The sequence below is a fragment of the Peromyscus leucopus genome, chromosome 9 (genome assembly GCF_004664715.2).
Source record: "Peromyscus leucopus breed LL Stock chromosome 9, UCI_PerLeu_2.1, whole genome shotgun sequence".
NCBI classification, from domain to species: Eukaryota; Metazoa; Chordata; class Mammalia; order Rodentia; family Cricetidae; genus Peromyscus; species Peromyscus leucopus.
Genome location: NC_051070.1, coordinates 19,173,889 through 19,318,067, shown reverse-complemented (window position 1 = coordinate 19,318,067; position 144,179 = coordinate 19,173,889). Strand labels below are relative to the sequence as shown.

The following is a 144,179-nucleotide window of genomic DNA, read 5'->3' as shown; positions in this document are numbered from 1 at the left end:
CTCTAATATTTTCATTCAATGACTTGGAAAGTCATGAAAATGCTTGTTTGGGGAGTTGCCAGGCAGAAAGAGAAAGAAAGAACCATATCAGGAGGATTTTTAAAAAGAGACAGATAAAACAAAGAGTTCCAAGGATTGTCACAATCTGATCTGCATAAATAAAAGATAATGGCTTCAGTGAGCTGGCCAACCTTTCTGTGGAGTGATCGGTCTGTGGAGAGTCATGTCTGAGAGGCTGCAGGTCATTATGGCAGGATAAAGCCTATTTCTCATTTATATTAAAGAACCTTGCCTGTTAAGGGCTTGATTTGAATCTCAGACATAAATGTGCATGGGGCTACACACCTTGTTAAGTCAATTGCTACATATGCATGCTCTCCCTAATACACATATAGATTTTATCATTCACAACCCCACCATTACTCCAACTGTTCTTTTCTTGACTTAGGAAGGATAACATTTAGGTAGATCAGAAGTGCTCGAATAGACAGAATTTGAGCATACATTTTTCTCTTGACACAGAATGTTTTTTCTAATTTTTTTATAGAAGAAACAAATTTCCTTTCCCTTAAATGAGATTTGCTACATCAATAGAAGAAGGTTAAGCTGTTTCCAGTTCTGTTTTACATGTTTGATTTATCTGATTATCTGGTTTCAGGCAAGATGAATAGTTCCAAGTTAGCATTTGGAGATGTTGCAATGAAAACATTGATATTTTAAAAAAGAAAATGCAATAAACAAAGCCCAACAACAACTAGGAAATCAAGAAAACCATAGCCCAGTGGTTCTCAACCTTCCTAACCCTGTGACCCCTTAATACAGCTCCTCATGTTGTGGTGACCCCCCCCAGCCATAAAATTATTTTGTTGCTACTTCATAACTGTAATTTTACTACTATTGTGAATCATAATGTAAATATCTAATATGCATTGATATCTGATATGTGCCCTCCAAAGGGGTCATGACCTGCAGGTTGAGAACCACTGACATGTGTGCTCAGGATCTATCCCCTAGTGCATGAGCTAGTTTACTGGATCACATTACATATGGTCGGACACCTTGCTCACCCCTGATAAATCAGGGAGGGACTCGGTCATGCCTCAACTGAATGTACCAGGCTTAGCTGCTCCCCATGGAGAACTTACCCTGTTGGAGAAGTGTATGGGGTGGAGGACAAAGAGGGGAGGAGTGAGGGGGGAGCAGGAGGAGGGATAAGAGAAGAATGTATTAACAATTTTTAATTAAAAATATAATATACTGTATGAAAAAATAATGTCAAAATTTAAAGATAGAAAACCTGTAAAATGCTTACTGTGCAAACCTGAGAACCTGTGTTCTGACCCCAGCACACATAACACCTGAGCTTGTGGTCATGGTTTATACCTGTAACTGCAGTGCTGAGGGGCCAAAGGAGGAGGATACCTTGGGAACAACGTCAATGAGTCTAGTAGAGTCAGTGACACTCAGGTTCACTGAGAGAACCTATCTCAAAAAGTACGGTGTGTACTCACATAAAAACATACACATACACAAAGAAAACATTCTTTCTCAAAAGTGATTAAAATTAAATGTGAAATAATTATTGCCTTAGTTATCTAGGTACAACTACTAATTTAAATCATAGAACATGTTTAGCATTTATATCTCTAAGATGCTTTATTAACTAGGTATATTTTTAAAAGAGACAGAATCACTGCCAGAGCCCCTTGAATTCCTTTTTTAATGATTTATTTATTTTTATTTTATGTGTGCTGTGGGATGTTCTGTATGCTGTGAATATGTGTTGCTCTGATTGGTTGATAAATAAAAAAACACTAATTGGCCAGTAGCCAGGCAGGAAGTATAGGTGGGATAAGAAAAAAGGAGAATTCTAGGAAGAAGAAGGCTGAGTCAGGAAATGCCAGCCTGCCATCCAGGGAGCAGCATGTCATGGTATACAGGTAAAGCCACGGAACACATGGCAACATATGGATGAACAGACATGGGCTGAGTTTAAGTATAAGAGCTAGTCAGTCATAAGCCTGAACTAAAGGCTGAGCAGTTTTAATCAATATAAGCCTCTGTGTGTTTACTTGGGTCTGAGCGGCTGCGGGACTGTAGGGTTGCAGGGCAGGGCCAAGGCAAGACCAGAGAAACTTCAGCTACATATGTGCAGCAGTGTTTTGCTTACATGTATGCCTATGTGAGGGTGTCAGATCCCCTGGAACTGGAGTTAGAGATACTTGTGAACTGCCATGTGGGTGCTAAGAATCAGACCCAGGTCCTCTGGAAGAGCAGCCAGTGCTCTCAACTCTGAGCCATTGCTCCATCTCCACCCATGAAATTCTTACAGGAGTTATGGGTCAAACTGAATGGCTTCTTTGGCTAAGAATCTGAAATGGTTATAGTTTTAACAAAACCCCTCCCTCCTGTGTCTTTGGGTCAAGGAACTCAGGCGGCACTTCATTTCGGCACACTTGAGCCCTAATAAGTTGGTGGGCATCAACAATCCAAACAATCATTCAGACACTGGTTTTCAGACAAAAGAGCAACAGATTAATCCTTACCATAGTAGCAATATGACATGGTAGAAAATTTCTGAATAGATGATAAAGTCTCTCAATTTAGCCTACTCACTAGGCAGATGAAGCCATTTGGCCTTTCTGATTCATAGTTTCTGGTATTTCCTAGTAGATGAGGTGGTAGGAGTTGATTCAAATCTATGAAAAGATAGTTCTGTAGAAAAAATAGACAAAGGCAGGAATAGGAGCTCGAGCAGGGTGGTACTGTGGCCTTCAAACAAAAGTCTGGAGAAATCAAGAAGAGCCAGACCTATCAATAATGGGTGACTTGTACCAAAAAGTATCATAGCATAGTTTTAGGGGTCTCTGGAATATAAGTAAAAGGCTCAACCTGTGGAACGCTGTTGAATCTGTGATGTGTAGATATGAAAGAGAGCACAAACGTATTTCATAGAAAGGGGCCTGAGGCCATGTGTCTCAATGCGGATGCTACTGCCCCTTGAAAGAGGTTTTGGAAATTGGGTCAAGCATTTATAAACATAATGGTTAGGGCATTACTGGCTTTTACTAGACAAGAGGCAGGGTTCTCCATGTCTTACGATGAACAAGGAAGACTAATTCTACCTCCCACAGAACTTCTGTACATCATCACATTGATAAGCACACGGTCATTATTATCTAGTTTTCTTTTACCAATGCACACACAGCATTATTTGTCCCATTTGAATATGCACAGACTTCTAGAGTGGCAGTTAGAAACCCAATCAAGGGCATGTCATATCTGTATTCAGATTTTTTACCCAGAGGATTCACAATTTTGAAAAAAAAAAAGTGTATCTCTCATGATATTTGGGTAAACAATGCAATATTACAACAGTCTGTATCTATGGCTGTAGGATTTACAGTGAATCTATATATGTGTCAAATATCTTTTCAGAGAAAATTCCTGACCTCTTATATCTCTTTTATAATGAAGTTAAGGCGCTGTTTAAATATTTATATTCCAGTGCATATTTCAGAATGTTTGCTATGTAAAAGTAGAACTTTGGTCATATGGCTGTTGAGAACACTGATCGAGGGCAAAAATAGTCTGTATGGCAAAGGAAGAAAATAAAAGCTTTTGGCAGACCTAACAGGAAGAACTGTCCTTTCTGGCCGCATCTCAAAGTGATGGAGATTTTAAAGAAGGGAGGAAGGCTGGCATGTACTGCTCCTGAAAACCTGTGCATACACAGCCATTCCCCCAGTAGATGGAAAGGTAAGGCAAATACAGGGTTCTTAGAGCACATTTCTCACTTAGAGCTCTAGAAAGATGCCTCTTTGCCTTATGTCCCACCCAGAACACCATAATACCAGCAGAGTAGACATGGAACTGTGGCTCATACTGGCAGCAAGCAAAAATGGTGGTCCTAAGACTGGGGGCCAGAATCCCTGACTATAAGAGAGTAGATCATAGCAGTGGAATCATAGATACTGAAGCCACTTGCACCAGGGGCATTTCCAAAGTGGCCAGCTTACACACCCAAGAAAACACTGTGGAGTCACAAGTTCTCTTTCCATACCCAGAAGCTTCCATGAACAGAGAATCAGGAAAGCCCAGACACCAGAAAAGTCTGAGCCACACCCAGTAGTGACAGAAACCCTATTAGAAAGAAGCTGTGCAGCTCTGGAGAGGAGTGGATACTTTACATGACCATGCTTAAATCTCATCAGGGCGAAAGCTTTGTCCTGCTCAGCTGGATATCAACCAACAAAATAAAAAAAAAAATCAGAAATCAACCTTTTCTTTAAAAAAAACCACATCTCAGTTCACCAAGTTTTGCATTTGTGTTTAGTCTTCCATGGACATCAGAAACTGGTCATCGCGAACTTGGACTAAAGGAACTAGATGTGTATTACATTTATCCTGAACCTGACTATTAAAATAAAAACAAGAATAAGAATGCCATCTACTGGTGTGGAAAGTAGCAAGACTCTAATAAATCCACAGTGAGCAAAAGAGAATGAAAATGTTTCTGTTGTTTTACTACGGAGATAACAGAGAATGGAGTCTTAAGTAACAGTAGTAATAAAGGACATAGGCCAATAAACCTTCTTAGCTAGTAGATCTTTCACCATATCAAGGTTCTGTGGTATTCCCTACTGTAGGTTCCATCCTGACCCAGGAGAGATTAATAAAGTGGCACAAAGCATTTGCTTTACTGACTTGTTACAAGGTTTGAAAGCAAACTAATCTTGAATTTTATGTTTTAAAGTGCCTTTGCAAATTGGTTTGCCCAGGCAGATAGATGAAAAGGCATGTAAAGCATGTAATTGTTCCCTGTTTGTTTTTCTAGACATTGGAGTGGTGCTGGGTTCTTTGCATGTTTCTGCAGAAGACACACCAGGCACTGGTGAAGTGTGTTCAGTGTTTCAATGTTCATTGCTGGCCTCTGTGCACATGATCAATTCTATGGATCTCCTCACATAGCTGGAGATGCATTTTTCACCATTTTAAATTGAAATATTATGTCTAATCATTTGTTATTTCAAAATCCTTCACAAATCATGATATTCCATTAGATAATGTTCATTAAAATGTCCACATCCCCAGGGTTTATTTGATTGAGTATAAATATCTCATTGTTTCAAAACCATTTACAGAAAAGATAAAATTATCCTTTTACCAACTAAACAGCTTTGGCACATTTGTCGAATACTAATTGATGGAATATGTGGGCAGATTCCTGGGTTTTATATTCTCTTCCATTGTTTGTTTATCTATTTGCCAGTTCTTCACTCTTTTGATAATGATAGCTTTATAATAAGTCTTGAACCAGGTATTTCAAATCATCTAAACTGATTCTTTTCCAATATTTTTTAAATCTTTTTTTTAGCCATTTGGCAGTCCCATATAAACTTTAAAAATCAGCTTGTAAATTTCTACAAAATGAGCAGTGTGAATCAATTGAGATTGCTTCTAAGTTAACTAGGGGCAAATTGACCAATGAGATTGAGGTTTTGTGTATGAATATAGTATGTCTTTATATTTATTTAGGTCTTTTAATTTTTTAATGAAAAAAAATCATTTGTAAAATAAAACTTAACTCAAAAATGAATCCACAGACCTAAATAGAAGGAATAAAATTATAAGCACTTTGAAAATAGAAAAAAAAGACTTCATGACCCTAAGTTTGGCAAAGATTTCTTAAATATAAAAATAACACAAATTATGAGACTAAATAAGAAGTATGACTTCATCAAAACCACAGAAGAGGGGGCAGAAAGATTTTAAGAGCCAGAGGCCCAATACACTTGCTGCTAGCTACCTAGTATCTACTTCACATGACAAAGAATTTACACCCAGGAAATCTCAACAATATGGCTGTCTGCTGTGGAATGTCTCTCTGCATGCTGGGAATATGTGTTGCTCTGATTGGTTGATAAATAAAATGCTGATTGGCCAGTAGCCAGGCAGGAAGTATAGGTGGGGCGAGCAGACTAGGAGAATTCCGGGAAGAGGAAGGGCAGAGTCAGGAGATGCCAGCAGCACAGGAGAAGCAAGATGTGAAAATACTGATAAGCCACAGCCATGTGGCAACTTATAGATTAATAGAAAAGGGTTAAGTTATAAGACTTAGCTAGCAAGAAGCCTGAGCCATTAGGCCATACAGTTTATAAGTAATATAAGCCTCTGTGTGTTTACTTGTCTGAGTGGCTGCAAGATGAGTGGGACACAGGAAAACTTCTGACTACATTTAGTGTTCACTGTTGGTCACTGATCCCACACAGACCTAAAAAAGCTTAAAGATTCTCAATGCAGAGAAACGGAGTCACACTAGGCTTCCTAGTCTCACAGTCTCATGCCAGTAGCAGCAGAGAGACTTGTCTCCCAATGGCTGTCTGTGAGATGAAGCTGGCCACCAGCCACCATAGGCTAAGCAACATGGCAGACTCCTGCCACAGTACACAGTGGTGTCTCCAAGCCACACAGCACATTTCGTGGTAGATTTAGCTTCTGTTAGTATAGGAAGAAAAAAGGAGGAGGAGGAGGAGGAGAAGAAGAAGGGGAAAGGGAAGAAGGAGGAGGAGGAGAAAGAGAAGAAGAAGAAGAAGAAGAAGAAGAAGAAGAAGAAGAAGAAGAAGAAGAGGAGGAGGAGGAGGAGGAGGAGGAGGAGGAGGAAGAGGAGGAGGAGAAAGAGAAGAAGAGGAGGAGGAGGAGGAAGAAGAGGTTTCTGGGCTACACACTGCTAGATGGAGGCATGGACCCACAGCCTCCCAGAATCAACAGAGAGCATGGCTCCCAGATCTGGAGGTGAATTACCTCCACCATGTTGAAAAGCTGAAACGGAGTGAAGTCAGCAGCCAAGGCTGCCACTTCAGTCCTAAACATGCAGTTTAGCAGTTTAAAATCTCTCCTGGTCAGAAAAGGATTATAGATTCACAATAAGTCAAATTAAGATGGAATAAACCTCTAAATGGTTTACAGTGTGTATAAAAAATGTACATAGGCCTGGAAGAGAGAGGAAAAGGAGTATATGCAGTTATATAAAGAAATAGTTTTAAAAAATAAAGTCTTTTAAAGAGACAGTAAAGGTAATATAAAAAGTAAGCCAAGTAAAGATGGAAATCACACATATAATCTGGATTGTGTTGTCTTTGGGATTTTTAACTGCAGAAAGACATTTAATTGTAAAGGCTGCTGAGTTAAACCAATATGTATATTTTAAAGATATCATGACTTCAAAATTTGTGTCTAAGGATATGTTGCTTTAGAAAAGAGGTTCTGCTTTTGTTTCCACAGATGAGAACTTGTGGATTGCTTCCAGGCTAATATGGATGGATCAACCAAGACCCCCTGAAAGGTCTCTAATGAGATCATGATCCAGATGATCCAACATCCAGAATGGCTTCAAGGCAACTAACTGGCTCAGATGATGCAGCCTCACAGACTAGTCCAGTCAGGACTTGAACATAATTCTTAATTTCTCAGGATCCCCATTAGATTGCCAGCACCCTCAACCAGCAGGAAGTAGTATGAGAAGCTATGCCCAAATTCCCAAAATATTGTTTATGAATGTTTATTTGTATTTAAATCAGGTTGATTATAAATTTGATCTCTTTTTAAAGAAGAAAAGAGGATAATATAGATATGATAGGATAAAGAGTAACAACTTGTTTAAAATGTTTTACATTGCTATGGATTTTAGTTTATTGACAGAAATTTAAAGTTAATTTTGTATACTGTATGATATTTCTACTCTTGCTTAAGGTATTATGTTTGTGTAGCTCATTTAAAATTGTAATGTTTAATTAAGAAATACAGATTAATAATTAGTCTTCTATGATAGTCAAACTTATAGCCATGTTAGTTCAGTTTTCTAGGTATACATAGATATATTTCTATTAGGTAAGTAATCTTCAAACACTTCAAAGATCTATAAAATATGGCATTTAAAATGCTTTAAAAACTTAGACTTTCTGGACAGTGAGACACATCTGCTCCTGGCAACACTGATTTACCTCAGAGAAAAGATGGGCATCAAAGACACTCTATGTGGGGTTTATCTTCTTCTTGGCAAAAATAGCCATTTGGGCAAGAAATTGCTCTTGCCTGGACTACTGATATGTTGTATAAACTTGACATACAGGACTGAGCATACTGGACATACTGAAGCCTGAGCCATGAGGCCATACAGTTTGTAAGTAATATAAGCCTCTGTGTGTTTACTTGTCTGAGCAGCTGTGGGACAGGTGGGACACAAGAAAACTTCTGACTACAGCTGCCTAAACAAGATCTGTATGATAACAACACCAGTTGACATGCCAGCAGGGATGGGAAGATTTCATAAACCTCCACACCTTGATGAAGAGCTATAAGCAACTAATGACAACCGAGAAAGGGAGCATCAGTTTTCTCCCTATACAATCGCCCAATGGGCTATCCAGTCCCAAGTAATCAACCCTAAACACAAGTATATATGAGCAACACTAACAGACTCCATAGGTTTCACATTTAAGTACATTTTGTGTGCGTGTGTTTATGCATGCACTGGTATGTGCATGCATTGTGTGTATGGAACAATAATAGTTTAAAAAGAAGAGGTCATGAATTTAAGAACTAATGGGAGAACAGAGGGACAAAGAAGGAGGTGGAAATAATGTAAGCATAGTACTTATATATGGAATTATCAGAACAAAAAAATACTCAATTAAATGAAGACTTATTCTCAGAAAATGTAAATGAAATAAAACTATCTTATTATTTTGTGAGCTTGAAATGAATTAGCCCATATGAGAAAAATTAAAATGTAATTCTTCAGAAGACACCATAACAACAACGAAAGGCAAGCCCCAAACTGAAAGAAAATTTTTGCGAAAGATAAACTATCTACAAAAAGAAACTTATCTGGTTGGAAAGATGATGCAGCAGTTACAAGCATTTGTTCTTGCACAGTCTGCACCTTCCAGAAAACCAGGTAGGCTACCCATAGAACTTCTCCTCTCTCTGTTCCCCGAGATCCAATCCCTCAGTCTCCCCACTGGTCCTGCAATAGATCATTAGCTGCAGTCACCAGTCCCTCATTCCCTATGGACCCCACAGATCATCCCCTCCTAAGCTTCCTCTCCCAACTTGTCTCAGTTTCCCATCTCCAACACCAGCAGGTATTCCCTGTGACTGCATGAGCTGAACAGGCCAGGAAAACAGGTAACACGCAGCCCTCACATTCTCTGAAAATCCAGAAACAGAAATCAAGAACAAAACATCCACCCAACAAGGATAAACCCAGAAATCAGCACCTAGACCTATAATCATCCTAAAGCCAGATGCCTAGATACCAGTGTAAAAATGCAATCAATAAAAGCCAGAGTAATATGTTTCCACTAGAGTCCAGCTATCCTACCACAGCAGGCCCTGAATATGTCACCATAGTTGAAGCACAAGAAATTGACTTTAAAACCAACTACAAGAAAATGATAGAGGTCCTTGAGGAGGATATAACAAGTCCCTTAAAGAGATCCAGGAAAACACAAACGAAAAAAATGGAGAAAATTAATAAATCTCTTGAAAAAAGCCAACAGAAACAGTTGGAGAAAACTAGTAAAACCGTTCAAGACCTGAAAATGGAAATAGAAGCAATAAAGAAAACACAAACTGAGGAAATTCTGGAGACAAAAAAAAAATTTAGGAATTCAAACAGGAACTATAGAAGCAAGCTTCAACAACAGAATACAAGAAAATGGAAGACAGACTCTCAGGCATTGAAGATACAATAGAAGAAATGGATACACTGGCCAAAGAAAAAGTTAAATCTAAAAAATTCTTCATGCAATCTGGGACTCTATGAAAAGACTAAACCTTAGAGTAACAGGAATAGAGGAAGGAGAAAATCCCAGCTCAAAGGCCCAGAAAATATTTTCAACAAAATCATAAAAGAAAATTTTCCTAAACTAAAGAAGAAGATGCCTATAAAGGTACAAGAAGCTTACCGAACACCAAATAGATTGGACCAGAAAAAGAAAGTCCCATTGGTACATAATAATCAAAACACCAAACATACAGAACAAAGAAAAATATTAAAAGATACAAGAGAGAAAAATTAAGTAACATATAAAAACAGATCTATTTGAATTACACCTGATTTCTCAATGGAGACTCTAAAAGCCAGAAGGACCTGGACAGTGTGTTGCAGAATCTAAGAGACCATAGGTGCCAGCCCAGACTACCATATCTAGCAAAATTTTTCAATCACCATACATGGAGAAAATAAGATATTCCATGATACACTAATTTAAATAATATTCTGTGGTGATATTTTATTTGTGCTCTAACAAATAAAGCTTGCCTGGGGATCAGGGGAAAAAGCTAGACACTATATTAAACATAAAGGTCAGGCAGTGGTAGCACACGCCTTTGATCCTAGCATTCGGGTGGCAGAGATTCATATGGATCTCTATGAGCTCAAGGCCACACAGGAAGCAGAGCCAGGTGTGGTGGCACACTCCTTTAATCCCAGGACTAGTTAACCATAGAGGTCTGGAGGTCTCTACAGACAGACAGGAAGTGATAGAGCTGGACTGAAAGAGGAAGTGATGTAGCTGGATGGAGAGAAGAGGAAAGATGGCAGGGCACAGAAAGGTATATAGGTGTGAGTATACAGGAAGTAGCTCTCTCTTGTGCTGAGAACGGTAGGAACTTGTGGCTTAGATTGTTCTATTCCTCTGATCTCTCAATTTTCACCCCAATATCTGGCTTCAGGATTTTTATTGATAAGACGGTTTAGCAATTCATGTTACAATATTTATCTCCAAATCCAGCCCTACAGAAGGTGTTAGAATGAAAATTCCCACCTAAGGAGGGTAATTACACCCATGAAAAACACAAGAAACAATCTCACACAAGCAAAACCAAAAGAAGGGATTCTCTCTCTCTCTCTCTCTCTCTCTCTCTCTCTCTCTCTCTCTCTCTCTCTCTCACACACACACACACACACACACACACACACACACACACAACAACAACAACAACAACAACAACAACAGAATAACAGAAATCAGCAATCATTGGTCATTGATAGCTCTCAATATCAACAGTCTCAATTCCCCAATAAAAAGACACAGACTAACAGGATGAATTCAAGAACAAGAGTCCTCCTTCTGCCTCATTCAAGATACATATCTTAAATCAAGGATAGATATTACCTCAGGTAAAGGGTTGGAAAAATATATAGCAAGCAAACTGCCCAAGAAGCAAGCTGGTGTAGGAGTTTTAATATCTAACAAAATAGACTTCAAACCAAAACTTATCAAAAGAGATGGGGAAGGATACTATACACTCATCAAAAGAAAAATCCACTGTAGCTGAAGTTTTCCTGGTCCTGCCCAGCTCCTGCGGCCCTGTGGCCACTTGGACCCAAGTAAACACACAGAGGCTTATATTAATTAAAACTGTTTGGCCATTAGCTCAGGCTAACTATTGACTAGCTCTTACACTTAAATTAACCCCTAATTCTTATTTAGTCACATGGCTTGGTACCTTTTCTCAGTTCTGCCTTAACATCTTGCTTCCTCTGTGTGGCTGGTGACTCCTGACTCAGCCTTCTTCTCCCCAAAATTCTCTCTGCTTATCCTGTCTACACTTCCTACCTGGCTACTGGCCAATCAGTGTTTTATTTATCAATCAAATCAGATCAACACACATTCACAGCATACAGAATGACATTCCCATCAATCCACCAAGAAGATGTTTCAATTCTTAATATCTTTGCTCTAAACACAAAGACACTCAAGTTTGTACAAGAAACACTACTACAGCTTAAATCACATATACATCCTCACACACTGATAGTGGGAGACTTCAATACTCCACTCTCACCAATGGACAGGTCATCCAGACAAAAACTAAACAGAAATACTAACCTAACAGACATTATGAACCAAATGGATCTAACAGATCTCTACACAAAAGAATATATCTACACTGTGGAACTTTCTCCAAAATTAACCACTTACTCAGACACAATGTAAGTCTCAACAGGTAAAAGAATGGAGCAATGGAGGCAGAGAACTTGTGAGAGTAGCCAATCAATATCTGATCTGACTTTAGGCCCACTCCACAAGAAGGAACCCATACAGGACACTGCTTGAAGAACCAAGAGACTAGATAGCCTAGAGACCTAAGGTAAAACCAAACATAGCTAATCTAAAAAAAAATCAATAAAATGATTCATAATGATATTCTGTTGTATTCATCCATCAGTACCTTATCCAGTTATCATCAAAGAAGATTCCTCCAGCAGCAGATGGACACAGATGCAAAAACCCAGAGCCAGACATTATGTAGAGAAAGAGTCTAAATTGGAGGTCTCCATTGGGTTCCTCCCCTAAGAGCTTAGGGAATTCTGTGGAAGAGGAGGCAGAAAGATTTTAAGAGTCAGAGGAGAAGGAAGGCACAGGAAGAACATGGCCCTCTGAATCAACTAAGCAAGGCACATATGAGCTCACAAAGACAGAAGCAGCAAACATAGAACTTATATGGGTCCTCTGCATGTATAACTATTAGCTTAATATTTTTATGGGACTCCTGACTATGAGAACAAGTGGGTCTCTGACTCTTGTGCCTGCTCTTCTTGGGGTTCCTTCCTCCTGTTGGGTTGCCATGTTCAATTTCAATATGATTATTTTTGCTTCATCTTATTATATTTTATGCTGTCATGTTTGGTTGTTTTCTTTTAGAAGCCTGTTCTTTTATAATGAGAGGTAGAAAAGGAGTAGATCCATAGTGGAGTGAGGTGGTGCGGAACTGGGAGGAGTAGAGGGAGGGGAACCTATAATCATGATATATTGTATGAGAAAAGAACCTATTTTCAATTAAAAAAGAAAAGAAAAGAAATCACACAAATTCTCTGATAAAGAAAATAACACTTGTTTTTATAGGGAACTCAGGCTCAATTCTCAGTATCCACATGGCAGTTCACAACTCCATTTCCAGGGTATCCAACACCCTCTTCTGGTATCTATGGGTACCAAGCATGAATATGATATATAAACACACATATAAGCAAACAATCACATACATAAAATAAATTAGTAAATCTAAAAAAATAAAGGACATATACCTACGTTAAGAAATGAAGAATTGTTACCACCAAAGCAGAGTCTAACAAACCTGGTTAATAAAAGAGTTAAAGAATAAAACAGATATTAGATCAAAGAAAATGTAAAGATGACAAACACATTAAGAAGTTACCCAATGGCATTAGTCGTTAGGAAAAAGCCAGGGCCAGGTAGGTAGTAGAGGTGCTGTAGAGGGAGAAAGGGGGAAAATACAGGGATGGGACACTTAACTGGGGAGTAGGGTGAGAGTAACACGAAAAGAGAGGGAGAGGGGGAGATAAACAACACTGAGGATATTTGGAAAGGGTATATAGAAACACTATTTTATAAGCTTACTTAAAATACATATAATATTTTATGTGTATATATACATACATACCTATATAATTATATCACACAGGGTAATAATGCTCCTCCAGGAGCCAGACTATCTAAGAAATACCACAGGGCCAGGCAAGGAAAACCACCATTCGAGTTGTTGGCTAGAGGGGTCCAAGAGACACCAAAAGCAAAATAAACTAACACCATTGTCCTTCACAGCCCCAAGTAACTTGGAGGTTAGAGTCCGTTGCTGAAGACACTACACACAACAGACATAGGAACTGTAGGAACTGAGCTGATATTCACATGAAATCTTTTTCCTGCGGGTAGCTCTGAAGTATTGGAAGGTGCTGTGCAAGCTGCCATGGGAGAAAATGGCAATCCATTCTCTAACTTGGCTGTAAAGCCTGCAAAATACAACTGTGACTGGCCCAGCAAGATATTCTCAACGGTGTAATAGTGACACTATTGTCTTGGGGATAGCCAATAGCTGTCTGTCTAATTAAAGCCTGCTCAATACGGGAAAACTGAAGCCTGGTACTGTGAACCTAGTCAACTACACATAACCGGAGAGAAAATAGACCCTGGAGGAGTACGCTCTACTGCTATTTCCCTAAATCAATATAGCTTCTAAGAGTATTCTAAATACACATCCTTATACCCAGAGGTACATGTAGCTCTCACCCCTCAAAAAAGAAGTTTCTTTTTGCAGCAGATGGAGGCTACTACAAAGATCCACAACTTATCCAAATTCAGAAAATGGATGTCTATGGTGTTCCCAGCCCCAGTTGGTATATCTACAAAACAATCCCTACATCTAAGGATCAAGAAACATCAAGCAAGGGGAGGCAGAAAGATTGTGAGGGCCTGATGCAAGATAGGGATACTGCACCCCTCAAATCTCAACAGTATGTCTGCCTAAGAATACCTGAATAATGGCAAGGTTATCCAGTTCCTTGTCATTTTTAGTAGCCCTAAACTCATGTACATATGTGCAACACTAAATGGACTCAGTGCAATGTGTGTGTGTGTGTGTGTGTGTGTGTGTGTGTGTGTGTGTGTAAAATAAGTATATTCTCTATACAATTGGAAAATCATTATAGTTGTAAAAACTAAATAGGATTTCTATGACAAGAAACTAATAAGCAATCTCTAAAGAGGAAAAAACATTTGTATCCTAGATTCTATCATTAACATTAATTATACGATTGAGCATCCCTAATCTGCAAAATCCAAAATCTAATATTCTCCAAATTCAGGACTTTTAAAGTGTCAATAGACTATCATAAGGAAAATTCTGTATATGGCTTCTTATTATGGTTGTAGTAAAAAATGTTGTAGAAAATTATCCTCAAGCTGTCTGTATAAGGTATATATGAAACATAAACGAACTTCAAATATGGACATGGATCCCATCCTCAAAATGTGTTGCTGCGCATGTATAAATATTTCAAAGTCCAAAGGAAAAATTGAAATCCAAAATATCTCTGGTGCCAAGTGCTGCAGATAAAGATCTTCGAACATTACCTGTTCTTCTGGAGGGGGTCCTTCAAGATACACAAAGCCGATCATGTTGCTGTCTCCACAACAGCATCTTAGGGCTTTTAAGTCTCTGATGAAGGCCAACAAGGGTCCCAGTCATCGGCACTATCATCTCCCACCTATCACCATAGTTCTTCTCCATCTTCATCTGCTTCCTGATCCTCCCCTACTCTTGCATGCGCACGCACGTGTACACACACACACACACACACACACACACACACACACACACACCTGCTCATGCTCCTTTCTTCCTTTCTACCCATGCTGATGTTATTTGTGTTTTAAGAGAGCCAGGCTGATCTCTCTTCCTATAGATTTCTTTGGGATTTGCTCCTTCCATAGCTTTGGCCAAACATCCCTTTATTTAAAATCACAAATCTCTTTTCATGGTTTCCCCTGTAGCTTCCATCACCGTGGCATTCTGTACTCAGTCATTTGCTTTATCAGCTGTTGGCCTCCACACACTAATTTGCTACTGTCCACAGCACACGGAGCATCGCATTAGGCAATTTATATATGTTGGCCTTGTTAGATTTGTACAATGGATCTGAGATGGAAATTCTTTGTCTTGGAATAATTAGGTAACTAACAAAAATAAATAAATAAATAAAATAAAGAGACCGAACAACTTACCCACGACTATTAGGGTTTGAAGAGGAAGCATTAAAACTCAGTTCTGACAAAAAAAAAAAAAAAAAAAAAAAAAAGGTATATTCAAGGTGATATTCAACAGTGAGCTATGGATCAAGAAGGAGCCCCGTGGGCCCTGCCCCTTCCTGAGAAAGAACTGGCTATTATGGCTACTAATCCATTCTGGGAAAGTGGCAGTCATTGTCTTCAATTGCGCAGCCACTGAGCTGCCCACCAGGCTCCAACAGCAAGACCCAAATCCAGAGTCACACAGACGATCCTGGTTAGATTCAGTGGGTCTCAAGATAAAAAAATAAAAAAAGACATGAATTTTTAAGAATTATAGGGAAGAGGGGGGTAAATAGGGGTAGGAGGAACATCAGAGAAGGCTAGGGTAATCAGATGTACTCATTACATACATGACATTAGCAAAGAACAAATTCAATTAAAAAAAATCTCACTTCTGTCAATCACCATGATCCATTATTTTCTACTGTGACTCGGGACCTTCTATGGTGGGACAGACAGAGCCTACAGACAGACACTCTAACTACAGACCTCTATTACTCTCATCCCTTTGTTGAATTTAAGTGGTCACTTCTTCGAGATGTCTCTGCAGACACTGTAGTCTTGAAAAAGGAAAACTCTCAAGTGGTATTTGTTGGAAGTGGATTGGATGACAAATAAGAGGACTGTCCATACTGTGAGCATGCAGCAGAGGGACAAATAGCCTATGCAATAGAATATCCAGGACTACAGAACCGAGAATTTAGAGTCACGTTCCATCAACTTTCCACCTTCCCTAGAGACACATTAGAGATAATTTCATGGAAACAAGTGAGTCACTACTTCCTTCCTCAATTACAGACTGCCACCTGACAGTGATATTTCTGTTGGTGACTATTGTTCTCACTGTAGATTTGAGTCCTGGGAGTGCGGAATATTTATCTGAAAATCCTTAATGCCCAGCACATGAAAAAATTTCAATGAACATTTGCTGACTGAGTCAATGAAGTGAATAATGAATGATAACACAAGCACTAAGAGGGACTGAGAGAGGCAACTCTACTAAACCACACTACAGTTTCTTAAAGGAGCCTTTTATCTTTCCTCCTGACTTGAAACATAGACAGAACTATCTTAAATAACGCTATTGCAATGGGATTTTAAAGTGATTACTGCATATCACAATAAGTAATGTTCCAATTTAGAGCTGTGGGTGATTGGTTCAATATGGAACGGCAGTGAATGCTAAGAAAAGTGTCTGAAATCCAGTAGCTTATTGGTTAAATATTGGTTTAATTTAAATCTGAATCTTAATCCAGGCATACCCCCCCCTCCTCAGGCAGCCCCTTTTAAGCTCTCTCTATTGTATGGTAGTATTTGCATCTGTGTCTGTGTACTATATTACACCATAAATACTGGGAATCAGGGACTGTGGCTTATTCTTACAACTAAAAACAGCGCTGTGAAGTTAGTGGGCATTCACAGAGCATTTCTATAATCTAATAGAGTTACTGTCTCCATAGCCACCCCTAGCTATAGTAAATGAGGACAGGTTTTTTGTTTTGTTTTGTTTTTGTTTTTTCCTGTGGAGAGTCAGTTGTGGTAACTACTTGAGGCACATAGCAAAATGGAAGGGGACGTATCTATAAATAGCTGGACTATGAGTGAAATAGCTTCATAAATATCACATCAGACACACTACTTAGCCATCTGATAGCCGTGTATAAGAAAATAATGATCATACTTCCTCCAAGAAAGCCATGATAGTTTAACATGTTCTGGCCACATACAATTCATCAATCCTAGTCCCAGTATATTTACATACAACAGTTCATTTCGTCCCAACACCAACTTCACTAGTCTACAGTAACTACTGCCCATTTTTTGGATGAGCAAATTAAGGTGAAAACACTGAGCAAATCTGGAGTCACACATAAGTGTAAAACAGCACTTATGTGTGGGTTGTACTTAAGGGTGGGTTGTACAGGCTCAGGATCTCTGATTTTAACATTATGTTTATTACATTTCTTTATTTGGAGATTATCTTTTGCCTGTCTCTATTCGCTCTGATTAGCTTTCATTTCAACAAGCTTTAGACTTTGATAGATAGTCTTCCAGTGTAGGGTCTGGCTCTTTGTAGGAGTTGAGAGAGTTGATTCTTGATTGCCCTGCACAGTCCTATCACTTTCAGTAATAATTACAAAGGCAAAGGTGTAATAAAGTGGGAGGTTTTAAGCCATATTTTATGAGTCACACATGGGCTCTAAAAAGCTGCCATTTTACTATTTCCTTTAGAGATACTTAAGAGGTGATGTCAGTAGTAAAGTTTAGTGCCTAACCAACGCTGACTTTTCCTTTCACCTACATTGATCAGCCCTCTTAAAGCAAGAATAACCCAAGGAGTATGGAGACATCTATGTGTATGGGTTCACGTTCATAACACTGGGGCAAAAACTGAAATGTGGAAGAGTTAGAATTAAAGTGTTGCAGCAAATATATAGATTGGGCGACCAGAAAAAGCTGTAAGGAAAAAAACCAGAATGGGGATATTATCCAGAAAATTAAAATTGTATGTGGCTGTACTTACAGCATATACCACCTGGAAGAAATGGCCCTAAACTGTAGACACAGCATGAAACAGGCATTGCTGAGTTGGTTAGTTTCATGTTAACTCATATTATCTGACCTCCTCTGACACAGTTCAACATCTAAACATTTTTCATTCCTCTCTAATAAACTAAACATCCCTTCACCGTGCTACAGCTGGGTTTCCAATAATGCCTCTTAGACTGGAAGCTGGGTATCCAAGGCTGTTGATAAGCTGAATTCCTCCTAGTCCTTGCCTTCTGCTTCAATTCTGAATCTCATTTTGCATTTTCCACAAAAGGAGAATATGCTTGGGTATTACTGGAAGTAGTTTTTCAGCTTAAAAGTCAGTTTGCCACAGAACCTATTTATCCTTTCTCAACACCATCAACCCAAATCTAGAGTACTCACTCAAGCACCCCCAGAATTTTCCCATGTGGAGCAACTCACAGTTGTTCCACACTGTATAAAGATCTGGAAGGTTTTAACAAATTTTGCATTGCATATTCAAGATATTTTATTAGAGATATAGAAGTTTAGATTGCTATATGTTCTTGGCAATTTTAGTATACTGTTATTATTTAAGGACCTTTTATATTCTTTCCTATGAAAGCCTGTTATGTGTCCTATATATCTATGGCTTTTGTTTTGGTGATTATTTTCTTGGCATGTACTATTACATCCATTAAGCCACCCTATATCTTTCTTTATATTTTATATCTGACTTAGAATGTTTTAAATTCAATCTGAGCATCCCTGACATTAGCTAGTATACTCAATCTATGTCATAGTTTTTGTCAACTTGACATAAACCTAGACATACCTGGGAAGAGGGAATCTCATTCATGAAAATGCCTCCATTAGACTGTGGGAGGGCCCAATCCACTGTGGAGCTTACCACCCCTAAGCAGGTGGGTCTGGAATGAATAAGAAAGCCAGGGGAAGCAAGCCAGTAGGCAGCACTTCTCCATGGTTTCTGCTTCAGATCCTGCCTCTGCGTTCCTGCTTTGAGTTCCTACCCTGACCTAGCCTAGCCTGGGAGTTGTAATCTGGAATAAACCCTTTTCTTCTGACTTGGTTTTGCTTGTGGTATTTCATCACAGCAGCAGAAAGCAAACAAGAACAATCTGCTTCTCAGCACTGGCTTATTATAGTTGAACTTTTAGCTTTTATTTTGTTTTCTAGGTATTTATTCATAGTCCTGCATTTTCCAGTTTCATGGTGCAGTGTGCCATGGTTATCATTCAGTTCAAAGCATTTTATCACGTCAATGTTCTTTCCTTATTTAATTCATTGAATACTGACAACTATTTTTCTTGATTTCCAAAATGCAGGAACTTTAGTTATCTTTGACGATAGAATCAGTTGAGATTCCAAAGTTCCATAATACTCTAGTGGGAGGTAAGGTATTTATTTGTATTTATTTATAGGGTTTCATATTATAATTTTACATATGCCTATAATATGTGGTGGTCAAATTAGATTACTTAACACCCCTATCTCCTCAAATATTATCATCTCTGTGTGATAGGAACTTCCAACCTCTTCTCCTCTAGTTATTCTGAAATGTGTGATTGGTATTGCAGCCAACAATTAACACACTGCTATAGACTGATAGACTCACCTCTCCCCTGGCGCACTAGTACCCATTAGTCATCTTTTTCTACTCTTCTCCCATGCCCTTCTTATACTCTAGTGACTTCTGTCTACTCTCCGCTTTCCTCTGATCAGCTATTCTAGCATCCTTTAAAGAGTAAGAAGATAGTAATTGATAGCTGGACCTGTTTTTAGCATCTTTTTGTTTGGATTTGTCCCATCTTTGCTTTTGCTTGTTTATTTGTTGCTGTATGGACCTACCCTACCTATGACTCAGCGTCTCTTGCCCTACCTATCCTTTATTTCTGTGGTTGCTCTAGTAGTATCTATGTGGACTCCATCCAAACATGTGCAGATGTAACCTGGCAGCACCTTGCCTCACCCTCTGAGACATACTCCTCACTTTCTTTCCCAGAGCAAGCCATAGCTTGGGATACCACCCATAACACTGTAGCAGAGAAAAGGCACCTATGGGTAAGTACTTGTTTGCTTTCTATCTGTCTTTTTTGGAAGACAGACATGGAAGCTATTTCCCATAGCTTGTCAGCCACATCCCCGATACTGGATTAAGCAACCAATTACCTGCAACAGTGAGAAGAGAAAGAAGTAGAAGAGAGGTTTAAATTAAAAGATCCTGAATCCTTACCTTCCAAAAGCCACTTCCAGTGGGCAAACTTTGACATAGCCTTTTTTTTTTTTTTTTTTTTTTTTTGTTTTTTGTTTTTTGTTTTTCAAGACAGGGTTTCTCTATGTAGCTTTGCGCCTTTCCTGGAACTCACTTGGTAGCCCAGGCTGGCCTCGAAACTCACAGAGATCCGCCTGCCTCTGCCTCCCAAGTGCTGGGATTAAAGGCGTGTGCCACCACCGCCCGGCCAACACATAGTCTTATAAACCAGGGAAAATAATATTTATTTGCCTCGTCAATATTAAATACATAACATAAACAAATCTGTATTTTTTAAGTTTTTATTTAAAGTGTCACTTTACATTATTTATTATTGGTAATATGTTGGTGGTAATAAGTGATTTCCATAATTTTAAAATGATTTTAATCTGGAAAAAGGCAAAATTGTTTATATGCTAATAACAATGGATTTGACTTAAAATTATTCCACTTATCTGTCAGTTTATTTCACAAATATTTGCTGACAGACTTTTCCACTTTGCTTCCATATTGAACCTAGCTCATTTCCAGGTCTGCTGTAAACTATGCCTGTTTTCCCTTTGAAAAGGAAAATAAGGATGACAACATCACCAACAATAGTAACCTTGCACGCATGTTGTGAAGCCTGCCTGCTTTCACCACACATCCACACAGCGCGCTGCTGGGGACATTTCTTTCAGATCTTTCTATGCACTTCACCCAAGAAAGTTCTAGAAAGTGCTTGAATCACAACCAAGAAGGATTTGTGGTTTGGGTTGACCCATTCCTCACACTACTTCTTTTACTTGTCTTGTCAGACAGGCTCTGGAAAAGACTAAGAAACTGAGGTGCAGAATCTCAACCCTCCAGGGTTGTGCTGAGACAGTACATACTCCTGAGAGGGAATGGTCACCCAGACTTAAGAACTGAGTCACTCCACGGCAACATTACGTAGAATTAATGCCACTAGTAGACACTTGTCTTCTGCCTGCTCCAAAGGCATGAATGCAGCACACTCCCCTTCATCGAGGAAAAGCAGGAGGCACCTCTGTGCCTGAGAAGTGCAGCTCCACAATTCCCTGTTGACCCCTGTTGGAGGCTGAAGTTGATGCAAAATTTTCCATTTTTCTGGTTTTATCTCTTTTTTATGGCAGGGATATGTTATGTGGATCTTTGTACTGCTCATATTAATGTAGTCTCTAAGCACAAGTGAAAATTCATTCTCTGATCCCAAAAGAGGCGATAACTACTTTAAAGAATTTCTTTCCACCAATTCTTTTTCCTAGGGAATCCAGCTGACAGGCCTGAGTTATTTCAGATGGTTTAGATACAGGATTTTATGCACACATTTGTTTTTATATATACTCATAGGTGTTCTCACATATCTTTCACCTCTTTCAAAATTTAGAAGGAATAAAAACACGAGCCTTGAGTAAATCATACAAGCTCTCCCGTCTGTCCGACTCATCCTTTGTTCAGACGTGCCTCCTTTTCCCACCCTACCCCCTCCTTGTCTAGTCTGTTTTATTCCATCTGAAGAGGTCCGAGTCCGTCTCTTCCGTCTACACTCCAAGGGCCTTGTACGCTTGTTGTTTAACCTGGGGAAAGAACCTGAAAACAAGCCTCCTCGGGGACCTGAGAGGCATCAGAGCAAACTCCAGGAAGGGCAGCACAGTGGAAGGAAGAAGTGGTATTTCACTCCATCCCTAAGAAACGTGTTTACACCTAAGTCGATACATCCAGAATAGTCTTCAGCTTTCTAGGTAGGCTTCATCTGGGGTTACAAGATGAAAGAGTGCATCACAGCTGTCAGATTATTTACCAAATAAAACAGCACTCAGCCAGAAAATGAAGGAACAGCTCCAGTGGCGCGGCCTCCCCTCTGTGGCAACTGCACTGTGCAGTATCAATCACATCCCTTCATAATTTTAATTTTTAAATGGAGCAATAAATTTACATGGTATAAAAATATCACCATGTTTAACATTTCCTATTTGTCCTGACATTTTTATTATTCTAAACATAAAACAGTTTATATGTAAATTGCCATATGCTCTTAAGTTAAACCAATAGAATACGGTCTGGGAAAAAAAACTCATTGTTTTGCTGTAAGTGTGTATAACAACCCCTGCACAAATAGTTCAAGAAAATTATAGAAAAGTGACACACAGACGTAGCAAGAAAACTTTGTGTGTGACTCAACTGGGTCATGAATTCTGTTCATACTTGCTTCTGGTTATGTTCTAGTAATTAGTATGTTCCGCTTAGAGAAACAGCACTAGGTAATTGTTCTAGTTGGGGTTACTATTGTTATGACGAAACACCATGACCAAAGCAAATAGGGCAGGAACCTGGAAGCAGGAGCTGATGAAGAGACCATGGAGGGAAGCTACTTACTGGCTTGCTTCCCATGGCTTGCTTGGCCTTTCTTATAGCCAGGACCACCAGTCCAGGAGTGGCCCCACCCACGTGGGCTGGACCCTCTCCCATCAATCATGAGTTAAGAAAATGGCCTACAGCCTTGCATACAGCCTGATCTTAGGAAGACATTTTCTCAATTAAGGATCTCATATCTCAAATGACTCTAGTCTGGGTCAAGTTGACATAAACTAGGCAGCACAGTACTGAAACATTAATCTTTTATTTTTAATTGACAAAGAAAATGCAGGCTGTGTGCTTTCCACTGCTGTAAGAACGCCAGGGGTTACCAGCTTAGAAAGAGGAAGTCTTATTCTGGATCATGACTTTACAGGTTTCAGTCCATCATGGGCTGGCCCTGTTGCTTTGGGGCTTGTGACACAACACATCCACATCACAGGGGCAGCACATGACAAAAAAACATTCTCTTCATGGCTGAGATGACAAGAAGAAAAGTGAAACCTGAAGGGTCTGGGTTCTGTCTTCCCTTCAAGGACAAACCCTCAGTGAGTGGAGGACCATCATCTAAAAGGGTCTATGTCTTTCCAGTAGGGCTACTGGCTGGGAGCCAAGTCATCAACACAAGAGCCTTGGAGTATACAGCCAAACCATGCGGCTTACATGGGTAGAGATTATGTATTCTACTACTTTGTTCTTGTCTCAGTTTTAAAATACATTCACGCATACAAACATACACATACTCATATACCTGGACACACAGTGTATGGCACTAAATAGGTACTTAGATATTTACCACGATTGTGTTCAAAGACAATTTACTGTAAGATAAAATTAAATTCCAATTTGTTTCTCACTAAAGCTATCATGATAAAGTTTTTTCCCCCTTAAGGAAGATTGCTATATAGGAAAGTTCATAAACAGCCATCATTTAATTATCAATTTATTATATACTTTATTGTATTATAAAGCATCCAGGACTAATTTTAAATAAATTGAGTAGGACATTAGAAAAAGCGTACAACATTAAATTTGTATGCATTTAAGAGATTTTGGAGAGAGTGCCTATTTAGGATGTAACAAGAGGAGAGAGGGGTGGTGCCACATGAAGAAACAAGGACATGATCCCAGGAGGGGGTCATGTCACTGAGCATGTATTCACTCACTCACTCCTTGATTACTTACTAGTGTCTCCTGGGGATCAGGGTCTCCCTTGACCTTCGAGGTGTGGAAGTGATGGAATTTACATTCCAAAAGTAAAGTAAGTAAACTGACAAACAGTTGAAGAACACCCAGCAGTGACAGGGACTATGAAGAAAAGAGGCAGGGCCATGGGACACCTGAGCAGGGTGTGAAGTAACCTGCTTTGCATTCTTCATTTGCATCTAGCTACTGTGTGGAGAATAAAGTACAGGAAACAGCTATGGAAGCAGAAGCAGTCGGGACTCTATTGTCTTATATAAACAAGAAATAAGAAAAGCTTGAACTATAGTGTTAATCAAAGTGCTAAGAAGGAGTTCGAAGTTGCATTTTTTTGGAGATAAAGAAAACAAAAAATTTTAATGGAGTATCATAGACATCAAGAATGATTTGAAGGCTTGGAAAGAAATATTATGTGAGCTAGGCATGGTAGCACACACCTAAAATGCCAGCATTCTGGAAACAGAGACAGAAAAACCTCAAGTTTGAAGATAGCCTGAGCTACACAGTGATAAATTCAAAAAGGTGTGTGTATGTGGTGTTGAGAGGTGGAGCTCAGTGGCAGAACAATTGTCTAGCATATACAAGGCCCTGGATTCAGTCCCCTGAATGATAAACATATATATGGCGAAAGATAAACCATTGCATAAATGAAGGATTATAATATTAATGTATAAGATGTAATATAGCTATAATATATTGTATATTATATATAAATTTATACAATGTGTTGTTTATAATAAGTAGTATAGTACACAGAATAAATAAGTAATGTGTCATGATACATTACTATGTTTTGTATATTAACATTGATTTGCGTAACTGAGGGCCAACAAGACGACTCAGTCGGTAAAGGTAACTGTCACCAAGCATGGTGAGTTCAATCCCTGAACTCCATCCACACAGTGGAAGGAGAGAAATGACACCTGCAAAGTTGTCCTACAAGCTTCACTCCTGCTGGTGACACAAAAGTAACCAACGTAAGAGACCAAGAAAAGGAAAACGATATTAATGTAATATTAATACTATAAATTATAAATGTATGTCATTATATTAGAATAATATGCAATACGATGGTATATTTATAAATATGTAAATCAATATGATAGGCATATACCCATGCAGGAAAAAAAAAAAAAAACAGAATTGAAATTCCAGATATGACGAGGCCTAGTGGCTATAACCTCAACTTCCAGGAACACTATATTCCAAGTTCAAGTTTGCCTGAGCTACACAGTGAGTTCCAGGTCAGCTTCAACAACTTAGTAAGACCTTATTAAGGACCTGTCTCTCAAACTAAAGAGCACTTTTTTCAAAAGGAAAAATGTATGAATGACAAGGATAATGTAAGCACCAAATTTTAATTTTCAAGACATGCTATGAAAATGACAATGCTGGGAATTCTGCCATGTGCTTTCCCTCACTGCACAGATCTTGGTGGCTGACCAAGCATGCCATTTGACAATCTACATGTCTCTGAATCTCTAATACTAGCCTTCACTGTCTTCCTATGAATGAACTCTATCTTTTGCCTTTATGTAAGTTCAATGTGATTGTAAAAAACCATGATGTAACCATCCTAAGAAACAGTGATGTAACTGCATTGATTTGGGCAGGAGGGTTGACAGGAGCAATAGCCTTACCTACCACAGTGGTAAGCCAGTGGGGGTTCTGAAACTGATACATCTAAAATTGATTCTATCAATTCAAATAGTCATAGAAGCACATTATCTAGAAGCACACAGGTAAATACCATGATAAACAAATGATGTGAGTGTAAAAGATATCTGCGGGAAGCAGGGGTGAGGAGAAAGAGCAGGATAGTGGCTGGCTTCTCTTTTATAGTATATACCTAGTTCAGTTGAATTGGTGTATGTCTATACTTCTTAAATTTGGGTCATACAGAACATTCTGAAACTTATACCTTGACTTTCACAAGATGGAATTTAGAACACGGAAGTTTCCATATTATAAGTAACATGCCCATATCTTCAAGAACTGACACAAAAACTTCAGTCCCCAGCCAAGCTTGTATGTCATTAAAGCTAACAGTTAAAGAAAAATGTCAGCATTTCAACAAAAGCAATAATATAAGCACAAAAGTTATCAAACAGAACACCATGAATTGATGTGAGTCAATTCAACCTTAAACAAGTGCCCTTAGGTTGAAGCTCACTAACACTAGAACAAAGATGAAGGAATCAGTAGGCTCTTTGTCTGGAATATCATTTCCTTACATTTGAAAACATAAAGTGTTTTTTTGTGTCTTAGAATTAATCAAAGCAACCTACATTTAGAGTCTGGAAAACACCTGACAGTTCGTCTCATAAAGATAAAACTCCGTCCTGATGCTTCATCCTCCTTGGATCTTCTGGGGAGGGGGTTTGTTTTGTTTTGCTTTTTTGTTCAGGATGCTAAACAGCGCTGAAAATTGATAACAAATCAAGCCAGCCTAGTTTACAGTCTCCAAGTTAACTGACATTACATTAAACAGATGATCAACCATCAAAATTACTACAGCAGTGTTTATTTTCCAGATCATATTTTGTAGTCTTTGAAATGTCAAAGACGCTCTCCCACTGAGCAGCAAATGCAGATCTACATATGCAAGGCTGTCATCAGCCAGGAGAGGATTGAAGGCAAATTCATAAGGATTCATTATATACTCCATTCTTCCTAAAATTCTGGTTAAGCAAGGGGCTGACAAGCTACCTGGTTCTGGCGGATTGGGGTTATTGATTATTGACATAAGAACTTGAGCTTCTGAATGTCTGACCAAAGGAACTCCTGGCTGCAGCATGTGGCTTCCAGATACAGTACACTCACTGGGATTCTGCTTATTCAGGTTAACACTGTGCACTCACTTCTGATCTGAAGAGAGATGAGAACCATCACCTAAGTATGTGTTCCTGTTTTTTTTTTTTTTTTTTTTTTTTTTTTTTTTTTCATTAAAGAGCCAAAGGATACCTGCGTGCAGTGACACACACCTGCAACTTCAGCACCAGGAAGATGAGACCGGGGGAAGAAGAGTTCTAGACAAGCCTGGGAAGCATAGAGACCCTGTGTCAAACAAGCGTGATTGATGATGGATCTAAAAGACAGCGTGATGAGGCGTGCCTATAGTCTCAGAAGCTAGGAAATGGAAACAGAAAGATTGCTACAAATTTGATGTAATCTTCAAAAAAAGAAAAATAAAACACACACAAAAAATGAGCCAGGCATGGTGACACATACCTTCAGTCTTGGTACCAGGAAGCTAAGAAAGGAAGACTATTGTCAGTTCAAAGATGACCTATACTATAAGTTGGGTTCGTGGCCAGTCTAATAAAAATTTTAAAACATGATTAAAAAAAACTTTAAAAAGAAAAGGGAGGAAGGAAGAAAGGAAGGAAGTAGGATGGAAGGAAGGAAGGCGGAAGGAAAGAAGCAAGGAAGGAATCATGATGGAGAAATGGTATTCCAGAGCTAATGGCAGTCACTCATCTTGGGGACTTGAGCTTGTCTTTGTTTTCTGGCTTGGCCAGTACTGACTCTCCTGCAGCCTGCTCCAGCCATGACCCCTGTGTGTATTGAGCCAGCACACAAACAAGTGAGCTCCCAACCATCCTTCCAGGGAAACAGTCAACAGAAGCCAAGAGCCCATTCTAGTCTGGGGAAGAGTATCTTGTAGGTGAGCTTCATGTCAGTGAAGCTGGGGTACCTTATTAGGGAATTAAGGATACAAAGACAAATTTAGGAACAAATTAGAAAGGGCCCCTATACTAAGCTAAAGAGTTTGCAGGTTTCTTTTGTAATTTACAAAAGCATTAAATTTGGAAGTGGGGTGGGAACATCTTGGAATTGAACCCAGGGTTTTGTGCCTGCTATTTATACATTCTACCACTGAGCTATATTCCTAGCCTCTAAATGTTTAAGTAAGAAAGTAGGCTTGGAATTTTTGGAATTGAGGCCAGGGGGGTGGAAATGGATCAGTGGTTAAGAGCATAAGCTGCTCTTCCGGAGGACGTGATTTGATTTCCAGTACGTACATGGCAGCTCACAACTATCTTCATTTCTAGTTCTGGAGGATTCAGTGCCCACTTCTGACCTCCTTGGACACCAGTCAAGCACATGGTGCACACATATACATGTGGGCAAAACACTCAAACACATGAAATAAAATGAATGATTTTTTTTAAGTTTAGAAATTAATCTGTTTCTTTTCCTATCATCTACTCACCTGAGTCTTTGGAGAAGCTCTTGCCTCTAGAGTTTTTAGGAGGATTTACCAACCAACCCCAGATCAGTGTTGTGTAACAGTCTCCTCCAAGATTAAAACATCCCATCCTGCAGGGTAGCTTCTTAAACAGGGAAGTAAACAAGAACAAAATAGCTTCAAGAACTCCCAGAAACTGAGTAGATTCACTATGCCCCTCTCTGCCAGAGTAAGCAGAGCCCAGCTGCATAGAAGACTCTCAGAAAAGCTGAGCCGCAAAGAAGACTGAGAACAGACCAGCTACCTCTTGGAAGAAGCAGAAGCCAGCTGAGCTTCTTGGAAGAGGGTTAGCTTAAGTGAGGCACCTGGAAAGGACACTCTCCAGTCCATTGAGCTGCCTAAAGGCTGGGCAGCGTGCTCCAGGTTTTCCAGCTTCTGTGAGCTGTCACCCATACTGTGGTGAATATTAGTGATGCAGTTGTCCTTCAGTCATTTCTGTTCTTGTTGGTAACCCCTCATACATATTCCTGTAAGTAATCCCCCAAAATTCACTGGTTCACCAAGTTGAACTTTGGTGGTATCCATACTTTGGTCTGTCATGGGTTCCTTATCTGGAGTGAGTAGACAGGTGTATTTGGTTTCCCCAGGAAATTTTGTCAGACAACAAGCAGAGAACCATGAATGAGAGAATCCTGGTTTATATGCCATTCCCATCAAACTTCTCTTGATCGTAAGGAAGGCCCCGTAAGTGCATGCTAAAGCTACCCTTAGACTTCCTATGGAAGTCTGCAGCTTCAACTTCTCTACAAATAGTGTTTGCAGAAAGAACTGGCCAGAAGCCTTCCACCTGTTTTACATATTGCTCTAGTTTTGGAGAGATATTTCTAAATAGAAACTTCCAATATATTTGCATCACTTGTACTGGATGGTTTGGTGTGTCAGCTTGACACAAGCTAGAGTAATTCAAGGGAGGAGCCTCAGTTGAGGAAATGTGTGATGATATGTTGTATACCCTAATAAAAATTGCCTGCCTCACACACTATATACGCTTATCTGCCCAGCCATCACTTCCTGGGATTAAAGGCGTGTGTGTTTCTCAAGCAAAGGCATGAGATCTCAAGTGCTAGGATTAAAGGCGTGTGATTCCCAAATACTGGGATTAAGGTGTGTGCCACCACTGCCTGGCCTCTATGTTTAATCCAGTGGCTTGTTCTATTCTCTGATCTTCAGGCAAATTTTATTAGGGTACACAATATATCACCACAGAAATGTCTCAGTGAGATCCAGCTGTAAGGCATTTTCCCATTTAGTGATCAATGGTGGAGGGGCCAGCCAATAGTGGTTGGTGCCATCTGTGGTGGTACTGTGTTCCCCAAAATATTGTGTACCTTAATAAACTTATCTGGGGTCAGAGAACAGAAAAGCCACTAGATACTTAAGATAGGCAGTGATAACACATGCCTTTAATCCTAGCATTCCAGAGGCAGAAATCCATGTGTTCAAGGATACAGCCAAGCATGGTGACTCATGCCTTTAATCTCAGAAAGCGAGCCTTTAATCCCAGGGAGTAGTGGTAGAAAGCAGAAAGGTATATAAGGCGTGAGGACCAGAAACTAGAAGCATTTGGCTGGTTAAGCTTCAGTCTTTCGAGCAGCAGTTCAGCTGAGACTCATTCTGGATGAGAACTCAGAGGCTTCCAGTCTGAGGAAACAAGACCAGCTGAGGATCTGATGAGGTGAGGTAGCTGTGGCTTGTTCTGTATCTCTGATCTTCCCAATTTCACCCCAATACCTGGCTCACAAGTTTTATTTTATTAATAAGACTCTCTAAGATTCCTGCTACAGCCATCTCTGGGCTGTTGGTTCTGGGTTTTATAAGGTGGGCTAAGTAAGCCATGGGAAGCAAGTCAGTTAGTAGCTCTCCTCCATGGCCTCTGCATCAGCTCTTGTGCCCAGGATCCTGCTCTGTTTGAGCTCCTATCCTGACTTCCTTCAGTGATAAACAGCGATGCTGAAGTGTAAGCCTAATAAATACTTTCCTTCCCAACTTGCTTTATGGTCATGGTGTTTTGTCAGAGCAATAGAAACCCTCGCTAAGACACTTGTCTTTCCTGTGGCCGAGCAGCTGCTACGACACCCATTTCACACTGCTTCTGCTCATGTTTGGCGCTGAGTCACATATTAAGTATGGGTGAACACAATATTCTCTTCGTTATATTTCAAGGAAGAGCTCCTTTTGGGAATTATAATATGGGCTAGAGAGATGGTTCAGTGAATAAAGACACTTGCTGCCAAGACCAATGACTTGAGTTCAATCCTTCAACCTGTAAGTGGAAGAAAACTGACTCCCTGAAGTTGTCCTCTGACATATATATATATATGCCATGACACACACATACAAGCAAATAAATATTGATTCAGATATTTTAAAAGAAACATATAAAGTATTCAAATAGATGTATGTGGGTTGCTGGGAGTACCTCCTAATATCTCAGCAGATTAGAGGAACAAGTCTCCAGGGCTGACCTAGAACTCAAGGCCATTAAAGGTAGCCTGAGCTGTACTGCAGTGGCAGACAATTCTTGGAAGAGCTTTGCTATGCAGGGCCATTTGGACAGATGTGCAGAGCAGATGAATATGGGCATGGCCATGTCAAGACCCCAACACCACAGACACATGGAAATGGCAAAGCTTTCTTCAGCTGAGGCTCAGAAGCATGACACTGGAACTTGGCTATGTAGATCAGGATGGTCTCAAACTTTCAGAGATCTACTTCCCCAGTGATGGGATTAAAGAAACATTATTTTCTCTAAATCCAAGTACTATGAATGATTGACCACAGTGTACACAAACCAGCAGCCACAGCTTCCTCTGCCCAGAAGACTACAACCTGAAACTGATCTACTGAGAGATCTCCTACTGAGACAAGCTAACTCCCCTTTGTGCTGTACATAATGAACAGACTGAGTTTGGGAGTTGCACAGTAGGTACCCTCCACCATAGAGAGCACAACCCACTGATCCCATCTTTTCTGTGTGTATGTCTTTCATTTCTTCAGTGTCTATAGCTTCTCTAGTCCCTCATCACACCAGTCAGATTTCCGAAACCAAGCCATGCTGGACTCAGTAGACAGATGTCACTTATTCAAAAACCTCCATGGACAGAGCAGACTAAAAATTACTACTTGGTCTAGGCATGGTGGCATACACCTTTAATCCTAGCATTTGGAAAGTTGAGGCAGGTAGATCTCCAGGAGTTCAAAGATATCCTGGTTGACACAGTAAGTTACGGGATACCCAGAGCTGTCCAGGATAAAGGGAGACCCTGTCTCAAAAAAAACAAAATAAATATAAGGAAAATTGCTACTGGGGCTCAGGAGAGAACAGGACAGCTGAAGGTCTAAGGCTAGTGCATTGCAGAGTAACAACCTGAACTTTTTACACATGGATAAACAGCTGACCAGAAACATAGCTTCCATCCTGCAGCCCCTCTGAGTCAGCCAACAGGCGTGAACAGCTGAGTGATGCATCAGAGGAGATGCTAGGGCTAACATCAGGACCAACTCACAAGACTACACCATCATTTTACAGTGATTGATTCTGAATTTCCCTGTTAGTGTTATTGAGGTTATTTCATTTCATTTCCTTTCATTTTGTGTTGTATGTGTATGTGTAGGTCAAAGGACAACTTGTGGAAGTCAGTTCTTCTTCCACCTTTACATGCTTCCGGCAATCAAAATGTGTCAGGTGTGGAGGCCATGTTGATGCCCGTGGCCTGTGCTGCCTTCAGGGACCATGACGATGTCTGTGGTCCAGCTATTGATGTCCATGGTCTGTAAGCCACTGGATGAGGTCCGTGATCCATGCTGTCACAAGAAACCATGTGGAAGTCCACGATCAGTGCTGCTGCCGCTGACTGTAAAGGGCAAGAGAGCTTCGTTTGCAGTGGTATGGATGACTGCAGACTCACAGTTGAGAGTGAGAGACATTGAAGGTGTCTGTGGCAACCTCTCCCCACCCCCATCCCACCCCCAAAACCAGTCTAGTCAGGAAGCTATTGAAGAGAACTTGTAAAAGTTGTGATAGGGAAGCTGAAGTGTAGCTCTCTCTTCACAGCTGAGGGCTTCTGGTGGGGTGGGGAAGAACTCAGTTGTCTTCAGGGGGCTGGCCACTGGGAATTTGATCATGCTCCAGGGAGTAGACGGGCAACACAAACTGGAGTTAGAATTTTTTTTCTTTTTTCTTTCTTTCTTTTTTTTTTCTGGGAGGAGGTCACGACAGTGGGATCAGGTGGAGCTGAGAGGACTGGGAAGTGAGTATGATCAGGATGCATTATGTGAAATCCCCAAATAATCACTAAAAATACTATGTTGAAAAAAACTTTTGTCAGACTTGGTTGAAAACATCTTTGCCCATTGAGCCATCCCACCAGCCCTGTAAGCTTTTGTGGGGGGTTTTGTTTGTTTGCTTATTTGTTTTGATTTTGTTTGTTTGCATTTTATTTTTTAATAAAAATAAACTACTTTTCAGTTTAGTTAATGCTCAATAGGGAACGAATGCCTTCTAATCCACTGTCTTTTTTTTTTTTATTTTTTTTTTTTATTTTTTTATTATTTTATTTTACAATACTATTCAGTTCTACATACAGCCACAGATTCCCTTGTTCTCCCCTTCCTGCCCCCTCCCCTTCCCCCAGCCACCCCCCTTTCCACTCCTCCAGATCAAGGTCTCCCCGAGGACTGAGATCCACCTGTAGACTCAGTCCAGCAGTCCAGTCCCCTCCTCCCAGATTGAGCCAATGTCCCTGCATAATCCAGGTTTCAGACAGCACTCATGCAGCACAGATCCGTACCCTGCTAGATCCCCCAAACAGATCAACTGCCACCTATTCAGAAGCCTATCCAGTTGCCTCTCAGCCTTTTTTTTATTTTTTTTTTTTTTTTTTTTTTTTTTTTTCTTTTATTTTTTTTTTTGACTCCAGTCCACCCCTAGCCATGGATGTCTGCATCAGATCCAGTCCTGGAGGGCTGGCAAACATTAGGTTGCATCCATCAAAAAACAAATGCGAAAACATAAGAAGCAATCACTGTTTTTTAGGTTTTATTGTTGAAAACACATGACAAGAACTCATACAGAAAACATAATTAAGTGTCACTTCAGTCAGAATTTAGTCATTATCACGGTGAAAGCAAAGCATTCAGCAACATGGGAGAAGAACTGAGAGTGAACCACAGGCCACAGGAAGTGGTCTGAGTGTCACACTGAGTGAAGCTTGAGACCTCAAAGCCCACCCACACAGTGACACACTTCCTCCAACAAGGCCACACCTACTCCAACAGAACCATATCTCCTAATAATGCCACTCCCTGTGAACTTATGGGGGCCAATTACATTCAAACTACCATAGCCACTTTTCTATTTATCCCATTTCTTCTTCACAGACCTTGTAAAAATATGTCTCCCATTCTGGAGATGAGGAAAATGAGACTCAGATTTTTATCACACAGCTTTTAAACATGAGACCAGAGCCAACTCCTAGATTTTCTTCTGCTCTGGTTAGTTAATTCCTCTGTACTATACTACCTTTTGGGATCTGCTGAGATAACTCCTGAGAATTCAGGAATGCCTGGCCATTTCCTCCTAGAGACTATTTTCTGGATTTTGTATATAAGCATGCAACAAAAAGGGGTAATATGTGTGAAATGTGTGTGTGGTACAGTGTGCATATGTGTGTGTGTGTGTGTGTGTGGTATGTGCTATGGTATGTATGTATATGTGCGCGGTGTATGTGTTTTGTATGATGTGTGTATGTGTGTGTGCTATGTGTATGTGTGTGTGGTATAGTATGGTGTGTGTGTGTGTGTGTTATATGTGTGTGTGGTGTGTATCTGTGTCTGTGTCACACACACCACACACCACCACATCTTACACATATCACAAACCACACACATACACAAACCATACCCCCCACACCAAACCAAACACACACACACACATATACCCCACATACTCCCCACACCACACACACACACACACACACACACACATATACATATAACATATCACACACATATACCCCACATATCCCCACACCACATACACACACACATATAACATATCCCACATATATACCCCACATACTCCCCACACCACACACACACACACACACACACACACACACACACACACACACCATGTGTGTACATGTATATGGAGAGAAGGAAGGAGGAAGAAAAAAAGATGATAGCAGCATGGGGGTTAGAAAAAAAAAGGAAAGAAGGGGAATTTGCTCTTCAAGCAAAAATTATTTGCACAATAACCTAGCTGTCATCATAGAGCCTTTGTCCAGTGACAGATGGAGGCAGATACAGAGATCCACAGCCAGGCACCAGGCTGAGCTCTGGGAATCCAATTGATGAGAGAGAGGAGAGATACTGCAGGCGAAGAACGTCGAGATCATGATGAGAGGACATGCAGAGATGACCGGCCACACTAGTGGAAGCCCATGAACTGTGGACTGGTGGCTGTGGAGCCCCCATGGGACTAGACTAGGCCCTCTAGATATGGAAGACAGTTGTTTGACTCAAACTGTTTGGGAGGCACCTGGGGGGGCACCCAGGCAGGGGGATCGGGATCTGTCCCTGGTCTATGGGTTGGCTTCTGGAACCCGGTGCCTGTGGTGTGACACCTTGCACAGCCTTGGTGCAGTGGGAAGGGGCTTGGGCCTGCCTAGGCTCAGTGAGCTGGGCTCTGCTGACTCCCCATGGGAGACCTCCATTTGGGGGATGTGGGGATGCGGGGTGACTTGGGAAAGAGGGCTGAGGGGTGGGAGGAGGGAGAAGGAGGCTCTGTGGATAGCTGTGGAATGAGTAGAAAATTTTCTTAATAAAGAAAAATGAAAAAAAATTATTTGCACAAAAATTTCACCATCCTTTCTAACTAACTAACTAACTAACTAATATATTATATTTTTTTTTATATATATATATATATATGCCTGGCTTTAAATAAAGATGCTACAATTTACATGTGTACCAAGTATCTTTTGGGTTTTTTGAGACAGGGTCTTTCTATGTAGTTCTGGCTGTCTTGGAACTCACTCTGTAGACCAAGCCAGCCTGGAACTCACAGAGATCCACCTGCCTCTGCCTCTCGAGTGCGGGGATTAAAGACGTGCGCCACCACATCTGGCTTGTGCTCTTAGCGTTGGTTTCCCTCCTTCTTGGTCTCTGAGCCTTGTTGCCGTCCCTGCTGTGAGGCCCATCAGAGATGTGGCTGCAGGAACTTGAGGAGACATTTGGAAAACTCCATTCAAGGGAGCTGCATGAGGCTCTGTGGGCTGTGCCCCTGTGCCCCGGTTGGCAGTGGGTACATGGGATCCAGTGGCAAGAGGCATTAAATGTCCCCCTTTGTGACCTCTCACTTTGTTATCCTGCCTCCTTGGTTGTAGAAAAATTCATTCTCTTTATGTGATCCCTTAGAACCTCCTCCTTCTTCCCATGCTTCATCCAAAAATATTTAAGGAAATGTTCTGTGAAATCCAAAGAGATAGAGGAGACTAACTGCTCCTTACAGAAGGATGCTTCTGGGGTCCAACACTGGAAACATCAAATTTTAAATTGTAGGCTTTGATTGCTGACATACAGTAATTAAATTATATAGAATTTCCTTAACTATGGGGCTGAACAGAACAAAATAGCTAGTAATTGGTCTCCACCAGAGTAAATAACGCCCTTCTTTGTATTTACATTTGGTTCTCCTATAAACTGCCTACTGGGTTGTGTGGAACTAAGAGGCTAGCAAAAAACTGAGTCCCCATCCATCAGTATTAATCTCACACTTTACCGTGGCTCCATCCATTTATCTTTCCGACACAAATTAGAAATTCAAGAGTTTTAACAAATGAGCCTGCAAATGTAAACTTATTAGGCCATATATTTTTACTACACACTGTGCAGTGCCCTCCACAAAGCTGTCCCTTCAGAGAGCATTTTCCTATTTTGTGTTATTGATGGCAGCTAACTAATCACATTTTTAATGTTGTCTTTGGGGAGGGCTGTTTGAGTGAATGTGCAAGCTAAACTACCCAGAATAAATCTACCTTATTAAATGCTTGAAATTATGTGTCTTTTACGATAAAGAAACTCCCGAGCACTGTTACATTTGCTAACCTTCTTTTTGCAGGAATCAAAAGACTAGGATTAATTAAAATAATACATCAAAACTGGGGTGTTGTACAGAATGTGTCTGTGTGTGAGGAAAGGCCAAGAAAAATTGGTTAATTGGTCTCTTCATCCCTATTCACTCCCCTCGATCTGAATGGCTTTAAGTGTTGTTTGAAACAGACTACAATAAGATGAGCTGGGGAAGAAGATCTGCAGGCCCGTTTACTAGACAATGGCTGGTCCCACACATACCTTTACTCACAGGAAATTCGATTTGCATGGATCCTCTCTGCTAGACAAGGAATGCCAAAAAAAAAAAAAAAAAAAAAAAAAAAAGGCTCCTGAACTAAATGTTCCAAAACATACTGGAAGTATAACTATACTGTACTCCAGTCCTATATTTTATCTAAACAAAAATGCCTGATCCAGGCACTTTTGAAGAACAGCGTTGTTCACAAGTACCAAAAGCAAACATCTGGAAGGGAAAAAAGGTACTTCAAAGCCTAGCTCCTGCCTCCTCAGCTATGCTGGGCCTCTCTCGGTGCTCTGTGCAATCATTTCATTATTCTGAGGTAGTTAATTACTGGCAGGTCCTTTATCACTTGAGCCCAAGTGCTAATCCGAGTCAACCAAATGCATCTGCTTCCTATTGCTTTCTGAGTTTTGTACTCTCCCAGGCAAATGCAAACATGGCCACACTTGTGTCTTGTCACATGAATTTCAAGGATGTGAAATGATGCATAAGCTTACATCAAGGGGACAAGGGTCACTGGGGATCCCGTGCTCCCAATATCACACGTGATACAGAATTTTCTATGTGCATCAGTACATCCCTTCAGGATGAAATGAAATGTAAGAGAAATTTACTTGAAGAAACAAATGCCCAGAAAGTGGGAACATGAAGCCAGAAATCAATTCTTTGCAAATCCACATTCTACTACTTGACAATCTTGCCTAAGTTACAAGGCTTTCATGAAACTGACATTTAAACATAGTAAGCATACATTCTTCATTGACGTTAAAGTCACAAGCACTTCAAGGCAATCTAATGGGAGCGTTGGCATTCCCCTACAATTACAGTTCTTCTCACTTGCTTCACATGGAGGAGAAAAATAAACTTGATTAGTACTTAACAAAAGTGTAACGGCTGATGAATTGTCCTTAGTGCTTTCAAACTAGGCAACTATGTGAAGGCTGCCTAGAATTTATTTATTAACTGTATGGATACACTCATTTTTCTCACTCAGTCACAGAATCCACAATTTAAGGATGTCTTGGCTCTCTGGAAGTTTATTTACCTAGGATTAAGTGTTCAGCCTAGTGAAGGTGCAGCTGAAGAGAAAGAGTGATAAATTGAAAAGAAAGTCATGAGTGGCAGAGGTAAAACTCACTAGGAAAGCCTTTTGCATTGGAAATTTGGTTTGAAAGATTCAAGGTGTTTAGTTAGTTATTCAGCAAACATCGATCTCAGTACTTATTGTGAGCCAGGTCCTGTCAGAAATACAAAGATAACAGCCTTTGTCCTTTAAGAATTACTAGGGAAGACATCTCTTCCAGCAGATGATAAATAAACATGGTAGGTTAGGTACCAATATGGCAGCCAACAAAAAGTTGGGGAGCTAAAATAATCGCTGTAGAAATGTTCTTGACTCCCTGGGTTACACCTGTTAAATGCTAGAGTTTAAGTTAATTTGCTTTCATTGTATTCTCAGGAGGAAAAACATCCATTTATTCTTAATGTTATGGGATCAATGCCTACATTTTAAAATAGTCACATTGTTGTCTTCTTTGTAAAACAGGCACAACTCTTCATCACAGCAGTCTCTCCAGAGTTGGGAATGAGCTTCCCACACCCCACAGTAACAATGTTTACTCTTAAAGAACTCCTTGCAAGGAGTCCTTTGTTTAGCAAAACAATCCTTTTGTTGTAGGAAGCAAAGGTGGCACAGAACTTGTGGGAGTAGCCAACCAGTGACTGGTCCAGCTTGAGGACCATGCCAGGAGAGGAAGCCCGTGCCTGACACGTGCATGGAGGTCCAGGACCCGGAGGCAGGACGGCCCAGAGACCTAGGACAGAGCCAAACACAACTGGCAAAAAAAAGAAAATCAATGGACTGATTCCTGATGGTATTCTGCTATCGTCACAGGCCAGAGCCTAGCATACCTGTCATCAGAGGCGTCATCCAGCAAACGACAGGAGCAACTGCAGAGACCCACAGCCAAACGTTAAGTGGAGATCAGTGGATCCTGTAGAAGAGGGGCAGGAAGGACTGCAGAAGCCAGAGGGGTCAAGGACATCACAAGAACACAGCCCACAGACTCAACCAACCGGGCTCACAGAGACTGGAGCACCAAGGGGGAGCCTGTGTGGGTCCGAGCTAGGTCCTCTGCATATCTGTTATGGTTGCATAGCTTGGTCTTCTTTTGCGACTCCTAACAGTGGGAACAGGGGCTGTCTCTGACTCTTTTGCCTGTTCCTGGGACCCTTTTCCTGCTACTGGGTTGCCTTGTCCAGCCTTGAGATAAGGGTGTGTGCCTAGTCTTACTAAAACTTGTATGCATGTTTGATTGAAATCTCTGGAAGGCCTGCTCTTTTCTGAAGAGAGATGGAGGAGGAGTGGATCTGGAGGAGATGGAAGGTGGGAAGGGTGCTGGGAGGCAAGGAGAGAGGCAAAACTGCTGTCCAGACGTAATATATGAGAGACAACAGGCTAAGGCCTGGGTCCTGAACCTCTCCAGAGCCTGGTTTCTCTCAACCTTCCCACCTCAGGTTGAGTGACAAGGGAGCAGAGCTTCAGCCTGCCTTGCTCTCGGGTGACTAACCTAAAACAGACACCCTCCCCCATGTCACTCCCTCTGAGCATGTTGGTTCTATAACGTTGGCTACATGTCCTTAGGCTTCTGGATTCGGGGCTGTTTTATAGCAGTCTAGTCCAGCCCTCCTTCAGTCCTGCATCAGTCATAATGGGGTGTGAGCTACTGCCGTCAGGGCTTCTTACGCCGGAGCATCCACATTTCTCACTTTTCTACTTTATCTGTTGACTTTTACCCAGTGGAATACATATATTTTAAATAAAACCACATATCACTACTGCAGATAGAAAACCAGCATCATTTTCCATAAGAAGAAAGTAACTACGAAAGACAGCTCGCTGGGCAGTGGTGGTGCACACCTTTAATCCCAGCACTTGGGAGGCAGAGGCAGGTGGATCTCTGTGAGTTCAAGGCCAGTCTGGTCTACAAAGTGAGTTCCAGAACAGCCAGAGCTACACAGAGAAACCCTGTCTTGAAAAAAAACAAAACAAAAAGACAACTCAATGTTAGATGATTATAGTGCATCACATTTGAGTCCCTAAATACCACAAGTATAGGTTGAAAGCATCTTTAGAAATGCTGGTATAGAAAAAAAAAAAAGGCACAGGTCTTAGTGTCCAACATAATTCAGCTTGAATCTCAGCTATCTGCACCACTGTGCATCCTTAGCTAAGTTACCTGAACTCTCTGTGCCTCAGAAAATTTGTCTCTATTTATTTACAGTAGAAAACTGTTATGTAAGACTAGCTTTAAGGTGAGAAATGGGTGTGAAATGCCCTGGCATTTAGCACATTGTTAAGTAGATTTGGTGCACTGGTCCAGATGTTATGACTGACATCATCATTGGTTGTGAGGTGAAGGTGTTCTATGGATTCATCCAGGAGTCCTTGTAACGCCACCGTGTCCTTTGCACTACAGAGGTGCTAGTCAATGCTCACTGAAACTTCTCAAAATGGAAGATTCCTCACATTCTCTGCGGTTTCCATGCCACGTGTGAGCAGTCAGCCGGAGAGTCAGTCGGCTCTCGGAGTCCCAGTGGAGTCCCACTCTGGCCAGGCTGCTTCTCCATTCTGCTTGGAGGCTAATGAGGATTCTCATCTTCACAAACTGCTGTTGAGGCAAGATAGACAGGAAATTAAGGGACACAAGAAAGGAGAAGATTCCCCAGCCTTACACCAAGTCTCATTTACATTTCTTACGGACTGAGAGTCAAGAATTACATGTACAAGGGAGGGGTGTGTGTGCACATATATACGTGCATGCTGGGGGGAGGTACATTATGTGTGTGTGTATTTGTATGTAGGTCACAGGGGGTATCAGAGGTCTTCCTCCATCACTCTGCTATTTTTAAAGGCAAACCTAACCCAGATCCTTCCTCTTTATGTCCACTTCATATATTCCTTGCCCGTGGTGTGTGTTGCACAAGCACACATACATGTAAGCACACGCAGTATGATGAGCATATTCTCCTGTTCTCCCTACCCTCCCCCTTCTTTCCCCTCATCCTTCTTATTCTCTTATCAGTGCCTTTTTTTGTTTGTTTGTTTGGTTGGTTGGTTGGTTGGTTTTTTGAGACAGGGTTTCTCTGTGTAGCTTTGTGCCTTTCCTGGAACTCGCTTTGGAGTCCAGGCAGGCCTCGAACTCACAGAGATCCGCCTGGCTCTGCCTCCCGAGTGCTGGGATTAAAGGCGTGCGCCACCACTACCCGGCATCAGTCCCTTTTGTTCGCACATACCTGCCCTTTCTGGAGACAGGTTCCCACATCGAGCCTCAAGATCATGGCAAGACTGCTGGCCAGCAAGCCTCAAGGATCCCGCTGCCTCTGCCTCCCCACAGCTGGGAAATGTTTCGTGTAGGTACTAAAGATCTGCACTTGGGTCCTCAGGCTTGGACGGCTCCCACTTTACTGAGCCAATGTAACAGGCAGAGTCAGGAGTTTGGGCACCGCTGGCAGAACCACTGTCAAGACTGTCTGTGGGGGGACAGTGCCCCCTTCGCTGGGATACGCCTCAAACAGGAACACAAACGCAGCTAATGAAGAACGTGTACACACTGTAAGTCAGACCTGTAACCACTGATGTTTAACTTGGTCCACACTCTCCTCCAAAAGCCTAGACAGTCATCATCCCCCAGACAACTTCATTGACAAGAGGTCAGCTAAGATACAAGAAGGGAGGAAACAACCTCAGACATTTGTTACTGAATTTTTAAACCTTGTTTGATCTTTGAACCTAGTTGTGAGTCACATCCTTTAAACAATGTCACTTCCACAGCCCCCAAAATCACACACACAGTTATTGCTGAGTAAACCATCTTTTTTCTTATGCCCATACTCTGTCTTTGAATGTATACTAGCAGCCCTTGTCTTAATAGACCCTCATTTTGCCTCATCTAACTCACTGTGAATTCCTTCTCTGCACCTTAAGTCAAGAGCCCAGCTACACATGAGCTGAGGTTTGGGTTCCTCAGGCCGCACAGCAGCACTGGGTTACGTCCCTCACTGTGTTGTGTTCTTTCCTTTAAAAAAAAAAAAAAAAAAAAAAGTCTTATTTGAAGATTCATTAGTTCTACTGGAAGAAAATATCTCAAGTCTGACGGTTCGGTGAATGTAATTGTGACTGTAAAATGTAACAGAAGAAACAGCCAGTCTTTACTCCTGGAAATCAAAGGCTCTGGGCCAACAAGGTGGTTCAGTGGGCAAAGCTGCTTGCTGTTCAAGCCTGTCTACCTCAGTCCAACCCCCAGAACCCACAGAAAGGTGGCTCTACAAATTTGTCCTCTGACCTACACACACACACACACACACACACACACACACACACACACATCATACATGCACACACACATACTCTTGCACATTAAATCAATCAATCAATCAATCAATCAATCAATCCATAAACAGACATACATACATATTTAGAAAAAAAATCTCAGGATCCATGATAAAGAGTATTCCTTACTGCTCACACTTCATGAACACATTAGAAAGTCATTTTGGGGTGTTCAAGCATGGAGAATCTAATATCAAACAGTTAAGACTTTGAACATGAATCTACCATGGACAAATTGCTAAATCTTTCTCATCCTTAGTTTTCCCATCTATAATATGACCTTAGTAACAAGCAGTCTCCTTTAATGTTCACTCTGGGATTATGAGTGAATGAACAGAGCTTAATGCATGGTTGCTCAAAGCTTAGGCGGCTCTGACAGCCCTCAAGAATGTAGTGTTAGTAATTACTGTAAGGTAGTTACATGTTAGCTGGTATAAAGAACACTGGGGCTGGACTCCATTCTCATAACCAACAGCATGTTTCTATAAGAAAACAGGGGATCATCCACAATATTGGGGTAGGCAAGAACTTTCCTAATAGAACATCAATACTACAGGAACTAACTCCAAGTACCAAAAGATGGAACTACATGAAAATAAAAATTCCCGTACAGCAAAGGAAACAACCAGCAGAGTGAATTGTCCATGATTGGTTGTCATGGGTAGGAAGAGCAGGCCAGAATACTGAGTCATTACTAACACACGGTACCTCTACTCATCACCTTAGCCAATACATACTGCTTAGTGGTCATCCTTGGGGATATCAGAGGGGTGGGGGAACAACTCACTCATCTTCCATGAAAGAGGGAACCAGCTATCATGGGAGCGTAGGGTGTCTGCTACAAATGACCGTAGTAACCATTCTTCAGGTCACTGGTCTTGGAAGTTATGACTTCTCAAGAAGAAGCTGTCATTGTCTTAAGCAGATTCCAGAGTAGATGATCAATAACCTAAGAGAGGGCACTGCAGAACATCAATGATGGCTCCTCCCCAATACCCAGATTCAAGGAATGGAATTCCATCCATAGAAGAAAACACAATTTTTGCCCAATTCTCAAATCTATGTATATATTCTCAAATATATGAGGCTAACTGATAAAACTTGCTTTAGTCAGGGGAACAACAAACAAGAAACCATCTTTCCCATAGAAAAAAGGTGTCCCTACTTCACTGGAGTCTTCAAACTCTCCTCTTTCCTTGACAAAACAATGCTTTCTAGTTAACTCTCCCACCTCCTTGTGTTACGTTACCTCAGTAGCCTATTTTACCTTTCACTGTCAAACGGCTAAAACAAAGGTCTATCCCCTGACTCTTATTCCTCAATTTCTAACTCCCCTTCTATGGACGACTCACATTCAATCAACAAATCCACACCTCTCATCACTCACCTCAGCAAGGCATACTATATTCCTTGACTGTCGAAACTCACATACAGAAAAGCATGCTCATAATTCTCTCCCAAACTAGTTGTCTCTTATCTTAGTCAGCATTTTGCTCCAGTTTGAAATAAATGAATATTCAAGCTTTCAGTTATCTTAGTTTCGGTTTGTGTCTGTCCTGTGGGTCTATTAATTCTTTTGATGAAATCTTTCTTTTATGTGTCTTTGCAATTTTTCAATACCAAAGAATCAATAAAAAGAATTACATTAATAAAAAAAAGTAGGTCTTCCTATTTCAAATGATTTAATTAAGATAAATATCCTTCACAGGTGTACCCAGTTGTCTGGGTTTTAGTTAACTCTAGATGTAGTCAAGTTGGTTGACAAACAAGAATATCCATAATAATTGTTAACACTGTAGTGGTGTTTTTGCTGTTGTTTCAGCTAAATTTGTTTTTGTTTTGTTTTGTTTTGTTTTTTGTTTTTTGTTTTTGTTTTTGTTTTTGTTTTTTTTTTCGAGACAGGGTTTCTCTGTGTAGCTTTGCGCCTTTCCTGGAACTCACTTGGTAGCCCAGGCTGGCCTCGAACTCACAGAGATCCGCCTGGCTCTGCCTCCCGAGTGCTGGGATTAAAGGCGTGCGCCACCACCACCCGGCTCAGCTAAATTTTTAATGTTTTACTGTGTTTTAAGATTGGTTCTCACTTTGTAGCCCTACCTAGTCTAAAATCACTATTCAGACCAGGCTGGCCTCAAATTCACAGATATCTATCAGCCTCTGCTCCCTAATACTGGAATCCAAAGCACACATCACCAGGCCCATCTTAATGCTTTCATGAACAATCTATATTTCCCTTACCACTTTAGTTTGAACATCCTAGTCTAGGACACATGTTTATAGAGGCATTATCCATAATCATTGCTTATTATGTTTTACAAATGCTTTTCTTAAGCTACCTGTAAGTTCCTAAGATCAGAGAAAATTTTCTACAATGAAAACTTTAGACAAGGCAAGGAGAATAGAAAGTATTTTGTAAATTTAAGTAGCCAAAGAGCTGTAGAAACTATTTCTCTTGCCATATCTCCTGTCCATACAAAGACCGTGAATATATGTTAGAGCCACTCAAGTGCAGAAATTGTGTTTTTCTCTGGGGAAGAGAAATGATCCCATAAACAATTTCTTTTCTCTTTTCCCATCTCTTCTCCAAAGTAAGAAGTCATATTCTATATTAATTGATGGATTACTTCAGTATTTTACCACATTTTTAAGCTAGATACTTTAAAAAATTCTATGTATGTAAAAACAGTAATCTGGAATATCATAAACTCACAAAGAAAGATGGAGTTGCTGAGCACATAGGATCAATATGCAAAAATTATTCCCAAGAATAAAACATTAAATTGAGTGGAGGATGGACAGGGGAATCTCAGTCACTCACAATGGTTTACAGATGATAGAGGAAGAGTATTTGCAAATAATATATTCCAGTTTGCAAGAATCAGAATGTCATAAAGACTGAAGGAGTAAGTAAGCTATTACTCACAGAATGCTTGATATTAGAGAACACTGTATATGTCTTTTGTCACAGCAGTCATGTGACTGTGGCTCAGTTGTTTTTATCCACAAGATGAGGAACTGAGGTTGATCTATTTAAGGGCACACAACTTTGTAAGTATCAGTGTCAGGACTTGACCTTGACCTTTCTGAGTGGAAAGCCTCCTTTCCTGGGACCAGGCCATACCTTGTCCTAGAAGAGTAACAGAAGAACAGTTCAACTTGGTAGATGACAATTGCTGTAATTCTTTAAATTATAAAAATTTGTAACTTTATTTATATAAAAAAAATAAGTAAGCCATAGAAGAATAATTCTAATGGTGCCATAAGATAAAGTCAGGAGAAGAACCACCCAACTGTGAAATATGCAAGAAAGGAGTTGTTGGGCATGGAACTGCAAGACCACAGCAGTAGTTCAGAGAATTCATGGACGCTCATGAAAGGTAATGAAGACACAGGCAGGAAGCGCCAGAAAGACAACGCTGAGTGGGCTGAGGTCATCACAGTGAATCCTGGCTCTGTCTTTGGGGACAATCATTTTGCAACATCACTGACTATAGGAACGGAGTAAGCACGCGTAGCATGAAAGCAAAATGGCGGCGGGACCATCTGCGCTAAGAAACAGAACCCTTAGCGTAGAGCAAGAGTGTACGGGGTGGTGGGCGGGTGTGTGTGTGTGTGTGTGTGTGTGTGTGTGTGTGTGTGTGTGTGTGTGTGTGTGTGTGTGTGTGTGCTGAATTAGGACAAAGTATAAAGGCACTGATGGACACAGTGCTATCAGAAAACCCTTTACTTTATGCTAATTTTATAAACTAATTTTTAAAAGGTAACAGATGGACTGGCAGGAGAGTTAAGTGGGTAAAGCAACTTGCTACCAAGTCTGGCAACAGGAATTTAACCCCCAGTTCCCACATGGTGAAAGAAAACGGATTCTCAGAAGTTCTCCTCTGACTTCCACACATGCACTGTAGCAGGTGTGTGCCCCCACAAAGACAGACAAACAAACAATAAATAAATGTAATCAAAATTTTAAAGGAAATGTACATAAAAATAAAGTCTTTATCATATGCGTCCTGAATATCACCTCTGAGAAGTTTGAGAGCTACAAAAGGTGGGGCTGAGAGGGGAGGAGCCTAAAAGAACAAAGATACAGAAGGGTTCACGGACTCAGAGAAGGAGTGGGGCATCTAGCTCAGTGGTAGAAAACATGTTTGAGGCTCTGGGTTTGGTCCCCAGCATCACACTTCTCTCTCTCTCTCTCTCTCTCTCTCTCTCTCTCTCTCTCTCTCTCTCTCTCTCTCTCTCTCTCTCTCTCTCTCTCACACACACACACACACACACACACACACACACACACACACAAACTTGAAAACTAATAATAATATGAATACTTGGGGAACTATTAGGTAAACTATGGAACATCATCTAATATGATAAAATGCTAAATGTGGCTGCTTAGAAACCTTAGATTGCTTGAAGCAAAAGTAATGCATTTTGAGGTAACTGTTTGAAGAAACAGGTATGCCTTATATGAAGTAAACACTGAGCCAGTCACTTTCATTGCTGGGACAAAATGCTTAAGCAAAACAACTTAAGGAACAAGGATTTAGTTTAGCTCACAGTTTGAGATTTCAATCCAACATAGCAGGCAGGACATGGCAGAGCATGGCATTTCAGCTCTTGGTAATCAGTAAGCGGAGACGGGGGTATGCCTGTGCTAACAACCTTCTTCCTACTTCTCCTTTCACTCAGTCTAGTGCCACATCTAAATAGATGATGCCATCCTCATTCAAAGAGGGTCTCTCCCCTTGTTAATCTGTTTTGGAAATGTTTTCACAGATATACCTACAGATAAATTTTACTAACCTAATCTTCTCAAAGAAATCATGTTTGATGATCCAATCAAGATTCACCATCATAGTATGAATGTACTGAAACATCACACAGTATACAAATATATACAATTTCATGTATCAATTAAAAATAAAAATTCAGAAAAGTAAAATTTCAAAGTACTATACTAGGCCCATATTCACTATAACTACTATTTTTTAAGCAAAGTCTAGTCTAAATACCACTTTAGAGAGATGGCTTATTATGAACCAGTGTTGCTCTTCCAGAGGATCTGAGTTTGATTCAAAGCACTGTTTCCAGAGACTCACTGCAGTTGGTCTATTTATTTATTTGCTTATTTATTTATTTATTTATTTATTTATTTATTTATTTATTTATTTATATTCTTTGGGGGCCTGCCACCCAGTTCCCAAATAAATACACAGAGACTTAGTCTTACTTATGAATGCCCAGCCTTAGCTTGGCTTGTTTCTAGCCAGCTTTTCTAACTTAAATTATCCTGTTTCTCTTCTTCCACATTTTGCCTCTGGGCTTTTTACCTTTCTTTATTCTATATGTCTTCCTTTCCTCCTCACTTCATGGCTGGCTGTGTGGCTGTGTGGCTGTGTGGCTGTGTGGCTGTGTGGCTGGCTCCTGGCATTCTCCTCTTATCCTTTTCTCTCTCCTCACTCTTCCCTCTCTAGCCTAGATTTCCACTCCTATATATTTTATTTCGCTGGCAGCCCCACCTGTTTCTCTCTCCTGCCTAGCTATTGGCCATTCAGCTCTTGATTAGAACAATCAGGTGTTTTAGTCAGACAAAGTAACACAACTTTACAGAGCTAACAAATGCAACATAAAAGAAGGCAACACATTTTTGCATCATTAAACAAATATTCCACAGCATAAACCAATATTCCACAACAGCTCACAACTGCCTGTAAATTCAACTCCAGGTGATCCAATGCCTCTGGCACTGTGGACACCACCTTTCTTCTCTTCTCTTCTCTTCTCTTCTCTTCTCTTCTCTTCTCTTCTCTTCTCTTCTCTTCTCTTCTCTTCTCTCTCCCTCCCTCCCTCCCTCCCTTCCCTTCACACACACACACACACACACACACACACACACACACACACACACTGAAATGAAATAAATCTTTACAAAAATAGAAGTACTGGTATTCTATGCAGATGGCGCCATGCCCTCCATTAAGTAAGGAAGATCACAGGAATGACGAAGGCCACATAGCTGTTGTAAATATGACACAAGATTCAAACTATTACCCACAGTGTAGATTCTGCCTCCAAAGTTTTACATAATTCATAATTAAAACAAGGCAAAATCAAATCATGAATGAGGAACACAAAGTCTTATAGCAGAGAAATAGCACAACTTAAGCTAAAATAAAAATAGAAAAATCTTAAGTTTAATCCCTTGTCTAAGGCTGTGTAGTTTTTTCATAAGTGACTTCTCTGATAAAGGGTTTTATTCAATCTTCTTTTGCACAGCAAATTATTTTTGAGAGTTTTTCCCAGATACTTGGGTTAGAGAAACCAAAAGACAATCCAACGATGTAACATTCACCATTGCTGATCCTTTATAGCCACTTGAATTTGTATGTAGAGACTCAATGAAATTTTCATTCATAATCAGAAGCTATAATGACAAAAAGTGATGGAGCAAAATCATTCCTTTAGCTCTATCAAAAAAGAATAAAAACTCAAGTCCTAAGTTTGCCGTTCATGTTTTAAGGTAGTAAGATCCCATACCACACTCAAGCTCCTTTGATCTAAGTTGAGATGAAACATTTTCAGATGATTGTGGATATCCAAATGTTCAGCATTCACAGAGTTCTGGCAAAAAGTTCAGCATGTTGCTTTCTTTGGGTTATTGAAGCAGTTTTGTACTAGATAACATGTGTGTGTGTGTGTGTGTGTGTGTGTGTATACATATATATGTATATATAATTATACATACACACACAATTAATCCACTTCTTATGGCCTACTAAAAACAAATTCCCAAAGGAATGCTGCAATAACTGATGCCACATTCAAGTTTTGCATGCCAACTGTCACTATAATGTCATATTTCATTTTAATCCAGTCTCAAGCTTATCATCCTCTAATCCTCGAAGGCAACTTAAGGCATATTCAACCCTCAAACATTTCAACGGTAGTTGATGCTGTCTTGGTGCTGAACTTACACATCTAGGACAATAGGAAAGAGCACAGAAACCAAGGAGAGGTGGTGTTTTCAACAGTAGGGGCACTTTCCAGTGTGACTCTGGAAAATAAGTACTGACTATAGACACACCACATGTATTATTTTAATGGGCATCAAGAAATTACCAATCTAATGCTTGTAAAAAGAAAATAGCTTGGGCATCTTTATAACAAATACTGGAACAGACTGTGCATATTACAAGTACAAATTTTCAAAGCACTCACATTACGTACCATTTAAACACAGCTCCTGTGATTGAGTGTTGGCAGCAAAGGAATTTTATCCATTGTTTCTAATACTATTTCAAATGGAATCATTTTAAACCTTGATTAAAAATGTATACCATTATGTCAGGTCAGGTATTAAGGAATAGGAATATGCTTTTTAGGACTCATTATACACTTTTTGTTATTTAAGGAACACAAAATAAGAAACAAAATAGCACATAAGTTTTAAAATCACATAAAGCTTGCGACAACACCCATCTAATTTCTCCTACCAGAAGGTTATATAAAGAAATAACGTTTTGGAATGGAGGCTCATAGAGGCATTCACTGACATTATGGAGATCAATTTAAGAAGTGTGAGTGCAGTTGTCTTTCCTCCTTTTTTAATTATGTGTTTGTTTGCCATGGTGGCCTAATTTAGTCCAGAAGATGAGCCAACATTAAAAGCTAGTAGGAGAGGTAAGTAACCCCAAGGGTGGGTTGCTTGCACTCAAGAGTTTCAAAGCTACACAGGCAGAGGCTGGAGCCAAGGTGCATTTGAGAAGGGGGTCCACATGACAAACAGTGAAAGGCGAGCAAATCAAATTTTTCACAATTAGTTGAACAACAACTGTGACAGGTTTAGCGCTTAGCATTTTCATTTGTGTGCTCAAATTTGGTTATCTGTCCTCTTTTATGCAAATGCGATGTGACAGGAGAAGCTGGGAGCACTGGAGCAGGCCAATCACTCACAACAGGGGCTAGGGCTGCTGGGCTGAGAGTCCGGGATTAAATGGACTGGATGCTGATGGATAAATGGCAGAGGCCCTGCTGAAAGCCTCATGAACTGATTTAAAACTTCTAAGGGAGGATGCTAAGAATATAATTATGCTTTATGCCCCAGCCTAAACTGTCAAAAAGATAAAAGAAATATATAAATTGTACCAAATTTATATTATCAGAATTCATAATTTAGCTAAAACCATTGTGTTTATCCTGTACTGGAAGGTACCTAAGATTGCAAGGCTGAGCCCTGAGGACCACCAGCCTTAGGAATGGAGGAAAGCTGGGAATTTGGAAGTGAAGTACAATAGAAAGGAATTCAAGGCATCTTAAATCTCTAGCAAGGATCCCTCTGTGAAGCTGGAACAGCCAGTTATCTTTAAGTGCATCCTCCTCCATTGTACAGAGACCACAAAGAGTGAAGAGAAGAAATTTCCTTTCTTCATAGGGCCTTGACACATGGCGACCAGTACCCGGGGAACTTGAAGGACCATTTCCCTGAGTTTTCAGGTGTTCATCTCCAGTATTACCGAGCTCTAATGTTCAATGACTGCCAATGACTGCCACACAGCAGAACCCAATCTTGTTTGCTTCCCCTATATCATGTGGTTGTGCTGTTCCTGTGAGTTCTTAGTAGAATGGTTTGCAACGCTCAGTTTCTTGCTGAGTCAGCTCTAATCCAAACCAGTTACCTGAAACACTGTTCTCAGTTCTTTTTAACACAACTTTACAATCTCCCCCACTCCCTCACTCCCTCCCTCCCTCCTTCCCTCTCTGTCTCTGTCTCTCTCCCATGTCTGGTGTATGTGTGTTATGCATACGCCTGTGTGTGTGTGTGTGTGTGTGTGTGTGTGTGCTCACACATGCGTGTGAATACTCAGGCACACTCAGCTTTTTGTGTGGTTTTGGTTAATTGAACTCGTCTTCGTGCTTGTGCAGTAAGTGCTCTCACCACTGAGCCATCTCACCAGACTGACTTCATTCCTTCATCACCATCCACACATGACCTTCTGAGAAAGCCGCAATGCTATCAGTCAAAAATAGAAATACTCACATTTATGTATTTTATGACTCTATTCAACAAGAGAGAGCATGAGCTTAAATTCTTTCAGAAAAAAAGATAACAAACATCTAATACAACATGAAGATAAGCGGACAGCAGAGATAGGACAAAGGCAAACTGTGTTTGAATGAGTTGTGGGATATCTACATTTAACATAATAAAGACATGAGTGTTATATTTTCCTATGCAAAATTCTACCACTTAATACCAATTTTCTCATTATATAAGAAACCTGGACATAATTTATTAGCATAGTCCAACAACAAAATGTATCGTTGTTGCTGAGTATGGTAGCACACACCTGCAGTCCATCACTCCAGAAGTTTAGGCAGGAGAAAATTATTGAGTTTGAGGCTGGACTGGGCTATACAGTGAAACAGAGGACAGTTTGGGCTAATTGGTGAGATTCCATTTCAAAAAAAGCACAAAAGGGGGAGGGGGTGCAAATGCCAGCCCCTTCTGCAAACGGCTGTAATCTATGAGCTTATGACAATAATTATTAAACTCTCTGGGCAGTGGTGGTGTACCACTAGAGGCAGAGACAAATGGATCTCTGTGAGTTCAAGGCCAGCCTTGAAAATTCAAAAAAATAAGAATTATTAAACTCGTTTTTACAGTGCTAGAATAATATATTTGCTACTAAACCCTTGTAAAAACATTTAAATTTTTTTAAAAAAATAGGACAGGGAATGTGGTTGAGTAGTACTTACCCAGCATGTATGAGGCCTCAGATTAAAGAGATAGGGAAAAAGTACGAGCATTTACAAACTGCACAGAAGCATAGCAAACAAAGACAGCTGTGAGCCCACCACCCATATCAAGAAGGAAGTGTGACCATGGCCCTGAGCAGGCCTGTCCACCTCAGGCCTCCAACAGAAGCATTCTTCAGCGCTGTATGTGCACCCTTTGACGGAGCCTGTTTCCAACTTTATATAAATTCAGTCATATAAAATCTGCACATTGTGGTCTGGGGTCCTTTTTTGGGGTGAGAAATGACATTTTTGCTGAGTATCTTATTTGCTTTATTTTATTTATTATTCATATTGTTGTGTAAATGGTAGCTTATTCTTTTTCATTATATGACAGTTTATTATATATCTAGAATATTCTACCATTAATGAGCATAAATTTTTCTGGTTTGAGCTACTATTCTACTTACACATTTGCTCTGGTATGTACTCTGCTTGTACACTACTTGGGTAAGTATATATTTTACTTCTGTGGAGTTTTATATACCTAGGACTTAGATTGCTGAGTCTTTGGACTTACACATATTTTATAATGTGAATTTATAGCTTCAGTAGTTTCTAACCTTTGGAGTGAAATAAAGCATTCTTTATATAGTAAAGAAAACTCACTATATGCTCTGTAGATTTTTCTTTTAGATTATGAAACAAAAAAAGGCAAGAAAAAATAGCCAAAATTAAACACACATCACACATACAAACTCTAAGTGAAAAGGATGTGTCTGAATTAAAAGCTTAATTTAACTGCATCCAACCCTGCCTGATTGTACATGATTCACATGGTTTGGCTATCAGCTCAGACACAATCTACAGACAAGTTCATGAAGTGTATCAGAAAATGATAACTCACTGGGCAGCTTCCAGTGTGTTCAGCTTAAAAGTAGACGATATACCCACAAGCCTCATGTGGCCGACACAGCGCCCACACTATGCCATCTGGAATCCCAGGCATGTGTCACTCCTTTAACACAGCTGGTTTTATCTTTTCAGAAAAAGAAAAAAAAAAAAAAAAAAAAAAAAGCTGTATTTTCAGTGCTTTTACAACTGGGCTAAATAAACTGGCTGCTCAGACAAGAGAGGAATCAGACAGCTACAAAAAGCCATCACACGGCCCCATGCAGGCTCATCTGTTGCCAAAATGGGCACAGGTCATGTACAAAGCAAATCCAGCTGCTAAGTGTCGTCCACAGGCATGCTAAAACACACTCACAACTCAGAGTCTCAGTGAGGGGCAATGTGCATATGTATGTCTTTCTTTTATTTTTTGTTTTGGTTTTTTGAGACAGGGTTTCTCTGCATAGTTTAGGTGCCTGTCCTGGAACTCACTCTGTGGACCAGACTGGCCTCGAACTGCCTGGCTCTGCCTCCCAAGTGCTGGGATTAAAGGTGTGTGTCATGCATGTATTTCTTAATGAACTACAACTTCTTAATAAAAATTAAGACTCATGCCATGAAAATATCTCCATATTGGTGATTGTCTACCTGATATAGTTAGCCATTCATAACTGGATACTTTTTAGTCATATAAGTCTAATCATGTGACAGTCTAGAGCAGACAAATTTGGCACATGGTGATGATCAGAACAGTGGTTTCTTCTGGTTTCTGTAGCTTCCTCTAGCTCACAGGGAGAAGGCAAATATGGAGGGACCTCTAAGAAGGTCCCTGGTCTGAGAATTTTCCCACTTCTCTGGAGATCACAACACAATCTTTATTCCTTTCTCTTTTTGTCGTCTTTTCCACGTGTGTTAACTTTTGATGTTTCTAGCTGTTGGTACACAATAGACTGGTCACTCCATGGTGACCACATGACCACTCCTCTGAAGACAGACTCCTGCTGGTGCCACTCATATTTAGCTTTAATGTCATAATATGATGTGTTTCTATCTTCATATCCCTGGAGAAGCTCAGGGTTCTAAGAAGCCTTTTGTTTTGGCTACCATTTCCCTTCTCAGCCTGCCCATGTTCATCCCTTCCCCCTGAGCCTCCAGTTTTGGTTTAGACCTCTTTCACCTCTCTTGTGAATGCTTTTCCAAAGTCTTCATCCAGGGACATGTAAGTGTTCATCTGAAATCCCTCATCCCTTTATCTCCTAGGTGGTCAAATCACATTTCCAGGCCCACATCATCTGGCCACAGTTTCTTCAACAATTAGCAAAATAATTACTAATGAATAAGGATTCAATTTTCTAGACTCCATCTTTACCAAAATAACCCTCCAAAATACAAATATTTGTTGGGAGAAATTTTATTTTCATTAATGTCAAAACACAGAAGACATGCTCTGAAGGGACACATTTTTACTCGCTTTGAGCTCAGATGACAGTGCCTCTGAGGAATCTGCAGCACATTCCTTGAGACAAGTTAGTCACTTCATTGTCTGAGTTTCACAAGACTATTACAGCATTTAATAGCTGTATGATAATTATCTCCCAGGATGTCTGCCTTCCCCACTAGGCCATGAACTCCACAAGAGCAAGAACTGCATCTTATTCACCTTTCAATCCCCATTTCAATTCAATTCAGCAAATATTCAATACCCAGCACTGTGTCAATTTCAAAGTTAGCACTTAATAAATATTTCATGAAAGAATGAAAGGGTGAAGGAAGATACATTTACATTATCTTAAAATACTTCCCCAAAAGTTTTGACAGAAACTACTTTTTATTCTTACTTCTAAGAAAAAGTGTTTTTCCAAAATTCATACTCAGATCAAGGAACCCCAAAATTTGTTCTTCCAGTTTGTTTTATGTTTATAAATTTAAATTTAGAAGACAAATAAATTGAATTATATAGCAGACTACAAGCAGCATTGAAGGCAATGCAGTCTAGGGAGACAGCTAATATACGGAACATATGGCCTGTTCTTCACCTCCTGAACCCAAAGCAGATAGCATTAATCGGTCATGGTGCTCTTTCTCACTAAGTCTTAACTCTGCCTTAGAATTTACTGGTTAGCACTCAGCACTTTTAGGAGTTGGTTCTCAAAATGACTCCTATGCGACATTGATCTAGTTCCTTTTCTCTTGCTGCAGAAAGCCAAGTCTGTCTCTGGGAAACTAAATCACTGTTTCAGTCACAGAGCTGGTTAGTATTCAGAGCCTGAACCAGAACTCAACTAGTCTATGTCCCTTTTTACACTACACTTATTAGAATATACTTTAATTCAATAGCTGCTCAATAATGTGTGTATATATATATATATATATATATATATACATATAAAAGTACATATACTACAAAAGTAACATTTTCAACTACTATTTGCCCTTTTTAACCAGATAACAGATTTAAATATGTGTGTATGCTATTATATAGTAGATCTGTGTAGTGTTTTATATATTCTATTTTTTAATCAAAAGTAAAGTACTTTCTGAAAGCATGGCATTAAAAATAGTAAACTATGGACTGAGGAGGTGGCTCTGTGGTTAAGGGTCCTTGCTGTTCTTACAAAGGACCCATATTCAGTTCTTAGTGCCGACACAGAGGTTCTCAGCAGCCTGTAATTCTGAAGGATCCAAAGCCCCTTTGACCTCCATAGGCACCAGGCATAGATTGGTGTACATGCATACATTCAGATGAAACATTCATATGCATAAAACAAAAAGAAATCTTTAAAAAAAATAGAAGACAAATCAAATAAAATCTGATTAGTATAACCATTTACATCTTTCTCATAGCTTCTTAGCATGTCTAAGACACAGCTGAGAAAAACAGGTATAAAATTGAAATAATAAGTAACTCTCATAAAGTGGTTTTTTCCATCACTATGGAGGCAGCATTTTATTAATTTTTACTTTTCACTGAGCAAACACTGATCCCTAGTACAAAGAGGAACTGGGGGCTCAGAACAGCTTTAGTGGTATTTCAATCTGTTCAATTCCTATAGATTCCTATCTTACCATGCACAAATGTGCACATGTCAAAGAATGCATGCCAAAGAAAACAAGATTACTGAAAAGTAATCATAAGCTACTCTTTTCTGCTTCAGCACAAGCTGCAAATTCTCCAGAGGAATAGACTTGTTTCTTCCGAGTCAGTCAACAGGGGGGTGAGAAAAAAACACAGGGGGGTTGAAATAAAATATATTATATTCTTTAACCTCCTTTGTTTGGAGAAGAGAAACAGAAAAATATTCTCCAAGAATAACACCCAGAATACTCATTCCAAGAAAAAAGGCAAATGAAACTAAAAATAAAGAAAAGCAATCCCATTGCCTGCAAATAGACAAAAAAAGGACAAGAAAAATATCTTGGACACAGAAGTACACAGAGGTTTGTCATCTGAGGGAAAGAAATGAAATAAACTATTAGGAAATAGCAATGATAGCTTTGGAAAGAAAGCTGATTTTTGTGAAAGAAATAGTTGTTCCTGATGTCTGGTCAATACTTGGGCTCCATGTGTCCATCTGCATCACTGTGTCTTACATGTGCAGTTGTCTTACGACAGTGGCCTTGGAGATGTGCCTTTCAGGCATGGGGTTAAGGATGGGCTTCCAAATTAAGATATTAGTGGTCCTAGTTGCTGGCAATCACAGGGAGAAATGCAGGTAGCAACTGTGGCAGGTATTTACCTACTGTCTTTCAGTAGGTAAATCTTCCTAGCTTTTCTTCTGTAATAAACAGGACTTGGTGTTTGACGAGTCTCAGACTGCTTTGACAACTGATTTCCAGTTGAAAGGACTATGGTAGACTCTAAAGTGGAGGCCAAGCAGGAAAGGAAACAGACTCTCCCACTTCCAGCTCTTAGGCGCCCTCCTTCAGCATGTTTTATCACTTTCACAACCAGCCCTGTGCGATCCCCTTGAAGTCCAAGTATTAAGTGTTTCAGTTGTTCCTCTTCCTGGATCAGCATCTACATCAGTCCCCCGACAGCAGAAACTGTCATCCTTCATTTCTAAGCTGGCAAATCGCTTCATTTTAATTATCTCCTTTAATAAAATATTTCAGGAGTTGATCTTTGGAAGACAGGAAAGCAACATAACTACATGTTTTGCGCTCTCTCTCTCTCTCTCTCTGTGTGTGTGTGTGTGTGTGTGTATAAACTGAATAAAATGGGGCTAGTGATCAATAACTGACAAACTTTAAAACAAGAAATAATGTGATGGAGGAGGGGCTTGTACTATTTAAAGGAACTGTGGTAACTCATGGTTACATGCTCTGAATAGCCTAATTCAAGGACTGCACACTTGTTCATGTGAAATTCAACTATTTGGGGGCATTATCATAAATGAATTCTTGACCTGGAAATTTTCTTTACACTAGCAATAAGAAATCATTCAATCATGTCTGAACATATCTTAAAAGATGTGACTTTGGCCATCATTTATTTATAGCTGTTTTTATAGCCCTTGTCAGACATCCCTTTATACAGTGCAACATGAATGGTTCACCAATTATATACGAAAGCATTCACAGTCATCATCCCTCCTTCCATCCCTTTCCCTTCACTCTGTAAAATATGCTCACAAATATCTAACTGTATCCATTATCCTAAAAGCTACTCTTTTACCCACAATCATTGAGCCACCACCTTAAATGTTACCTTTGATTTATTGTGTACATCATTGTTTTAGTCTCACCTCCCAGTTACTCTTCATTTTACACCACTGTCTTCTGTGGAGTTTACACATTTCCAGATCTGTAGGCTCTGGCCATCTTGATCAGATTTGACATCTTACTTAAACAAGCTACTGTTGGGGACCATGTAAGAGGAACAGGAAACAGCTTTGGAACTCATGAAAAATGGCTCAGTGGTTAGCATACACAAAATGGGTATGCCTTGGAGTAGAACCTAGATGACTAAGTTTCCTGAGGACCTCATGTTGTCTTTGACCTGCTTATTGCCCTCAAGATCGTGTCTCTCATAATCTATGAGATGTATGAAAACTCTAAGGGGGTTTTTCTAGCCCCTCACTAGGCAGTGTCACTGGTACTTAAAGTGATTGACTCTTTCCAAGCATTGCTGCTGGAGCAGATTAATGATTCAACCATCAGCCATAGAATTTAGAGATGTAGATTGTTAGTAAAGTTAGGTTAAGTTTTTTTTTTAATTAGTGGTTTTTGTGTAGAAAGTCTTGGGGAACAATTTAAAGTTTAGAAAGGTACAGTTTTGTTAATTGAGTGGGGGAATCATTGAGGTCAAAGAACAAGAACAAAGACAGCTTGGTTATTACTAGCTGAAAGATAAGTTGGCAACCAAAGGTGATGATTAATTCCATGTACCCATTTTTGCCCTCAGCTTCCTGGTATGATTTCATAAAAAATTGTTGATGAGTAGATGTGTACTCTAAGGACTTAAAGTAGAAATGACTGGTTTTTATATATAAAAGCTTTGATTTGTAATTCTTTTAAGGTTTTTAATAAGATTACTTTTTGAGATAAATAATAAAATGATTGATCCTTTGTAACTGCAAACAGCTGTCTGCCAGTACAAAAAAGAACTGGCTGAAATATACTTGACTTGCTTAAAACCTTGTTAAATTACAAAAGAATATTCATTCCTCTTGCACATAGCTCCCTGAGCCCTGAGGAGAGGGGTTTGATAAAGTCATCCCATTTAGGACAATGTTCCAAAGTCTCTCACTTTCTGTACATTGTTTAGTTTTGGTTCTGTGTTCTCACCTACTTCAAGATGGTTCTCTGATGATAACCATAATGCATGCTACATATACATGAAATTTTCAAAGAACATAATTTTCTGTTAAAAAATTTCCCCTCCCCAATCCTTCCAGATCCTCCCCAGCCATTCAACTCCATGTCCTTTCTTTCTTTCACTTCAAAAAAATCAAAGAATAAACCAAGCCCAACAAACAGAAACACACACATAAACACAATCCCATAGAAGCACAAAATCAGAAGCCATAATAATAGAAGCTGAAGACTAGTAAGTAAAAAACTGCCCAAAGTGGTGAGACAAAAAGTCTACAAAAGCAACATTTAACTCATTTTGTGTTGGCCATCTACTACTGGGCATGAGTCCTACCCTCAAGAGTGGTTAATAGGAGACTCCAATGGAGAAAACTAAATTTTCCTCTGCAAGCAGGTGTCTTAGTTAGGAATACTACTGCAATGACAAAATACAATGACCAAAGAGAAAGTTTGAGGAGCAAATTGTTTATTTGGTTTACACTTCTATATGGCTGTTCATCATGGAAAGAAGTCAGGACAGGAACTCAAACAGGGCAGGAACCTGGAGACAAGAGCTGATATAGAGACTATGGAGTGTGGGAGCTGAGGTGGGGGGTGGGGGTAAGGTTGCTGCTTACTGGCTTGCTCAGCCTGTTTCTTAAAGAACCCAGGACCATCAGCTCAGGGATAGCACCAGCCTCAACAGGCTAAGCCTTCATCATCAGTAATTAAGAAAATGCCATACAGACTTGCATACAACCCCATCTTATGGAGGCATTTTCTTAATTGAGGCTCCCTCCTCAAATGACTCCAGCTTATTTGTCAAGTTGGCAGATCTAGCATGGCAAGTGTCAACTGCATATAGTTTCTTGGTCAAGGATAGAATCTCCTATGTCCCCCTCTCATCACTGGCACCGTCTGGTTTGTACCTGTGCTGGCACTGTGTATGCTGCCTGGGATGGTCTGGAAGAAAATAGACCCCAAAGGAGGGGCACTATTAGGTGTGACTTAGTTGGAGTGAGTGGGTATAGCTTTGTTGGAGGAAGTGTGTCATTGTGGAGACGGACTTTGAGGTCTCATATATGCTCAAGCCACACCTGGTGACTCAGACCACTTCCTGTTGCTTGCAAGATATAGGACTCTCAGCTCTCTCTCCAGCACCATGTCTGCCTGCATGCCATGTTGCACCATGATGACAATGGACTGAACCTCTGAACTGCAAGTGAGTGACCCCAATTAAATGTCTCCTTTATAAGGGTTGACATGGTCATGGTGTCTTGTCACAGCAATAGAAATCCTAAGACATCGCCAGTCTCTGAGTTCATATGTGCATCAATCCTTGGAGTCTGAAGGACACTATTTCTTTGGAGTAACCCATCCCCTCTGACTCTTTTAACTTCCTCTTGCACATAGCTCCCTGAGCCCTGAGGAGAGGGGTTTGATAAAGTCATCCCATTTAGGACAATGTTCCAAAGTCTCTCACTTTCTGTACATTGTTTAGTTTTGGTTCTGTGTTCTCACCTACTACAAGATGGTTCTCTTGATGATGACTGAGCATAGCACTGCTCTATGAGTATAGCATAACACCATTAGGAGTAATTTTATTGCTGTTTCTTTAGCAGAATAGTATTTAATTTTCCCCTATGCTGATGACCTATCTAGTCTTAGCTTCTTGGCCACCTGAGTAGTGTCAGACCCACATGGATTCCATCTTACAGAGTGGGCCTTAATTTCAATCAGAGAGTAGTTGGTTACTTCCCTCAGTTTTTGTGCTACTTTGGTTAAGTTTCTGGCTTCCCTTTGTTTCTCATGCTTTGCAAATTGCTTTCATATCTTTCTGCTACACTTAAAAACCCCAAAGAAAGCCATTTTCAACAGCAGACACCTGTAGTTTTAGCTATGTTGAAGGCCCAAGTACAAGAACTATTTGAGCCTCAAGAGTTTAAAGACAGTGGAGGCAACACAGCAAGACATTAAAGAAAAAAACTCTAAATATTTATTTTCTGTCTGCATATCCTTAACATTCTTTGGCTTTCATATCTATAATGGGAGGAGGGGCTGGAGGGATGGCTCAGCAGTTAAAAGCACTTACTGCTCTGGCAGAGGACACAGGTTCAGTTCCTTGCACCTACATGATGGCTCACAACCACCAATTCCAATGTATCTGATGCCTTCTTTTGGCTTCCATGGGCTTCTTCATGCCTGTAGTTCATATAAACTTACACAAAACCATTTTACAAATAAACCTTTAAAGATGTATCTCATTCCCAAAACATTTTCTTTCACTTTGAACACAATACCTTTCTCCCTCTTTGAATTCATGGCATATCCTATCCTACCTAGATTAAATGGAGCGTTCCTTCTACCCTTAACCTCCAGACTCTCATTCTTATTGGTTAAATTAAGACTCTCATCCAAAATTTGGTTTACATCTTTACACTACATAGTGGCTTTTTTTCAGTGTTTCAAGTGCACTGTATTTGCTCCCCCTAGCCATTTTTTTTTTTTACAAACCAATAATGTATTTTCTTTGAGTAGCTAAAGCTCCTCCCAGAAACCACTGATTAAATCAAAGTCCCCCAATGCCAGGGGTATGCTCTCTACATATGAGTTTTTGGTCAGAGAAGCCCAAGTCCCCCTAAACTGCTGTTGGTTGCCCACCAGAACAAGATTGTTAAAATCTTATTGCTGAAGACACATTTTTGTTGTTATAGGACTTACATAAATTTGAAACTGAACTAGAGGCTTGCTCTCTACTAGCTAGCTTTATTGGTACTGAAAGGTGCTATGAAGACTACTAGTGGGAATTACCAGCAAGTTTTACTCGGCTGTGGATGTTGCATGCTTCACTACTGACCGCTAGGCACACAACAGTGCAACAGTGGCATGAGTTAGAGGTAACCAACCAAACCTTACAGATTTGAGGACTGCTCTACAGGAGGGAATTCAATGTCTGGCATTGTAAATGTGGTCAAAAGCCCACAACCGGAGTGGTCATGGTATATAGTGCAGAAGTGACTGTTATTTGTTAAATGGCATACTGTGTACATAGAATTGCTAATAGGTTAGTGTTGCTGTCAGCTTCAGTTAGAGGGGCTTCTTTTATAAGTGGAACTCCATTACTACAGCAATTCCAAACTAGTCAAAACTGCTGAGATTGTTGACTGTTCAGTGTTCAGGCCTAAAAGCGACCTGTATTTCACCCCACATACGCATACACACAAGGCTCAGGGAATACAGCAGAAGAGGTGAGAAAGGAGTAGAATGGCCACCAAAGCTTTGAACTTTCTGCAGTAGTGACTACCTACAAAGGACTGAGTCAGGCAACATTCCATCCATCATAAATGGGGAAGGGCTCATGAGGCTTCACCTCTCTTTGAGTAACTACAGGCTGTTTAATGGTTGCTAGAGAGAGATATTCTTCAGTGGCATAGCTAGCCATAATCCTGTAATTAAATTAACCCTAATTAAACTCTTTGGAGAATGATTACCCACACCCACACCGAGAGAGAGAGAGAGAGAGAGAGAGAGAGAGAGAGAGAGAGAAGAGAAGAGAGAGAGAGAGAGAAGAGAGAGAGAGAAGAGAGAAGAGAGAAATGAAAATAGAAAGGGAGAGCTGGTGAAGAGGAATAGGATCAGTGGGAGGGAACAAAAGAAAGTAATGGGCATGAATATAATCAAACTATACCACATACATGTATAAATACAAGTGAGACTATGTATTACCATAGACTAATAAAAAGCTTGTTATAAGACTGCTTTCCTCTACTGAACTATTGTTGTTCTCAGATATTAACTGAACTTCCTTCGGAAGCCTATTTACACTGCCCGAGTTTAGTCCCTGAGGCTTTACACCTCCCCAGGACCATGTTTCATTCCTTCCAGCTGGTAAGTTGCAAAGATACATTTGCTTATCTCTCTCTCCTACCACCTTTGGATGGCTTCAACTTTCCATAGCTAAAGTAAGGACTAGTAAGGTAAAGCAAACATTCATTTGTTTAATTATCACCCACTTCCTCGGGTATCACCCATTTCCCAGTCTAACAGCTATAAGCAACAAAAGGAATGGGAAAATAAACAGCATACAATTGGAGTCACTCCATTTAGAACAAACTCCATATGTCACTTTTCTCTACCTCTAATTTCTCTTTTAAAAAATAACTTTTTGTTTGATTTTTCGAGAAAGGCTAGAAGTTTGGCTGTCCTGGAACTTTCTCTGTAACCAGGCTGGCCTCAAACTCAAGAGATTCCCCTGCCTCTGCCTCTAGTGTGAAGAACTTTGTGAAGACTAATTTTATTGAGAATTTCATACAATTTTGAATATATTCACATACCACCCAAGTCCTCTCATAACCATCCTTTCCACCCTTCCATCAGACTTTCCCCCTTTCCTACTGAGTACAGTTTGTGTTGCCCAGTTAATCTTAGTAGAACCTGCCCTGGCTTATGGTGGACCTACGAGGGGTCACACAATTAAAAGAAAAACTGATTCTTCCTCACCTAGCAGCTTAACAATTGTCAACAGCTTCTCAGCTAATAGTGGAATTTTGTGCCAATTTTCCCCCACCCTACCCCCTTATACTCTGGGACTTTATATGGCTGCAACTTGTGCACATCTTGTGCAAACTGTCACAATCTCTTGAGTTCATATGTGAAACTGTCCTGTTGTGTCTGCAGAACAGCTTTCCTTGATGCTATCTACTATTTCTGACTCAAGATCTTTCTGCTCCCTCTTTCAGAAGGGTATAGCTCAAGTTCTTGCAAGTATTCATCCTTTACAGGTGGAACATTTCATTCCAAGGTATTTCTCCAGATTCTACAATTTCAAAATGTAGTGAAAATGTTGCTCTTTGAGTACTTTTCTAAATCAAACCTCAATTTAAAATTTATACACAGACATAAAGTAATAGGAGTCTGGGGGAAGAGAGGTAGCTCAGGGGTTAAGAGCACTTGATGTTCTTCTCGAGGACCTAGATTCATTTACAAGAAGCCACATAACCTCACAGCCTGTTAACTCCAGCTGCAGGGGACCCAATGTCCTCTTCTGGCCTGCATGGGTACTGTAAGCACCCAGGCACACACACATAGACATAAATCTAAATAACAACAACACACATATACATACAGGGCAAGCAAGGTGGTGTATACATTTAATCCCAGCACTCAGTAGGCAGAGGCAGATGTATTTCTTTGTTTAAATCCAGCTTGGTTTACATAGTACGAGGCACAGAAGACATAGCTAGAGAGACCCTATCTTGAAACAAAAAAATACAGATTTCACAATTCTTTTAAACTAAAATTTTCCCAATCTATTAGATCTTAAAACTGTACAAAGCCACAAGCAGGATGCTGACAATGACAGAGTTCCATAATTAAGAGGGGGTTCCTGTAGCCCTTTTAGTCACATCTACTACCCTCCCATTATAACACCTCAAACACTTACAGCCAAGACCAATCCACTCACCACTATCACATTTCAAGAATTACATATAAATGGAATTTCACAATAATTTTTTTGAAATTGCCTTGCTTCACTTAGCACTATCTCTAGAAATTCATCTAGGTTGAGTATGTATCAATGGTTGGCATTATGCTTTAATGTAACAATATAAATTATACTCAAGTCCTTGTATCAGAGAAGGTAAAAAGTGCCAAGTGCCCAAGTATATACCTGTAGTCCCAGCTACTCAGGAGGCTGAGGCAAGATGATGACTTCAGACCATGAGTTCAAGTCCAGCCTGAGGAACAGTAAAGCTAGGCTCAAAATAAACAAAAGCAACAAAAACCAAATGGTGACTTTGGAACCACTCAGATTGCAAGTGTACACTCTACCTTGATTGTGTCCAGGAGGAAAGTGGTCCTCTACATAAGTGCTTCTCCAATGCATTCCTTCTCAGGAGTTTTAATATTCATTAACCATCAGTAAAGCTTACCAGGTGGGAAAATCAAACTGTACTGCCTATTTCCAGGCAGCTTGCAATCTAAAACAGCTTTCACAATGCACATTACAGAACTCTTATCTCTTCTCACCCTGGACATCTTCCAAGGCTCTACTCTTCCATAAGTACTGTCAAATTGGGGGCTGCACCTCGACAAAAAAAAATTATTCCTGTTACTAAAAAAATAAAGCATGTTATGGAATAGTTCATTAACTAGGCAAAGATGTGTTGCATTTCTTTATACAGCATTTGTTTAATGGTATAAAGATGTGCTACATTTGTTTATGCTGCATTTAATTATTAAAGATGTGTTGCGGTTTCACCTTGCCTGCCTAAGGCACCTGGTTAGTCTAATAAAAAATGGAATGGCCATTAGCCAGGCAGGAGAGGGATAGACAGCACTGGAGGGAAGAGAGAATAAGCAGGAGGAAGACAGGGAGAATGAGAAAGAAAGGAGGTAGAGAGGGACATGCCCAGGGCCAGCCAGCCAGCCAGAGGACATACAGAAGGGAAAAAAAGGTAAAAAGCCCCAAGGGAAAATGTAGATGAAGAGAACAGGTTAAAATGAGTTATAAGAGCTGTTGGGGCAAGCCTAAGGTAAGGCCCCATCATTTATAACTAATAATAAGTCTGTGTCATGATTTGGGAGGTGGTTGGTGGCCAAAACAAAGAATGCTACAAAAGTAGGTTTCTATAAAATGCTTAATAGATGTAGTTTTTGCCCCATTTAGTATTACAAGTGATGTGTGAAGTTTGTCACAATTAGTAAGCTCAGTCACCAAATCACTTTTCAACACCCTTCTTTTTATTGAAATTACTATAGTTCTTCCACTCTACCACAGCGATTTTATGTATAATTTCTAAATTTTTCTGTTTAATGCTTCTTTAAATGAGATCTTTGGGATAAAAATATTTGAACATTAGATGACTTCAAAAATATCAAGGGCTTTTATAAGCTTACTTTGAAAAAAAAATGTGACTTGTACTTTCTGCTCACTAAGCAACTTCATTAACCTCATATTCTAACTCCCCCAAGCCAGAAAGACTAGGACGCAGCTCAGTTGGTAGTTCCCCTTCCCACGGGTACAGGCACTGAGCTTGATGTCAGCATCTTGTCTTCCATAGATAACGCAGCAAGTTCAAGATCAGCCTGGAGCACATGTGATTATGCTTCCAAAGTACCCAAAATTGCTAAGAATCCTGATTTTCAGAGCACTGAATAAAATATGTATTACATTAACTCCAATAATGCACATTTTAAGCCTACAGTGTACCAGTAACTGAGAATGTAAAACTCTACAATGCAAACCTTCAATGACTTAAACCACAGTCATACTTTTCTATACCAAGTTTTCCTAGTTAAATAAAAACATTGCCATCAGGTAGATAACCCAGAAAATATTCATGATTTGCAAGGAATTGTCTTCCAAACAAAATAGATTACTTCTCTATTTTTAACTGCTTTTTCTAGGGTTGGAGATGGAGCTCAGGAGTAGAACACTTGATGAGCATGCCCTGGATTTCATCTCTAGAAACACCAAACAAAACAGCCTTTTCTTTTGATGACATTAAAAAAAAGAGAGAACCAGACAGAAGTACAACTATTTATTAGCTTATTTTCTTCTTTCACTGTCTATTTTTTAATGCTTTGTGTGTATCAGCATGGACTTCAATAAAAGTATACTTTTTATTCTAGAGAAAAGCAAGTTAGAAGACTTAAAATATTTAAAATGTATTAACAAATTTCTATTTGGCTGGTCTCTGTGTATTCTTGAATATGGTTTAGAGATGGAAATTCCATCCTGGATTTTATCAGTTGTTTGAATAAAAATGAGCATTTACCATGTCTTATACTAAACTATTTAATAACATCATAAAAGTTATTAAAAACGCCACTTCCAAGAACAAGGAACTCTGGCAACAATGTTGTAAAAACATATCACTAACAGCGAGACTGCCCTTCTGACTCCATCTCTAGGCTAAAAAACTGGTAAACTTCAGTAGTTGAGAATGTCATAAAGAAATAACCAGAAGGGTAAAGATATTCTGCACCAGGGCCTCTGAATACATAACTGTGGTTGTTCAGCTTGGGGTTTCTGTGGAACTAACAGTGGGAGTCAGGGTGTCTCTGACCCCTTTGCCTGCTCTCAGAACCCTTTTCCTACTACTGGGTTCCCTCATCCAGTCTTGATATGAGGGTCTGTGCCTAGTCTTATTATATCTTGTTATGCTATGGTTGGTTGGTATCACTGAGAGTCCTGCTCTTTTTTGAAGGGAAATGAAGGAACAATGGATTGGGGTGGGGAGGGGGGGAGCGAACGGTGGAGGGAGGGGGGGAAAGGGGGGGGAGGGAAGGGAAACTGCAGTTGAGATGTATTGTATGGGAGTAGAATAAATAAAAAGAAAAAAGCTGGGTTGCGGAGGCACATGCCTTTAATCCCAGCACTCGGGAGGCAGAGCCAGCCTGGTCTACAGAGTAGTCCCAGGACAGGCACCAAAACTACACATAGAAACCCTATCTCGAAAGAAAAAAAGAAAGAAAAAGAAAAAGAAAAGAAAAAAATTCTAGCTTCCCTACATTATTACATGTAATTTTTAAAAAAAGACTAAAACAGAAAAAAAAATCATTCTTTTGAAGAAATACTTTTGGGTAAAATAGAAACTGACAGCATAATCTGAAAAATACCTACAGGACTGGCTATATATTTGTGTACATGTGTACGTGTGTGTGTTTACATGTATGTAGCTACAAATTTTAACAATTTCATCAAGCACCATTTCTATTAAGAAATATTACTCTTTAAAAACTAAACTTTTATATAGATTATCAAGATTTATACCCTTTAAGATAAAGATGTATTTTTAATCCCCAAACTCTGTCACAATTAGACAGGTTACTATCAAGCTTTTTATACGTGATACATGAACAGCTACAAAGAAACACAAAAGATTATGTAATACTTGTAGCAGAATTAACTACGAAAGGAACATGTTGAATGTGAGAAAAGGGCCCACAGACCAGGTGGGGAAAGGGGGTCTCTATCACCATCAGATTACAAGGAGAACTTCTGAAAACATTTTTATGAATTTGTGAATCACAATGTAAGCATTTTATATATAATTTTACCTTCAGACTCCATAGCAGCCATTCCTAGTCATCACTGCAATACTTATTCAACATAGAAAGAGTTTTTTGGCCACCAAATGGAATCAAGAGAAAATCCAGCAGTAGAGAGGACAAATGGTAATTAAGGTTTGTGCAAGAACGGGAAGAGGCACTGGGGCTACCACACTGGAACCATGGCTGACCTTAAACAATTTCATGTGAGAACAGAGAGTAAAGAGTGAAAGCAGAAACATGTGGCTATTTCTTCACTAACAGTTTCAGAAATCTCAACTGTGTATGCATGGTGGATACAAATCTTATTTATATAAATATAACTGTTGTAAGATGTAGGATAATTTTAAAACATTAACAACTGTTTTTATTAAGACTATTTTATTTTTAAAATTTCCAAAATATAAAAATAATAAACATGAATATTTAATAAACAAAACAACATAATTCAACTATAAATAATAGAAGTGTTGACAACCCACATAAACACAGTTACTATAAACATTCTGTGCATACAAGAGTAATTTTCTAGTTCAAGTTTTACCTTTTCAGTTCAAGTTTTATCGTCACTTTTAAAAATAAACAAGAAAGCTGCTACAGCTTAACCAGTTACTTTCGCTCCCCTCAAAGAGCAGGGAATTTCCCCCATGCCAACACGCATTCATGAAATGGGATAATTATGGGCACAGGTACTAACCACTGGAACAACCCAGTCTTCAAACAAGAAAAGACTCCTTTGGTGTTTTCAGATTCAACAACAGTCCATAGAAACTGAGTTAAAATAAACCACTTATTAAAGAAAATCTTGTGCCAGACAGTATGTTCTGAAGTATTATCACAGGTTTAGGATTCTGAGAATCAAAAGTAAACATGTATGAATGCTTTGCTGATACTTAACTGTATCTTAAGAACATTCACTAAGGTGCTAGAATAAAATCTTGGGGTCAAAAATGAAAATCAGACATCAAGGGAATAACTCATTTCTTTATAACTCATCAAATATTCTGTAAATATCTGTAAGAAATACTCTGCCTTCAGTTGAGTAAAGGACAGATGAGAATTTAAAGCAGAGTAAAATTACATAATTATTTTAGGACTAGAAAAGTTTCCATTTCAAATATGAGGAAAAAACCATGCTTGAATATATTACTTTAAAATTCTAATCAAATTAATAGCCTTCCTCTTATCAAAATAAACTATTTCTTTTGGGAGAAGCTGGGCACAAATAAGGATCCAGTCATTCTGCATCATTTCCTTAAATTATTAGGTATTCTCTAATGGGGCTGGGCTCTTACCCCGATTCAACACATACCACTTTATAATTCTGCGGCTAGCTGGATTACTGTAAGCGAGAATAGATTAAAGCCTAGCAAAGACTAGACAACAGATCCAATGACACTGAAGGGTTTTATAGCACCAATGACTGTTTCCTAAGACACTTGAGGGGACTGTATCACTTTAAAGTATTATCTTGTAAACAAGACCAAAAATATTTAATTGATCTGTATTTTGAGCATAAATATTTATAAATTCTATTAAAAAAAACAACAAATATAGCATGACTAGAGCGACCAAGTGTAAAATCTAAGTATATTGAAAAATATAAAGATATATAAAAGGCTTCCTTAATGCAGTCATGCAGAGGTAAACTGCTCCATTCAATTACACAAAAATGATTCTGTACAGTTATGTACACATCACTCCACGACGAGTTTATTCAGGAACAAATTTTAAAAGAGAATCTTTAGTAACCAACATATAAGGACTTAAATGTAACTGACCAACTGATTTTCCCAACAATTTTCAAAAAATGCAGTGATCTTAAGGAGACGTCAATTTGACTTCTGATTCCCAAGAGCATATTCCATTTTGTTTTGCTTTGTTTTTGATTCAACAGCAAAAGGAAAAAGTAATAGCAAATAACTTTAAGGTGACAGCATGTAGCATTCGCCAATTAACCCATCAAAAGAGTTACTTGCAGGTATGGTCTCTTCAGACAATGTTCTTTGGCTCTAACTTAAGCAGCTACAACATTACCACTGTAAAGACTTCTTTGAAAATAAAAAATATAAACTATTCTGGTATGAATTCCTCATGGCTATCTGAAAATTTGTTAAAAAAACAACAAAAAAGTGTGTCTGGGGAGGGGGGGTAAACAAACAAAATGCCTTGTAGGCTATTAGGTGGCAATAATTACTTAAAATACATGCTTTTCCTTTAACCATGCATGTATAATCAATGTGGATCAAGACAGATAATTTATAACATGACTAATGAGTTTTTTACATTTTATTATTCATGAAGACAACCACAATGCATATTCAAGAGGGAAAAAGTGTTTGTAGGATAACAGCTTTGTATAAGAAAGTATGACTGAGTAGAAATTAAAAAAAGAAAGGAAAAAAAGGCAGAATCAATATAATTTGGATTTTTCTAAGAATGGCTATGTTAGATTTCTCAAATACCTATAAGAATCTATGGGTGAATACTCAAAATAACTTAGTGAAAAAATAATTCTAGTGTGCTATAAAAAAGACTTTGTTAATATTTAGAATGAGAATTTTAATTGTCCACTTTCTAAGTTTAAGCTATATTGCTTACTATTCACACATACACTTTCAAAGCAGCTGAAAACTAGTCTTTAAAAAAACACGTAACACTATTTCCCCTTGCTTGTAAGATTGTCTTTGATGTCTTGATTACAAGTGATGAAAACTGGATAAATTAGACAAATTTAGTAGATGTTCAATTTTAGAACCCATAGGTCATCATTTATTACTTGAAAAGAAATAAAATTATTTTCCTTGTTTTTGAAGAGTTAAGAGTAACAACAAAAGGTTCACTGGAGTAAGTCGCCCTGGCAATCACATGAATGAATGAATACACTCACAAGAACAGACAAATTCATTACAATATGTGAAAAGTACTTTATAGTTTCTCAAAATTATTTTTAGTGGCTATCCTAATTCAATAAATACATCCTAAAAATAAGAAAAATTAAAGCCAAACTTATGTTTAACTTTTTAATTCATTTTCTTCATTCTAAACTGTTCAATTAATGCTCTCGTGGCTTTATAGATTTCCCAGACACAATTCTCAGTTTGGCTGCCATGTAATATATCTCATACGGAAACTAAAAGTCCTTGTTTCTTCTTAGGGTGTTTTACAAATTAAATTGCTATAAAATAAGGAAAGAAAACATTTATGAGTAAGGTCAGAAACTTCACACATTTGATAACACCTCTGGGCCGAGATGTACTCGTACAGACTGGAAAGATAAAATGGTCATCACAGTACATGTAAACATCTGCTCAGATTGGAAAAGGGCAAACCAAATGACAGGATGGTGATATTAACAGTCATCTCCGACAACAGGACAGGACAGGGCTTGCTCATGTAGTCACAAAGCTAAATTCAGGCAGTGATGTTCTCTCTCTGCTGGAAAAAGAGAACAATTATTAAAAAATATATAAATAACAGAAGAACCCAAAAACTGAATTGCAATATGAACTAACTCTAACTTATTAAAACATTTTAAAAAGTCTACTTGAGAAGAATCGAAATTAAAGTTACAAGTTGTATCAAAGATTACCTTTGGACTAAAGTGACTTTTAACAAAACCTCTCTGCACCATACTTTCTAAAAATATTATGTGCCAAGATCACAGCACTACAAAGTAGATGTCATTGGGGGCGGAGGGGAGTTAGAAAATCTAACTGTTCAGGTGGCATTTTTACATAGAGCTGTGGGTAGGCAAAAAAATAAATAAAAATCATGTACAAGCCTCAAGTCAATGTAAATAAACCAAAAGCAAAAGCAAAAATTCCTTAAAGTTTCCCAAAGATTTTCAAAATAATTAGGATATCTTATTTCTTTAAACTCCATATAATGATCATTTCTTCCTTTAATCATCCTATATGACACAAAATCCTAAACCAAGCACCAAGTGCAACAACAAAACTGTTCAAAAGGAACACATAATGAGACAGTGCCTGGCATACGAAGAAAGACTAACTTTAGGTGGATAAGATGAGTGGATGAAATAAAGAAATAGAGGGGAGATTTAGAAAAGATCAAATATAAAAAGTTGATACAAATAAGTAAAATTTAAAAATGTTTTCACTTAAGTAATGAACACAAAATACTAACAAACTATATCAAGTTTTTCTACTAAGCATATCTGTATTCATTAGAAATTATTGATAATGGTAATCATGGCCAGCAATTTTTTTCCTTTCCTAGGAAAATTGGGTAGCTATTTAGAAGATTATGATTCTGTGGGCTAAGAGACAAAAAAAAAAAATACCATTCTTTTCTACAGGATCACATGCATACTGTAGAGCAAGCTCTTTTAGTTCAGGGAATTGAAAAAAGTAAGTTCCTTATTTCTAAGAGAAGGGTGTTTTCTTTTTGGCTTATAAATATTTTATACTGGTGGTTTAAAATCTATGTTATTAAGCGTCCATTTTTAGTTCATAGAATTTTAGAAGAACAAGTATCCTGGGAGAAAAACCCAGAGTGAGTAATCCAAAACTTCCATTAGGACAACTGTGTTTTGAAGGGCCCACTAACTTTTTAAGGGGGTAGGGATATAGGTATTTATATAAACGCCAGAACTAAAACTACTTTTCTGTAATTAGCCTATATTCACTGTGGGGGAGGGATATATTTTGGTAAGATCTGCATATTACTTTGAGACAGTCACTGATGTTTCAACAAACCAAATAAGTAAACCTTTTATTTTGAGCCATTATACCCAATGGTTAGTGTTGCAAGTAAAATTGGAATACAGCCCCTCTTCCCACTCCCCAGAAAGACAGTTCTGATGACAAGATACCTTCTTCAATGAGACTTAGCCATACTTGCTACAAGTAATCAGCTAAAACACTGAAGTCTTATCTTCATAGTAAACTATTGGTTTGTTACATTTGACAATATTACAATAAAACAGACCTATCAATAGTCTTCCACTTCTTGCAACATGTTTTCAATAAGTGTCTGGGCATCAGTTACTTATTTGTTAAAAAAAAAAAAGTTACAATTATCCAATAACATTTAAAACATTGTTTATAGATTAAAAATATGCAAAGTGACAACCATCCCTTGAAGTAATCCTAATCAATCTTTTAACCAGAAATATATAATTTTCCCTGTAGTTGCCTGCCTTGCCTTTAATCTTTTCCCCACTCCCAATTCTACTGCACACCCAGATAACCAGATGTGTACAACAAAGCAGCAAACTGATCAGGAGAGCTGTAGAAATAACAAGGTTTCTACTGCTAGGTGACATACTGTAGAAGAAAAAAATGGAAATGGAAAAGAGGGTATAAATCTGAATTTGTTGAAAATGGTATAATAAACAAATACTTTTATTTTAAACCAAGTTTAGAAGCAAAAAGGAAAGTTACAAATGGGAATGGGAAGAACTTGTAAATACAGAAGTTTACTTGCACTTTATAGGCTAAATTCAACTTGTGCTGGCAAATGCAAGCGTCTGGAAACATACCTACAAAACTTTAACAAGAAGTATTATATAAATTGTTATAATCAAAGCAAAGTGGTTTCCATTGATGAGAAAAAGAACATCAGGTAGGAATAAATGGCTTACAGATAAAAAATTGTTTTGGAATCAAACAAGAATGTATTATCAGGGACAGTAGAGAGATAAAAGAGACATTAGAGATCATTCGGTCCAACCCTTTTCATTTTATATATAAGGAACAAACTCTGGGTAAGGCAAGAGACCTGTCCACAGAGTTAGCTATGACAGAGCTGAGAATGAATCTCTTAATCCTTGTCCAGTTCTCTAAACTAGGTCACCTATGGACCAAATAAAACTTAGTAAGATGGTCTAGTTTGGTGGTTCTCAGCATTTCTAACCATGCATGCTAATAAAAAAAAAAAAAAAAACCAAAGATAAATTAACCCCTAGAAATGACTACAGTATTTAATATTACACAATCTAGATGCCTTAACTGGGGAAATATAAGGATTGATTAGAGGTATCTACCTCCATCATTTGTAACCCTTATGATGAGACATATAATCCTATCATTTAATAAAATGGCCCCAGTGACTGAGGAGACTATCCAGAGATTTTTAAAAAATTGATAAGAATTAACAAGGGAGGTAATTGTCAACCTCACTGCTATAAATTTAAATATGCATCCATTCATTATTTCATCCAACAAACATCTAAGTGCTCACACGAGCCAGGTTTTTCTATAAGCACTAGAGATAAAAAGATGAATAAGACATGGTCCCCTTCCTAGAGGAGCTTGCAATCAGTCTAGTGGGGAAGACAAACATATAAACCAGATAAATTATATTACAACATTTAATATTTCAACAGAGATATGAACAAAGTGCTTTTTAAAAGGGTAAACATATGAACTGTCTAATGACCAGGTCTACTAATTCGTGTAGTATTTTGAGGTAAAGACTATCATGGTTACTATAAACACAATCTCATGGTAGATCAGAAAAAAGGAGACAGCAGCAGAATTCTGTAATTTTCTTTTGTTGTAAAGTTGGTACTGAAATCACAATGCCTGTATGTAGTACTTCCACTCACTCACTCACTTAGGACTTTAGGTAAACCACTCCATTTCTAGCAGCTTGTTTTCTTATTAGTAAAATAAGAATTACCATCTACTTAAGAGGTGTCTTGGGTTTTAAATGAAAAATATAAATGGAGTAAACTACTAGTATTTATAAACATACTCATGAATTAAAAACCCAATAGCAACACATCACTAAATAACATTAATAATTAAAGCCAAATTAATTCTTAAAAAGTACAACTGTGAATCTAATGAATACTGGGAATATGTAATCCTCATGCGAGGGGACCATATCGAGTCATAGTTGGTCTTCTGATTCATTCAAAGCATCAAGCCTCAAAATATTTTAAATTCTTAAGTTATTAGGCAATTTCAGGCTGGGGAAGTTGATGAGCTATTTATAAGCTTAACTGAATAGAACTGGTATTTTTAGTTACCTTTCTAGGGAAATTTACAATAAAAATTGAAGCTATAATCTAATCATAAAGCCAAAAATAGAATGGAGATTTAACTGGCCTTGGAAAGATTTACTTTCTTTATAATACCTGTTTGGTGTAAAGAGAAGAAACGTGAGCCTCTGCCAATTTGGCATCTTTCACGACTACTAAAAAGAAAAGAAAACAAACTTACCTAATGAATCAGAATAGCACATAGTAAACACACAAGAGACTACATAAAAATATACAACAGTCTAAGTAAACTTTAGAGTCATTATTTTAGCAAATGGAATCTGAGTTTGAAATTTTATATATAAATGTATACTAACTGCAAGTAAAAACATTCCTATAAAATTGTACTGCCATAAAAACATAACAACTATAACCCCAGCGTAAGGGGAAAAAACACAAAAATACCATCCAAGTTCTAGTACGGCAGAAGATTGGTACTGCTGGGATTAGGTTTTGATTGTGTTGGCCCCAAAACAGAAGAAAGTAGTTTTGTTAAAATGTGTTTAAAAAAAATTCACTATAATCTTGAGAGGCAGAAATATTTGAAATGAATATAAAGATTTTAAAAAGATATAGTAATCTCCTACACTCATTCTATAAAGAATATATTTATTTCCTGAAAAAGGTTTGGTTAACTTTCAATTAATTATATTCATGTGCCAGAGAATCCACTTTAAAAAAAAATCACAATATTGTTGCAAATGTGAAAGATTTTTATATAAGTATAGTAAACGCACACTTAAAATATCAGACTGGAACACTTACCAAACAGTGTTTTCCTAAAGTAGTATCTATAGTACATTTCTTTATTCATACATCTTCAAATGGTCAAGTTTTCTTTCATACATCCAAAATGTAATATGAAGTTGTCTTATTCACCAAATGTTAGCGCTACTTGAAGTCTGGTTCCAAACTAATCAGCCTGCTTTTAAATTTTAAGACATCTGTTGAAAATTTATATGATCAAACCAAACTGAAGTGGTATAAATTTTAAACATTGGATTGTACATCATTACAAAGGTACCAGTAACCATTATTATTTAGTGATTATAGCTCCTTTTGATAGTTAGGGGGAAGGCAGATCACCATCTGGAATGGTCTGTTTCATTTTCTCTCTTTTTTTCTTTTTTTTTCTTTTTTCTTTTCTTTTTCTTTTTCTTTTTTTTTTTTTTTAAATCAAGGAACATTGTCATGGATTTTTTTTTCATTGCTTTTTTTTTCTTTTTTTTTCTTTTAAGAGACCATTCCACTTTATTTTTAGCATCCAGATGCATAAGAACTCACGTAAAGCAGTCATACACCATTATCATTAACACCCATGTGATAAAATACATACACAAATCCAACAAATGGCTAATACATAGTAAAGCCTAAGCATACTACTATGTAATATTATGAATACATAACTTGGAGACTTTAGGGTACTATGTCATCTATTCATTTTTGAAAACATTCATTAAGATTTTAAATGCAAATTCATTCCTTATTTGGAGTAAAACAAAATCTTCTATGTTATAACAAGTATTGGGTCATAAGTATTCAAATCTATTCATTAATTTACAAACAACCCAAAGAATTCTGTAATGTTCAATAGAAGTATGTAATAAAAACATTGCATATGTTCTATTGTGATGTCTTTAGCAATTGTTTACTGAAATAAAATGCAAACATCAATCTTTCAAAATACAAGATCAGAAGGTAGTTTTCTTCTCTTTTATCTATTTTTGAAATCCATCTTCATCATATTTTACCAAAAATTGTTTTTACAAATATGTAAAAGTACATTAGATAATACTAATGAAACACAGGTAGAGTTCTAGCATATGCAGATCAATGATCAGTCAAATCATCTTCTCCAAGAACGAGATTCATTGTCCTCTTCTTCTTCATCATCATCTTGAAGTAATGAGTCATCCACCAAAGACTCTTCCTGAAACTTTAGGTTAAGATGTATTTAGGAATTTACCCAAAAAAAAGAAAAAGAAAAAGAAAAAAGAAAAAAGAAAGGAAAAAGAAAAAAGAAAGAAAAAGAAAAGAAAGAAAAAATAAAAAGAAAAAAAGAAAGAAAAAAAAGTAACACTTTTAAACACTTTCTCTCTCAAGAGTTGAATACAAATGGTTATCTCTGGCTAATACATTTCAGAAAACAAAGTAAAGCAGTCCTTATCCATTCAAGCTCTACAGTATGTCTTATTGCTTACATGAAGTAAGCCATAAATATCAAATTAAGATTTTGGACATGCCACTTCTCCTACTCTAACAAATCACGCCATCCACTGTACTTCAAAATACTGCTCAATGCTTCTTTCAAAAAGGAATACATCCATTTTCACTGACTTACCCTAACTCTCAACACTCAAATGACCAATAACTTAGAAAAATTCTATCACAATTTCAATTTTTTTGCTATATATAATTTTTTTGAAGGAAAACACCACCTCTTTCTTTCCCCATTCCCTTCATAAAAGCTTTTCAGACTGCTTCCCAAACTTCAAAATACCTAATACCAGGAGCTCTCCTGCTTTTCTCCCCATTCAATTCAAACTCAGGGAAGGACAAAGGTATAATCTAAAATATAAAATGACAAATCATGTACATGAGTTTCAAATACACATTTATTCTTGCATTTGACTATGGATATGCATAACAGACTTGAAATGCTCTTCAAACAAAATGAAGCACCATTATGGAAATCTAACAAATGTAAAACAGAATCTTTTAGTTTCCTTACCTTGCCTTTATTTTTAACTTCAATTTTTTTTCCTATAACTTTTTTCATGATTAAGCAAAACAGAATTGCTTACTTTAAATCTTTTTGTCTCAAGGACTTTATAAAAATCACTGTCCTACCTGCCATACCTTTTAGCCCACTGAATAGCTGGTGATACCTGGGAAAAATACAATCTCCCATACTTATCCTGAAGCTAGAGTTCTGCTGAAAATGCCTCTCTCTCAGCTACATTCCCAGCCCCAGCACATAGTTACGGAACACTATTTTATCATTCAGGGCTCGGCTCTATTGGCAATAGACCTTTAAGATTATTCTGGACAGACAATCATTCTTTCCTGAGGGTTCTGATAGCATGTTGTTCAGATCTTCATTCGGCACATCACTATGCCTGTTATTGTAATTAGTTTCTTCCATTTCTGCCACCACCCTCTTTTCCAGATTATAAGCTCCTTGATGATAGGGACCGTGTCTTATTCATTTTTGTGCCTATCACAAAATCTACCACATAGCAGGTAGTCACTCTAATGTACTAAAGCAATACGAATTTAAAAAGAAGGCTGAAATGTTGATAGAGCAATTGAGTAAAATAAATATCCTAAAATGTAACATTATTACAAGATTTCCTGTGGATACAAATCTAATGAATAATTATCTTCCTGAGGAATTAAAAACTGACATATCACATATTCTTTTTGGGTTAGCAATCAACAATTCTCATTAATCCATAAAATATATAGTTGTCTGCATTTATCTGATCTCCCCTGGCTGGAATATGGCTTAGGAATAAAAGTATTACGTTAAAATCACAGCCATAAAAAAATCACCTTTTATAAATGAATTATGAATAATGATATAAAAACAAGTGAAAAAAAAATAACATACTTCCTCTTCATCAGGTTCAACTTCTTCCGTTTCCACAGCTGAAATATTAGTTATTGGTTTATTCCATGCCAGTTTTAAATCCTGCCCTTTGAAACGAGCTCCATGAATTGCAGCCTAAAACAATGAAGAAAATGGAGTGAAGAACATTAACCATTTCTGAAGAAAAATTTTTTTAACATCTCATATCTAGAGAGCTAAACTCAGACAGCTGCTTATTCATTTGCTATTTAGTCACTTATCCTTCACCTTACTATTATAAAATCCTACTAGTGATGGAAAATATATTTAAAGCATAGAAAATATTTTTTAAGCAAACAACACTTTCTCATAAGGAAGCACTATTTCACTCCTGGCCAAAATCTGAGTAGAAAACAATGTCTGCCAGTTTACAGTACGATGATAACTACTATTTAGACAACAATCCCAATATACATCAAGATTTTAGTTCTAGCTTCTGAATCAATGTCTATTTTAAAATCAACAGACTAAATGAATTTTACATCACTGTTAATGTTAATTTGTAACTAATATATATATAGTAACTATTATCTAGAAACCTTTAACAAAACTGATCAAAATATATGTAAAATGATGCCTAACTAACGCAAATTAGAAACACCTTCAGAAGTGAACATCACAGCTCTCAACTCATCTACAGAAAAGCACAGCATTTCCTAGAAAACATTTGTAACTGCTGGGGATCACAGCTGCACCTCAACGTTCAGGTTTGCACTCCTGCTGTGTCAGTAGCTGGCATGGAAACACCACATTTAAAGTATCAAGAATAAACATAAACCAGTGTTAGCAACATTTTAAAGTAACACATGGTCACAAAAATTTATAGCACAGACTCAAAGTATAGAATAATATGAAGTGTAAAAACAATTACATATTCAACATATCTGAATGTGCTATATGTGATATTAATGCCCCCTGCATACAAACTTTAAATAGATACATATGAATTTTTTAGTTCAGGAAAAACTGAAAAATTGAAGCTGAAATCATTACATAAAGTATATCAGGTTACTATTAAGAATGACAAATACCACATGCAAAATACCTATAAAACAGTTTTTTTCTATTTAGCCAAAAACGGAAATAAGAAAAGTAGAAAATTATGATCGGCCATATTTACAGTAAATTCTGGGTATGGAATTGTTTTTGCTTTTAACCACCAACCGTCCTACCTCTCCAGCCCCTCTTTAACATTTTAAACAATGCAGCCTGCTTGATTTTTCTAAAACAACACAATTGTATCATAATCATGAGAACATATTTTTCCCAGAGAGTTTGATTTTTAGTTATTCTTTGATTTGAACAGAAAGCCTTAAATTTTTATTATCAGAACTTACCAGCCTTTTCCTTTGTAAATATCATGCCATTACTTAAAAAGCCCTCACTGCATTAAGGTAATACTTCATTTACCCAATGTTTTATTTTGTGCTTTTAAACAGCTCTTTTATGATCCTTTAAAATCCATAAATATGCACAATACGCACACATACACATACCTATTTCTGAATTCCACTTTGTTCTATTTTCTACATCTATTCTAATTTATAATTTATAATGAATTAAAACCATTCTTGACTAATTTATACAATAACTGTCATTAACTGATGTTATTCTTACTTGTGACCTTTAGAAACCTATGGCCAAATGCAGCACCACACGATCTTTAACAGGTGTCAGTTAATAATAAACTGTGAGCTTTAGCACTGTCTTCATACAGTGTACTAAGAGCCGCAAGAGGCCTGCAAGCACTCACAGAAATTTACATTTTAGAAGGAACTTCACAGACATTTTAAAAATGTTAACAAGTATCGTACAAGTATTTTTACAGGCACTTTTTTTTTATAAGATTCTCAAGGAAAGTAGTATAGTCATGCTAATAGGAGTAGGACTAAATATAAAAAAAAGAACAAAACAAGAATAACCCCATCTAAGTGCAAACACAGGTAAAAATCCACTGTTTTCAAAATCTTCAAACTATCAAGATTCATTCATCCAGAAAAATTGTTTTTGTTTGGTTTGGCTTTTGTTATTGTTGCTTTGAGACAATTCTGTTATGTAGCCCTAACTAGTTTCAAATTAACTATGATGCCCCTGAACAGTGAGATTAGAAGTATGTGCTACCAAGCCCAGCCTTCAGGGAGAAAAATTTTTTTTTAAATAATTCATAGTTAAAAGAAAAATTACTCAGGGTTGGGGATTTAGCTCAGTGGTAGAGCGCTTGCCTAGCAAGTGCAGCAAGGCCCTGGGTTCAGTCCTCAGCTCTGTTTAAAAAAAAAAAAAAAAAGGAAAAAAAAAGTATTCAAATTATTTCAAAGTATTAAAAAACATGGAAATTTCTAATTATGGCTTATAAAAAGAAGTATTATTAATATATGGGAGAAATCCTTCATTTAAAACCAATTTTAATTTTTAAAATCATGGCTAGCTCAGTTCCTAGACTGCTTACCCTACAAGCCAGGCCTAGGGTTTGGTCCCCAGCAGGACATAAGCCAGACACGATGGTACACTGAAGGAATCCCAGCACTTGGAAGACAGAGGGAGGACCAAAGACTGCAGATCATCCTTAGTTACACAGGGAGTCAAGATCAGTTTGATGAACTGTCTCAAGACAGTTTGTTGTCTTGTTTTAGAGACATCAGACATGATCTCTGGTTTCTACAAGCCCATGAACACACATGCAGGCACACCCGCAAATGTGTGATCACACAATGTAAACATGCACACACAGACATAAGTTGAAGTTACTTCTGGGTTGTCTTTTGAAAGACGAAAGGAGCAGGGCAGGGGCATGGCAGAGTGCACGCCTTTAATCCCAGCACTTGGGAGGCAGAGGCAGGTTAATCTCTGTGAGTTCAAGGCCAGCCAGGACAACATAGTGCATTCTGGGATGGCCAGAGCTACACAGCCATAAAGATTCCGTTTCAAAAAAAAATGAAACAACAACAACAAAAAAGACAATTCAAAGCACATAGATTAAGATAACCATATTACAAGGACTCTAAAAGCCAGAGTCACATATCATCTCTTGGACAAACAGCAGCAGTCTATTCAGGCACATGCTGAACTAGAGATGCTTCTCTAGAACTCATCCTGCTAGGACCCGGAACTAGTAGACAAAGGCTAAATAAAAAGGGTGGGCAACAGAATTATACTTTCTCTGCATCTACCTTAGATAACTCTTACCATTCATTCTACCAATATCAACTTTATTCTGGACCAGACAAAACAGTAAACTGTGGGAAGAGTGGTGGCCCTAACTGTAAAAAGACTTATGACATCTTCAAGTAAATGCAATTTTAAATTCAACTTGGTGTCTAATTTATACACACTATATTATATTACATTTATTATACTATATTATATTATATTACATACAGATTTCCTAAGAAAATATTTTTTGTGAACACAAACTTGCACTTCAAATATTCTACCTTCTGTCAAAGTAGTAACTCAGTAAACCTGAAAAATAATTTATATAAAATCTTAAGGAAATAATAATCATTTAAATCTGAAGTTTTAATTATTTTAACACTTACAGCTTCTGCTTCTGCTCTTGTCTTGAATGTAATTATCGCATGAAGTGAAGAGTCGTCAATCTGACAATCCTCAATTTCCCCATATTGCTGTAAATTAACAAATTATTTCCTCAAAATAAGTGTTTTGAAACATCTAAACCCCCCAACAGCATTAGAAGTAATAAGCATAACCCAGAATACATAATCATTCATACAGATTAAAGAGACAAATAATTTACTTCATTTAGTCCTATCTTCCGATTTAAGCTCTAATCCTATACTTCCCAGAATCAGTGACATTATGCTCTACTTGAGAAATAATGAATAGACACTGGTCAAAGCCTGAGCTTGCTTACCAACCTTCTTTATTACTCCCCTCAGGACAAGGTAAATTTGTTCTTAAATAGCATATTGAATCACCAGAACTATGAAATTCTAGTATCAATTCCAATAAAAGGGAGGAAAGATTCAGAGAATTTAAGCAATTTTTCCAAGCAGTCAAGCAAATTATCAAGATGAAGGTCCAGGCCTTTTGACTGCAAGTTTAACGTTAATTGAGCATTCCATTATGGCTACGCCATTTAGAATACTTAAATATTAAGCATATTATACTATCACTGACTGGAGTTTGTTGCATTTTTCCCACATAAAGGAAGATTTTTTTCTAAACAGCAATTTCAGCAATTCAAAACTATTGCTGTATATTAATATATTCCTCCTACCCCAAAATAAAACTACAGACATAAACTCCTTAAATACAACTTTTTGTGAACTTTATTTAAACTTGAACAAGTTACTTAATCTCTCCAGGTTTCATTCCCCTCCACCCCCCAAAAATGGACATTATCTTGGTGTCAACTTGACTACATCTGGAATTAACTAAAACTGAAGGATGAGGCACACCTGTAAGGTTTTTTTGTTCTTTATTTTTGTTTTTAATTAAATCATTTGAAGTGAGACGACCCACTTCTATACACATCTTTGAGGTAGGAAAATACACCTTTAACGCAGGTATTTTGACGTAGGAAAATAAACCTTAAATCTGGACCACACTTTCTGCTGGCAGCCTACATAAAGGACAAGGAAGACGGAAGCTGCTCTCTGCCTACTTGCGATCACTCTCACTAGCAAGTCCATTCCTTCTCTGGCATTAATGATTTACTTTTGGTGATCAGCTCAGACATCCAGCCTTGTGAACTCATCAACTACTGGATTCCTAGACCTTCCGTTGGTACAGACAACCAGTCTCAGACTAGCTGGACCACAACCTGTAAGCCATTCTAATAATGTAAGATTCATTCTATAAGTTCTGTTCCTCTAGAGAACCCTAACTAAATCAGTAGTGATTCAAAGAATTCCTAACATTCCCTTTAAGTTTCAGCTATTTTTATTACTACTATTACTGGTTTAACTAGATAAATTTAAAAAGCATTTGCTAACCACAACTGTTCTAATTGTCAATGATCTTTTATCTCTCTCCCTCTCTTATGCTCAGAGATAAAAAAGCTAAACTTTTGTGGGGCGTTTACCCACCAACCCCACAGTTCCCCAGAGTTTTCTTGAGTGTGAACAGCAGGAAATATTAGATAGAAGGATTTATTGCAGAGACTCTTGTGGAGATAAACAGATAGAAAATAAAGGATAGCCTTGAGAGGGCCTGGATCCTTTTCCAATGGGCCCTGACTGTCTCTGCCTCAAGGTATTTATAGAGACGCCAAAGGGTGGAGCAAAAGACACCCCCGCCAGCACAGCCAAGTGCAGACCATCTCAGACACCTGCACTTAGGCCCGTGGTCCTAATCATCCTCTATGCAGACCTGCCGGGTAAAGCCACCACGAGGAACCCGAGAACAGGCTCCCACAGACTTTGAAATGTGTACTCTTGCCTAACAATAGTATTTTTCATGTGTAAATTACCACTACTAACTTGCTCAAAATCTCCAAGTTTATGAAACAATTTCCACATTAAGTATCTGAATATTTATTTCTCAACATCTTAGTCCCAGCAAAATAAAATTATTACAAACTGGATTATTTCAGCATACTGATTGCTAGTCCCTAATTAGCTCAATAACTATACATAAGACACTTAATGATCTGGATCTCCTTTCCTCTGTGGAAGTGGGACACAAAGCAGGGAAGAGCTGAGCTGTATCTCCAAGTACCTTTCTAGTTCTCTTTCTTTTTTCCACAACCCCCCCCCCCCCCCCCCCCGCTGAGGACCGAACCCAGGGCCTTGTGCTTGCTACGAAAGAGCTCTACCACTGAGCTAAATTCCCAACCCCCTAGTTCTCTTTCTGTAAGCCTCTGAATCCATTACCACAGGGCGCTCCAGACTCCTCAGCCTTGAATACGCATCACTTTAGTTATTTCACAGACACCAAGTGTTTCTTTTCAAACTCCCTTACATTCAGAACTGTAAGCTCGGAATATGAGTGCCAAACACAGAGATATAAATTCCTAACAGAAATTCTAGTTCTCAGCTTCAGTCAAACTTTCCTCCACTGATCTTTTCATCATACTCAAGGGTCAAATATGTCCCTCCAAATCACTGAGGTGTGTAAGTGTTTAATAAGCTGTAGTTTATTTCAACTGATCTCTGTCAAACCAATGTATCCAAAAGCTCTGTGAGTAAAGAGCTAACAATTCTTCCTCTCTCTGATATCATTACCAGACTATTCAGGGTAATACTGATGTTTAGTAACATCAGTTCTGGATAACACTAAAAACTGAAATAGTTAAGATGAAAGAGTAAGGTGGGTATAATCTCCATTCTGCATATTAGCCTAATTAATCCCAGGAAGTCCAAATAAACAATGGATGAACAAAGGCTAGAACGTCCTTCTCTTTTAAGCCATTCTATCATTAGATAAACTCTCTTAACTTACACCCTTGATCTGAATAAGACAACCTTTAAATCATACATCAAAAATGTATCTTGCTTCAGTTCTAGTCAGCACTATCAAGAGCTTAATATTTACTTTCATATTTAAAAATCTAAATGGTCTATATAAGATGCCAATTTTTCTTTAAATTATCAACATAAACCTACTCATAAGGCTTAAATCACTAACCTTATAGTATTTAAAGGCATATCTAGTTTAAGAAATATAAGATTTTAGCTGGACACCTTTAAGTCCAGCACTTGCGAGGCAGAGGCAGGAAGATCTCTAGTCTGAGACTAGGCTGGTCTACAGAGAGAGTTCCAGGATAGCCAGAGCTACACAGTGAAACCCTGTCTGGAGGAAAACAATAAAAAGAATAATAAAATTTCTCCCAAACAAACAAAAAGACCCTGTTTCTATTTTATAACTAATAATAAAAGACTACTACATATTAAGGAAGCCCTACATATCAATTTCATAATTTTATCTATTAACCTGAGTTACAATTATTAATATTACTTTGCTAAGTGATAAGAAAGTACCGCAAAATGAGGAAGAAGATCTTCTCTATCACTCTCTGTAAATGCAGAAATCTCCAATGCTCTGGGTCGATGATCCACCACAGCATGTCCAGGTACACCTCGTCCTCGACCTCTACCCCTGCCCCGGCCATGAGCTGCACCTCGACCTCTTGTATGAATCCCTCTACCTCGGCCAGATGAAAGAATTCCTCTTTTAGCAGCCTAGAAAGAAAAAAAAAAAAGATACAGAGGTTACACATGTGGTAATTAGGCATTTAGGCCTCTAATTTGAAATGCTTAACTCTGTGTTTCTGAGTGTAGAGTTTCAGATTTTGAAATATTTCCATTGGTTTTCTTTATTTGTTGAGCAAATTAGGGATAGACCTGTATTAAGTCAAGTGTTACAATTTCAAAAAGGATTCAAATTTTTATGTTGAGAAATTATTTAATTACATAACATTAGAAATTCTAAAATTATTAAATGTGCTCTTTCTAAAAGTATTTAAAATGTATCAATTTTAAAAAGCTATAATTTTATTACATTATTTTCTGTCTCTGTCCACCCAGTAGGTCCCAGGGAACTAATTCAAGTCATCGAATCTGTAAGCAGGCCAACTGCATACATTAAGCCATCTTGCCACCTCACCCTTCTTCTGCCCAACTAAGTACATGCTATAAGCCAACAAGAACAAGACAAGAAGACTGGTAACGGGATCTCTTAGTTTCTTGAAAAGTCAGGTTAATACAGACTGCAGCATGACCTACATCAATAAACACATTTTTACCCTGAACTATATACCTTAACCTTTCAAGCTTTATATAATTTTCAAATAAATGCTATTTCATTGTCTGCTGACTCCACTGGTTTAGTATGTTTCCTCAAATGCATTATTTTGATCACACCATAGAATACAGACTATTAACATTATACCATACCATTTCTTTCATGTGGATCACTATTACTTCATTTCACAAGTATTTCATGAATTCCTACGTTGGCAGTCCTTAACCTCAAGTGCAATTACAGGTTTTACAGTTGTCACAGTCATTTAAGTACTTATCATGTAAGCATGAGAATCTAAGTCCAACCCCCAGCACCCTACGTAACAAGGGCATCCATCTGTAGTGGTTCGAAAGAAAATGACTCTCATAGGCTCATAGGGAGCGGCACTATGAGGAGCTGTGGCCTTGTTGAAGTAGGTGTGGAATTGTTGGAGGAAGTGTGTCATTGGGGATGAGCTTTGAGGTTCAAGATGCTCAAGCCAGGCCCAGTGTGTCCCTGTGTCTTCCTGCTGTCTGCTGATCCTGATGTAGAACTCTCAGCTGCCTCTGCAGCACCATGTCTGCCTGCACACCACCATGCTTCCCACCACGATGACAATGAACTAACCCTCGGAACTGTGAGCCAGTCCCAATGAAATGATTTCCTTTGTAAGAGCTGCTGTGGTTATGTTGTCTCTTTACAGCACCCTAACATCACAGTGTACATATGTAATCTCAGCACCAGGGAAACACAAACAGGCAGATCCCTGGGCTTCCTGGCAGGCCTACTCAGTGAGCTCCAGGCTCAGTGAATTCTTGTCTCAAAAAACAAAACAAAACAAACAACAACAACAAAAAGGACAGTGAAGCTTAGGGAAGACATCCAACATTAACTTTTTGGCTTCTAGCCTCTGTACATGCATTAGCACCTGTGCACACATACAACATAAACAAATACATATAAACCACATACACAAGCTCAATTTCTAGACAGGTAAATTACTGAGATAGGTTCTTAAGCAGGATTTAGGTTCAGTTTCAAGCACCTACATGGTGCTTGACAGTTCCAGGAGATACAACATCCTCTTCTGGCCTCCATGGGCACTATCCGTGCATGTGATACACATACACACATATATGCAGGCAAACACTCATATTCAAAAATAAAATAAAATAAAAATTGGGAACAACTCATCTAAAATAAGGTAATTAAGTGAATTAAGTTGAACAAAGGGTGAAATCAATCAAGACTCCTTCCATATTTCTAACTATTTGAGTAACTATAAATACATAGTTTAGAAGCAGGACAAGCACAATGATGAACATGCTGATAAGGATATCTGACATCCAACTAAAAACATCAAATTCTGAGTACCAAAAAGTAAACATATAAAATCAAATAAAAATGCTAAATGAAATAACAACTACTGTAAGATTTCATTTACACACAGAATCTACAACAGCAATCTCATAGAAACAGAAGAATGGCTATTACCAAGGACTGTGCTGGTATGGAGAATGGGGAAATGTTGGTCAAAATGTACAATGGGATAAATTCTACCATCTGTTGTAAAGCATGGTAAGTACAATTGATGATAGCAGATGATATACTTGAAAAGAGCTAGGGAAGAAAATTTTTAGATATATTTTCGTAAGAATTTGAATATGTGAGGTGATGAATAGATTACTTTGATAACTCATTCCTTGCATACATATATTGAAACATCATGTTATATACCATATACATTTACAATTCTTAACTGGTCAATTAAAAAATATTAAAATAAGCAATAAACTTTAAAGGGGAAAGGCTATTAAGATTAAACATATCAAAAGTATGCCTTGCAGAGTATTTAATGACATACAGATACTCCCTGAAAATTAAGGTTCAGCAAGCTTATAATTTGGAGATTCAAACTAAAAGACTCCAAGAAATCCTATAGTGAAACAGTATATCCAATATGACCTTTTCAAAATGTATTTGATCTCCAATCTTTGCTCATGAGTCTCTATTAACAATAACAGAATTACTGTGATGAGCATATTCTGGCATCTACTATAGTACTGCATATATGAATATTACTGAAAAAATAAAGCTGAGTCATCATAAAAGACCAGAAAACATCATTTAACCTTTGGCTAAATTACAACAAGCAAAACATGGAACAGCAAATTTTTGTCCTATTTATTTATTAAAATCATGTCAGAAATTCACAATGATATTTTGCTTTATACATCACTAATGGCATGAAATATTCACATGAAAAAAAATTTTAAATTAATATAAGGAACCTATTGTTTAGGGTACAACATATAGGCAAACCAGATCATGTTTCAAGAGAATGCAAGTATATACATGTTTAGGATATTTCGTAGCTTTTCTAACTCTTGGGTAAGACATAGCCTAGGACATATCTAGTAGATGCCAAAACTTAAGTCTTTAATACTTGCATAGCACTAAACAGATTTCTACTGCATTATAAGGTGAGAAAAAAAAAATCAGTGTCAACAAACTTTTAAGAAAGTATAGTCAAATCAATCAAAATAATCTAAAATGTTAAAAAACAAAAACGCCTTAGATTGTGTCAAGCAATGGTGAGTATAGGCATTAATATAGTTTCATACTTTGATATAATGATTTTTGTTAACATTTTTAGTAACTATTAAGCACCCATATTTTATAATAGAGATCAATTTCACTAGGAGCATCTCATACAATAAGGTAGTTTATTTTCTCTTTTAAAACACCCACAGCACCATCTATAGGCAAAACTTTAAAAAGCATGCACTGAAACATTTACAGCTCTAAGTCTGTTCTTTAGCAATTCAACACAATATGCCTGTATGACTTCACACATATAAAGACTATTTCCATAAAAATACCTAAAAAGCCTTTAACTGTATTTAATCTCAAGAAGAAAAAGAGAACAAAAACAAAAAAGAACTAAAATTTACTAGAAATGGAGACACCAAGGTGTAGAGGGAGAAGCAGTAGGCTTTTCAGGCCAGCAAGATGTCTCAGAGGGTCAAAGCACTGAGTTCAATGCCGTTACACAACCTACAAATGTCCTATGACATCCATATGCAAATGAGTAACCAACAAGCAAATGTAATTTTTTTTTTAGTTTTCTCTAATAGTTTTGTAAAATCAATGAGTCTCTTTCCTCGCACCTATCCCAACACACTCACACACACAAAACCACATGTGGCAGTAATTGTTAACAAGACCCGAAAAACCATTTTCATGTTAACGACTGTATCTGCTCCTTCCAAGTGAACTGTGTAGCTGTAATAAAACCTACCTCTAGCTGTAATTCTGTATACTTTCTCCTAAGTTCAGTGACTTCTTCTCCAGCCTGCATCTTCTTATATAAATCCAATTCTGTGTCAAGCAATTCTTTCTGCATCTGAAAAAGTCATTAATGTTTCAAATAACAATTAATATTCTGAACTTCTGTAAAATTTTTATAAGATATTTTTTCTCATATTCACTTACGTCATTTTTTTTTCTGTTGTTTTTGGCAGGGGTTAGTTACACAGTCAAGATTCTCCTGTGTTGGCCTCACAAATGTCAGGGCAAAAGGTATGTGTCACCATTAGAACCAACATTTCTTATCTAGTATGTGATATGCTACTGTAGTAAAAGTATCCTAATTCTTATTCTCATTGATGTCCCTAAAATTCATTGTCTATACCACAGCTAAGGTATGATTTCTATGAACTAATAATGTAGTAAGTTCTGGGGGAAAAGGGGGCTAACAAGCAATATGTATTATTAGTAGGTCTTTATGAAGGTAAACACATATATCTTAGATTTAAGGATAAAATACAAACTAATAATGAAGGTTACAAACAAGGAGTGGTGAGGTGGGAGAGAAGTCTCTTATGCGTATCTTTTTATGTACTTCTGAACCATGTTGATAATAGTTACTGTAAAAAAAAAAAAACTTAAACCAGAAAAAACTGAAAAGTAACAGAAATAGACCTAACTTTATCTAATTAGCAGCATTTACAAAAAGAACTAGAAGAAAACCAACATCATAGTCTGACCTAATCTTTAATGGCAGTCAGTTTGTAAAGAATACAATAAAATTTGAATCCAACTTAATTGTTGAAATCAGTACTGAAGCAATTTTGGAACTATTCTGAATGGATTGTAGATCTATTTGAATGAATAAACTGATGTTATGAGACCAAGTTGTCATTATGGAAATTGGCAGTAGAATATGAATTTTAAAAAAGAATAAACATGTGATTTAGATAAAAATTAGAACTATCGATGTGGTTACACACGCACACATACATAAAGTATAAATACTGTACCACCTGTATTTTATCGTTTGTTACCATTGGAAAACATCTTGCTCATTTGTTTGGATCATTCAGAATAGTATACCTCAATTTTTCCCTTTGCAAATTCTTCAGACAGTGATACTAGGTTACTTCCTGTCATTAACCTTTATATCACTTACTAGTTACAATACATAGCTCAAACTTCTTGACCATACAATCAAGTACCCATAGCACTTTGTCCCAAACTATGCTTCCAAAATTATCCATAATTATTTTCTAATAGCAGATTTCACAAATGTTAGATGTAGGAGAGTTATGAATAGTCAGATTCTGAACAAAGTATATAGCCAGAAAAAAACCAAAAAACAAAAAAACAAAACCTAAAAATAGTGTTTGATCTTTTTATTTTAAAGCTCTCTTTTTCTAAAGACTTATTTATATTTATTAGGTAGAAATGTTTTGGCTGCACAAGTATCTGTGCACTATGTGCATTTAGTGCACTTGTGGCCCAAAAGAAGGCGTGAGATCCTCTGGAACTGGAGTTACAGACAACTGTTAGCTGCCAAGTGAGTGAGTTGAACCTGGGTCCTCTTAGAGAGCAACAAGTACACTTAACCACTATGCCATCTCTCCAGACCAATACTTGATAGTCTTAATAAGTAGTCATGCGGCTAACAAAATAGAATACCTGAGTCTTCGTTTTTATACTTTTTGGAAGGCAGCGTCCAGGAGATGTAGCTTTAACCTCATCTTTCAACTTGGTAATATTTTTTGTCAAAACCTCTAATGTTTTCATTATTTCTGCTTTATCTTCAGACTTCATTGTTTTGTTTTTCTCCAGTTTTGAAATAAGCATCTGGCAAATTTTAAAACAGAAGTGTAAGAGACTTATTCCTACTACTTGTAACCAAACAAACACAGCAAAACAGTTAAAAGAGTACTATTTTTAGTTGACTGTTCATGACAAAGCTGACAATCTACGTGTATAAAGATAGAAGAGCAGACTTGGTTGCTAACAGTAGTGTAATTACAACCAGTTGACTTTGCAAAGAACTTTACTATTAGTTGGCTCTCTTAGAACACAAGATTTGAACAAGATAAGGGAGGTGGGAAATCACATGGAATTATGTTCTCTGAGTTAAGATGGCTTCAGTTTTCTATATAAAGCATTGTGATTCACTTCAATGAAGTATATCCAAAATAAGAAAAGGCGGTATTTCTAATCTTAATGTAAATTTTTCAGACAGTCTTAATTTGTAGCCTAAGCTGGCCTCAAACTAAGCAATTTGACAGCCTCAGCCACTCCAGGAGCCAAGATTACAGTAATGGACCACTGTGCCCCAACAAAACATTGTTTCTGTAACTTTATATTGTTCTACTACTAACATTCATTGCAGAACACATCAAGAACTAATTTCTAATTAAATATCATAAATTAGAGCAATCTGCCCCCAAAAATGTCATCTAAGAAATACCAGCCACATTAAGTAAGTTTTAAAGATTTACTTTATAATTGATATGTGCGTGCAGATACCCATGGAGGCCAGAAAAGTGGGTCTGGTATCTTGCAGCTAGAGTTACATGCAATTATGAGCCACCTGATACTGGTGTAGGAACCCAAACTTGGTCCTCTGGAATAGTAGTAGTAAATACTCTTAACCACTGAGCCATCTCTCCATGCCCACATATAATTTGATTGTTTTATCAATCACATTAAAAAGATAAAAAGGGTTAAAGTTAAATTAACTCATTAATTTAGCCTAGTGTATCAAAATTCACATTTTAACAAAAAAAATTTCTGAGATTTTTTTTTCCCCTCCATACTATGCTGTGGGATAATGCTTTGTACACTGGTTTAATAAAACGCTGACTGGCCATTGTATAAGTGGGATAAGCTGACAAGGAGAATTCTGGAAAAAGGAAGGTTGAGTGAGGAGATGGCAGCCCACTGTCCAGGGAGCAGCATGTAATGGTACACAGGTAACGTGGCAATATATAGAGTAACAGAAGTAAGTGTAAGAGCTAGTCAGTAGTTAGCCTGAGCTAATGTCCAAACAGTTATAAATAATATTAAACCTCTGTGTGATTATTTTATAAGCAGACCACAGGACTGCAGGGCCCAGCCAGGACCAGAGAAACTTCTAGCTACAATACTACATCTTTGAAATTTGGCATGTAATTATCATTTTCACCTCAGTTTAAACTAGACACATTCTATCAGTAAGATGTGGCTTTTGACTACTCTATTGTGTAACACAGGAGTAGAGGATCCCAAATTAGTGAAGAACTTATCAACAATTAGAAAAAGATTTCATTTCATTATCCGCTGACCAAAGTATTACATAGTAATAGAGCCAAATAAACTTATTTTTCAACTTATGTTGATAACCAGTTCCATATAAACTACACCCACACTTTGTAAGTTTCTTTAACCTCAATGCTAATAAATTAATAACAATGACACACTAAGTTTTTCACTTTTACCACTACCAATTACAGTAAATCTGCTTTTCACTATGAATTAAATAGGTTAAATTTAGTAAAAATAAGAACATTGGTAATTTTGCCAAATACTTTACTGTTTTACCTTCTGTGTTTCAATGTGCTTTTCTAAAATTTCCTGCTTCCTTTTTCTTACATCCTGCTGAAGTTTCAGTGCCTCCTAAAAGAATCAAAATATCATTTGAGTAATATCTAAAGATAGATAAAGATATATAAAGCAATACAAGAAAAGAAAGGAAGTTTTAATTGAAGAAGTATGGCAACAAAAGCAATACACTAAGTTTCTATCTGTAAAGCATACAATATGTATGCTGTCAACAACCAAAGACAAGAAACTTCCCTTCACAGAAAAAGGGGGTGGGGGAGAGTATTTATCACACACACAGATCAATCCAACTAGTCTTGGGGTAAGTACCTTAACACGCACACACGGGCACACAACATCAGACATAACACACACACACACACACACACACACACACACACACACACACACCGACTGTAAGGGTCTTTCTGTGTGCAGATTTTATATGTTATACCACCTCTGCTTACCTGTTTCTTTTTCTGTGCTTCATTATTATCAACTGCAGAAGTAGAAACTAGTAAAGTTTTTTGTGCAGCCTTCAAAGCAGCTGGATTATACACCGTTTTTGTAAGGCCAGTAGATGTAGACAACACCTACCAACACAAATTCAATTTCTTAAGAAAAAGTGTTATCATTCATAATTTCTTAAGTCTTGCTTTCTCAGAAATTCAGACTTTAAAGTGTTTCTGTCTAAAACTAGCATGTTGAACTAAATGTATTATATAGTCACAATAACTAAATCACATTTCATGACTTGAATGATATGACTGATAACAAGCCCTAAAACAAACAAAAAAATTCCTGGTAACTTAATATCTATAACAAAAAAGCAAAGTTGAACATGTAAACCATGAAATCAAAGGGGAAAAAAGACTGCTATTACTGTATTTCTCAGAAAATATTTGTGAATATAATGAAGCAAAAAAAATAAAAACCCAAAAAAACAAAAAACAAAGAAAAGCACAAGAGAAAAAGTGAATGTCATCCTACAAACACTTTAGTATGATCACTATAATTTATTGTTCCAAAATAAATGCAACAATCATTCTCCATTCCCTGCAGGCCACATTCTTCCTGCTTGGAGTGATCTTAACCTCTTAAGCCAAGTTCAGATGCAGCACAAGCCAAAGCACTAATCATTTTTCTTTTCTGTCCAATACTTACAGATTTTTATTCCTTAAGCCGTGATATAAAAATAACATTCAATACTGTTAGGTAATATCAACTATTTAATAAAAGCAAACAAACAAACAAAACCTGATAGTAATGTCTTCCTTTCTATCTACACTGCAAGGCCCTTGAAACAAAAACCTAGTCTTTCTCTTCTTTTCGATTCTTGAATATAAGTCTTGTTAACACAGAATTATGTGACTTTGGTTAAAGTAAACTTGAGAGGTGGGGTAATCTCAGTGTGCTCATCTATAAAACTGGGAGGCTCATCTTGATAGTATCTAAAATACAAACTCAATGAGCAGACATTATTTCTTCACTTGGTTTATCACTATACTGTTAGTATCTAAAACAGTACAATCACACATAATAAATAATAATAAATATTTTCATACCAAATTAAACAAATGATTATAGATTGAATACCCGTTAAAACACAAGGTTTAATTTTTTAAAAAAATTAAACAGTTCTGACAGGCTACTTCCTTCCTTCACTAAGTTCCATGAGGTGATGGGTTCTTAGAAAAGATAGTATCAACAGATTCTATAAAATCTAAACTAGTAACCATACACCATGGTTTTCCAGAGAAAATATTATTGCTTCTATTGCCTTAAGCATTCCTGGGCTAGAACATGACACATAAAATGTAAAAGTATAAATGAGAAATATTACCTATTTTTTAGCTATGTTAACATCTGGTATAGCATAAATATAGCAATCTGGAGACCACTTTCTAATCTTCCATCATGAAATTAGAGGAAAAAAACATGGGCAACTCATTACTCTTCCAAGCACCTATGAATGTCTCAAAATCTGAATAAAATAAAAACTGTCACTATTCTACCTACAGAGAGCACACCTGATGTTTAAAAGGAAAAAAAAATACATATATCAAAATTTCATGTGTAACTTTCTTCAAGGTTAAAGACGGTCACATATCACTAATAAACATGAAACAGTAACTATGAAGTACCTGCATTCATTAGAATACAAAATACAAATTTAGTTTATAGTCTAACTTTAGTGACTATTGTGAATAATTCTGGAGAATTTCTTTGATGCTAGTTTACCATGTAACAAATGCTAAACTGAATGATTATACAAAGGAGAGAAAACTTATGAGAAACATAAAACAGTCTCCCTGTTTTAAGTATATATTTTAAGTACTTTAAATATAATGTTTCTCCATATGAATTCCTTAACAAGTTAAACAGCTATGAGTAGAAAAAATTTTCCACACTCAAATAACTTGGAAATGTATCACAACTATATTTTCTAGTATCATACACACACACACACACACACACACACACACACACACACTAAATCTTTTTAATCATTAGCATCTTTCTTACTACAGTGGTAAGGAGCAGAGCTTTTAAACCATCTTAGCATTTCCTATCAGACTCAGGTGTGCTGGCTCAACATTTGTATCTGATGAGAATAGAACACTTCTTTGTTTCTACAAGCTTATTACCACATCCATATTCCTATCCAGTGATTTCCTTCTGCAAAAATAGAATATATGATAAACTGTTCCACAAAACCTCAATCTCAAGGACTCCTCTATTTAAAATTAAACAATAAAAAAAAAAAAAAAACAGCAAAGAGCTTACATTTATAACTTTATTTTCAACAATGGTGAAACATGGTCCAACGGTGCCAAGACTTAAGATTAAAATGTGTCTTGGATATAATGAACTGTAAGACTACAAATATTGCTTTTCATTTGAATCTATTTAGTTCTAGAGTTTAGGTACTAGAATAGTAAAGAATATCCACGTTTTTCAAGATAAATGTATCCAGACCTGGTGGCAAATGCTTTTAAATCCAGCACTTGGGAGCTGGAAGCACAGTAAAAGCCAGCCTTAGAACTACATATGAAATTGAAGGCTTCCAGTACAGTACTACCATGCTCAAAGCCCTGGGTTCAACCTCTAGCACTGTCAATAAGGAAATTAATAAATACATCTAAAATGCAAAGTGAAGAAGGCCGACAAATCCAACAGACAAGACTAAGTTACAGTTCCTAAGAATACAAACCACGGCCTTTACAAGTAAACACAATGTTTATTTTCCAATTTTTTTCATGTATTGTAATTTTATATGGTGACATAATACTAGCTTAACTAATGACGATCTAATTGTAATCACCCATTGTCTCAACTGCTTGAAAGTTTATTTTGGATTTTCTACACAAATAATAATTATGTCACCTATATATCAACGGTTTTATTTCTTCTTTTCGAATCCTTACAATGGTTTATTTCATTTTATAACTTTACTGTATTTGTTAAACCCTACAGTAAAAACTGAAAGTGATTAGAGTGGACATCTTTGTCTCATTCCTGAACTTGACAGATGGGGGACAGTCAATATGTTTCACCATTAAGTTTAATGTTAGTTCTGGTGGGTGGGGTGCAAACATTCTTCATCAAGGTAGGAAGTCTCTGTCCATTCCTACTTTGCAAGAGTGTTAAATATTTCACCAAATGTTCTTCTCCCAAGTCATGCAAGGTTTTCATTTTTCTCTTACAATGCTAATGTGGTCAATTAAACACATTTCCTGATGTTAAATCATCTTGATTTTCTTGACTAAATCTTTCCTGACCATGATATAGTATGTACTTTACATACCCTGGAAATTACTAATATTTTATTTGGACTATTTATGCCTATGTTAGCCTGTAATTTTCCTTTCTTATAATATCCTTCGCCAGGTTTTGGTAGCAAATATAAACCCAGAAGATGAGTTAAAAGGTCTATAATTTGCTATGCCTTTATTAATATCTCCTATGACCAAGACAAAAATCAATTCTCTAAACTGTTAAGAGGTTATACTCCAGTAATACATTTTTCTTTCTTTTTCATTTAGATTTATTTTATATGTATTAGTGCTTTGCCTGTATGTTACATATATGCACCATATGTGCATGTCTGGTGTCCAAGAAAGTCAGAAGAGGGCACTGGATCCCCTGGACCTTCTGAAGTTAGGATGGCTGTAAACTACCATGTGGGTTCTGAGAAACGAACCTGGGTCCTCAACAAGAGCAACAAGTACTCTCAACGGCTGAGACATTTCTCTATTTCTCATATCTCTATTTCTTATGTATAACATTCCCATCCATACCTAGTATTAATAAGTGTAAAAACCAAACATTTTCTGCTAAGGATGGGAGGAAAAGACTATTCTGTAAAAAATAAAATTACTTAGGATTATTTAAGTCATCTAAACTTCATTTTTAAAATAACTGATGCTCAAACTGAAATTTAACAGAAAAGGATGTAGCTATGTTAAAGTAAGTAGCTCTAGCAGGTATTATATTTAAAAGCAGAAAAGAGAAACAGCGTAATTTTAAAAGTATCTGGGGCGCTGAGGAAGATTAATATGCTCAATGTTTTTGATTAAGTATGTATCTAGTCAGTAAAACGGAATGTTTATTTACAATACTATTTAACAGCACATAGATAATGCATTCTACAACACTGGCCAAGTGAAGAATTCTGATGAGAAGAACAATATTTAAAGTTTCATTTATAAAGTATTTTGAAAATTCTTCTCAACAATATTAGGAACTTCTTAAGAACTTGCCTTAATCAATAGTAACAAATTTTGTCTGCCATGCATAATACATATTGTGTATGTGTGTATCTCTTGTAAAATGGTTAAACTGAACTAATACCTGCACTGCCTCATATTTTGGTTGAAAGAACACTTAAAGCCATGGTTATTAACTGAGGTCACCTTGTTGTAGTATGTTCTGAAATTATTTTATAACCATTAGCCATTATCTTCATAACTTCCTTGCCCTGGAGCCCTAGTACCCATCATTAAAAGTCCACGAGTTCGACTTTTAATCTTCCATATATGATAAAGGAATTAATGATCTTACAGAGAAACATTTTAAACAAACATCAAAGAAAAACTATTTACAATCCAGAATCAATTTTGCTAAAATCTCTAGATCCCAGAAAGTGTAGCCAATCTTTTAAATAAGTCAAATTTTCCTGTAATAAATAATCCAACAAAGTCTTCACAGAGAACAATGTACTAAAAAATTAAGATAATAATGAGAAAAGCTTCCTGTATTCTACCAATCTTTGGATTTATATTAGCAAAACTGTACATCAAATCAAAATTTAAAATCAAAAGGCTATGAGCATCTTTATTTTATAGTCAAGAGAACTTGTTTAACGTCATTTCCAATGGCTAAATGAAAAACTGAAATGTCTACAAGAAATGTAGCTCAATTATATCACACAACTTCTCATTTAAAAAAATTCCAAATACAAATGTTAACTTTCATTATGAAAACAGGATAATATATATCTCAGATTTAAAAAGTACATTAAGCCAGGTGGCGGTGGTACACGCCTTTAATCCAAGCACTCAGGAGATAAAGGCAGGCGGTCTCTGAGTTTGAGGCCAGCATGGTCTACAGAGTGAGTTCCAGGACATCCAGGACTACACAGAGAAACCCTGTCTCAAAAATACCCAAAATAAAAAAATGTAAAATAAAATTTGAAAATGAACATCCTATGATGAATTTAGTAACTACAGCTGGTATATAGATACCATGACATTTGAATGGTGGGGTAAATACACTCCAGGAGAAGTACCACAAAGAAGCTAGAGCTAGACTGAGACAGCAACATCAACAAAGAGAAAAAGGGTGAGCTAGAAAAGAAACTGGATGAGAACAAGACAGAAACCTTGGGTTGGAGGGCACAAGACAACACACAAAAGTTCCCTCATGGCAGATAACATATACTGCACAGCAAAAATAAGTAAGAACACTACTAGGGGAACTGGGGGGGGGGGGGAAGAGCTATGAACTGTGAACTAAACAAAGTAATTGTAGCCAATACATTCAAATTTTCTATAATAAATAAACATTGGAATAGTACTGACAGAATGGCAACAAGGTAAAATTTAAAGAGGAGAAGGACAAGACACCAGCTAAGAAAAGGCACCCAAAGCCAGAAAACTGAAGGCAGTAGAGAAAAAGCAGCAGATTATAAATACATGTACCGTGCCCTTAAGGCTTTAAGACTATACTACTCAGACAACCATTTCTAGAGGTAAGGACTAGAAATTAAAATGAACTTCTATATGGAAAATAATTCATTTTAGGCACTGACATGCCCAAGAGGAAGGTCTGATGCACACTGAGTTTCAAATTCTAGAAATGCCAAAGTTTACCAAAATAAATAATAAACAAAACAGTACTCTAAGAACAAATGGATGGCAGGTCAGCTAAATGCTTGATTCATTTTACCATAAACTTCCTCTGTAATCTCCAGACTAGAAAGAACATGGACTATAAATCGGAAAAACACACATTTTGTGGGGCTTTGCTATATGTAGTCTTATATCATTCAATTCTAATATTCTATAGTTTCATATATTTAAAAAAAAAAAAAACAATGTTATCAGGGCAGTCCCTAATACCTCAACATGAAAACAATATACATAAAAACAACATTCAGAAGAAAGATCCATAAACAGCCTTAACAATCTGTATTTACCCTTTTTTAAAAAAAAAAAAAGTGAAGAAAAAGTGTACTGTAAAGCCTTATATAAATAACTGTCAGCAATAACTTTAAACTGCCAAAAATAAAATAATTGTCACCCTTCCCACTTACAGATTACTTAATAAACAGTAAGTAATGCAAGACACATATTACCATCACCAGCCTACCAATAAGTAAAGATTCAGAAACGTTAAATGCACTGCCAATTACCATGCAGTTAGTAAACAAAGAGCTGGAGATCAAATTCTGACATTCCTAGCTCATGACCCTTTCTATTACACTACCACAGTTTTCAAACTAAAATGCACAATGTCTCTTTAGAAAATAAACATAAAAGAAAACAAAGAATGGAGCACACAGAAGTAAGAGAAGCGAGTATTAAAATGTGATGTAAAAAAGGAGGTAGCTAGGGTAATTTTTTTTCCAGCAAATAAGAGTAAGAGCTACCAATACGATTAAGAAGCAGGAGTTTGGAGCTATGAAAAAAAAATTACAAATGAAGATGCCACCTGGCAAACATTTATGAAGCCAAGACAAACACATCATGCTATTCTTACCTTTTCAGTTGCTGAAACAGATGGCTTTGATACAAAACCCAACCTGTCCTTCACAGATAACTTAGTTACATTCTAAAAAGATTAAAACGGACATATTCAGTGTTTCCCCAAACATATATTAAGTCTGTTGGGATTTCGAACATCCTGATTCTACTAATATATACTGAGTTTGTGCATAACAATACTGGCCACAGAGATTTGGGCCTTAAAAAAAAATGGGAGAGAGAAACAAGGAGAAATTAGAGGAAGGGGAAAGGAAAAGAAAGGACAAGGAGGAAGTATGTGTTGATAACAAAAAAGTCTTTAATATTAACCATAACAAGTTACAATGTATAGTCTGTCCTCAAGTAGTTAGTTCCTAAAGTCCCTTCCTGGAAGTGTACATTAACATGCAGAAAGTCTGCACATTTTAAAATAGATTTGAACATTTAAAGTGTAAGTCTGCTTCATAAGCTTAAAAATAAGTATCATTCATTCCTAAAATGTTTATGATTAAACACTATATTTAGTGATTACTTAGATATAATTTAAAAGTAACAGTTCATCAATCTGCATTGTGAACCTTCATATAGAATCTCATTATCTTACTCTATGGTATCTATTAGTTAGTAGGACACTACATCTGAACCCAATTTGGTATGGCACATCTTGAAACAGCTGGAGAAAAAGGAAAGTAAATTTCCAAGACTGAGAGTGGAGAAACAAGAAACTGCCACTCAAATATGGAGTTGGGAAAGAAACGACATGGAGAAGAGAATCCCAGTCAGCAGTAAGTGATGCAAAGTTCTAAGCAGGGCAAATGAGTTCTTAAAACAATATATCATCAAATACATGTAACCTGATGGCTTAAGTCTTCCCTTCTCAAATGTTTTCTGTTCACTCTACTGCATAATTATCAGGAGATAGAACTCTAAGTAAAAAGATAATAGAAAAAGTAAGATTTAGTATACTGAAATTCACTCTCAGGAAAATTTGTTTAAATACATCTCCACAAAGTGAAAAAGAGGCCTTTCTCTTAAGTATTAACTAGGAAAAAGAAGATTAAACTCTCTAGCAGAAGATAGTGAAAATGTTATGGTAAAACTGGTGGAGTTCAAAAATATAAATACCATATTTCTGTGTAGAACATACATCGTTTACTCCAATTCTAGTCACCAAGGAAAATTGATTGACTGAGCACCTACTTGACAGACCTGTTGGTAAACCTCCTATTTACCTGGGGAAGCTGGGAAGTAGCACTCTGGGCTTCGGCCGGTTCAACAGTACTTGAAGGCACAGGACCCAACCGCTCTTTGACGGACTGTTTCACAGCAGGTAAAATAGGCTGCTGAACTAACGGCTGTATTACCTCAGAACAACAGGAAAAATTAAAACAAGCTAGTTAGTAAAGGAAGATAAAATCCAAGCAGGGTGATTTTGTACTCATGCATCCATATAAAGCAATTTTAAAATGTAGCTTATAATCAAATTCAACTATCTTTCGATTCTTCTCAATGTGTATAAATTTTCTTTGTAAGAAATGAATATAAAAGTATAGAAAAATAATTAAATCATCCAGACTATTCTATAATATCTCGGGGGGCGGGGGGTGGGGGAGGAGTGGAAGGAAGAGAAAGAAAAAGAATTCCGAAGATGATTGTGTAGTTTAGACTTATAAAATATTTAGCCATCACTTAATGAGTGATTACTTCCCAGGAACTCTTCTAGATGTTTTACACACACACCATCTACTTCTCTAATGAAAGAATAGTTTGGAGAAGTTAACTTTTTCAAGTCTCTGAAGTAGTAAAGCCAAGTGTCAACATGAGTCAAAAGCCTCTACTTAGGCACTGCTAAAAGACCCAAGAAACAGTAGCCTTCATACAAATTTCTCTGTTACCTTTGGTGAAGTGGTCTGTAACTGCTGAGTAGTTCCTTCTCTGTGCCAGTAAACCTTAATAAAGCGGTTATTCAATACCGCTTCTGTACTTGAGATTGCTTTCTTTGCTTCTTCATAAGTTGCAAATTGGATAAGTGCACCTTCAGGATCACCATTATAGGCAACCTAAGATTTAACATAATGAGGACAATTTACTTCTAAAGGAATATATGGCTTTAGACAGTCAATTTCTCAAGATCTGAAATGCTGGACCGTCCAAGTAAGAGCTTATCTATCGTCACAGCTCCTCACACCTATGCTATCTATACAGCACGCCAACTTTGTCACTCTCACAGTTATTCCAAAGAGCATGAGAAAGCTCTTTGTTTGTATGTGTTTATTTACTTCTTTGTTTAAGGGAGCAAGAGAAAAGCTTTTTTGGGGGCCAGATCTGAGTAACCATGACCTGGAAAGACAGATTTTGATGTCAATGTGGAAACAGTTTCATACATTTTTTAGTTTTAAAGAACAAAGACAGGTCAAAGTAAGTTATTAGTGCCAACAGTTCTGGTAAGTGGTGTGATTCTTTGAAGTGAGGGCAGTGCTACATCATCAGATCATACAGAGGAGCTGCCCTTACAAGCTGTGCTGCATAGTTTGATGTCAACTTGACACATGCTAAAATCATCTCAGAGGAAGGAATTAAGAAATTAAGAAAATGCCTCCATAGGCTGTGCACAAGCCTGTAGGGCACTTTCTTAAACCAGTGACTGATGGGGGAGGGCCCAGGTTACTGTGTGTGGGGCCCTCCCTGGGCTGGTGGTCCTGAGTTCTATATGAAAGCAGGCTGAGCCAGCCAGTAAGAGACACTCCTCTATGGCCTCTGCAACAGTTCCTGCCTACAGGTTCCTGCCCTGCTTTAGTTCTTGTCCTGACCTCCTTTGATGACGAAAGGTGATGTGGAAGCATAAGCTGAATAAACTGTTTCCTCCCCAAGATGCTCTGGTCATGGTGTTTCCTCACGGCAACAGTAATCTTAACTAAGACATCAGCTCTCAGGGACCCTTGAGCTCTCACAAGGGAAAGCTGTAGGAGTGAGTCTGAGCAATGAATCCCTCCGACCCACCTCTATCTATGCCTCATCATAGACCAAACCAACAGCATCACTTCACCTTACAATAATAACTCCTTTCTTTGTTAAGTTAGCCCTCTTCAGGTACTTTATTATAGTGACAGATAAGATTATTTGAATCAATTTTCTAAATTTCTCTATAAAAATTTTCTCAAGTTCTTTAAATAATTACTGACAATAATATCACTCAACACCTCTTACCTGTAAGTTAACCAGTGTTCCAAATCGACTAAAATGTTCATTAAGTTTGCTGATATTATTTAATTCTGGAGGAACTTTCCTAAGTTCAAGTTTAGTATTTTCGTTTCCAAACTGAACCTTCTTCTGGAAACCGGGGCTGTTTGTCCTATTAAAATTTGGTCTGTAAGCAAAAATCAAGTGGATCAATGTTTATAAATGCTGACTCCAACTACTAGAAAGGAATAATTTTTTACAAGTAAAATAGATGTTCTCAATCAATTTTTCAAAACAGGAAGTACTAGTTGATAAGGAAATTTTAAGTTTTCTTTCAAGCAACAGTTTTCAAATTAGTGGTGTTGATATCTTTTATGGAAGTCATCTGAGAAGGTTCACCATACCCCTTTTAATTTTGTTAAATTATTACCAAAAAAGATACTACTACCTACATTAGTCAAAATATACATACAAATCTTTTTCTACTCTGCAAATTAGCTTACTGAAAGGTATGTCATTTTAAGACTTCTTTAATTTTAATTTTTGATATAAAGATGACACCTCAACCTGTTTCCAGTTTAAGAAATAAAATTATTGGAAATATACATGACACTTTTGACATATGAAAAAATAGTGTCTGTGATCCAATGAAATTACCCTTTCCCTTTTACCTTAAATCACAGATTTAATCACAAAACCAGATCTAAAAACTACTCCTTCTGAACTATTAAGTATGGCCCTAATCTCCCTTCATGAATGAAAATGTATAAATGTAATGTCACACCCTCCAATATTCTGGCTTTCTTACTTTCTTCAAAGTTCTTTCCTGATCTACTCAGTGCCTCTTCAGACTCCCCACTCGCCTAAAGCCCTTTGCAGATCTTAACAGGAAATGCCTACATGCTGAAGTCTCCACCCAGATCTTCTACATCCTTTCTCCTATGATGCTGGGCTCATAACTATCCTGTGCACAGCTTCTACTCAATAATACATCTAACATGTATAAGGGGTTATTTCTTTTTTTAGGTGGAAGAGAAAACAGTAAAAAAAATGTGCCCTACATTATCACACCACTTTTCTAAGAATATAGCTTTGTAGTGCCAAACCAAACTCATAAACTTATAGAAAACAACCAAAATTGTAGCCGAGGACAGCCTACGGATCAGTGTAACTTAATTTTTTTAAGAGAAAATATTACATAGTCATAATAATACAGCAATAATCAATGTACAACCAAATTTTTCAATATTCTGTCAGCTTACTTGTCAAACCACGTCTTCTTTGTAGAAACTCCAGGTTCCCCAGACCCAATGGTTCTTTTCCTTGATTCTGAATCCACTACTATCCTCATGCTGCTTTTATTAGGAGGCTTTTCTGTGTCAAAACAAAAGAAAGTAGACCTTAATAGTTTTTTTATTTATCTCAGCTACTTCTATGAAAGTGTTTAGGCTTTCTATCCAAAAGAATATATTTTATAAGCAAAAGGGTAAATACACATTCAAATACAGTAGTCCAAGGCAACTGTAGTCTACTTCAGATGTTTTTATTTCACACTAGCTCTAAGACTCAATAAAGCTCACATGCCAAATGTGATTCTGTAGGCTACTTCTTTAAAGGCAAAGTTCATGCCACTCCTCCAACTTGCCATCACTCTCATCACAAACCAAAACATAAGTATATAAATAAGTCACCTTGAGACTTTAAGTTCATAGTCTTAAAATCAAAGGCACATTATAAACAAACATATCAAACTACCTTTGCAAATTAGCAAATTGTAATTATACTGCTTAAATTGCAACATATTAACATAATTGAAAATATATTTTAAAAGAAATATTCAAGACTGAATGTAGTGCTGGAGAATTATAAACCTCTATTAACCAGTATTTTACAAACATTCTGCTAAAGCAATCTTAGTATGAGCTTGTCTTACTTTTTATGTAGCCTGTTGTCTTAACTGGCCTCTACTTCCAGATTTCTCTGGTCAACTATTTAAATATAAAGACAAAGACTCCAATCAATGTCCCAGAGCCCCACTGCTTTCTTCCATTTTCTAGTTCTCCTATGATACTGGAACATCCCATCAACACTGGCTATTACAGCTTACATTCTCCTACATTCACATTACACCTGGGAAAGTTCCTCCTTTCACTACTCTACTTTACTCTACTTTCTCTGTCCATATCCTACAGCTAGTCCCTAAGAGATTTCTACATTCGACTATCTCTTCTTCCTTACCACACTCAGTCATTCACAGGTCCTCTGAAAACTAACAGCTGCTCACATTTCTACACTTAAACTTGTTCATGGAAGAAAAATAAATAACTGAAGTCACTATTTGATACTTAGAGAGTATGAATAGTCAGGGGTTCTTTCAGTATTTATTTATGTATGTGTACTTTGCCTGTATGTATGTACACCATGTATATGCCTGGTGCCTGCAGAGAAGGAGGCACCAGATGTGAGCTACCATGTGGATGCTAGGGCTGGAATCAAACCCTGGTCTTCTGCAAGAGCAGCAAGTGCTTTGAACATCTTAATCAGCTGTCCAGTCCTACTTCTCAGTTTTTACCTAGCCTTCAAGAGACATTTGCTGTTGTTGATTACTTCCCCTCTTAGGCATCACCAGTTCTGGATTTTCAGGAATCCCTTTTGTTTGGTCTTTGGCTTCATTGTTTTCAGTTCCCCATGGAAGCTTGGCTCCCTCATCTCACTCCATTATCTATCTCCCTAATGTCCTTCTTTATCTACTCTCGTTCATCTTTCCTTCCCAGTGTTTCTCAGGAGTTCGGGGGAATATGGGGGAGGACTTGAAAATAAACAAAAAAAGGCTGTTTGTTCCTATGTGAGTCAACCATGCAGGACTCAGTGCAGACCATTCTATCATTCCTTACCTCCATATTTATGATTCCAAAATAAATAATTTCTCATCAGCAGTGTTCATGGAACTCAGACTTTAAATTTGGGTATTTCTTATCAGATGACTTACAGGCATAACAACTAAACACTAACAAAATTAAATTTATTTTTCTACCAATATGCTTTTTGTAATAAATGGCATTATCACTTTGCTAATTACCAACACAGAAACTAGTATTTGATTTCAGCCTTTACATTACTCTTCTAAGTGCCACATTTAGTAAATCATGTTGTCCATTTTCTCTATTAAATATCAATCTTCTCAGTTCCCACTGTTGCTGCACTAAAGCAGCTGTCACCTGTTTTCAAATTCTTCCAATGTCTTCACTGTCCTGTGAACTTCCACCCCTCCTCCTTCCTTTCTGAGAAGTATAAGTTAGGTATACTTTAACTGTCACCTTTCTCTGGCTGACTGACTATTCAGTGTATTGTATGAATTGTTTGTATGAATGCCATGCCATATTGATCTCAGTGGGAAAAGATGGTGTCAGCATTAGTGGTGCTCCAAGTGCCAGCTGTGGTTTCTGTGTGTATTAGGGCACTCATGTGACCAGCTCTCTCTCCAACAGGACTTAGTCCTATAACCCACACTTAGCTCACTGGCTCTTTTAGAGAATCTCTAAGCTATCCGATATCCTTTTCCACTTTAACATACTTCTGTTATCTGAAAGCTAAGAAACACAATAAAGTGTTTTTCACCCAGTAACTGATGTGTTTGCTACACCTATTTTCTCTTTCAGATTCACTTTAAGATTTACTTCAAAATAAGTATTAAAAACAAAGAAGTACCTCATAATACGCAATTAGCAATATATCTAATAATCTACACATACCATTTCCCACCAATATTATCGGTTCCATATTGTTTTTCTGGTTAAAACTGACAGCACTGGATAGTTGCCTTAATCTATTAAACTCTTCTTCCTGCCTATATCCACCTGTGGAAACATCTATCCAGTTCTCGTCCTTAGAACTATAAGCAGAATTTTGAGGGCAAATAAGTCATTCTTGTATTAGAATTCCATAGCATCAAAAGGGCCCAAAATGTTTTATTTAATGATTACCCCATACCAAGATTGAAAGTATGAAACATAAGTCTAATTATCAAACAATATCCCATGGCAAACTAATGCCATAGTTCAGGCTACCAGAAATGCCTAATTAAATAGTATCACTACAAGCTTTTGACAGATTCCAATAAATAACAAAACCTCAAATTGTAAGTAATCCTAAATTTTCTGCACCACATAGGTACTGTTATTTAAGTTGAACATTTATATGCAACTGGGAAGTTTTGATATTTTTATTCTACTTAAAAAAGCAAGAAAAAAATTGGAATGTAAATTTCAAATGCAATCATCAAGAAAAAAGACCTATTCTCGCCTCCATAATAGTTTGTCTAACAATCTTTCTTCTCCTTTATCATGTTATCTGTAACTGCTACACTCTTTCAAACTGAACCACTGCCACAGTTTGAAGCTAGTAAAGAACTTTTGCTAGCATGGCTCAGTCTAAACTCTAGTTTTTAATAATTTAGCTTAAAGATCTGTCTCAGAATTTAAAAGATGAGTTAACTGCTACTCCATATTTCCTTTTGCTAAAAAATGTGTCAAATTTTAACATGTCAAGTGTACAAAAAATTGCATATGGAGCACAAGTTTTAGATAATTTCATCATCTAAACTAGGACAGTGTGGTGATATTGTGTTCCCCAATATATTGTGCACCCTAATAAACTTATCTGGGGTCAGAGAACAGAACAGCCACTAGATAAACATACAGGCCAGAAAATGGTGGCACACACATCTTTAATCTTAGCATTCTGGAGGCAGAGATCCATTGGATCTCTGTGAGTTCAAAGCCACACTGGAAACAACCAGGCATGGTGACATATGCCTTTAATGCTAGTTACTGATGGCAGGATGCAGAAAAGTATATAAGGCATGAGGATCAGGAACTAGAGCCTTGTTAAAGCTTTTAGGCTTTTAGCAGCAGTCCAGCTGAGATGCATTCAGATGAGAACTCAGAGGCTTCCAGTTTGGGGAAATAAAAGATCAGCTGAGAAATTGGCCAGATGAGGTTAGCTGTGGCTTGTTCTGTTTCTCTGATCTTTCAGCATTCACCCCAATACCTGACTCCGAGTTTTTTATTAAGAAGACCCTTTAAGATTCATGCTATATCAGGCGGATCTCTGTAAGTTCGAGGCCAGCCTGGGCTACCAAGTAAGCTCCAGGAAAAGGTGCAAAGCTACACAGAGAAACCCTGTCTCGAAAAACCAAAAAAAAAAAAAAAGATTCATGCTATAGAACAGACTTAAGTATTCTATCTTACTCTATAATCAGTGGTTCTCAACCTTCCTAATGCTGTGACTCTTTAATACAGTTCCTCATGTTGTGGTGACCCCTAACCATAAAATTATTTTCGTTGCTACTTCATAGCTTTGATTTTGCTACTGTTATGAGTTATAATGTAAATACTTTTGGAGACAGAGGTTTGTCAAAGGGGTCGCAACCCACAGGTTGAGGCTCTCTGGTTTAAGTGAACCAGAAAAACCACAATGAAACAAAGAGTAAGAAACAAACAAGTTACCTGAGAAATACATGCTTTGGGGAAATTTCATAAATACGGAACTCATGACAGACCAGAGACCCAAGTGAGCAAACCATCACCATCCCTTCCTATGTTTTCCACCTTTTTCTGTCATTTGCTTGTTTGGCTAGAGATCAAGCAAGGGCCCTGTGCATGATAATCAAGCATCCTGCTACAAAGCTGCACCCCATCCCGCTTTCCCACTATTAACACTGTGAAATAAGAAAGACTGATCATGATACCTCTAGGTGGTAAATCCATATCCCCTGATGTTAGTCCTATCAAGTTAGGCCTTTGCGCATGCACTCTGTGTCTATACATCGGTCTGGAAGTGTTTGTTATGCTTGGTGCTTCAGGATTGTAGCCATCGGTGTCATATGTATCTGGTAACACAAAAACTGTAATTAAACAACAATTATAAAAGAAAAATTTGGTAACTTTAAACATAATTTATCATTAATAAACAACATAAAACTAATGTTTTAAATATATGATAGTTCTATAAAAACAAAAAAAAATGTTACCAATAGAAGTCTTCTAAAAGATCTTAATTGACTAATTTAAGATTAATTCAAGTCCACTTTGCACTGTGTAATTTTAGTGAGAAATTCTGTCCCGTATTTTAAACTCACTAGGTATTTTTAAAGCTCTGCTTTAAAACTGTATTACATTATGAATTTAGAAGGGACCAAAACTGCACCTGCAGTAAAAAGAGAGGGTGGAGCAGGAGGAGGCTGGTGATGAATGCCAGTTGTTACTACAGTAGGAACAGAGCTGGTTGCAGAGTTGGGTGGCGCATCCATGCCAGATGGCTGTAAAGGAGGAAGTGGAGGAGGTGGTCCTGTCAAAACCAAAGAATAAGAAATATCATCTGAAAGCAAACAAATGAAATAAATTATTATACACTCAAACCTAATATTCTCTTTTGTCAACTGAAATGTTTTCTATAAAGAATAAGCTCTTAAAAGTAAGTTAGCTTTTTAATGGCAAATATTCTTTTTAATCTATTCCAAAATAGGTTTGCTGTAAACTATTAAGGATTATAAAGCAGAGGGAGTATTATCATAATGTATGTAAGTCATAGGCTTTTACAAATCACAGTAGTGACTAGTTTATTAAAGGCTGAATTGTGCATGATATTCCAAATGGGGGTATGCTTGGTTTTTACCAGATATGTATGGGCTTACTCTAGAAATTGTTAACAAAACGAACATGAAATTATTAATTTCATAAAAGACGGTGAAGTGAGCAAATATAAATACTAGGAAATAAGTTAGTCTACTGACCTGTGACAGGTGGCAGACTGGGTGGTAATGGACCTGGAGGTGGCACTGGGGGTCTAAGATTCACAGGTGGGGGTGTAAGAATTGGAGGAGGTGGAGGAAGTCCAGGAGGAGGTGGTCCTTCCACAACAGGTGGCTGTGCTGGGAAAGGCAACATCCCAGGCAGGTTCACATCTTCTACCACGACTGGGTCACTTCCATGATCAAAAGGACACATGTCTCCTCTCATACAAAACCCCTTTTCTGTAATTAAAGGATTATTAGAAACAAATGCAAAAAGCTCTGGAAATACAAATTATCTCTAGCTAACAAACAGCATATAAGAGTATTTTTAGTATTGAACAAAATGATAATTTACACTTTCAAAAGAGCTCTCTTCATTCCTAATAATATAAGCAATTATCAACTAATAATATGCCTAACATACAAAATAAAAAATAAAATTTAAATAAGCATACTAAGTAAAACAATATAAACTTACATGTAACTTCTGGCAAATATTTATCATTAGTTAATACATCTATTACTTACATCTCTCATTTTACACTAAAACCATATTGCAACTATGCTTTCAATACTAAACATAATCTTAAATTCTTATAAGTCTTTGAATTGCCTTGAAAAAAATCTTTCATGGGATGTGTTTACTTTATTTCCTACATATTCCAATAATCATTGATTTCTAAAGAATGATTTGACCAAATGTTCAAGTGAGCAGATTTCTTGAAAAGTAACTCAAATTGTATTTATTCTTTTTTGGTAAATTCCAAAAATTTTATAAACAATCAAAATTGTTAGTAACAGTGAACTAATGGAAGATGATAGGGAATTCATAAACTGATAAAAGCTAATCTGTCCTGCTGTGGGATGGTCTGTATGTCAATTTACTCTGATTGGTCAATAAATAAAACACTGATTGGCCAGTGGCTAGGCAGGAAGTATACGTGGGACTAACAGAGAGGAGAAAAGAAAGAACAGGAAGGCAGAAGGAGTCACTGCCAGCCGCCGCCGCCGCCAGGACAAGCAGCATGTGAAGATGCCGGTAAGCCACGAGCCGCGTGGCAAGGTATAGATTTGTGGAAATGGATTAATTTAAGCTATAAGAACAGTTAGCAAGAAGCCTGCCACGGCCATATAGTTTGTAACCAATAGAAGTCTCTGTGTTTACTTGGTTGGGTCTGAGCGGATGTGGGACTGGCGGGTGACAAAGATTTGTCCCGACTGTGGGCAAGGCAGGAAAACTCTAGTTACACTGTCCTTTTTATATCATAGATAACTCCCTTTGAATTATTATACAATCTAAACAAATAATTTAGACAGAAATACAAATTTCTGCCTACAAAATACACAAAAGAAATTAGGCAAAAATACAAACAACTCCATCATAAAACAGCTGAGTGACTCACCATCATAATCTCTACACCGCTTCTTTGGCATTGGTGGCCTTACATAAGAGTTGTGATCTACCTGGTCTTCATGAAATTCAGACCAACTTTCGGTAGTGTTATTACCATGATGAGTAGGAGCGATTACAGTAATGGTGCTGCTCAAAGTCGGTACAGGATAGTGGCCAGATGAAATATTAGATACTGAAGAGACTGGTGTATAATTATTTTCTAGTGGATCTGTTCTGTCCAGGTCATATTTAGGTTTCACCAGATCCCTTTCTGAAATAAAATATAAATAACTTGTAAAATCACATTAAAAAAAAAAAAATCCCAGATCTTAAAACCACAGTGATAGTTTTTGCTAAATATATAAAACAGTTCAAACTTTGCACAAATGTTCTCCTTTTAAAAGTTACTTAATAACTCACTGGTCAAAGTGCAGAAAATAGGTGACTGAAGTGCTCATTCCTACATGGGACGGCTATGTCACAGCCTTTCCCAAATATCTGAAAAGGAGCCAGAAAGACTGTAGAGCCACAATTCAAGGAGGTTGTTAAGAGCCGGAAAACTGTTGTAAAATAATGTCTTCCGGACATGATAAGGCAAACCCTTGAAGTCTACAGAGAGAGATCAAGGACAGGCACCAAAACTACACATAGAAACCCTATCTCGAAAAAACAAAACAAAACAAAAAAACAAAGAAAAAGAAAGGAAGGAAGGAAGGAAGGAAGGAAGGAAGGAAGGAAGGAAGGAAGGAAGGAAGGAAGGAAGGAAAGAAGGAAGGAAGGAAGGGAAAGAAAGAAAGAAAGAGAGAGAGAGAGAGAAAGAAACAAAGAAAGGGGCATTCTAAAAACCATAGTAGGAAGCTAGGCGGTGGTGCACGCCTTTAATCCCAGCATTGGGAGGCAGAGCAGGCAGACAGGAAAGGTAAAAGACAATACACTGAGCAGCACAAAGGATTCTTGCAGTAAAGGACTACAACCAAATCACAAACACATGGATTACTAACCCCGGCTTCGTGTCCTGCTTCTGCTCCTCGTCCTGCTTCTATCTCTATCCCTGTCGCGAAGCCTCTCTTTACTCCAACTTCGACTCCGACTCCTGCTGTAACTGCGACTTCTCCCTCGCCTTCTGTTATACCGGTCTCTGTATGAATCTCTTCGAGGAGGGTTTCGATCATAATCTCTTTTTCGAGAACGATCGTCTTTTTTCCTCTCATCACGGCTTCTAAAAAATGTATCGTTACTTTTATGTGAATAATGCTGAAGTAAATGTACGGGGGGAAAAAACCTCCAAATATGTAACTTGTATCATTATCATGATACAAACCAAGACAACTTCAAAAACTGAAAACTCAGATTACTTATTCTAAAAGCTTTTTAAAAGAAAATCAACTCGTCCCTTAATTCTTAGTCTTTTGTACAATATCTAGTCAATTATGTATCTACAGACATCTACATGCATCTTATAGACATACAATCACATTTGCAAGTATCACCTGTATCAGTCTTGATGCTTTTGAAGCCACAATAGGCAAAATAATTTAATCACACTAAAGGGAATCTTTAACCCCCACCCCACCCCACAAAAGAAATCTTAAAAAAAAAGCCCCAAATAAAATCCCTCATTAAGAGTCACTGGATTTGAAGTTAGGAAGAGCAATATCCCTAACAACTTAATCTCACTCCCCGCACATACAGTGGACCTAGACATTCTTGGTAGAAGGGACCTCGTTTTACTTTGCTGAACCACTAACAGAGCAGCAGTACTGGGTGATGGCAGCACATGCCTGCAGTGTAATCCCAGCACTCAGGAGGCAGAGGCAAGACTGCCTGAGTCGTATGCCACCTAATTGGCAAGGTCCTATCTCAAAACAAGAAAATTCCAAAAGAACACAGAAAATGTAAATGCTACTTGTACCTTTGTAAAATATAACCAGTCTAAATAATAAAAAATAAAATCTAAACATTAAGAATGTCTCGACAAATCACCTATTGTCTCTGTATCGGGAGCTTGACTGGGGAGGACTATGATTTAGCCTTCTGGAAAACTTCTTCTCTCGCTCTTCCTCCTTTGTGAGCTAATAAAAAAAATTGGACAACTTTATCAACAGTAATTCTTTGCCATGTTACTATTTCAATGACTTAATATTAATCTTAATTTATGTAGCAGAAACAAAATTTTTACAAATATTCAAGGAAAATTACTTTCTCTATCAAATACAACCCTTAACCTGTAACTTGTAACTGTCTGCCAAAAGATAAACTGAATAATAAAATCATAAACCCTTACTTTAGATAACAGCAGCAAAAAATATTTTAAGCAAATGTCTTCATTTTAACATATGAAAGCCAATTTCTTCCTTATATCAAAAGTCTAACATTCATGCTTCTGTTTGGTAGACTTGGTTTCACATTATAGAACAGAGAACACATTAGTACTAAACAAGTCATTAAAAAAAAGTACACAAGAAAATAATATACAGCCGGGCGGTGGTGGCACACGCCTTTAATCCCAGCACTCGGGAGGCAGAGCCAGGCGGATCTCTGTGAGTTCGAGGCCAGCCTGGGCTACCAAGTGAGTTCCAGGAAAGGCGCAAAGCTACACAGAGAAACCCTGTCTTGAAAAACCAAAAAAAAAAAAAAAGAAAATAATATACAAAATGAAAGTTTTTAGTAAGATATACAAATAATAATACAAAATGAAACAATCATTTTAGAGCATCATGTCAGCTATATATTACTGTTTCCTATAGGTGGCCTCAATTTTATAGCTACTAGAAAGAATATGCCTTTAGTCATTACTACACTATCCAAATTATACTTCTCACAACACTGATTCCATAGGACACTAGTATGTGATTAGAAAAAACTTAGAAGTTAGACAAATTCAGAATATTAATAATAGATTCTGTAAATATTCCAGGGCTTTGAAGATTGTGCATTTTAAGTAAGGACATAAAGAAATTCTGATGTAGACAATCTATGAGTACATATATCTATGGTGATATTTTATTTGTACTGAAATGTAATTTTAATTTTATGTTAATAAATAAAGTTGCCCTGGGGTCAGAGCTATTAGAGCCATAACAAGAGCGTGATGTTTAGAAGAGCTAGGTAGACTCTGTGTGTTCAGGGATACAGCCAGTATTGGAGACATATGCCTTTAAGACCTGGAGGGCGGTACTTACAGGCAGTGATGAGGCAGTCATGTGGTTGGGTTTAGAACCAATGAGAAGGCAGAACAGAAAGACTATTTAAACACAGACAAACAGAAAGTAGCTCTCTCGGGGAAGTTAGGAGCACTGCAGGAGGTAAGATTTTATCTCTGAGCTCTGACCTCTCGGCTTTCTCTCTTTTACATTGGCTCTGTGTTTTTTATTTTAAAAAGACGATTGGATACATCTACATATATCCAAGTTTATGTCAGCCTTCCCAGCATCCCTCTAGGTTATACTTAAAAAAAAAAAAAAAAAGCCCACTAGTATGGAATGTTTGCCACATGAATTAATTAAATAAAAACCTATCAAAAATCTAACTTGGGGGGCTGGAGTGATGGCTCAGCAGTTAAGAGCACTGGCTGTTCTTTCAGAGGTCCTGAGTTCAATTCCCAGCAACAACATGGTGACTCACAACCATTCGTAATGAGATCTGGTGCCCTCTTCTGGCCTGCAAGCATGCATGTAAGCAGAACTCTGTATACATAATAAATAAATAAATCTTTAAAAAAAAAAAAAAAAAAAAACCTAAATTGGAGAAATGCACTTTCAACAATTTGCACCCCCATCAATTGTTTTTCTCTTCCGAACCACTTCAAATTCTCTTGCCATTTCATACAAAAACCGAATATTACCAAAATCTATCTGATGCAGTTTTATTTAAGACTTGTATGCACTGTGTACCCAAGGCTGGCCTGAAACTTAAAAACCTTCCATCTCAGCCTCAAGTGTGGGTATTATAAGCCCAAGGATATCCAGATCACCTGGTGCACTTCTGCCTTCTATTTGTTTTCAAGCAAAACAAGTTAACACTCCATCCTACAAACATACACAACAACATATTTTGCACGCGCACATGCACACACAGAGCAATATCCTATAATACATGCCCAAACAGAAATTTTGGTGTTTCCACACCATGTGGCATTTTAGTAATTCTGAAAGCTCATCTACAAAAACCTTCCACAACTGGTCAAGAAAAATATTAAAAATAACAACTTCAGCAACAGATAGGATACTAAACCTTTGTTATCATCATGCACTGGGACAAGGACCCAGAGTTAACTCAAGAGTTCTTGAGAATTCAAATAGAATTTAAAGCTAGATAAAGTAACATGCACCTGTATTTCCAGATATTTCAGAAGCTGACACAGAATGTCACCGGTGTCAGGTGCTGCTTGATTTTACCCTCAACACTCTCTCCCTTCCCATATGTTATGTGTGTTTGTAACTGTGGACACTTGAGTACACACACACACACACACACACACACACACACACACACACACACAATTAACTGCAAGCAACCCAAACTTCTGCCAGCGGGCAAGTTTCATAATGTTATGTCTCCATATGGAAGAAGTGATGATCAGTGCAATGGTGTCCTGCTTACATTGTATCCACTCCGCTGTCAGGTATTACAAGACAGTCATAGAAGTACGTTATGATCCTCTCCTGCAGCTAAAACTAACTAGACCATGTGTGTGCATGTGTATAAAAATATATATACTCAGGTACAGAGATGAAAAATAATTCTGAGAATTATTACACATTAATATGTATCTATCATTATATAATAAACTGTATTACTTATATAATCTGAGAACAGATTAGGAGGAAGGAAAAAGACCAAAAGACTCTCCCAACAGTAATGGCACTATCATTTACTAAGAACTTGCCATGTGCCAAGCAGTATACCAACTGCTGTATAGACATTATTTTACTTGTCCCTCGCTATAACCCTGTAACATCTCTATTTCACAGCTAAATAAAACCAAGCTCAAGAAATTAACGTTCTCAACATCATGGAGTATATAAACAGAGAACCAAAATTGTAGTAAGATTGGTATGTAGGGGCTATACTGCACTTGTAGAGGACCTTAGGCTGGTTCCCAACACCCATGCCAGACAACTCAGAGCCACCTACAACTTCAGGAGATCCGATTGTGGGAAATGGCACTCACGTGCCAATACCCACACACAGACACAAAAGCATGAATATCATTAAAAATAAAATGTTAAAGGCTGGGTCAAGTGTGGTGACAGGAGAAGGCAGAGCCAAGGGAATTGTTAATGAACTGGAGATCATCTTAGTATACACTTCAATTTTCAGTCAAGCTAGGAATACATAGGCCCTGTCCCAAGAAAACCAAAACCAACACTTATTTCAACTAAAACCAGCTGAATACAAAAAACATCATAGTATGAAGAAGGCCAGCTATGTTTCCTCTGGCACAACCACCCGAGGTCATGTTAATTTTTATCAAACTGAAAAAAAATCTAAATTATTCAGGCTATTAAGCAAATGTAAATACAAATTATAAAATGCAATTAAAACTTCCAAAAATTGAAATATGAAGTCATCTCTATTGCTTTGCAAAAGTTCCTGTTTGACTACCTTGAAAATATTCTCTGACTAAACATGTGAAAGGCAGACACAAACAAATTTCCAGTCATCCTAATGAGATTCAAAGAACACAAGCTCTAAGACTCCATGACCACAGATGATACAGAAGAGTGCAAAGCAGACCCAAAATGCTAAGCTATAAAAAGGCCTACTTATAAGACTGGTCTTCAGTTACCCTCTGAAAACTTTGGGATCTACAGTGTCTCCACCATTTCCTTTTAAGAATGGCTCACTGTACTTGTTTGTGAAAATACAATAGTTTACACCAACACTTGCTTTTCTCTTGGCAGTCTGGAATTCTGTTATATGTTAGGCAGAAGATGAATAATCCAAATAATCCAACTGAGCATTGCTGTTCTTCCAGAGGACTTGGGTTCAACTCCCAGCACCTACATGGTGGCTCACAACAATCTACACCTCCAGTTCCAGGCACTCTGAGACCCTCTTTTGGCTTATACGCACTAGGTACACACAAACACCCAGGCAAAACACCCATAAACAGAATAATTTTTTTAAGTCAAAAGAGTGAGCAGTAAGTCTCTGACTTCTTCCTTACAATACATGCTGCTGCTACAACTCGTGTCTAGGGAATTAAGCACATTCCATATGACTCCAGAGTGCAGATGCTCACACTTGTTTGCCACCAACTTCCTTTCAAACTGTTTTTCTTTGCTGAACTTTTAATTCTTTTGCATTAACTAAACCACAGGCATGATTACAACTAAATTCTAAGTTCACTAAGTACTCCTAGAGAAGTCCCTGAACTTAGGAACAGGTATTTAGGACACTGAATACAAAAATGCAGAAAAAACTCAACTGATTATTCCTTCTGTGAACTTAAGGAACCAACACAATACAATGAATTCTCACCTCTTCTTTTTTTATATCTTTTTCTTGGTGCTGAAGAAAGTCTACCTTCAGGCTTCCTGACGATGGCTGCTCTGGAGGAGGTAGATAACTCTTTGTGTTCACAGCATCAAAAAGTTTTTCCACAAATATTTGTGTCTCTAGAAATAAAACCAAAAATTCACAGAACAAAAGATATTTATTAAGACTTTAATTCCCCAGTTCTACACATCAAGTTTCTTAACATCCTGACCAATAGCTTTCCAAGTAGTATATATCGGTACAAGTTCCCTGACAATGATTCATTCAAGTTTCAAGATTAGAATGACAAAAGCCTCTTGGCCAGCTGCTCCCATCCATGACTATTCTTTGACATGTAGCACATCCAATACACAGACCCCAAAACTAGCCATTATCTAGATGTGGGAAAAGTACAACAAAGTAGAAAAATATGCTCTAAATATTTCAAGAAGTTTCTTTAGTATTGTCTAAAATAGGCAGTTGTTTTCTTAATATGTTAATCTATGTAACAAAGTAAGTATAAAAGATATTGAGGAAAGAAACCATAAATATAAAAACAGTCTTATGTGTATTCAACGCTGTTACAGCTAACACAACCAGGGGCTAAATTCCTTTACTATTTTGTACATAATATTATTTTAAATAACTTATTCAAATAGTATTTTAAAACCAAAGGTATTACCTTTCTGAAGAAATACATCGAGCTGATCAATGCATAATGCCTTTAATTCCTTCTCACTTTTGTCTTTCTTTACCAGAGCTAAAACATATTTTGCTAGGGCTGATGGATCGGCATCACAGCTAAAGAAAAAATAATAATAATAATAATGAAAGAAACTTAGCCATAAATGACTTCACGTCTATAACTAAGTTATAACTCACAAAATATGACATGTAATTGAGTTAATATATATAAAAACACTAGGCTCATGAAAGGCCCTGAATGAATATTTTCCTTATGTTAATATATTTTATATGCTGCATCACTTCTTGAAAACATAATTTATTTATTTATTTTTTTTATTTATTTTTTTTTTTTTTTTGGTTTTTTGAAACAGGTTTCTCCATGTAGTTTTGGTGCCTGTCCTGGATCTCACTCTGTAGACCAGGCTGACCTCAAACTCACAGAGTTCCACCTGGCTCTGCCTCCTGAGTGCTGGGATTAAAGGCATGCACCACCACCGCCCAGCCTTAAAAACATAATTTCTTGAAAGCATATCATTGGAGCTGGAGAGATGGATTAGTGGTTAAGAGCACTTGCTCTTGCAATCCCCAGTTCAGTTCCCAGAATTCACATGGAGGCTCAAAACCATCTGTAACTCCACTCAAGAGGATTGAATGCCATCTTCTGATCTCCAAGGTGTGGTACACACACATATATACAAATGTAGACAGAACACTCTGCACATAAAACACACGCACACACAAATAAATCACCCCTGACAATATGTAAAACCACAAAAAAGAAAGTCTAGAAATTTAATCAAATGCATTAGGATTTTAGATTTTTATAAAAATAGCATTCAAGTAAACAAGGAAAGGAATTTATGCACCAGTGGTATTCAATTTGGTAACTATCTTTAAAAACTAAGTTGGGGGAGGGGTAGCTAGAGAGATGGCTCAGAGGTTAAGAGCACTGACTGTTATTCTTCCAGACGTCCTGTGTGGTTCCCAGCAACCACATGGTGGCTCACAGCCATCTATAATGATACCTGGTGTCCTCTTCTGGCCTGCAGTCACACATGCAGGCAGAACACTGTACACATGATAAATAAATAAATCTTTTTTTAAAAGTAAGTTATATTAAAAAATAACACATTAAATATGAAACTAAAAACATAAACCCACTACAGACAGTTATTAGCATTAAAGAAAAAACCTGAGTTGTATTTACAACACAAACTTCTTGTCAGGAAAGAGTAATACCACTGTATAAAAACACGATCTTCAGAATGAAGAGTCAAGAAAAATAGGACTAAAAGTTCAGTAATTAAAACAATGGTTCTCAATCTTCCTAATGTTGTAACCCTTTAACACAGTTCCTCATGTTGTTCCCCAACCATAAACTTATTTTGTTGCTACTTCACAACTGTAACTTTGCCACTGTTATAAATCATAATGTAAATATTTGTGTTTTCCAACCTTCAACCTCCAGAGGGATCATGACCCACAAGTTGAGAACTGATGAGTTAAAGCAAAAAGATAAACTCCTCTAGCACTAAGTTTCTATAATTAAGACCAACTATGAAACAGAGGCAGGAGGTTAGGAAGGAATGGCCGTTTAAAGAGAACAGGAAATATTAATTACGCTCAATTCACATATGAAAATGACAAGCAACAGAATACCAAAAAGAATAGACTTAGAAAAAGCAACGTTTTAAATGTTAAAAGTAAGGTATATAAAAGTGTAAACAGTTGGGCGGTGGTGGCCCACCTTTAATCCCAGCACTTGGGAGGCAGAGGCAGGCGGATCTCTCTGAGTTGGGGGCCAGCCTGATCTACAGAGCAAGTTCCAGGACAGGCACCAAAAACTACACAGAGAAACCCTGTCTCAAAAAAAAAAAAAAAAAAAAAAAAAAAAAAAAAAAAAAAAAGAAGGAGGAGGAGGAGGGGAGGAGAAGAGAGAGAGAGAGAGAGAGAGAGAAAGAAAGAAAGAAAGAAAGAAAGAAAGAAAGAAAGAAAGAAAGAAAGAAAGAAAGAAAGAAAGAGTAAACAATATGCTACCATTCACAAAGAAAGAGGTTATATATATGGATTGTTACAGACAAATAATACATATGCATAAGTATAAACTAATAATTATGGTTACTTGTGTGAGGAAGCCTTAGCAGGTTCCAAGTAAAGGAGAGACCAGGTCAGAAAGGAATTCTCTGATGCCTGAATCATGTTTGTCCAATTCAAAAAAGCAAGGAATTCTTTTTTTAAAAAAAATATTTATTTATTTATTATGTATACAGCATGTATGACTGGAGGCCAGAAGAGGGCACCACATCTCATTACAGATGGTTGTGAGCCACCATGTGGTTGCTGGGAATTGAACTCAGGACTTCTGGAAGAGCAGTCAATGCTCTTAACCTCTGAGCCATCTCTCCAGCCCCGCAAGGAATTCTTAAACTAAATAAAATGTGTTATTTAACTAAGAATCATGTTACAAATTAAACAAAATAATAGCAATAGCTAGCTTTACTGAATTCATTCTGTTCCATAAACCTGGCTAGCTCTATTACATACATGGAAGGCTCTCACTTTACTGAAAAACCTGAAGTGGGGTGGAGCTAAGCAGGTTTCCTAAGACTGCTAAGCAAGGAAGTAAATGAGCCATTATTTAAAACTAAAATATTCTACTCTAAAGTTCACACTTCTAACCACTGTAGAAGACTCCCCCTTTACAATGAAATGCCCAGAAACCAGATAATCAACTAGTCATTTCTCTAAATGCCTAGTGTTACAACCACAAACTTCTATCCACTTTCCATATTATTTTCTGTAAAACTCCACCATAGCTTTCTTTTTAACCTCTCAACAGCCTTAGTTGCAACCCAGTTCAGTTCACATTCTGCACTCTACCCTTCCCAGCATATTTTTCAAAAACCACTATTTCACAAAGCCTCTAAATTCCCCAAATTCCCACACTCATGCCTTTGCTTCCAGGATCCTTCTAATATCCATTCAATGAAACCCTAACTCAGAAACAGATACCTAGCTTTAAATTTAAAGTGAAGGCTTAGCACAAAAACAACTACTTAATTCATACAACAATGTAAATAAAAAAGATTTTCCTTAAAGATACTGATGATACAGAAATTTAACAGTAATTTTTAAATATATATGATAGTAAGGGATCGAAGTAACAAAAGATTAGCTAGGCATGGCATTGCACACCTTTGGTCAGAGTGCTCAGGAGGTAAAGGCAAGTGGATCTCTGCATTCAAGGTCAGCCTAGACTACATAGCAAGTTCCAGGACAGACAAGACTGCATAGAGAGACCCCTATCTCAAAACAGAACAAAATAAAAACACAAACGCTAGGGAGATGGCTCAGTCCACAAAGTGCCTGCTGCACAAGCATGAAGACCCGAGTTCAGTTATCTAGCACTCACATAAAAATGAATACATAAATAAAAACAAAACAAAATGTTGCCGTGGCATATTTAGAACTCCAGCACTGTAGGCACAGGCACAGGCAGACTCCTGTAGCTGTGGCCAGCTAGCCAACCTAACTAAATCAATGAGCTCCAGGTTTAGGGAAAGATCCTGTCTCAAAAAATAAAAATAAAATAAAAAGTCAGGTGGAGTGAGACCATCAACATAGACCTACAGCTTCCACATGCCATGTGTACACACTCATATAAACACATACACATCACACACCAAAAGAAGAAAAACATTTATTACCTGGACTGTAAGGAATTCTCAGTCTATATCATTGTGGTAATTTTAAAATAACATCCACCAGTTCTTCATTCCTCCCTTCAAAGAGTTACCACCTAATTCTCTCCCCACTTGAGTAATACATCAGTTTGAAGGCCTGCTGATGAACTGAGCATGGCAGGCATTATGGCAGGTCTTTCTTCTGGGCTAGAGTGAAAATGGCATTGTGGCATCTCCCTTGCTTTGTCTGTCACCTTTTTAATCATATTCAACGTCCAAGAGCACTCAAGCAGCATCATGGAGACTATGCTAGGACAATGAAATGAGGATGCAAGGCAATGGCTAGCAGAGAACTGCCGAGTCTTGCAAACAGTACATGTAAATAAGCCTTGAAGCAGATTCTGAAGTCCAAAGAGAACCCAAATTTTATTTCCAACAATCTGACCACAATCCAACGAGAGACAGAAATATCAACTAACCTGACACATAAAAGCTTCAAGATCATAAATACCTACTTTGTTGCTAAGTGCCCAGGTAACTTGTTACTCAATAACTATAAATCAATTTTTCTCATAATTCTACTTCTTTTTTTAACCAATACTTGAAGTTAGTTATAATCAAAATGGGGGGAGGTATTTTAATGGTGCATAAAAAATTTCATGAAAATTTCTTTTCAAAATGTACTTTGGACTGGAGAAATGACTCAGTGGTTAAGAGCACTGGACATTCTTCCAGAGGTAAATAAGATGGCTTCCTATCACCTACTCGGTGGCTGAATTCTTACAAGGATCAGCAGTGACTGCAAGCGCACGCACTTCATGACTGGGAAAAGGGCAGCCCAGGCAAGCAGAACTCAACACAAAGAACCCAAGGTAGGAGAAGAGTTGACACCAAAGAAAGATTCCAGCAAAAAGGAGCAAAATGAACATAAAACATCTGAATTTCCCATCAGAATAACAGCTTCAGTGACTTTTGACAAATTATCCAGATTAATAGTCATTCACAAAATTACTTAAAAGCCTAAGACTAAAACTTCATCAATATCTTAATAAAACTTAATACAACTAGTAAGAATACATTTTTAGTTTTAAACCTTGTGGAGTTGTAAAGGCCCAGCTTCCTACCCCTGGAAGCACAGGAATGGGGCAGTGAGAGGGTTCAGTGCATAAAGATAATCCAACAAGCGGTTTTCTGACTGACACATGCACACAAAGGCAAACAAACATGCCCATATACATACACACAAAAGAGAAACATTTTGAATAATGTAAAAAGAAACCATAGGAGTAGCTATTAAGAGCATTAGTCTCTTCTAGATGAGGAAGAAATTGTACATATTCAATGATGAAATTAAAAGAAATGGAGAAAAGTCAATAAAATTCTTGAAAATAATTAAACTGACTTAATAATTTAAACTATAATCAGACTGAGCCTAAAAAAAAAAAAAAGCTACAAGCAATTGTCTAGCATGCTTATCTATTTGTATTTTAACTTAACAATGTCAAAATTGTAATGACAGTACAGAAAACACAGGCATTCCACTATAGTTTCTCCATGGCTGTCCTGGAACTCGCACTGTAGACCAGGCTGGCCTCAAACTCAGAGAGCTATTGGATGAAAGGCATGCACCACCATCACCCAGCTTCCACTACAGTATTTTTAAAAAAGATATTTGCTGTGGGATGTCCTGTATGCTGTGAATATATGTTGCTATGATTGATTGATAAATAAAACACTGATTGGCCAGTAGCCAGGCAGGAAGGATAGTGTAGGCGAGACAAAGAAAGAGGAGAATTCTGGGAGGTGAAAGGCTGAGGCAGAGAGACGCTGCCAGCCGCTGTGATGAGAAGCAAGATGTAAAGATAGCAGTAAGCCACGAGCCACGTGGCAACTTACAGATTAATAGAAATGGGTTAATTTAAGATATAAGAACAGCTAGCAAGAAGCCTGAGCCATTAGGTCATACAGTTTGTAAATAATATAAGTCTCTGTGTGTTTTGGCTGAGCCTGAGCAGCTACAGGAGCTAGGTGGACACAGGAATACTCCAGTTACAGGTATTTGTCCTGTTCAATTATTCTGAACTTTTTAAGATTTCCAGTGGAAGATAACTGATGGAATTCAACCCAACCTTCCATTTTCAATAATCTTCAAAGAGAGGAGCTGGAGGTTACCTGGGGTGGGAATTAAAATTTAAATATATTATCTCAATAGCTTTAGAACACAGATATAAACCCACATCTGTTCTGACCAATTTTTTTTTTGGGGGGGGGTTATCAAGACAGGGTTTCTCTGTGTAGCTTTGCACCTTTCCTGGAACTCACTCTGTAGCCCAGGCTGGCCTTGAACTCACAGAGATTCGCTTGCCTCTGCCTCCCAAGTGCTGGGATTAAAGGCGTGCGTCATCACCAGCCAGCAATTTTTTATTTTTATGTTCATGAAAATACCTAATTGGTATCAAAGTCATAATTCTATATTCTATACTTAGGATTACTCTTTCAAAAAATCGAAATTTTAAACTGGGTGTTTGACCCACGCCTTAATCCCAGCACTCTCTGTGAGTCTGAGGCCAGCCTGGTCTACTTCTTAATAAAGTTTTCAAAAGCAGTATTAGTCAATTCCTAATACAATATGTACCCACATGGAAACTACATAGGAGAAAATGTCCATTGCAGAATTATTTATATGAACAAAATATAGAAAACAACCCTAAAGATAAGAACAAAATGGTGACATAAACCATGGGATAGTAAATTAAAAAGTAGAAAAACTATGTAGGTACTGAATGTGCAAGGACAAAATGTGAAAAGCACTTTGCTTTTCATTCTAAAGAATTCAGGAAAGTTCTCATTCTTACTGTACAGTGATTAACTTAAAAAAATTTAAGAAACTGTCTAATTTTTCTTAAATATTATTCACCTGCTATGGCTTAGGTGTCTCTACTGAAAGTGGAAAATAATCCTCACTGTGAGGTATTATGAGGTGTGGGCCTTTGAGAAATAATTAGGATTAGATGAGTACCTTAAGATGGGACCCACACAATTGCAAAAGCAGCTTTTTGTCCTATGGCGGGCTAGCACATCAAGTAGAGACTACATGGCAAACAGAAAGTGCTCACTTACTCACAGCTGAGAAGTGAACAAGAAAGAAGAAAAGGAGTTGAGTTCCCACTATCCCCTTTAGTTCACATCTGTAGTGGCCTGAAGACTCCCACTAAAAAGCAATCTTAGTAAATCTGAAGCAAGCCAAATGTTTCAGAAAAATGGGTTAATAATATATATCAATTATATTTCTAAATACTAATAACAGATGCAAAATGAAATCTTTAAATGCTAACTATAAGACATAGAAAAAAATCTTTTTTTTGTAAAGCTCACCAGTGAAAACTATAAAATATTGCTTATATGTAATATATTTCAGAAAGGTGCACTAGGAAATCTCAAACTACACTGTTTACAAACAGAAATCAAATAAAAAATAAGCTTTTTCTTGGTACAAATGATTATTTGAACATCGTTCTGACTAGTCTTATGTTAACTTGACACAGCTAGTCATTGAAGAAAGGAACCTCAACTGCAAAACTGGGTGAAAGCAGGCCAGCCTTAGCATATTTTCTTAATTAGTTATTAGTTATTGGGAGGGCCCAACCCCTTGTAGGTGGGGACTTCCCTGGGCTGGAGGCCCTGGGTTCTACAAGAAAGCAGGTGGAACAAGCCAGTAAGCAGCACTCCCCCATGGCCTCTGCATCAGCTCCTGCCTCCAGGTCCCCCCTGGTTGGAGTACCTGCCTCGGCTTCCCTCAACTGTGACTATACTACAGGATCCGCAAGCCAAAGAAACCCTTTCCTCCTCAAGTTGTATTGCAAAGTGTCATCACAGCAACTGTAACCCTAACTAAGGCATACACTAAAAATAATTTTTTTCTCACAAAAATATGGTAGTAAGAGGGTAATAAATTTGGTAAGAAAGGTTTATCTTCACCCACTTCACCCACGTCATCTCATTCATTCTCTTTGGAAAGAAAGGAGGAAGAAAAGGTAGGAAATTTGTTCAAGCCTGACTTAGCCATTTTCCACATGTATACACCAACCAAGGTAATATATCCATTTTGCTCCCAATACTTTCCCTATCTTGTGGTTTATGGATGTTAAGTAATTTTATTTGAGAAGTACCATAAGGCAGTCAAAGTGCTAAAACACACACACACACACACACACACACACACACACACACCACTAAATTTAGTAAACTCAAAATTCAAATGGAAAATTCAAATAGGATTCAGCAATAAAATATGGTCTTGAGAGGCATTTATCAAGATAAAGAAATAAAATAATGGACATAAGTATCATGGCCAATAATGAATTACACAGTATTAGCTCTCCCACTAAATTAATATATAATTAGAATTATTACTTTTGTCTAGCTCCATGAACAGAGCTGCCTTGCACAGAAACACTCAACATTTTCTTTAGTAAAAATGAACTCATCAGTGCTCTATGTCCAAAAAAAAAAAAATTACTAAACTATTTTAACTAACTTTAAGCTTTAAACTTCTAATCTTAGCCTGGCACAGTGGCAAATACATGTAAATTCCAGATTTGGGTAAGAATAAGACCAGCCTGCTAGGAAAAAACAAAATGGAAAAAAAAAATCCTAATTCTGAAGGTACTATGAAATAAAGAGGGTTCTGGTAAGATTGCTAGGCAGCTAACGGTGTTTGCCACCCAGCTTGATGACCTGAGTCCAATCCTCAGAATCCAGACGGAAGTAAAGAATCCACTCCTACAGGCTGTCTTCTAACGGCCACCATGTGCCAGTGCCTGAGCACACACACAAGTAAGCAAATAGATGTTCAAAATACTGAAATAAAAAGAGAAATAGACCCAAAGAATGTATTTTTAATGCTGCTCATGTCAGCTACTCTAAAATGTAACAGTGTTTAATTTTATACAAATGAGCTTGTCATTCAACAAAGAAGAAATGTAAATTAATATATTTAATACTGAAGTCTATGTCACACACATTGTTCTAGGTGCTACCTAGAACAAGACAAACTAAAAGAGGCAAAGTTGGTTTTCACCTGCCAGATTCCAACAATGATGTGAAAACAAGTAACAGTTAACTACTAAACATGTATGTAGCATGTGATGCATGTCATAAGTTATGCAAGAGTGATTAAAGAGTTATGTTGGAAAGAGTCAATCCCCAACTAGATAGATCCCAGATAAGTTTATGGGAAAAACAGATCCCATCAGATCTCTATTTTAGTACTGACATACAACACATATACATATAAAAGATCTAAAGTCAAGAAGCACCACCATACAAAGCTTCAGAATCAAAACAGCACCATCATTTAATGGCTATATTCACATAGGATCGCTGTGGTGATATATTGTATACCCTAATAAAATTTGCCTGAAGACCAGAGGACTAGATTAAACACAGAGGCCAGACAGTAGCTGCACAAGCCTTTAATGCCAGCACTAGGAAGAAAGTCATCTAGCTGGGCGGGGAAAGGTATATAAGGTGTGAGGAGACAGGAGCTAAAGCCCTTTTGGCTAAAGGCCTTTTCAACTGAAAAGCTTTTTGGCTGGAGAGACTTTTCGGCTGGACCCCTTTCAGGTCAGAGGATTCATGGAGTTGGCGAGGTGGGACGTGGCAGTGCCTTGTCCCTTTGTTCCTCTGATCTCTCAGCATTTACCCCAATATCTGGCTCTGGGATTTTTATCAAAAGACCACATAGATTTCAAGCAACAGACTTTGGCAATAGAATATGACCTTGAGAGCCATATATCAAAAGGAGATAGAAAAAGATATTCATAGCTAGTAAGGTGTGCTACTAAATAGTCCTAAGAGTTCACTTTGTCATCTTTAACAAAACCCAGTTCACATTCAATAAAGGCAAAATGATCGGCATAGAATAAGCTGTCAATGAATTTTTACTATTTAAAAAGTGGAGAAAAGGGGTGAATATAAGCAATGTGATAGAGAATCACAAAGAAAGTTTAGCTTTGCAGAAATTAGATGCTCATAAAAATAGGAAGTAAGTGGAAACCAGCAAGAATGCAATTGTAAGAAAAGTATGGGTATACTTTTCTTTTTCTTTTTTTTTTTTTTTTTTTTTTGCTATTTTTGCTTAGTCTTTCTTCCTTAATGTGCAAACTAACTTACTATGCCAAAGAAGCTACTCAGCAGTAGAGGAAAAATTAAGAAGAAAATCTAATCAAGGTTTAGGCTAAAAAGATCATTATGCAAACACAAAAAAAACAATTTTTCCATAATTCAATATAAAAAATAAATTTTAATGAGTTTTTTTAAAGTACTTATTAATAGCAAACATATGCAAAGAAAAAAGTACTACAAAAACTCCAAGGGAGTATCTCTCAAATTGTATGTAATGCTTTTAGAACCTTGTTCCTTTTCAAAGGGGTTACTGTGAATGACAGTCTAATAGTTTAAAAAGAAAAGTAATGCCAGGTGTGGTGGCGCACGCCTTTAATCCCAGCACTCGAGAGGCAGAGGCAGGTGGATCTCTGTGAATTCGAGGCCAACCTGGTCTACAAATCAAGTTCCAGGACAGCCAGGGCTGTTACACAGATAAACCCTGTCTCAGGAAAAAGGGGGGGAGGAGGAGGAGAGGAAGAAGAGGAGGAAGAGGAAGAGGAAGAGGAAGAGGAAGAGGAAGAGGAAGAGGAAGAAGAAGAAGAAGAAGAAGAAGAAGAAGAAGAAGAAGAAGAAGAAGAAGAAGAAGAAGAAGAAGAAAAGTATACCATAATGGAAAGAAAATATCATCCCCACTACCATGCAGCAGTAGCATACTACATGCACGGCTTTGGAGCTGTGCATGTTCTGCTCAATCAAGCCGTTCTCAATCTTCCTAAGGCTGTGATCCTTTAATACAGTTCCTCAATCTGTGATGACCCCAACCATAAAATTATTTTCACTGCTACTTCATAGCTGCAATTTTGCTACTGTTATGAATTATAATGTAAATATCTGTTTTCCAATAGTTTTAAGCGACACCTGTCAAAGAGTCATTCGACCCCCAAAAGGATCAAGATCCACAGGTTGAAAAGTGTTGCTCTAGAGTATAAATAAGGCTTGAATTTAATTGACTGTGAGCTAGTATCTTAACTTCAGTGCCTCATTGTCTCATCACCTGCAAAACAGAGAGAACACTCTCAAACAAAGGGATTAAGAACACCAGCAATGCATGCATATGTTAGTGGGAGCAGTAGGAGTCCTGTAAGCTACGTGTATTCATCAAGCAGTATTGACGGAAGGAGGGCAGGCAGTAGACTCTTAGATGTGTCTCATTCTCTTCTAATTGTACAAGGAAACAATTCTCCCCAATTCTATCAGTAAAGAAAAGGGAGGCTCACTTGCCTAGATCCCTAAGCTAACTGAATGGCAGACATGAGAACACTGATCTATGAGGTCAACAAGTTTGCTTTCTTTCTTTTACACAACCTGCTTTCACAGCAATATACAGCTGCAGAAGGAAAAACTAAGGCATTCCCATCTTTACAACAAAACTAAAGTCTGAGCATTAGTCTGTCTCACAATTTTATTTTCTGAAAACTTAAAGGATTTGACTGTATCTAGAGGAATCCCTTCATATAAAAAAATCCGATTTTTTTAAAAATTACCACATACGGTAACAAGCCCACAAAAAAAAAAAATAGTGAAAGAAAAATTTTCTATTTAAAACAAACAAATTTTAAAAAAAACCTGAAGCCTTGCTAGAAGAAAATCAGATAGAACACTCTAAGATTTATTTACACACTAGGACTTCTGAAAAGTACTCTAATAGCACCAGAAATAAGCCCACGAGTTGACAAATGAGATTACCTGAAATGAAGAGGTACTGCAAAGGAAACAATTACCAGAGTGAAGAGACAACCTAGAGAACAGGACAGGGTTAATAACTAGATTGTATAAACAACTGAAAAACCCACAAAGTATTCAACCAATAAATGAGATGGTTCTCAAAGGAAGAAATACAAACGGCCAATAACAGTCTTAACAACCACAGAAACAAATTAAAATGCTTTCAGGAGACTAGAGAGATGAGTAAAATGTCTGCCTTAAAAGTATGAAGACATGAATTAGAGATTGGGCCTGGTAGTGGTGGCGCACGCCTTTAATCCCAGCACTCGGAAGGCAGAGGCAGATGGATCTCTGTGAGTTCAAGGCCAGCCTGGTCTACAGAGACAGGCAACAAAACTACAGAGAAACTGTCTCAAAAAACAAAAAACAAACAAACAAAAATTAGAGTTTGGGTTTGGGGTGGTAAACAGGCAGACCCTAGAGCTCATTGGTCAGTTAACCCTAGCCAAATCAAGGCACTCCAAGTTAATGAGAGAATTTGTCTCAAAATATAAAGTGTACAGCAGTAGGAAAAATACTTGATAAGGACTACTGGCTTCAAGATTCTGGCTCACCCCAAGCAGAATGGCTAGGATCAAGAAAACAAAGGACAGCCAGGCAGTGGTGGTGAATGCCTTTAATCCCAATGCTCAGAAGGCAGCAGTTTGAGGTCACCATAGTCTACAATGTGAATCCTAGGACGCCAGACCTGTTACTCAGAGGAACCCTGTCTCGGGGACAATGGGGGGGGGGGGGGGGGGGGCGGCAAAGGAAAGGAAAAAAGAAAGGAAAGGGATAAAGGAAAAAGGGAAGGGAGGGGAGGGGAGGGGAAGGGAGGGGAGGGGAGGGGCAGCTATACCACACTTAGGTACACACCAGAAGGACTTTAACTCAACATAACACAGAGACATTTGTACATCCAGATTTATTGTTTCACTATTAGAAATACCTAAGAAACAGAACCAGCAAAATATCCAACAGATTAAAGAAATGTGGTACATTTACAGAGAGGAATTTTTTTCATCCATAAAGTATAAAATCATGACCACTATATTTAGTGAACCAGGCCAGACTCAGAATGAAAAAGACTACTTATTTTCTCTCATCATCAGACTCTAAGTGTTAAGTATGTATGTGCGTATAAGAGACAGAGACCAAGTGAGCATGTGAGAGAGATCTTAGGCAGGGAGAGGGTGAGAACAGAGGGTAAAGGAACACATGGTATGTACACTGATGGGAAGACTATCTGAGAGTAGAAAAGGAGAATGCAACATGGGGAGAGTGGGGTCAAGGCCAGTTAGAGAGGAGTAATAAACACAAAGACACACACACACACACACACACACACACACACACACACACGCCATAATAAAGCCCATTAATTTATATGCTAACTTTAAGGTCCAATCACCATGACAAAGACCATATTTTGGGGGGAAGGGGGTTAGGATTTCACATTACCAAAAAGACATTAATAGGGGAGGGAGGACTGACTAAGCAGATGGCTGAAACCAAAAGACATCAATTCTAAATACTTCAAGAGGAAATTTTAATATCTAAATTCTCAATGACTTGTGAAAAAAGAACAGAACTCTGCTACTATAGAACTTATAATGGAATAAACAGATGCACACATCTGTCACTCAGGCTGGAAATGCAGCCAAGCTTCCCAGCATACCTCACTCTCCATCACTCTCTAAACTCACCTACCCTAACCCAGGCTTCCTAAAAAAGCTTTAATAACCACAAAATTATTAACGTGACTCAATAAAGTCCTGTGTGATCTGGCTCCTCTCCTGTCCCTAACCATTTCTATTCTCCCTCTGCTTTTTCAATTTCATTCATTTCCTCCAAACAATTTTCCCCCAACTCATTTTTAGGACATTCAATACAGTCTGTTCTCCAAAACCTAGAAAGCTGCTCTTCATCCAAGCTGAGATCTAATGTTACCATTTCAAAGAAGCCTTTCTTGACATCTACCTAGTGTATTTCCAAAGCACTTTGGACTTCTTTACCACACACAGTATTATAATTACTTGTTCAGCATCTGTCTTCCCTAACATGAAAACAGCTATTTCATACCTTGCCACATACTATTTCCCACTCTGATTAGTACAGAGTAAGTACTCAAAAATCTGCTAATACATTCAAAATTCAGGTTTGTCAAGAAAAAAAAAGTGTCGCCGGGCGGTGGTGGCACAAGCCCTTAATCCCAACACTCAGGAGGCAGAGGCAGGTGGATCTCTGTGAGTTCGAGGCCAGCTTGGGCTACAGAGAGAGTTCCAGGACAGGCTCCAAAGCTACACAGAGAAACCCTGTCTCGAAAACCCAAAACAAAAAAAAAAAAGAAAAGTGTCATGAATAGCTAAAAACTGTATAATGGTCCTTCATATAATACTTTCTCAAACAGTATGTATTTTATAATTACACGTCAACACTAAGCAAAAAAAACTCTTTACATAAAAAAGCAAAATAAACAACAAACAAACAGACATTTGCCCAGCAGTGGTGGTGCATGGCTTTGATCCCAGCACTCAGGAGAAAGAGGCAAGCAGATCTCTTTGAGTTCATGGCCAGCCTGGTCTACAAAGCAAGTTACAGATCAGCCAGAGCTATTCTATTACACAGATAAACCTTGTCTAAAAAAAAAAAAGAAAAGGAAAGAAAGAAACCAACATTAGAAACCACGACGGTAAATAATTAAGCTTTCATAGATCATCACCTAGAATAGAGAACACATGAAAATTAAAAGAACAAGAATTCCGAGCTAAATTACTGTACAATAATGTACATTAGAAAGGGCCAACTGTGTAGACTCTACTAGCAGAAACTGTTTATTGTAATCCTGGAAAGTAACAGACATCTGAGTACTTGCTACAATAAGCATGCTGTTGTTTTAATTTAAAAAGATCAGAAGCATACACACTAAGTATATAAGTTGTAGGTTAGTGAAAAACCAAGAGATGCAATAAAGTTGATCTGAAATGTGCTAATTGCAAACTGGGCAGTATTCTAAGATTTTCTTTATATATATTCACTATTTTTCCCTCTTCAAAGATGGAAACACGCAATGAGTTAAGCAACGTATCCAATACTACACAACTTGTAGGCGAGTGGCAGTGGCACAGTTCAAGGCTAGTCCTCAGGCTCACCTGCTATACATCTTACTCTCCCATCCACTGAAAGCAAAGGTCTTTTTTGTTTATTTGGAGGTGGAGGGTACTGAAGATTTCATCTATGGCTCTGCACACCGCATATGTCACCACTAGGCTATCCCCTCCAGCTCTCTGAAATAGAACTTCTCTCTATCCCGTTCCAGTCAACTAAACTGCTAAGACCAACAGCTGGTCACCTTATAACCCCTACTCCAGGTCCTACATCATCCATCCAGCTGTTAAAACTAACTTTGGGCCATCATACTTGATTTTTCTTTCCCTATCTTCCACACCTGCTCTATCAGCAAGTTTTATCAGATCTATTTGTGAAGTACATTTGGTTCTGTCTCCACTATCATCCAATACAGTCTCTCTTTCTACAATACCTTCTAAATAGCCTCCCTTCATTTCACTCTTCCTCCCCTTCCGTCTCCAGTCAGTCCTGGTCTGCTTTAAATAACCTATCTTTCTAGTATATGTTAATAAAATCTTTTTTTTTGTTTGTTTTGGTTTTTCGAGACAGGGTTTCTCTGTGTAGCTTTGTGCCTTTCCTGGAACTCACTTTGGAGACCAGGCTGGCCTCGAACTCACAGGGATCCTCCTGGCTCTGCCTCCCGAGTGCTGGGATTAAAGGCGTCCACCACCGCCACCACCCGGCGTTAAATAAAATCTTAATTCCTCACTGACCTAAAAGCTCCCATATGATTTGGGCCCTGCCTACTTGTGACTTCATTGTCTTTCCTCTCTTCTCTACACAAATCAAGGATCATGTCTTCTACCAGGCCTTTCCATCCACTCTTCATTCTGCAAACACTTCTTTCCTCAGACTATCACCCAGAACGGTCCTTCTCCTCTTTAATTTTGTTAAATATTACCTGCTCAGACAGCTTCCAACAAGTGCTCCAGCAGCCCCCATCCTAACCACGTTTACACGATCTTCTACTCTATTTCAATGGCCATAACTGGTCATGGCTGAAATAGATTCTTATTGCATCTTGTTAACCTGGGAATTTTAAAGTTCTAGTCCCAAAGCCTCCCTCGGCACATTGTAAAATCTTAATACATGTATTAAATAGGTGAATTATCTGCCGCTGCATCTTGTCATTGTAAATCAACCATACCGAAAAGAAATTTACCTATGTTTTGCATTGAATAAATCCATAAAAAATTCCTAAAAATTTTCAGCCTAAGACATTTCAACGGTTGCACGAACTACTGAATTCCTCCTTAAACTGCTAAATATCCCATATATAGAGAAACTTGATTTTTTTTTATCCCTTCTCCAAGTGAGTAGGGTGTGAGTGCAAAAGGGGGGTTTTACAGGGCACATTGGCACCTGTTACATCTTCAATCAGTTAAGAGAGGTGCGTCTGAACCAGACACCACATGGAAGACGTGGCCTTTCTTTAAGGGACTGTAAGTGAAACCTGAAGTTTAAACTCGAACTGCCCTAATCCCTAATAAAAGCCATTCATTCCGTTTAAAGAAACAATGCAAAATAATCAATGGCCAGGATGATGGTATTGCGAGCATTCATGAAAAGCAAAGAAACCCACTTGAAGGCCCTCAGCAAACACAGGTGTATGGGGAAGTTTGGTATCACTCTACGTGTAACGGGAAAACAAAAGCAGTAGACACCGGTTCAAAGATCAGTTCAACGACAAAAAAAAAAATGAAGCACAGCTCCAGCTTCTGCTATCTCGAATCTGGACGCGAAGGTGGAGGGAAGGGGATGGAAACAGAGCCCCAGGACCCCTGCTCTTCGCTCTGGCCTCCACCACGGGCACTTCGAGGAAAACCCGCACCGATCTGTGCGCCCGCCGCCGGTCCGTGCCCGTCGTGTCCCCCCCACCCCGCCCCGCCGCCGCTGCAGCCGCCGCCAGTGGCATCCCTGCAAGGACAGCTCCCCGGGGTACTCACATGGGCTCGAGGGTCTTGCTGAGCCAGGACTTGAGTGCCTCGAAGTTTTCAATGATCATCTTAGAGACCATGCACCGCGGCCCCGAGGAGGCCGGTCACACGCCTGCGCTCGCCCAGGTCGCAGTCGCAGTCGCAGCCGCCGCCGCCGCCGCCGCCGCCCCCTCCTCCGCGCGCCGCCGTCCGCGTGGGCCGCGGTGGGAGGTGCCGGTGGCAGGTTCCCGCGAGCCGCGCTCGGCGAGCAGCTCGGCGGGGCCGCCGCCGCCGCCGCTGCCGCCGCCGCCGGCCACGCGCCCGCCCGCCTGCCGCCGGGGAGCCGGCCCTCGGCGGACCCCGGCCCCGGGCTGAGGCGGCAACGGTTGACGCGGGCCCTCCCCCTTGCCCGGCTCCCTCCCCTCTCCCCCAGTGAAGCTTCCCGAAAGGACCGCCGAGCGCGCCCGGGGCCCAGGCCTTTCTCGCTCCCGGCCCTGGGACTAGGGGCGTGCCGGCAAACGCGGCGGCGCAGCGGCGAAGAGCGCGGCAAGCGGAGGGCGGCTCAATGGGGAACGGTTCGGGGGGTCTTCCCGGCTTCCAGCACCCCCAAGAAGATGGCTGCCGGCAAATCTCGCGAGAGCGCACGGAGGTCTCGCGGGCGAGTCCCGGAGCATGCCGGGAAGAGACGCAAGCTCGGCGGACCGTACGGCCGGCCGGGTGGATGCCGCGCTGGTTTTTGTGTCGGCGTGGGCCGGGGCCCTCGTTCCTTTTTACCCCCTCGGTCCTCGGAATGGATAACCACAAGCGCCGGCCTATTTCACAAGGATGGAAAAGGCCACGGGCTCCCAAGCATTTTCCTCAGAGAGGACTGTGCTTGTTGTGTCGGCGTGAATGAACGGGCAGGATGAAAGGGCTCCTTGGGAAGGCGGCCCCTCAGTTTGCAGGTGTCCTGCGTTGTGCGGCCTGCCTCAGTGATCTCAGCACCTCCCCAGGACAATGTTCCGTGTGTGCTGTCCTGTGCACACGATGGATAAAGACAGCCTGCTCTGATACCCACTGAGACCTCCAGAGGCTTAGTGTCCTTAGCCAAAAGTACATGACTTGTTGGCAAAGGTCTAGTGGCCTATGGATGCCCCCCAAACAGGAGTTAACCTTCGTGATTTCCAACCTAGCTAAAGACAGTTTTGTTACGTTTTAAATTCTGTCCATTTAGAAGAGACTCAACACTTTCTCCAAGAAATTACAATGTACTAAAGCAGAGCTTGCAAGTCAGCATCCTATCTACCACGGGTGGTCCAACAAGTTTGATTCTATTATATAATATTATTAAGAGACTAGCAAAGACTGTAAAGTCCATAGACTACAAGTGGAATGAAAATAGTTCACGATCTAAAGACAGAACGAACCATAAAAAAAAAAATCTTGATGAGACAGAATTTATAATTTGCTGGAGTGGAGTGTCCTTTAAGAATTAACTGAGATTATACAATGCAAAGCTAGATGTTTGCTCTAAAATTATCTTAATTATAATCAAACTAATGGATAACCAAGGTATTGATTAACGTGATTTAACTAAGTAAAATAAGCCAGATATGAAAAGATAAATATGTCTTTATAGAGGTTGTTAGAGGAGCAAGGGAGAGAGAATGTAGAATGGTCGCCAGGAGTGAAAAGTGGAATGGGAGACAAAGGAAAGGGAACTTGGGAAATAACGTCTCAGTGATGCAGAGTTTCGGTTTGGAGAGATAATAGATTTCTGGGATGGATGGTGTCCATGGCTGAACAGTTTGACTATATCTAATGCCATAAAGTTGTACACATACAATTATTAAAATGGTAAACTTTGGGTTACATGTAAAATTTATAAATATTATATTGCTGAGAATCGTGTTTCTGTTTAAAGTCACTGTATGTATTGTTGATTAATCAATATTGAACTCCTCTTCACTGGCACTGTAACACATGTGTAAACAAAGCTCATATAATTCATGTACTTTTCTATGTAAAATACATCACATCTTTTTTTTTTTTTTTTTTTTTTTTTTTGGTTTTGGTTTTGGTTTTCTCGAGACAGGGTTTCTATGAGTAAGAGCCCTAGCTGTCCTAGAACTCACTCTATGGACCAGGCTGGCCTCGAACTCATCGAGAACTGCCTGCCTCTGCCTCCCAAGTGCTGCGATTAAAGATTAAAGGCTTGTGCCACCATCACAGGGCTGCAACACCACCGAGCAGCTTCTTTTTAGGGACCATGGAGAGGAGCTCATTATTGCATATGGAGTACAGGGGCATTTTAAACAATGAAATCATCAGCAAAAAGCTCATAAATGAAGAAAATAAAACATGGCACCAAATAGATCACAAAATAGGTCCTTGTTTCCATTGTGTGAACTATAAAAAGGAGGCAGGGTGTCAGTTATGAATTATTACGTGTGGGGGAGGGGTTGGAAATCCCCGAAGGTATCCCCTGTGTGCAGGGAAACATGCTGGGCAGATGCACATGTGGGCATGGTGGAGGTGAAAGCAGCCAGTAATTCACAACTCAGACGCACATGGAGAGTTTATTAAAACAGAGAGATTAAAAGAAAGATAGGAAAGAGAGAGACAGAGGATGGGAGAGGAGGAGAAAGAGAAGAAGAGAGAGAGAAGGAGGAAGGAAGAGAGCACCTCGTGGGAGGAAGATCGGAAGAGAGAGGAAGAGGAGGAGTTTTTCCTTAGAATGAGGCTTTTATGTGAGGACACAGGGTGCCAAGGGGTAGGATTTCAAGGGGCAGATCAGAATATTAACAATGTCTCTTTGTCCAACCTCACTGAGAACATACACATCATTGAGCCTGAATTTTTAACCACTCAGCCTTTGGCCACAAATGTCCACTGCAAAACCACCACCAGTGATGGTCTGGGGGTTACAGATGAATTCTAAAGAGGAGGAAAACTCATGAAAATAGAATCTGTGAGTAGCAAGGATCAGTAGCTGTGTTTCTGAATAACAAAATGAAGCCTATACTTCCAAGAAACTTTCCTTCCCCACGGAGAGTGACAGCAGTTCTTTCCCTTCCATGGTATACTGGAGTACCGCCCTGCAGCTAGCCACCGCTGCTCCCATGCTCCCCTTCCTGAGGTCTTATCATTCAGTCTGTATCACTTCATTGCTTTATTTCCTTTAGACCTCTTTTCAAAGATAGAGTTTGGCTAGTGCAGTAACCACCAGCGTGGACATTTTAGAACCCAGCATTTGTGACTTCACATTTTCCAACATATACTGGTCTTTCAAGACCCAGTCACTGTTACTGTTGTTCCTTTTGCACGGAATAATATTCCTCATTGCTCACATTCCATTTCCTTGCTAACAGCATAGATAATGGTTTTTAATAGCCTTTTGGTTCCTAGATGTAGAATAAAAGTTTAATTTTGTTATTTAGTTTTCTAATCGTTCTCATCTTCAAATATGTTGAGCATCAAATTAATTCCCTTTTATGCTTCTTGACTTAGCATAATATCTGAAACAACAAAAAAATTGTTAAAGGACATTTGCTCCACTTTAAGTAGGAAAGTAACAGAAGTAAGAAACTGTTTCAGCTAGTCGTAATAATGATACATTTTTCTACAGGTTTGTATCCTTCTATGCTCTTTTGTCATGAGTTGTCTTTCTGCTGTGGGATGGTCTATATGTCAAATTGCTCTGATTGGGCAATAAATAAAACACTGATTGGCCAGTGGCCAGGCAGGAAGTATAGGCGGGACTAACAGAGAGGAGAATTGATGGAATAGGGAGGCAGAGAGAGTCACTGCCAGCTGCGGCCATGTCAAACAGCATGTGAAGATGCCAGTAAGCCACGAGCCACATCGCAAGGTATAGATTTATAGAAATGGATTAATTTAAGATATAAGAACTAGACAATTAGAAGCCTGAGCCATTAGGCCAAACAGTTTAAATAATATAAGTGTCTGTGTGTTTATTTTATAAGTGGGTTGTCAGACTGCTGGGGTTTGGTGGGAGCTGGAGAGAAACTACAGCTACATCTTTCCATTTCCCCAACCCCCTCCCCAGGAGTTAGCGGACTTAACTTCTTAATTCTTTCAGTTTTCTCACATAGTTGGTGAATATAGTCTTATCACTTCTTATTACTCTCAATGGTGCTTTTAGAGCCTTGTTTAAAAACTCAGTTTTCAATGGGCAGTGATGGCACACACCTTTAATCGCAGCACTCAGGAGGCAGAAACAGGCAGATCTCTGAGTTTGAGACCAGTCTGGTCTACAGAGTTAGTTCCAGGACAACCAGAACTGTTACATAAAGAAACGCTGTCTTGGAAAAAACCGAAAACAAACAAACAAACAAACACACACACACACAAAAAGAAAAAAACCCAGCCTGCATTTCAAGATCCAAAAGATATTCTGTATTTTCTTCAATTTTGTCTTACAGCTCTTCATTCTCTCTAGAGAATTGCTGTCAGCATCCTTTTTTGCTCTAGAGCTGAACTAGTTTTTCTCTATAGTGCCCCTCAGTAGCCTATTATTTCCACATCGATGGGAAATGTTACTTATCATACATTATATTCCCATTAACACATGACTGAGGTTATGGCTTCCAATCCTTTTGGTCTATTTGTTATGACTATACCAGTACTGTGTTGTTTGATTTCTGTTGTGCTAATACCTCTTCTCTGTGCTTCTTTTTCAGATTAAACCTGGCTAAATGATCTTTAATCTTTAATCTTCCAAATATTTAGACATCAGGCATAGAAAGAAAATGTATATCATTACAGCAATACAGATGAGGAAGGATCATGCCTAGCTTCTTTAAGGATAGGGAAATTTTAATAATTAAGAAAGATAACTAGTAAAAGAAACTAGCCATGTGAAACAAAGTTCATACCAGAACATTTCAGGTTTATATAATAGTGTGTAGAATGTTCCTGATACGAATAAAAGCCAAGATCTTTTTGTTTGTTTGGAGTTTTTTGTTGTTGTTTTGTTTTCTTCTGTTTTGTTTTTTCGAGACAAGGTTTCTCTGTGTAACAGCCCTGGCTGTCCTGGAACTTGCTCTTTAGACCAGGCTGGTCTTGAATTCACAGAGATCCACCTGCATCTGCCTCCCAAGTGCTGGGATTAAAGATGTGCATCATCACTGCCTGGCTCTAGAGCCAAAATCTTTGAAAAGGTGTAAGAAGTAGAAAAATATCAAGTTGGGTGGAGAAGGAGAATGGCTATGGGTCATTTTGAGGTTGAAAAGGGAAATAAGATTTCTGTGGACTAGGCTATGGTGAGAAGCTATTGAAGAGTGTTCAACATCGTAGGACAAATTAAAGTCAAGAGAACACCTGCACCTACTTCTGAGCGCTACAATCTGAGAACAGGCAAGCTGTTCTTTAGTATAATAATACCAGAGTTTTTGTTTACCCAGAAAGAATATCAATATCATATTTATTTATTTATTTATTTATTTATTTATTTATTTATTTATTTTTTTCCAGAGCTGAGGACCGAACCCAGGGCCTTGCGCTTGCTAGGCAAGCATTCTACCACTGAGCTAAATCCCCAACCCCAATATCATATTTATGAGTAGATTGTATTTTTCTTTTTCTTCTCACTTTATTTTTTAGATTACAATTTAATTGAAATATTTCTCCCTTCCCTTTCTTCCCTACACACCCTTCCATATATTCCTCCCTGTTCTTCAAATTCATGGCCTCTTTTTCACTGTCACTGCACACATATATGTATATGTATATGTGCATGTATGTATGTATATGTATATGTGTGTATATGTATATGTGCGTGTATATATGTATATGCATATGGGAATATATTTTCTTTTTTTTTTGGTGTCTTGTTTTGTTTTATTTTGTTTTTTGTTTGTTTGTTTTGTTTTTGTTTTCGTTTTTTTCCGGAGCTGAGGACGGAACCCAGGGCCTTGTGCTTGCTAGGCAAGTGCTCTACTGCTGAGCTAAATCCCCAGCCCTGGGAATATATTTTCTTAACCAGACTGACTGCTGCTAGCCAGCAAAGAAAAATAATGTTTTCTGTGGCAAGCATAAGTGATGCAAAAGAGAGGGCTTCACAGCCTGCTGCTGATGTAACCTGGAATCACTTCCCCTTATGGAACTATGGCGCTTCCAGTATAAGAGGATTGAGAGGCATCCATCAGCCCTTCAATGGACATTCTCTTCCTGCCATAGAACATTTTAATAACTACTTCTCTAATTCAGAAGTGTCATGGAGCCACTATCCTTTAGGGTGGGTAGCAATAACGTGAAAAGGGCATGGATACATATATACACGTATATTTCACAATCATTACACAATCATCTAGTGTACAAACTTTTACAATGATACCAGAGAAGTATAAATCTTAGTAATTAAGGGAGAAAATACAATGGTATTTAAAAGCATCTGTCAGTGAAGTGAGGCAATGTCTGTATTGTCAACATCATTTGAAAGAATAAGTGAAAAGAGTAGAATATCAGTGAGACAAGATTGGTCATGAATCCATTATTGTTGAAACTGGATGATGAGGAAAGATTATGTTTCTTTCAGATTTTTAATATATTTGAAGGTTCCATGATAAGAAAGGCTTTTACAAGTTTTGTTAAGGAAGAGAGACCCAAGAAACAAGCAGACTTCTAAGAAGGCTGGGGTAAGAGGTCCTTGAGAGCAGAGACTTGGCCTACTGGAGGACTACTGTGTCTTCAGTGCCGGGAAATGTGCATAACACATAGTAGCTCTTACTGTGTGCTAAGTGAATAAATGCTAGAGAGTAAAACTTGGACTTTGTGAGATAATCTGGTCGTTTGGAGTAGGAAGCATATCCCGGGGTCCACCCCTCTACCCTGTCACATCTGACTGTCCATTACCTCTATGTTTAAACTGTTATTGTGTGTGACATTGTAGGCACATATGCCATGGCATACATGTAAAGGTCAAAGGATAACTTTCAGGAATTGGTTCTCTCCTTCCACTGTGGGATTTTGAAATCAAACTCAGATTGTCAGGGTTGCTAGCCATCTCAGCAGCCCTCATTATAGGTTTTTTCAAGCTATCTTTACTTTTTAAATTGTGTATGTGTTGTGGATATGTGCGTGTGGTTGCAAGGGTCTACAGAGACCAGCGATATCGGATCTCCCTGGAGCTAGAGTTAACAGGCAGCCGGGAGCTGCCTGGGTGGGGTACCGGGAGCCTAACTGGGGGTCTCTGGGAAGCCGGGGCACTCTTAACTACTGAGCCATCTCTGCAGTACCCTACTGCATGTCTTAAATACTTCAGCCCTGCATGGCGGTTTGAGCCTGTAACCCCAGCCCTTGGGAAGCATAGCCAGGATCTCGAATGAGGCCACCACTGATTGCAAAAGGAGTTCCAAGCTACACGGTGAGCCTGCTTTGGGGGGGAAGGGCGGGGAGGAAGAATTCCTCAAAAGAGAAAAGAAGTTCTGTTCACCAAGGGAAGCTGAACACAAACTTCTGTCTTGGGATCCCGGGACAAGTAGACATTCTCAGGCTGGCACACACATGACCCCTACAAAGTTGCTTTTAGGGACTCTGTCGCATCCTTTCTTTCCTCGTTCCAATGACTAGTTATGGTGCGGTACCTCTGTGCTTTAAGCCAAAAACAGTTGAAAAACTAAAGTGTCCTTTACCCAGTGTTCTCGTTCCACTTCCTTCCTTTCTAATTTGAGTGGGAGAAGTGATTAAATATTCTTTTGAAGTCCGTCCACCTCTGCATGCTGTGCTTGGTTTCCGTAATGCCTTGGGACAGAACTGTCTGCTACGAAGGTAATGATGTAGAACCTAAATCAAGGCTTTTGGTATTCAAGGTCATTATTTTGAAGACGGGAACACGAAGAGAAGAAAGCAGTAACAGTGAGAGAACGTACACTGGCCAAATTAAATGCTCTCATGAGACGTTGTCCATAAGGAATGAAAGCTGCCCTGTCTACTGTCATAGCCACCAACAATGTATGGCCACTTAGCACTTACAATGTGGTTAAAGTAGTGTGAACCGTGCTAAGCACTAACTTTAAAACACATTGTGACCTCCAAAATCCATTGGTTAACATAGTATGAATTAGCAGGAAAACGAGATTTGTGTGCGTACGCATAGGCATCCCACAGACTTACAGGTGACTAAAGCTTCCACAGCATCCTGAATCACAGGAGGAAATCCTGGTGGTGGCGGCAGCACATGTTACATAAGGATGAAAAAGGAAAATCATGGAGAATAAAAGGTGTCTTGTTAGATAGTAAAAGGTCACTCGGGTAATAAAAGCTCTTGTTCAACAACCTTTAGAAGATAAGTGACTATGCATGCAGGGCACCAACCTCTAGTCCAGCAGTTCTGTGGGTTGCGACCCCTTTGGAGGTCAAATGACCCTTTCACAGGGGTCGCATATCCAATATCCAGATATTTGCATTATGATTCATAACAATAGCAAAATTACAGTTATGCAGTAGCAGCGAAAATACTTTTAGAGTTGAGAGTCACCACAACATGAGGAACTCTGGTCTCTTCTGTGACCCAAGTTCATTTTCACTGGCAGGTTCCTCTGGTGAAAGGATCCACTACAGTTGTGTTCCTTTTAAAGGATCCACTTTTAAGCACATAAGGGAAGCTCACAGATAACTTCTGCCGGCATCTATTGTTCCCAGAGTACTCTCAATTCCAAGTGCCAGCTTTAAATTTATTCTTTGATAATTTTATACATGTATACAACGAAATATGATCATGTTTGTCTTGATCACTGTTCTATTGCTGTGAAAAGACACCATGACCAAGACAATTCTTATTAGAGAAAGCATTTAGTCGAGGGCTTGCTTACAGTTGCAGAGGGTTAGTTCATGAACATCACGGCCGGGAGTTAAGATGACAGGCAACCCAGCATGGCACTGACAGCTCACATCTGATCAGCAAGTTGCAGGCAGAAATCGAGAGGCTGGGTCTGGTGTGGACTTTGATAGTTCACATCTGATCAGCAAGTTGCAGGCAGAAATCGAGAGGCTGGGTCTGGTGTGGACTTTGAAACCTCAAAGCCCACCCCCAGTCACTCAACTCCTCCAACGAGGCCACACATACTAATCCTTTCCAAACAGTTCCACTAACTGGGACCAAGCATTCAAACATATG

General features: G+C 38.2%; 1 protein-coding gene across 17 annotated transcripts; it reads right to left on the bottom strand.

The window, feature by feature from the left end:
- Window positions 1–69,596: 69,596 nt before the first annotated feature.
- On the bottom strand, window positions 69,597–135,243 carry Rbm26 (RNA binding motif protein 26). 17 transcript variants are annotated; one of them, XR_005092123.1, is made up of 24 exons: window positions 135,092–135,242; window positions 118,457–118,575; window positions 117,778–117,914; window positions 113,275–113,363; window positions 112,293–112,510; window positions 111,302–111,562; window positions 109,899–110,138; window positions 109,313–109,453; window positions 108,855–109,010; window positions 104,368–104,479; window positions 103,133–103,292; window positions 101,821–101,985; window positions 101,158–101,280; window positions 99,942–100,013; window positions 93,146–93,271; window positions 92,679–92,753; window positions 90,780–90,947; window positions 89,101–89,205; window positions 85,058–85,258; window positions 81,653–81,739; window positions 78,099–78,212; window positions 75,251–76,421; window positions 74,582–74,640; window positions 69,597–70,911 (listed from the first exon to the last, which is right to left on the bottom strand). XR_005092123.1 is itself a non-coding variant. In XM_037208334.1 (22 exons), exons 1-22 carry the CDS (start codon window positions 135,160–135,162, stop codon window positions 70,888–70,890), a joined length of 3,003 nt encoding a protein of 1,000 aa, XP_037064229.1. In that variant the 5' UTR covers window positions 135,163–135,243; the 3' UTR covers window positions 69,597–70,887. The 17 variants fall into 17 exon arrangements, 9 of the variants coding, with proteins under 9 accessions (XP_037064229.1, XP_037064230.1, XP_037064232.1 ...); XR_005092125.1 differs by having other exon boundaries at window positions 69,597–70,908; XR_005092124.1 differs by having other exon boundaries at window positions 74,582–74,637.
- Window positions 135,244–144,179: the final 8,936 nt, after the last annotated feature.

What these genes read in the sequence shown, in the direction of transcription:
- Rbm26 (XM_037208331.1), bottom strand. Translation starts at nt 135,162, where the DNA reads ATGGTCTCTAAGATGATCATTGAAAACTTCGAGGCACTCAAGTCCTGG. An exon ending in CGATGTATTTCTTCAGAAAG is followed by an intron (nt 117,915 to 118,456) that starts GTAATACCTTTG and finishes TTTTATTTCTAG; the next exon opens with AGACACAAATATTTGTGGAA. An exon ending in TACAGACCACTTCACCAAAG is followed by an intron (nt 101,290 to 101,820) that starts GTAACAGAGAAA and finishes TGTTGTTCTGAG; the next exon opens with GTAATACAGCCGTTAGTTCA.